Below are 116,969 nucleotides of genomic sequence, written 5' to 3'. Positions count from 1 at the left end.
CCCGCCGCTAAAAAGGACTTCTGGTATCTGGCAGCAGAAAGGTCCCTGGCAATTGCTCTCCTTCGCCCTGCTGGAAAGAGGGAGAAAAATGGTTGCCAGGGCTCCACCTGCGGGTGGGCTCCCAGGCTTGAGATGAGCCACCTGAGGCCTCAGCCCATGGCAAGTCAGCCCGGGGAGCTAGATGCGCCGAGGTTTGTAGTTCATTCACTACAGGCTGGCCCAAATCCAGACACTGGGGAAATGTCCCCCACAGCAGAACTGGCTTCTCTTTTGGGGACAGATGAAAGGATGCTGCGTTCCCAGGGGCAGGAGTTAAGCATTGTGAAAGCACTGTGAAAACCGCTGTTAGTGTTAACGATCAGTTGTTCTGTAGGCTCACTTTCCTGTAAATGGCAAGCACGTGGGGGCAGGGAGGCAATTTGGCTTCCTAATTGGCAGCTGGTCGCACTCTCCCTCAATTCGAGGATGCCTAAAGCCAAAGGACTGTCAGTCAAACAGCCGGTGGCTCTGCCACTTTGAGCACGTCACAGATGCCTTGAGGAAACTACTCGGTGATGAGCCAAGTTCTGGACGTTACAGCGCCAGCCGGGGGTGTTTGAGTTTAGGCGCGACTTTCTGCTACCACAAGCTCTGTAACTATTTATAACCAGCTCAGAGGGCAAGCATTTCACCTGGTTGGTAGCTCAGACCCTACAGTGTTGGGATTGGTGCACACACAAAACATCTGGATGAAAGTTCCGCTGTGGTTGGTACAAATCCTTTTCCCTTGCTGGATAAGCAGTGTTTTGCCTGTTGGTCAGCCAATGCGAGGCACCAAGGTGTTTTTGCCTGCTCTGCAACTTTAGGCCCAATGAAAGTCTTCTCTGCGTCAGTAGCAGGGATGTAGTTTAATCCCAGCAACAGGAAGGCAGAAGTAGGAAGACTTTATTTTGTAAGTTCAAGGCCTGCTGGGTCTGCCTGCATAACAAGTTTCCAGCCAGCTAGGATTTACATAGTGAGAACCTGTGTCCTCTCCACCGCCACCCCAAAAAGTCTCCTATATAGTTGTTTTAGTTAGGGTTTCTATTGCTGCAATGGAACAAGTCCAAAAGCAAGTCGGGATGAAAAGGTTTTTAATTTTTTTGGCTTTTTTATACCTCTTATATATAATTTTTATACTTCTGCACTGTAATCCATCCCTGAAGGAAGTCAGGGATGGAACTCAGACAGACAGGAACTTGGAGGCAGGAGCTGACGAAGAGGCCATTGAGGGCTGCTGCTTACTGGCTCATTCTCCATGTCTTGCTCAGCCTGCTTTCTTGTAGACCCCAGGACCACCAGCCCAGGGATGGCACAACCCATCATGGGCTGGGCCCTTCCCCATCAATCATTAATTAAGAAAATATCTGCTCTACATACTGCTCTTGTAGAGTGGGCTGAGCTAGCTATGCAAAAAGCAAAACAAAAACAAACAAACAAACAAAAAAGGCAGAGCCAGAGGAGCAGGGGTGGCAACAGTGGCAGCCACAGAGCCAGGGCAGAGGAGGAACCAACTGCTTTGATAACCCAGAGGAGGTGGAGGGCACCGGACAGGCTGCACTGACAAGCAGCAGAACTGGAAACTGCAGAAACTGATGACCCAGACAGGCAGCAGGGAAGAAGGGAAGAGATGTTTTAGGCTGAGTCGTCAAAGCAGAACCACAGCGGCAGATACAGCAGCAAAAGCAAAAGGAATGGTGATGCTCCAGAGAGAACCAGAAGAGCCCAGGCAGCTGACTAAAACACTGCTGCAAGGGCCTGCGAAGATGGGTCAGTGGTTAAGAGCCCTGGCTGCTCTTGCAGAGGATCTGAGTTCCATTCCCAAACGACTGGTGCCTCAAGTTCCATGGGATCTGATGCCCTCTTCTGACATCTGTGAGTACCTGGCATACACGCAGGCAAAACGGTTTGCACACAAAATGATAAATCTGAAAAAAATAAATAAAAGTTTTTAAAAACATCCTTCAAAATGTTAAAGGGGCCGCAAGGAGGAAAGCCCAAAGATGCTAACGATTAGAAGATCTCATGTTTGGGCTCTGAAACTTCTTGTTGATAAAATAACTAAAAGCAAGGTCTTTATAAGTAACCCAAAGGCCATACTGGGTAGCTCATGCCTACAATCCCAGCACTTGGGAGGCAGAGGCAGGAGGATCAAGTTTGAAACCAACCAAGTGCCTGAAGACTTTGAGGCAAGCCAGGACTTGTCTCAAAACAAACAAAGCAACAACGAACCGCATGGAGTATTATTCTAAGAGCCCCAGTACACGAGAAGCTAGAGTTTGGAAGTAGCAGTTAGGTCTAGCATTGCATACCTTTTGACCACAGGGTCTTGGAACCTTCATCTTCTGTCTTTGGCTGTCAGCTGACTGCTGCCCTTCTCACAGCCACAGACATCACAGACAGCCAGGATCAGAGTGAGCTGGGGCAACAGACACGCTATGCAAATCCTCAACTTGAAATTTTGAGGTTTTGCACATTATGAGACTGCATGGATTTTTCACTTGTATAGGAGTACACATGCGTGAGTGTAGTCGTGCCTGTGAGGGCAGGGTGTCAGTCTCTGGCATCACTTCTTAGGAGCTGTCCACCTTGAGACGGGAACTCTCATGGGGAAGTGGTGCTCACTGATTAGGGTAGGCTGGCTGGCCAGCAAGCCTCAGGGATCTTTTGTGTCTCTGCCTCTCTGGCACCAGGATGTGTCACCAAGCGTGAGTTCTGGGCACTGAGTGCAGGCCCACATGCTTGAATAGCAAGCGCTGATGAGCTTGGTCTTGACTTTGAAAAATATAGATTTTGAACTTGGGAAGCTGTTGTAGGCAGTGATTAGTATTTACTATTGGTTTATCTTCTAATAATGCTGCTGTTAATCCTCAGCAGCTGTATAACCAAATCACCACACAGAGACTGGGTTTTTAGTTAACCTAGAACACAATGCTGGGCAATATTTACTCCCTCCTAAACCTCCAAGCCCTCAGTTTCCTAACATTTAGATTTCCCACATTATACTTGCTTTTTGTGAAATCTTAAGTCTGGTTCATGATCCATATTCTCCAAGATCTCTCCTCCAGCTCTGCTCTCCTCCTCTCTTCTAGCTCCTTCTCCTCCCACTCCTTTCCCTCCCACTCCTTTCCTGCTCTCTAGCTCCTCCCCTCTTTCCTGTCCTCTGGCTCCTCCCATTGCACAACATTGTATCTAGTTGCTTTATTTTGTCCTGTTTACACAGGAGTTGAGACAGAATGCTTATAATGAGTATCACAATGCAATATCTGGATTGAAACCAGAGAGTTGGGGGTGGGGAAATCAGCATTTGAATTAACAAGGGTAAGGCCTATACATTTTAAAAGAACATTATACCAACATTTTCCCCTTTAAGTCCAATAAAAGTCTCCTTTTCTTTCAATGATAATTATGAAAACCGTTAGGTAAAATCTACATGTGCAATGACTAGTCCATGTGTATTTAGCACATGGAGAGGGTATCCTAGGAGAAAGTGTCTGATTATCCTACCTTGACAAGTTTAAAGTTCTATACCTAATTTAACTTTTATCCTTATTGGTATTACCAATATGAAAAGATTTCTCAACTTCTAAACAACTTAAGCTTAAATGTGGTACTGTAACTATTTGGCCTTCAACCCCATCAGAGACTTGAGAAGGAACAAAATTAGTTGTGAGAGTAAATAGGAAGTGCATGTTAGCAGCTTCCAAAAAATAAAAATTGACAAAGACCGTTTGCGCTGAACAGTCACCCATAACTCTCCATAACATTGGAGCATCATCTTCAGCCTTCTGGCTCAGAATATTTTGACAGACATACACATGAAGCAGGAACTATTTAGGACTTGCTTACCCTGTCTTGGCAGGGTGCGGCAGTCGACTTGTCCTGCATCTAAGCTTGCCCATTTTAGGCAGAATTTGTCTGTTGTGAAGTGAGGGTATTTTCTTTACCCAAGTGGCTTGTTTGCCACATTTGAAGCCATCTCCATATGGAGGTTCTTCGATGCTCATTATCTTCTTTCAGGTAGGCGGGGTGCTGCTAGGAAATGACTTGTCTCATTGTCAAAGAATCTTTAAAATAATAAGAACATTTTAAATGCCATATTCTGTAAGTCTCTGAAGTTTTTGAAGACTACCTATCTTTATGTAATCGATTTGGATACAAAATCATATCTATCTGTTAAACCTAGGATGTATACTCCTGTGATAAATTAGACTAGTGTCTGACATGACTGAGTTGAATAACTAATAATTAACTTGCATACCTAATATCCTAACCACATTTTAATAGTAGTTTAAAAGTATTGGAAGTAACCTTGACTTTCTATCAATATACTAAAGCTTATACCAATGTATTAAAAATACTTATTTTTGCATCAATATGCAAAATCCTATGCCAGAGTTAAAATTAACCTTATTTGGGAATAACAAATAAAACCTTAAGTTGAGTAGATTCAATAATCTACCCTTTTTTCTATTTCTATAAAATATCCCTGTATATTCCTTGTTTTACTTTGAATAAGACCGTTAATAATAAACATCTCCAATGACAATAAAATTTCATAGCCATAGCAACCAACCAAAAAAATACCCAACCCCCTTTAAGGAAAATTGGGCACCGTTCTCATAGATTTCTTCTAGCTGACATTTTGGACATGTAGAAATCCTGTAGGGGGTCCAAATAAAAATGGTTAATTAAGCAAGCAATAACATTTGTGGTCCAATAACATTTGAATGTTGAGAAATTTCAGGCTTAATAAAAGTCCTTTTTGGAACAGTCTAAATTGCTGGACCAGTTAAAATTAGTAGCTTTCTTCAAAGTTCTTTTGGGAGCAGGCTTTGATGAGAAACAGCAGTTGAAGAAGTTGAGGCAGGAATAAGCAGAATGCTAGAACTTGCGAGATGCTGGAACAGATGTGTCAATGTCTCAGCATGCTGAAGAATGATTCTGTTAGGTTTGATCCAGCATCTCTGGTGTCCAGTTCTTTTTTTTCTGCAAACATAATTTCTCACAAGCATTATAGAGTTCTAAAATTATAGATGTATGAGATGTGCAGGATGAAACTAAACTGAAGCCAATTTGATCTATGCAAATTAAAAGGTTAGTATAATACATTTTGAGGATATTATAGCCAAGGATTTATTGGCCAAGTATTGTTGAAGTTTTGGCTGGAGACATATTTTTATGTCTCAGTCAGTTTTAGAGTTGTTCCCATGTAAAGGGATCAGCAATATAACTTACCATTTTTATTGAACATACAATCATTATCATGTTGAAATCAAAACAAGGTTGGATAGATCAAAACATCTTTTTTGGCTCTTGCGTGCCTTTTGTATTAGGCCAAGTTGCTACCTATTTCCCTAGAGAAGCCTCCCATTAGAGAGACAAGCTGGTTGCCTTGAGCAATAGAAAATGTATGTTTTAAGTAAACGTTATATAAACTCCTTTTTAATTTAGAATATAAGCATACCGTAGGTATCTTGTACCTGTTTTGAGGTTTAGCCCTAGATTTTTATATATGTTGTAGTTATTTGTCCTATCCCCTTGTTTATATAGGATGGGCAGTTATGCCTTTATAGTCAAACTTTATTTCAACTCCCTCTTACCTTTAGCATTTAAGCATACCCTAGGCATCTTGTACCTGGGCTTTACAGTGATAAGTATACCCTAGGCATCTTGTACCTGGGTTTTACATTGTGGCTATTTTTTGGCTTGTCCCTTATTTACACAGGATGGGCAGTTATGCCTTTAGAGCCAAACTTTATTTAAAATCCCTCTTACCTCTAGCATTTAAGCATACCCTAGGCACCTTGTACCTGGGCTTTACATTGATAGTGGCTATTTTTTGGCTTGCCCCTTTTTTATGCAGACTGGACAGTTATGCCTTTATAGCCAAACTTTATATAAACTCTCTTAGCATTAGCATATAAGCTCTCTTACCCTTAGCATTTAAGCATGCCCTTTTTTTGATAGGGATGGACATTTTTGTTTTTTAAACATATAAAAATAATTTTTGAGTTTTCAGGACTAAACTAGGTTGGCATGTACTTTGCCATCTTTAAGCCTCTTGTGTCTTTTTTACATTAAGCATGACCAACGTTTTTCCCCCGTGAAAATGTCTCACGTTTAAAAGGATAAGGCAGTTTTCAGAGCAGTGTGACATTATCTCTCTTTACATAAACCTATAAATGATGTGAAACCCACCTTTAGATCAGTAAGGATATAACATCTATTATTAAGAAAAAAGAATTTACGTGGTAACCTTGAGGAAAATTTTGTCATTTTGAATCTCAAGACTATCTCTGTAAGTGGCTAAACAGCAGGAGTTGCCATCCTGGCTTTTATTATGTAAATAAGCTTCTTTTTACTTTGTGTTGGGAAGAAAGGCATGTGCCTTCACCAACTTGTTCAGATATATATAGTTTCAAATCAGTATATTTGTAACTCAAAGCCTTTAAATGAAAATCAAACAAAGAGAAAAGAAAATTTTAAATTGGGGGTCAGTTGTGCCAATTTACGCTGTAACAAACAAAGCCCAGTTGATTATTTTAGTTGATATTTCAATAAATTGGTGGACCCTTACCAGAAAGAGCTGACAAATACCTTGCAGCCAAAGAGCTTTGAATTTTAGCCGTTATTAACCTAATTATTTGGATGAGTACTATTGTCTGTAACTTAGTACCCCAATCCGTGGCTTTTCCCCCATTTTCTCCTTGAACTTTCTTGGAGAAGGCATGGAGAAGAACCAACACCATTAAACATATTGTAACCAGATCCATGAATATTGACAGCCAAAATGAAGCCAAAAGAGATTAAAACACCCTCTGCCATGACAATTTTTTATTTTACATGCAGTTTAGGCCAAACTCTGTCTAGAGGTTTGTCTGCCTCCAGTTCCTTGCTTTCCTGCCATGGCTGTGGAGCTGAGCCAGTTGAGCCAGCCACAGTATAAAAGAGCCATGCTTGTTTACCCCTTAGTTAAACTGCAGCAGCAGCCAGTTTTGTTATGGAAGTCTCAGGTCTGCCCACAGGAGGCTGTCTTTTGCTCCTGGGCTGGTTTAAGAGCCTCTCTTTATTATTATTATTATTTTTTTCAATGCAGTTTATTCAGGAACCTTGAACAATCTTCTGACCCTGGGGAAAGCCAGCCCACAGCTTAAATAGCCTCTGGGTAGCCAACCCCAGCGTGCCACGTGGGCAATGCAGATAGGTCCACATATACGGAAGCAAGCCAGATCCTCAGCCTTAGCCAAATATGGAGTTGTTTGTGACAGAGAGCACTCACCATTGGGAAGGTGGAAGGCGGAAACCAGCTCCATCTTTAAGGCGCGGCATTACGCAGCTCTCTACAGTTCCCCCTTTTTGTTTTAGACGAGACAATAACTGACCTGGGAGTTTTTAGATTTTAAGTTTGGTTTGCATCACTAAGAGCTTATTCCCCCCTCCAAATTATGTTAAGTAAGATTTAAAAGGTGTGAATACTTAGATTAGTTGGGCACCATTTGTTGTAGATGGTGATTAATATTTACTATTGGTTTATCTTCTAATAATGCTGCTGTTAATCCTCAGCAGCTGTATAACCAAATCACCACACAGAGACTGGGTTTTTAGTTAACCTAGAACACAATGCTGGGCAATATTTACTCCCTCCTAAACCTCCAAGCCCTCAGTTTCCTAACATTTAGATTTCCCACATTATACTTGCTTTTTGTGAAATCTTAAGTCTGGTTCATGATCCATATCCTCCAAGATCTCTCCTCCAGCTCTGCTCTCCTCCTCTCTTCTCGCTCCTTCTCCTCCCACTCCTTTCCTGCTCTCTAGCTCCTCCCCTCTTTCCTGTCCTCTGGCTCCTTCCATTGCACAACATTGTATCTAGTTGCTTTATTTTGTCCTGTTTACACAGGAGTTGAGACAGGATGCTTATAATGAGTATCACAATGCAATATCTGGATTGAAACCAGAGAGTTGGGGGTGGGGAAATCAGCATTTGAATTAACAAGGGTAAGGCCTATACATTTTAAAAGAACATTATACCAACAGGAAGCTGAGACAGGAGGATTATGATTCAGGAACTTGAGGCAGAAGGCCTGTGAGTTCAAGATCAGTCTGGACCACAGTGAATTTCAGTCTGGCATAAACTGGGCTGTACAGCTCTGTCTCAAATGAGTCCATGAGGGAGAGTGAGAGGACAGGCCAGGTACAGCAACCAAACCCCACTACTGTGGCTCTCCGTGAGCACTGGGCATCGAATCTGATGGAACATGGACACGGTAGACTAAAACAGCTTGGGTCTTTCTGACCTACATGTTAAGAACCATTAACAAACAGACTATACTGAATGGAGGAGAAGGCAGCAATGACAGCATAAAAAAAAAAAAAAAGTTTATCTCTGGGTCGAGTGGGCAAGAATTTCAGTGAAGGTGGAGGCTGAGGGCAAAGCACAGGCCCGGTTGGTAGTGAAGGATCCAGACCTTTGTCCTGCTGCACAGCTGCTTTGTGCTTTGTGAGATGATGTCTGAGAAACTCTGCACACACCTTCCGCACAGCCTTCATGACGCTCTTACTGAGGAATTATTGTGACCTCCTTCAGGGATAAGGCTAAAGAAATGGCGAGAGCTTGCCCAGGTCATACAGCTAGAAGAGGGACCATCGTCTGGTAGGTGCAGAGCTAGCATTGGGCTTTTTGTTTTTGTTTTTTTCTCACGACCGCAGTAACTTCCATCACCTCTTGCTCAGATTGGGTCCCAATTTCTATCTATTTTGAATCAGTGGCTGATTCAAAGCCCACAGTACATCGTGACAGCACTTCAACCAGCCTTCTAACTGAAGCCTTAGGATGTTCCACCTGCCTATCAGGCCAGCTGCCTTTTAGAGTAACAGTGTGGTAAGACTGGAGTTTCCACTGCCACACTTCTTAGGCAATCGGTCCCTTGATCAGAAGCAAGATGGCGAAGGCACTGTGTGAGTCCACAGAGGGTAGTGTTGGCAGAAACGTGGGCACAGTGGACAGCTCCATATCCACACCATGTGTGGACTCCGTAGTGGAAGAAAAACTGCTCCATGATCAGCATAGAATGTGGCAGCTACCTGCTTCCCCGTGGAAGGAGGCCAAACCGAGGCACCAAAGCTGGTGCCAGCTCATGATAAGTTAGGAATACAGCAAGCAGCTGGGCTCTGGAGAATAGCCACTGTGTGTGCCATGCAGTTTCCATCCTCACAGAGGAGACAATGTGGTATACAAGCCCTTGAGCAAATACTAGAGTAGCATCCGGGGCTTGTGAGGCATTATACAGACTCTCTGGCCCCACAGGCTTTAGCCTAGACTCTCTGGGCACTCTAGGACTCCATCACTCTTGCATTCTGCATGCCTGGAAAAGCAAGTTCGCATGCCCATGAGATAGAGTCAGGCCGCCTTAACCCCTAGCTGCAGTGGTATTGCAGTTTCTGAATGTATGATTGGAGAAAACAGCTTCCTATGTGCTCTTTTCCTGCAGAGTTCTAGAAACTCTTTCCAGGTACTCCCCTTTCAAGAAATATAGACTTGTATTTGTACATCTGTAGCCGTCAGTGGCAGAGGTCTTGGCTTCAAGGCACTTTTCCTCTTAGCCCAGTGCAAAGTGCACAGATTCTCTTGGACGGTACTGCTCTGTCTATCAGTGACAGTCTCTTTGCCTTACCCACAACTTTAAATGAGCCGTCTTTCCCTTGCCAAATTCTTTGAATTTGTATGTCCCAGGAACATATGTTTGCAGTTCGTCCATTCTTTTCTTGAGATAGGGCCTCCTGTGTCACAGGCTAGCCTCAGACTTGCTAGAGAGCCAAGAATGATCTTGACCTCCCAATTCTCTTGCCTATACCCCCCAAGTTGACCATTTAAAGGCATGTTACTAAATCTGGCTTTTTTTTTTTTACAACTCATTTGCTAACTTACAATTATTCCATGGAGTTCTACAAACATTTACTGAATACATAGGGTGGTGGTTTGAATAAAAATGGTCCCTACAGGGGATGGAGGTTGGCCTTGTAGGAGGAAGTGTGCCACTAGGCTTTGAGCTTTCAGGTGCTCAAGCCACACCCAGTGTGGCTGTCTTTTCCTGCTGCTGCAAATATAAAACCCTCAGCTCCTTTCCCAGCAGCACGTTGGGATACATTCTGAGAAATGAAAGCAGATTGGATGTGTGCATGTTGCCATGCTTTGCATCATAAGGGACTAAACCTCTGAGACTGTAAGCCAGCCCCAACTAAACGTTTTCCTTTCTAAGAGCTGCTGTGGTCATCGTGTCTCTCCACAGCCTAATAAGACACCTAGTATGTGCCAGGTATGCAAACACTGAAATAAAAAGGGCAGTGTCTGTGTTTTAAGAGAATGCCAATAATTACACAGCACTGCTGTGGCTATAGTGGAGTTGAGCATGATTAGGGCACACACAGAAGTGCTGAACTCAGGTCGGGAGTAGTCAGCAAAGACTGCAGGAGGTAGTAATGCTTTGGCTGAGTTCTGACAGGTTTACTGAGCAAAGGGGTCCAGAAGGCCTCACAAGAAGGAGAGCATGCTACATCAGGCTTGAGCATGAATGACAGCAGCTAGCTCCTATGATGCTGTGCAGTTAGCTGCTCTGCTTTCAAACCATCTTTTACTCCACCTTTGTTCCAATCTGCTTTCATTTCTCAGATTGTATCCCAAGTAATCCCCATAAATCCTATTAAGGCAATTTAGAGCCACTGAGTTCTCTCTCTCTCTCTCTCTCTCTCTCTCTCTCTCTCTCTCTGTGTGTTTCAGATGGCTGTTTATGAGCATGCCATTTCAACCCTAGTTATTCGACAACTTCATTTCAAATCTTGGCTTTTCTTGTTGAAATGTGTTCTTGGGCTATTTATCCATTTATTCTTTATTCCTGACTCTGAAAAAAATATTTTAAATAATACATTTTAAATAATTAATTGGAAGCAGGTCACAGTGCCATTCCAATTTATCATCTGATAGGAAGTTAAGTCCTACTGGAGTAGGACTACAAAGAAATTGAATGCCAGAGCTGCAGGTGGGTTATTAAAATTTAAAAGTGAGAAATTTGTTTAAAAAAATGGGGAGACCTTTTAACCGGTACATATTACAACTTGTCCAAGGGTCAATGTGAAGTGAAATGATTATAAGTGTTGGTGGTACACGGGTGAGCACAGAGCCTCCAGGAAGAGTTTTTCTAGCCATTCAACTAAATCAGTATGGTTTTGTATACTCTGCCTTGGGATGGGAACTTGGGGAGTAGGATAAGAAGTTCAAAAAAGATAAAGGGACACTGGGGTGTAGCTTAATGTTAGAGTTACTGCTGAACATGCAGAAGGCCTGGGGGAGGGAGGGAGGGAAGAAGAGAAGGAAGGAAGGAAGGAAGGAAGGAAGGAAGGAAGGAGTAGTCAATCCTTTCCATTAAGTAAATTAATATATAATAAAGAACTGAGAGAATCATACAAAATATGCTTCTTTATTTTTAAGAATTTAAACACACAATTATAAAACTATAAATTATTAACTAAAAGCCCAGTATTTCTATTGCCCCTTTTAATCCACTATTATCATCAGTGCATGTTATAAGCAAAGTAAAGGTTCGGTTATACATACATGGGGTTTTGGTTTTGGTTTTCTTGCAATGTTATAATTATTTCATTTCTGAGCTATCTTAAATTCTTATTATAGAAAACAAAAAAAAGTATAAAATGTGCACATATCTGTCACCACACACTAATCAAAATAATCTATAGCAACCTAAGAGCTTCTCAAGGTAAGGTAATCATATTCAAAACAAAGCAAAGACTGCAAGAGAAACCATGGCCACCTCCCAGCTGGGCTGCTCTAAGGGGATGTCCAGCACTGGGTGTCCCGGGCAGCTCCGTCAGCTGCTGGGTTACCTAGTGTGGGGTGGAGCCTACATCCGTTTCAATCTTATAAAATCATAAACCTTCTACAGAAAACAGGACTCTGTGAACAACAGTCGCCCAGGGAAATCCTAATAAAACATCAACTACCGTTTGTGCAGTAAATCAGACTCAGAATAACAAATATATTTTCTCTCATATGTAGAACCTAAGTACACAATCCTAACAAGACATTAATTAGATGGCGGATGATGAGAGACAGTGAAGGAGAAACAAAATGGAGAGCATGCTTACTTTTAAATTTTTATTTTATTTTTTGAGACAGGGTTTTACTATGCGGCCCTGGCTGACCTAGAACTCACTCTGTAGACCAGGCTGACCGAGACTCAAAGATCTGCCTGCCTTTGCCTCCCCAGCTGGGATTAAAAGTGTGCTCTACAATATCCTATTTATTCTCATAAATCTACATTTTAGCGTGTGTGTAGCAAAATGAAGACATGAAAATGAGAAAGGTACAAAGAGATGTATTATTAAATATAATAAGAAATGATATTGTTTTTTTATGTTAGCTAAAAACCCCAATAAAAGCTGGAGGCAGGGGTCATGTAAAATGGCTCAGTGAATACAGAACTGGCCACCAAGCCTGATTACCTGATTTTGATCTACAGAATCCACATGGCGGGAGAAAACTAACAGGAGTTGTCCTCTGACCTCCACAGTACACCTCCACATAAATAAACACCAAAAAAAAAAAAAAAAAAAAAAAATCATAAACACCAATTTTTAGTGACCTGTAGTATCTCATTTAGTGGCATTCTAGTTAGCTTCACTGTCACCGTGTTAAACCGCTGACCAAAAGTGACACTGAGGAGGAAGGTCTATGCTACTTGCAAGTTACAATCCCTCACAGAGGGAAGTGATGGGAGGAGCCTGGAGGCTGAAGTTGAAGCACAGCTGGAAAGCTGCTTCCTGGCTGCTCTCCAGGACTTGCTCATAGCACCCAGGAGCTTTCTTATCTGGTCCAGGACCACCTACCCTTGGGTGGTATTTCCCAGATAGGTAGGGCCCTTCCCTATCAATCATGAATCAAGAAAATGCCACAAACAGGCCCATAGGCCAATCTGATGGACGTGGTTTCTTAGGAGGGTGTCCATCTCAGGTAGCTCTAGTTTGTGACAGAAACGAACAGGGACACGTGGTTACAAGTCTGTGATGCTCAAAGTTCCGAAAGAATGGATATCTGTAAATAAGCATTGTTCACCAATGGTGGCTCTGGGTATATGCCCCCAGAGGGCATGGGCAGCTGGGTCCCCTCCTAAAGCCACTTACGCTTCTGTCCCTGCCTACTTCTTACAGATATACATGGCAGGAAGGATGACGCCCAGTTTTCTGGTGGGCGATATCATCTCTGAATTCAGAGATCAGAGGAAAATGAATCACACAATACATTCCCATCACTTTATATTTTAGGTCTTTGTCTTATGGGCCAAAACCAACTGAATGTTTCTCTAATTTTTACATTTTCGTTTGTGTGTGTGTGTGTGTGTGTCACGCATACATGCTTGTAGGAGTTGCTTCCCTCTAAGGACTGACCTCAGGCTATCAGGATTAGCATCAAGCATCTTTACCCACTGAGCCATCTTCCTGGCCCCTTCTGTTTGTTTTTCTTATTTATTTATTCAGGTTACTTGCAACTATCCTGATAATATCTTCAATGTTAACCTCTTTTTGCAAGTAAGTTTTCACCTTTTCCTGTTTTCAATAATGTATGTTGAATAGCTTCATGGCTTCCTAATCAATTTCCCCATCTGTATATTTTCTGGTCTCAAGACTAGAAGAGTCACATCCTTAGATAACTACCAAACATTGCCTGGGGATAACTCAGTTGGTAGCCTGCTCATCTACTGTGCACAAAGCCCTGGGTTCTATCCACAGCACCCTGTAAAATCAGGTGCAGCGAGGAGCACCCGTAATCCTAGCACTCAGGAGGTGAAGACATGGGATCAGAAATTTAAGTTCATCCCCCCTGAGCTACACAAACACTTCAAGGCCAATTTGAATACGTGAGATGGCATCTCAAAACAAAATGAGTAAAAATAAGCAGCTAATGCTATTTGACACATACATATACAGTAATGTATAGATGCTCTTCTAATATACAGCAGGTATTCCTGGTCAGGCCCCTGCCCAAGTGGTATACATCTGGCTTGAGAGGAAATATTACACAGGTATATATAATCTTTCCTGAGCTGGGCATGGTGGCACACACCTTTAATTCCAGTACTCGGAGGCAAGGGCAAGAGGGTCTTTGTGAATTCAAGGCTAGCCTGGTCTACAAAGCAAGTTTCTGGACAGCCAGGGCTGTTACACAGGGAAATCCTGTCTCAACACTTCCCCACCCTTTGAATTCTATCCCTATGCCCAGCATCAACACTAAGAACTCAGTCTTCTTTCCTTTTTTTTTGAGCTGGTATAACGTAGCCTAGGCTGGTCCAGAACTTACTGTGTCACTAAGAATAACTTTGAACTCTTGATTTTCCTGTCTCTACTGCTGGGATTTCTACTGCACACCCAGCTTTGGAATCTAGAGTTTCAATAGAGTTCTCTTGGCAAGCACGCCCTTGGCTCACCAACAGCTGATGTCTCACAAAGCAATTGGCTAGAGACTTGTCCCATAAGCCTCACCCCTACATTCTAACACCACTCACCACATACCCTTGCTGACGTATACCTTCTGAGCTACGGGCCCCATTGTAAACCTCTAAAGAACGACACACTTCATTTATAAAAGCAAGTATGTGCTTACGTATATATTATACAATCTGTATGTTTTGGCAGTGGTAAGCAATCATAAATGCCACAGCACACGTATGAAGGTCAGACAACCTGAGGTAACCTGTCTCTCCTTCCACCATTTGAATCCCAAGGATGAAACTCAGATCATCACACTTGGTGACAAGAACCCTTAGCTACCGAGCCACCTTTCTAGCCAAGATAAGATATTTTGATGATTAGGGCGATTGGAGAGATGGTTCTGTGGCTAAAAGCACTTGCTACTCTCGCAGAGGAACCGGAATTTTTCTCCCAGCACCTACATAAACAGCTAACAACTGCCTATAACCCCAGCTCCAGAGGATGATGCCTTCCTCTGGCCTCCCTGGGCACTGTACACAACTGGTGCATACACATGGTGTGGACAAAGCCCACACTTTTTAAAAAATAGTGTACATTTGTTGTACAAAGTGGTTGGTTCTATGAGGACATTCTGATCGAGAATACACAGGTACTCGGAATCATCTTCATTCTCCACTATCCTCTCTTGTTCCCCCTTCTTCCCTAATGGTTCCCCTTCTGCTACCATCCCTCACATATGCATGTACCATTTGTATGCATGAATTGAATATTTATATCCTCTTCTCCAGCTATCTTTGGTAACATCCCAAGTGTTTACTGCAATATATACCAGATCATAGCCTACAGCAGTCTTTTTGTGGCCATTTCTTAAAACACACACACACAGAGATGGTATTTGTTAAAAAGATGATCTTCCATCACACCCATTTTTCTATAAATGGCATAATTTTGTTCCTCTAACTAAATTAGAAAATTCTAAACTATATACATAGACTGACTGGTTTTGGTTTCCATCCTCCTTATTTGTAGGAATTCAGATTATTCTTTCTCCTTGTTTTAGATTTCCCAAGATCATGACAGTCAGCATCATACAACTGCCATTTGCAGCCCTTTACTCTGGTCAATTTAGGGGCACTTTTATAATTAGAGAATCCACTTTAACCCAGCCTTCTGTTCCGAGCCCTCTCCTCTGGCTATCTTTAATAATACCTCAAGTGCTTACTCCAGATCGAGTCTACAGCACTCTTATTATGAATATGTAAAAATATGTGTGTGCCTGTTTGTCTATATTTGCAGCACATGCAGACAATAAGTCGGAGGTCAGAAGAGGCCAACAGATTTCCCCAGAACTGGAATCACAGGAGGCTGTGAGCCACCCTTTTGTAGGTGCTGGGAACTGAACCTGGATCCATTGCAAGAGCAGCAAGTGCTCTTGACCACTGAGCCATCACTCTTTCCCAGTGATACTTACTTGACGCCATCTGAAACTCAAGGCTGAGTCCTGTATGCTGACCGTGTACGCTTCCTGGTATCTATATTCCACCAGTCCTTTGACCTCATTGAGATCTGCATGCCACCAAGTCCACATTCTTCTTCACACGTCTATGTTCCTTTAGTTTAACCGAGTTTCCCCCTTGTGTCCTCTTTGAAAGACAAGGTCTCACTACCTAGACAAGGCTGGCCTTGCACTCCTGGTCCTGCTTGACCCTACGATTACAGCAGTGTCCACCAGGCATGGTTGCCTGTCAGACCTGCTACATCTCAACAGTCAGTTCAGTCTCACAATTGTAGGAGGTACTAGGCACTTCCTTACTTCCCTGCTGATATGCTGGAGTTATCCAGAAAAATCAGGTGCCATCCAAAGGTGATCTACTGCTTAAACAGCTTTCCTCTCAAATAACCACAGGGCTTTAGGTCTTCCTTCCATTCCCTCTTGCCATTCAGAAGCCTTCCATTACTATTTAAAATAGCATTCTCAGCAGCCTCACCCAGCTTTACTTCCCAGAATTTATCACACAGACAGATAAGATCCAATTTCCCCCCTCTCCTCTCACCTTACAATGTAAGCATCGTGGATATGGGGATTTTTTTGCCTTGTGCTTAGAACAGTACCTGGCTAATGTTAACAATTTCAGTGAGTTTTATAATAAAGAACTAAGTTCACAAAGGCAAAACATTCTTAAGTAGAAATATCATACTTCTTTTATATAGTGACAGTATAAAACAAGGAAGATGGCTTGGTAGATCAAAGCACTTACCATGAAAGCCGGTTAGCCAGAGTGGAGAGAACTCCCAGAAGTGGTCCTGACCTCCACACACTTGCTCTCATTCATGCACACATGCACAGTAACATACGATAAATAATAACACAACGATGAAATGACAGTATTTAGTTGCCCTTAGAGAATCGCACACCGTAAACTCCTGGGTGGAGACAGCGGGGTACTGAGACAAGCAGTTGAGTGGGAGCTGTGGGTGGGGAGAACACTTGGCTTATTGCAGCTCTGCCACTAATTAGGGTGAGTCATTTAAACTCATTTCCATTAGTGGATAGGAGAGAGTGCTTTTATCTTTATCTAGAGAAAAGCGGGAACTCCAGGGTGCTGTCTCCTGGGGTGATAGCTGTTCTCAGAGAGGAAAGGCCAGTGTCTACACCAAAGTGTACAACTGCATGAGCTAGATTCATCAGAACACAGCTGCTGCCAAGTAAAAGCCTTTATCTCCTCAGGAGCCACCTCGTCAGTCAACATCACCTTTTATGCACCAGTACCAAAATAAAAATATTTTGTTCTGAGAGAAAAATAAAGAAAAGAGATGCGAAGCGTAAAGCCAATGAAAGTCACATGTGCAGACAGCCTTATTTTTACCCCAACATTTACCAACAGGAACTTTCACAAAGCATAAAACAAAGTTCCACTACACAGACCAATGGATCATCATCAATTTTTATAGCAAATAACCTGCTGTGAATGACACAGTTCTTGATCAGAACAAAAATCTCTCAGAATTCAATATGATAGTCTTCAGTTAAAAAGTAAAGTCCCATGTTCTTAAAAAAATTTCTATTACAAATAGGTAGGAAAAACTCCTTAATTTAAATGATAAGATTATGCTTAGTCAATAAATGTACTTTGAAAATAACATGTTTTAAGAATACAAACAGTCGTCACTTGGTAGAATTCACAAACTAATGACAATGTATTGATTCACTGATAATGAAACTTGGTACTGCATTTTCTCCAAGCAGTATATTTAAGATTCCTACTGTTTAAAAAATACCACCAATCCCCCCCCCCAAAAAAAAAAGCTTCTACAAACAAACAAAGCACCAAACCAACTGTCAAGCAAAATACTTTTAATTAGTAGGCTGATCATAAATAAATCCACATAAAAGATTTAACAGAATTACAAAGAGTTTTGTGTTTCTTTTGTGGACTCAATTCATAATATGCATTAGTCAACCTCATTCCCTAACTGTGACAAAGAATTGTCATCCAACAATGCAGCACAGTGTAAGCCATTCATAGTCTTAGTTACAGTTTACATTTTCTTTACAAATGTAACACTTATGTACATTATATATATATATTTTTCCTATAGTTCATGTACTGAAACTCTATTGCCTTTACAGGGAAAACGTTGAATTCATTTAATGAATATGAATCATTCCTGTTAAAAAGTAATTCATACAAATAGGTAACACAGTACCGCTGCCCGTTGGCCTCTCTTGTCAGAGTTCAAGTCCAGAAATGTTAACTCTAAGAGGATGACTTTCTCTAGTTTAGTTATGACTGTCATTCCCACGGTCCTCAGGTCTGCTGGCTGGCAGGAGAGCACTGGCTGCTGCACCCCTGGAACTATGCAGAAGCCAACTCCAGACACTGGCTGGGTCAGCATCGTTGGAGGGGCTCTGTCTCGCTCCCTCTTCCCCGTTATCTCTGGCCCAAGCCTCAGACAGTGTGATGTATCTTCTAAAGCAAATACCTCGTGTCGAGTCCCCTGTGTGCTTCTCTGAAGGATGGGGCTCCACCTGGCTGTGGAGCTGTTCATCCTGACTCAGCTTTGTTGACGTCACTTACAAACCTGCTGCTGGATGTGAATCAGAAACTCATAGTAGGAGAACGCAGCTTCCGTGCGATCTTCAATCAAGTGCTGAAAAAAGTCTGTTTTGGCAGGACTCTCATCTCTGAAAGGCAGGAAACAGTATTTACCTAAGAATACATACTATTACAAAGAATAAATATACACTGTAGAAATTAGTACTATGTGGACTTCAGGAAAACAGAACACACGAGGTTAATCAAATCCTGCAATTTGCTTTGAGGAGAGGGAAGCACAGGGAGGAGGACGTGGTGATAAGGAAGTTATGGAAGACTTACTTTACCAAGTGAAGGATTGGGCTTAATGGTCGGCTGTCTTTAAGCCAAGTTATAAAGGATCTAGTTCTTTCTGATGGAAGTGTGTCTAGCTCTGGAAGATTTGTCTGGTAAAAGAAACAAAATTAGAAAACACAAATATAGGCTAACAGTGACCATACTCTTCCCTCTTTAGGCTGCATCCCTTTTAGTAAACGGAACAGAGCTGCCGTAACAACAGTGTGTAACCCGACAAGCATGAGTACACACACAGATTTTCATGAAGACACTCACAATGCACAGCTCTTCTAAGGTGTGAGCACATACCCCTCTGAGAGTATCACAAAACGATTATGAACTTGGTATTCAGTCAAAACAAATGTCTAAACCTCTTTGTAATCAGGAACAGTAATGATTCCTTTGACTCTGTTGGCCCAAGTTTTGATCTTATTTTGTAGCATGCATCACCAACAACCCTAAAAACTCATGTACAGGAGGCAGCACTCCTTAGAAACCCTTTGCACAATGGAACTCAGCAGCTTCCCAAGCTAGTGCTGAGCCACACTGACCGACCAGCACCGAGCACCTACAGGCACCACTCTTTTCTCTGCAGCTCTCTCTCTTAGTGACTTCACTTACAACTGTGTTAAAGCCTCTTCTTAATAAACTCCCAAGTCTGCTTCACACAGACTCATCCTGAAATTCTTGTGTGTGGCAAAGTAAGTACTAAGTAATCAGAGAGCTTTAAGAACCCCTCAGGCTGCACGGTGCTATGGATCCAGCCCCCAGAGCTGCTGGCATCTATACAACACCGTGAGTACGCCTCCCAATACACATCAAAATGGTACACTAAATCAGATGCCACAGCACACACCTGTAATCCCAGCACATGGGGACAGAAGGACTGCCAACTTGGGGCCAACCTGCTCTACAGAGTGAGTCCCAGGTTAGCCAAGATTACACAGGGAGAGCCAGTTTGAAAAAGTGGGGGGGGGGGGGGGGGAAGAAAAGTAAACTCAAAAAAAGTTTGTTTGAAAAAAAATCACATACATATATAAAAAAGATGAAAGCTAATGCTGCAAAGATGTTCACATAATGCTACTTCCTCCAGGCCTGACATTCGCCATGACTATCCCATCTCTATCAATGAGGAGAGATAACCCCGGTCTGCAGTCATTGGAAAAAAATAGGTGGAACAATACAATGGCAAGTTAGGTCTATGTTAACATAATGAGTTTGTTAACACTTACTTCCTCAGGGGAAAAGACTACCCATACCCTCACCTGGGGTTCCACCCACCAGTCTTCCCTGCCCCAAGATGTAGGTACTAGAGAATGTAACAGGCAGGTTAACAGAAAGGGATTCCATGATTAAGCTTTTCCTAAGACTTATCACCCATGACAGGTGGGACTTCAGTGATGCAGCTGTTTTAGAGTCACCCACACTTCAATATAAAACCCCTCACCCATGTTTCTCTACATAGTCCAAACAGTTCATCAAACTGGCTTGAATGGAACTCATGCTTTTGTCTATTTTCAGTGTCCTATCAGCGCTAAACAGCCATTTGTTTACCTCTGCCCAGGAAAAGTAACACAACAAATATCCACTGACCATTTTCTGTGGTATTGCCGCAAAATCAGGACACCCAAGCACATTCTCTATAAAGTTATTGTCACAGCCTTTGCCAATCCAAATGTAAAAAGCCTAAAACATAAAAAGGGTGGGGGCACAGCAGAATATAAAATTCTCTAGTAGAAAATCCGTCACAACTCATTCACTTATCATACATTCATTACAATGTCTCAAACACAAAAGCTAACAAACATAAAACAAGGGGAGATACAGTTAGAGCACTGTGAACCTAATTCTAAGACTCAAAAGCAATTCCCATCTTCTTTGCTTAAATGTTATGGCTTCTTGTAAGATTTTACACTCTTCCTCATTTAAGACTAATTTACTTAGGGGATGGAGAGATTGCTCAGTGGCTGAGAGATCTGTGGCCCTTGCAGAGGACCAGGGTCCAGTGTTTATCCTCTCCATAGTAGCTCATAAGCATCTGTAATTCCAGCTCCAGGGGATCCAATGCTCTCTTCTGACCTCAGGCACCAGGCATGTATGTGGCACACGTACATACATATAGGCAAAATATTCACGAACATAAAGTAAAAATTTTTAAATCTTAAAAATATTTTTTCTATGTGTATGAGTATTTTGCCTATATGCATATAGTGTGCCTCTTGTGGGCTGTGTCCACAGAGGCCAGCAGTGGACATCAGATGTCCTGGAACTGGAGTTACAGATGGCTGTGAGCTGCCATGTGGATGTTGGGAACCAACACAGGGGCTTCTAGTTCAGTGCTCTTAAGCAGTGGGCCATCATGTCTCCAGCTCCCTTCATTTATTTCCCTAATAGAAATGTACTGCTTTAATAAGAATAGCTGACCCTACTTCCCATTTACTCTTTCATTTACTCCATTTCAACCCCTGAGCTCTGTGGTACTTACATGTGTGGCTGGACACCCCTCCCACCACTCCTGAGCAGTGAGTGATTCCTCTGACCTCCTAACCAGCAGCAAATTTCTTGCAATGGATATAAGTTGAACCACAAGAGAAATTCTTGAGCTATAACTGAATTTCATAATACTGATGGTAAAGTTCTTGATGGTAGGAATTTCTTTTCTGAGTACATCTAACTCTTGGTAACCTATTAATTTATGCTAACTTGATGTCATGGCTGCTCACCCCCAACCCCACCCTGGTTTGCTAGGGGACAACTGGGCTGTCAAAGCAGAAGCTTTGTTGGCAGCGATGCTTACTGAGCCACAATCCATGAGGAACGCGCCTTCTCTGGTCAGCCGCTCTGCAGACAGTTTTTGAAGAGATGGCTGAGGCACTACCCTATCGTTAACATGTATGGCACCCTGAAAAGAAAAGGGAGAACCCAGAGAGTCATCGAGCAGATCACTGTTACTATCAGAATGTAGAAGCCAGTCACCACATCTATAAAATACTGAAATATGACACACTTTAAAGGATTTAAAAGATACTGATTGAACACCATGCTTTTACAGGAGAATGAATACATTTACATGCATTCAAATTTAAAAAGTAATAATGTGAAAATGCAAAATGGATTTTTCTGACTCATTTATTTCTCTTCTGAGGTCAGTGTCTATAAAAACTATAAGAGCCAACTGCCACTTTTTACAACATAATACTATGTGTGGAATGAATACGAATGCCAAATAATACAGTTTGAAGACAAGGAAGAAAACAAATGCTATTCAGTTGTGCATTTAAGTTAATCCTGGATAACAGACCTGGCTTACTATGTAACTAATACTGCAATCTGGTTACATCACAAACTGCCAATAGTTACAAAATGCAAATGGAGATCACTCTGTAAATTAGCTTTGATTCAAATATTAAAACCAAGCCCAGGTTAAGTTACTTCCCAGAGAAAACTATTTAAAAACTCCACCCACCAGCTAATAGCACATGAAAGTCCTCTCCTGTACCTAGATCCGTGTCCTTATTTGAATGTTTAGCATCACAGAGAAGAGCAGGGAAGAAATACCGAGAACACTTGATCACCTCAGTGCAACACCAAGACAAATACACTCAGATACACACCTCGTCTGTCAACCTGTCTATCCTGTACAAGTTGGGATGAATCATTTTCATCAGATGAATAAGTGGCTGAGACTTCATCTGGCACATGGCATACACACGATCATCCAAGCGTGTGCTTGTGCCTGTTCTAAATGCTTTCTGCAAGGAAAAGACACACAGTCCAAGTGAAACACAGCGAGAAAACAGCAAAACCAACAGACCACCACTCACAGGAAAAGCACATCTTTAAGTCACACATACTTGGTTTCAAGGCTCAGCTGATCTTTAATAGGATAGGAAGTAGTTAGTTTCTCTGTACTACAGCTGACCTTGTAAGTAAAACAGAAACGTTCTGCTAGGTTGTTTTAAGGGCGAACGTGATGGCAACAAAGGTAAGTCAGTCAGTAAACGTTAGAGCTTTCCCTTAGCAGAGCCTCATCCAGATATATGTGAAGGGCTGGCTCCAGCCACACCATAATTCAAACTGCTCATTCAAATGAAGGAAAAAGGACTATGTTTTGACAAAAATCACGGTGCATCTGCACACCGCCATATCCTACACTTTACCCTTATTTTTCAAGTCTTACAACGCCAAAGTATATATTCCTCTAGTTAATTACTGAAAACAACAGAATCCATTTCTTCATTTGCTCAAGAGTTTGTAAGAAACTAATTAGCTGTAAAAATCCAGAGAATTACCTGTTTGAGAAGCGCCAAAACATAGAGTGGGAGCAGCCTAAGTGAGCTCGGAGCTGTGAGGGTGGAACGAGGCACACTCGACACTGCTGAGCTGTAGGCAGACAGCGGGTCCACCACAGCATTCACCAAGGCATCCCTGGCATCCGACAAGCTTGATGACACCGAGCGATCCACAGCTGCAAAGCAACCAAACCAAGAGGACACTCAGTCACCAGATTCCAGCAAGTGCTCTCCTCTCTCTCTCTCTCTCTCTCTCTCTCTCTCTCTCTCTCTCTATATATATATATATATATATATATATATATATATATATGCGGCACACATACTCTAGACTAAAATCCTGGACAAGGGGGAGTATGTATCAGTGACATAATTCTGTGTCCTTGGTTCAGTCCCTAGTACTGGCCAAAAGGTGTGAAGGTGTGAAGAGCAGGCGCCTTTCAGTAATGCTATCATAGTTATGCAACAAGTTATTAACAATGGCTGCTTTCTCTAGTGGGAAATAGCCAGGCTCACTGCATGTTTATCCATAAAACATTGACACGTGAAAATCAAAACCCTGAGCAGTGTATTAATTCTGAAGGCTTCTTTGAGCTTAAGAGTAAAATTTACTTTTCTGAGTGTAGCTCTATAGCAGTTACACATGCCTCCATACAATAAAGATCCACTGCAGTTTCATCAACCCCAAATTATTCCCCTTGTGGGGGTCCCTTGCAGTAAAGTTCTCTGTCCCCATCTCGGCAATCTACTTTCCACAAATTTTCCTTTTACTGAACATAATGTAAGTGGAGTCATATGGACACATCACGTATCACTTAGCACAGTGCCTTTGAAAGTCACATTTGCTTAACCGATTGACAGCTCATTCCTGTTCACAGTTGAGCTGTATTCCACTATGTTGTGTGTGACAGTTTACACATCAGTTGAAGAAGATCCTGGTTTTTACAAATTACAACCCCCCTAATAGGTTTTAAACTAGGAATTACTTTTAAAACATAAGAAGAGTCTTCCTATAATAGACAGAAATGTATTAAAATAGATAAAAAATGTATTTTTTAGCTGAGGGATTTCTATTGTTAAAAAAAAAGCAGAAAAGCCCCAGCTTGTTTTTGTAGGTTAGAAAATGTATTTGACCTGTGTTTTTCATGTTACTCACCCATGTTAGCCAGAAGGCAGATGGCAGCTTGCACATCCACTCCTGCATAGACGTCTGCGAGCGCACTTACCACGGGCAAGCACAGTGTGTGCACTCTGATTCTCCGCTCACCTACGGAACGCAAGCACGTCATTAACGCACGCTAGGCCAGAGAGAACAAACACGTTGCCATTCACGCAGTCGCTAGTTAGGCTAGATTAAATCATCAGCAACACTCTGGAATAGAAAAGCCTTTTTATTGTTTTTGGAGTAAGGCATTTGAACCCAGGTCCTCACAAATGCTGGGCAACCACTAGAACGCTGAGCTACACCCCAGTCAATATTCCCCAGAGACTGGACAGATATCTCAGAGGATAAGGACACCTGCTGTTCTTTGAGAAGACCCAGGTTCAGTTCCCAGCACATATATAGAAGTTCACAACTGTGTGCAACTCCTGTCGTAGGAAATCAATGCTCTCTTCTCGCTTCCACAGCCATCAGGCATGCACATGGCATGCACATACAGACAAGAAACTCACACCCTGAAACTATGAACACATATCTTACACATAGTTGAACAGTAGTTTTTGATTGGCTTGTTTGATTTTTTTTCAAAGATTTTAGCTGCAATGGCAATATATTTAAGTGTATAAATGTGCTCACAGAGGCCAGGAGAGAGCGCTGGACGTCCAGGAGATAGAACAAAGGCAATTGTGATATGCTCTGTGTGGGTACTGGGAGCAGAACTCCAGCTTCTAGAAGCAGCAAGCACTTAACTGTTGTGCTATCTCTCCAGAATTTCCAGGTATACTCTAATGCTGTTCTAAATTACACTCAACTGAGTAAAATACCAAAACTTGTATTGCCAAGTGAAGGCCTTCCTTGCTGCAGTTCTTTATTTTACAGAACACCAATACAAAGGATGGTGGTCTCCGTGCTTGCCAGAAACATATGATGCTGAATATAAATTTTATGCAAATTAAGAAAAATCACATGGCCAGCGAAATGGCTCAGCAGGTAAAGACACTTGCTGCCAAGCCCGAAGACCTATCTATGTTTGAGCCCTGGGATCCCCTTGAGAAAGGAAGAAGTGATTTGTGTAAGCTGTCCTTGGACCTCCACATGTACCCTGTGGCAGGCTATGCCCATGAGTGTGTGCACACAGAGTACAGAAATAAATAAGGAAGGTACTTGAAAATGTGTTATTTGGGGCTGGAGGGATGGCTCAGTGGTTAAAAGTGATTACTGTTTTTGCAGAGGACACAAGTTTGATTCCCAGCACCCATATACTGGCTCATAAGCACTGGTAACTCTAGGTCCAGAGATCCAGCACCCTCTTTTGCCGCCCCACGAGCTTCTGTTTGCATGTGGTGCACATAAACTCACACAGGCACACATACTTAAATAATAAGTCTATTTCTAAGGTTATTTAAGAATTCAAATGTGAGCTAAAAAGAGAGACAACGTATACTTCGTCACCTAATACCAACATCATTACTGCCACTGCATACCATTCTTTCTCTACTAAAAGGGAAATAGAAAGAGGACCTATGGCTACAAGCCTTTCAGTTTTCACAGCATTACCTTTGCTTGATGTATATAACAGGGCTGTCTGAAAGCACACTAGGGAAGTATCTGTCAGACTTTCTTCAATTGACAACTGCACTGCAAATCCAGCATCAGGATTGATGTTGGCAAGAGATAACAGGTCAGTGGAACGGACAAAGAAGTTCCCGTGGAAAGTGTGCATCGAAAGACCTGGGGGGGGAGAACCGGCATAAGGTGAGCACGAGCAGCGCCTTCACCCCCTGCCCACGCCGCTGTCCAAAGTCAGTGGCACCTCTGGGTAACTAGAGTGAGGCTGGACTCGAGGAGGTGTTCTAACCAAACATCGCAGGCTCTCCCGGAACGAATTTAGCCTATATTTAACCTCACCTTACCATCATATTCTACATGCAAGTCCAGCTCAGACAAAAATATACTACACAAAACGAAGAAAAGAAGGGTTGCTTATCTTGGACTTAAGATGACAGATCAGAACCCTCCCCCACAAACAGTCACACAACCCAAGGAAGCCATCCATTAAATGGCTATTAAGGTAGAGGCCTTTCCTGCTCTCCTCATTGTCACTCTCAGATCATTTCTAATATATATTTTCCTTTAATAAACCAAAATGTTGCTTTTATCTACTTGTTCTAGTTACTTAAAGAATAATGATCACTCAATAACTACATTTCAAACAGGGTTAGCTGAACCCAACAAGAAGCCCTCTAGGATTAACGGTCACCACCATGGACGTGGGAATGCTCACTGACTGACACAGGAATGTAACACAGCGCACACTTTTCACAGTCCATACCTTTAGTACATCTTATTCTCATAACAGCTTCAAATCCAATTTTTCTAGTGAGGTACCGTTTTAGGTCTTTTTGTAACTTTTCTGCTTGTGAAGGATTGTGGGTAGAGTGGAAAGATGGATAGTAGAATATGCAGCCAGCAGAGTACTTGGACATGCATGCTTTAGAGAGAAAAACATTAAGTATTAGCTAGAGAAATAACGACAATCTATCTACCTGTCCAACAGTCACACAGATGGCACATCATGAAAAAGAATCTGTTACAAAAAGCCCAACATGAAGAGGGATAAATCTGAAACTTGAGGCATTTATAAACTATTAACAGACATTAAAGTTCATTGTTGAATGGCTAAGGGAATCATGCTACAAAGCAGAAGAATAAGAGCATTTTTCTTTTAGTGCAGGACTTTAAAGTTTAGTGTAAGTAGGCAAATCCACACACCTGTCCCCCCAGGACTAAGAATGCTTACTGAAGAGCATAGCTTTAATTACATGTTAGGAATCTTTCAGTAGGTAACATAAGGATGTCTTCTTACCCAGAGAAGCAAGGTCAGAATACTGTGAACTTAGGAGGAACAAATCCACTGCAGTTTGCTGCCCTGAGCAATCTAAAGCAAGTTTCTTATAAAAATCAGTTGCAGGGCCAAGATGGTGCACCACCTAAGCCAACAGACAATAAAGAAAGAGCCTTTGGTTATGCACATAGCGTATCTCTCTCCTACAACAAGGAAGATGATATATATTTTTTTCCATTACCAACCAACAGAGTATGGAACCAGATTTCCAATATCTATAAAATCTAGTGTTTATAAATATGCACTACAGCAGGGCATCATGGCTCAGACTGCTAAGCCAGCACTTTGGACACTGAGGCAGGAAGACTTCTGAGTGCCCAAACCCAGCCTTGGCTAAGGAGTGAGAACCCCACACCTTCACCCCTGGGGAGGGGGGTGAAGTCTGTGGCACATTGCTTGGGATAGTTTATGGCTGAATGATTCAATTTTCATAAAAGACATCCCAGAAGATTGTCTTTATTTATCTTTCACAGTAGTGCTACTGAACTGTATATCTTCTTACTCAACATGATAAGGAAGGCTTAATAATTAATTCGCTCTCAGCCCTGGACAGTTAACTGAGCACTTTCACGTTCACTAACTCATACATACTTCGGGGATCTCAGAGATCACAATGAAAAAGGCCAGAGTAAAAGCTCAGCCTGTGTAAGTAAAGACAAATTACATGTGCTTGTGTGTGTTAACTAAACATACTAATGGATCATGAGACTTATTCATGGCTTACATTTTTCTCTACTAAGTTTTATACAGTGAGTGGTATCCCCCCTGTAACCTAAAAAAGTTTATTCATAAGCATGTTAAATTGTAATAGCTTGACTAAGCTTTCACTTGTATAGTAGAAATGACACTGGGGAGAGAAAATCAAGCCACAACTTTATAATTAAATAGCTATTCAACTTTTGACAAGATGCTACTTTTTTCATCTGTGAATAAAAGGATTAAGGTATGTTCCTAAATATTACAAAAATTAATTTTTCTAGTTTGTGTGTGGATGTGAACACACACATGGCAAGGGCTGCAGGACTGCTGGGACCCCAGACGTGGGCTGCCACATCCAAAGTCTTATTTGCTAGGGACTGGGTTTGGCAATCGTGTGAGCACCGCCAGTGCTCTGACCACCAAGCCATCTCACAACAAATTATGGACTGCTAAGTAATAAGAAGAATACACCAAACTCTTAAATAAAGGTAATGTGGTTTAAATTCTTACTGGCTGGTTTATTACTGCTAATGAAGCAATGAAGAAACAGATAATTTCAGTCTGTGGGGGGAAGAAAACACCAGTGGTTAAGATACAAACATTCAACATACAATACCTTGGTACTTGACCTCTGATTTGGATCTTCTCTGGACTGCAGAAGTCCTGCCCCCAAGGAAGGTAACTGTGTCTGAAATACAGACACCCGGCCGCCAGTGGGAGACATTAGCTTGAAGGCAGCCTGAAGTGCAGGTCCAAGGGCACTGTGTGTTTCTCTGGTATTGATGAACATATTTGGTAATGCGTTCAATAAGTCTTTTATAAGCTAAGGAAAGATTAAAGGTTGAATTACTGAGAAGGCAAGATGGTTTTCTTCTCTAAAACATTCCAGGATAAAGCACAGCAACTGCATTTCTGGGGACAGTGAAGGAAGGACTCACTAGACAGCTTCCTTCTGTGTCTAACAGCAATGTGCCTTTACATAGATACTAACATGGGAAACTGCTGATCTGATGTCACGAGTGTCTCTATACCATGAGAAAACAAATTAATCTCACCTCTTTACTTTCATACAGATTCACAAGCAAACTATCCGGTGTGGGCAGAAAAACATCTACATGGACAAAAATACACTTCATCAGCATATTGCCAAAAGAACATTATAAAGAAGCAAACTTGAGTCTATATGAACACTTGCCATGTGTATCTATAATTCTGCTTTCTATTACACATATTCCATGTATATTATATATACATATCCAATACACACATATGCATACACACGTAAAAAACTTAGAATCGAGCATTTCCAAGAAAACAACTATTTTAAACAAATGCCAACGTATACCAAATCATGCTCACAACACATGACAAGATGGACCTTAAACTACATTAGACCAAAGTGCACAACTACAGACTACCCTGCTGATGCTTACCTTCTATATCAGATACAATCAGCATTTGAGGCTGTGATAACCCTTCTTGTAAATTGTAGAAATGAATAGTGCTGTCAAAAGTCATGAATCCTATTCTTGTTCGTGAATCTCCAGGAAGCCTAGTGACAAAAATGGCAACTTAAAATTCAAAGTGCTCAGTCAAACTGTTTACAAAATAATGAAACAGTAGGCTAAGTCTAAGGACAGCTACACACGACTTTTTTCTGGGAACAGAGAAACTATGTGAACTGAGATACAAGGGAACAGATGTGGGCATAACATCCTGTTTTCAGGCAGAAGCTCTCACATGAATTCAGGCTCAGAAGGTGAAACATTAGCCTTCAGGTAAGAGCAAACTAGAACACAAGTGGTTTTTTGAAGTTCAACATTTCCTGCTTATTTTCCTCTAAAACAGTGGTTCTCAACTTCCTAATGCTGCCACCCTTTAATATGGTTCTTCATGTTGTGGCAACCTCCAACCATAAAATTATTTTGTTGCTACTTCGTAACTATAATTTTGCTACTGTTATGAATCATAATGTAAAAATTTGATATGCAGGATATCGGATATGTGACTCTGTGAAAGGGCCGTTTGACTCCTCAAAGGGGTCACTTTTTGTTTGTTTTGAGACCTGGATTCTTAGTGTAGCTCAGGCTGAACTTGTGGCCATCCTGCCTCAGGTGCCAGACCATGGGATTTCAGGAGTGTGAGACACCATGCCTCATTCTCCTACTCTTAAATAAAGATGTGCTCATATTTTTTGTCTCAGTATCATGCAGTAGTGTAATGCATTTAAGCACTCTAAGGACAGAACGACAAATACTTTTCAGGAATAAACTAAGTGTTGTTAAGACTTACAGCTATGAACACTGAAGTGATGATCTGTTATCCACCACTAGGAAGTTTTCTGTTAGAACTCAGTTTCAAAACACTGCTATGGTTCCAGGAATGAAGCCTGACATGCCCTGTCTGTTAAAGCTTCCCTCAGTAACACTGTGTTACAGAAGTGCATCTCCAAGTAGGCCCAGCTGTGTTTACTTGGTAATGTAGCTTATTGTTTTAGCATGCCTTTAAAATAGTTGGTGAGCAAATGATTCCAGGGGCCAAGAGAGATGGCTCTATGGTTAAGAGCACTTGCTGTTCTTGTAGAGAAACCAGGTTCGGTTCCCAAAACAGATAATGGCTTATAACATCGTAAAGTCCAGTTCCAGGTATCCCTAGACCATGGGCATGCACGTGGTACACATCATAACAGTCAGCAAATCTTTAAAAGATTCAGAAGTAGACTGTGCATCAAAACACAACATTTTACTGTTATAGACGATTGATCTGCTACTCACACACAGCCAAGGGCAGTAAAACAGATTTCAGGGAGAAAAACACAGGACTCAGGAGCCAGTACTGGTCAAGCCTTAGGTTTCTACATATTAACATGCACTCTTTTGAGACTTCAGTTCAGAAACTCCAAGGGCATTAATCAGAGATTAGAGTGGAGATCACTGGCGTACCCTGTTAAGCAATTACCCTAATCTCTGCTAAAATTGCTTCAGTAGCAAATCCCTCTTTCTCAAGTGTGTTTCCAGAGCCTTTTAGGAAATGTGCTACTACAGTGTTGCTGCCCTGTTCCCCTTTCTATTTGGGTCTTTACTTTTCCAATGTGCCTATTTTCTGTTGGTATCAAATAAAAATAACTATGTCCATTCTTAGTTTTATCCTTTTGGTTTTATACAGTCTAATTTGCAAGTAGCCATTATCCCTGTTGGAATATCTGGGGCCATCTCCTCATACTTTTCTGAGAATAATGAAGGAAATGGATGGATGGAGCAGGATGGAATGGGAACTTGCTCCACTCACTCAAAGACTACATCTGGCACTGCGGTGCCTCCCGAGGCACTGACCCCAAGGGGAAAAGATCAGCATGGGGTGTGGCTTAGGATATACCGCTGCCCCCATGAGAGGTCATGGGTGCCTCCTACATACACTGAAGTCTAAAGACTGCACAAACAACTTTTAGTTGCAGAAATTGCAAAGGATCCTTCTCAAAGTTAGTGGAAGGACTCCCTTACAACTGCTGGCAGACAAACAGGCAGGAGTTAAGAGACTACATATAAGCCACTGTATTTTCTGCTCCAATTTCACAACACAGCTTGTGGCTCATGTACCAGCACGCAGAGCACATTCTCTCACTTACAAGCATTTTCAGCACAAACTCAGTTCTTACCTTCCCTTTCTTCAAATCATTCTCACTAGTGCCAATAAAACTAGCTTGTGGAAAAAATGCCTTTCCTAATCATAAATTATAGATAGATTTCTATAAAGCTTTATTTTTAATTTATTAGATTTAATAAACTGACAAATCAGATTGTATGCATCAGTGTACAAATGGCTTGTGATGCATTTATACTGTGGGATAACAAAACCTAGCTAATTAATAGGTAAAGTCTGTCTGTGGTAAGAATACTAAAATCTGCTCAGTATTTTCAGGAACATACTAGTCATAGTCACCAAGCCAGCGATAGTTATTTGAATGACTGCAGTCAGAAAGCTGGTATGCTCTCAGCCCACCTCACCCCAGCCATAGCACTCTTCTTATATGTAGATCAGCTGTTAAGAGTTTAGGTATGACTGAATTCATTTGACATGCATTTCTCAGTGTCTGATTTAATGTCACTTAACCTAACATCCCTCAGATTTAGCCACACTGGTAACAGTCTCATTCAGATTCCTGATACACAGTCCAATCGCTCTGGCTCAGTGTTCAGGTCAGCTAGTCCGAAAGACAAGATTCAAGTTCTTTCAAAATAGTAAAGCATTTATTTTACGAATTATACACCATGACATTATTAAACCATAACAACTCAAGTAACAAAATTCTATAAAATTAGGTAAACAAACCAAACCTTAAAAAAAAAACCCACAAATTATAAATGAGCACTTCAAATGTATACACACATTTATATACCCACATATGAATAAAAAAAATTCTTACTTGTCTAAGTTTTCTAGTAACGACTGGCATAAAACTGTCAAATAGCCAGCTTCCACTGCATTATGAGACACATCTAAAACAAACAAGTAGACGGCAGGCTGAGGAGGGCGAAGCTGCAAGGAATAAAGACAGCATCTGGTTTCAGGCACACTTAGATAATGAAAATGGCATTCCCTTCTTCAATTTACTTTTCTTGTAAAGTTCATTTGAGATTAGACTGAAAGGCAGTTGTAGTGGCTAAGTACATTAAGTGGTTTTTTTGTACAGAATACTTTCTAACATATTTTCTAAAGTAAAAGCATGCTGGCTTATTATTTAATGCTAACCTGTCTAAATATTTACTTATTCCTAAAAACATTTATATGGCTTTTAGGTTTTTTTTTCCATTTTAAAAATTTATTTATTTTAATTTTATGTGGTTGCATGTTTTGCTGGCATCTAAGTAAACAACTAAGATGCAGTGCCATCAGAGGGCTGAAGAGGGCACTGGATCTCCTGGGACTGGAGTTACAGATAGCTGGGAGCTGCTATGTGGGTTGGGAACCAAACCCTGGTCCTCCGTAAAGGCAGCAAGTGTTCTTAACCATTTATCCATCTCTCCAACCTCTAGGACTTTAGTTTTTAAATTAACTTGACTTTTTACTGTGTTGAGAATTAAATCCAGGGCCTTGCACATCCTAGCCACTACACATCGCCACTAGGCACTACACATCTCTAGTCCCTTAATTTTAATTTAAAAATAACATAATATTTATTATTATAAAAATTAAAATTTGAGTCTAAAGAACTCCAGTTAATTTCCCAGGGTCAATGTCAAGTGGCTCACCTTCAAAAGATCCAACACCTTTATTCTGGCCTCGAATGTACCCTTCCACCCCCCTCCCCACTCCACAAAGATACTTAACTAAAAATAAAAATCTGATACTCTGCCATTACTATTAGTTAGATGGTGGCTGAATCCCAAAGCTTAAGGCTAAGTGTAAAGAAAGTTCTTGGATGGTATAGGGTATAAATGTTCACATAAGTCTTCATCTGTCAGAGATACATGGTGACACATAAAAAGTAAAACGATGTCTCAGATTAGAAGATTTTGTGTTTATATAAATATGTCTGAATGTGGTGTATGTAAATGTGCATGTGTGTGTGTGTGTGTGTATGTGTGTGAACTACAATGATTTTCCTGTTTTTAACTCCCTCCCCTCATAACCAAGGGATTACAAAAGCTTGTACAGTTATGCTCAGCTTTTCATGTCAGTACTGGCATTCGAATTCAGGTCTTCATGCTTCTGCAGTGAGCACAGTTTCCCCCTGGGCACTAAGCTCTCTTTCTAGCCCCCAGGTTAGAACTTAATATATTCTAGAACAGGAAGGGGCAAGAGGATGAGGAGTGGGTGGATAGGTTGTTAAATATATTTGTCAAATATACTTATGCAAATAAATATTCAGGCTCCGGTTGCATGAACAGGAAGCTCACTAACACTGTATGAAAAGTAATAGAAAGGCACATGAAATCTTTTTCCCCTTCCTTTCGGTTAAGTTGCTAGTGCTAGGGAATTGAACTCAATACCTCAAACTGCAGGCAAGAGTTCTACCGCTGAGCAGCACTCTTAGTCCAGGAAGATTTTCTTAAAAATATGTCAGCCAAAGATCATGAAATCATACAACCAAGTTAAAGCCTATCTGCACTGCATGTGGATGAAGATTCCTAAGGACTCCTGGGCTGAGGCCATGGTAAGTACTACAGTTGAGAAGTGCACAAGAAAACCGCACAGTAGTTAAAAGTGAAAACTGACAAGAAAACTGCACTTCTGTCAACTTAGGCTAAGTGAATCATCAAAATTACAAAAATAAAGAAGTTAACACCAAGAATCTAACAGGCATCAAAGGTGCCCACTGTTCCTGGCTATCCTTTTTCACTCATAGCACTTCACATTTTTACCAGCAACCAAGACTAAAAACCAAAGGGGGAAAAATAAAGGCTACGATTATTTTTAATAAAAATTAGAAAACAAAGAGGAACATTATGGAACCTATAATTCAGTTTTACAAGTGGAAAATAAGATTTAGAATCAACATAAAAATAGATGGAATCTTATGATTGAACGTTAAAGAGAGAAATTCAAGAAGTCATCCATTCATCTTGCTATCTGTCCTGAAGGAGCCATTAAAGATGACAGTAATTTTAAGACTATTGTTTTTGGCAAAAATATATTCCAGTTTTTGTTGCTGAATGGGTCACTTAGCTGTAAATGGTCAAAGTATCTATACTCCTGTTCAATAAGTAGTCTCATTCAAGTGGCTAATGTCATGGCTGATGTTTCTTAGCACTATAATGCATTCTTCTAAGACCAAATCAGATCTATGAAAAGTTTTCTGCTTGTTACATGCAAACTTTCATATTATTATATAAAAAAAATTCATTAAAAGACTTCAAAATTTGGATGAGAATTTACTTAAAAGAACTGACTCATTTAATTGTGTCCTATAGCCAATTCAGACACTAAAATAGTTACCATGTAATCTGAGGAAGCGATGAACTCCACCGTTGAATTCTGAACTTCTGGTCGTTTATGAGGCTCTCCATAAGACCGAGTCAGGGGGTTATACAGAAACTCTTCAGGAACTAGACAAGAGTTAAGAATCCAAGGCACATTTAACAACACTGGGAGTGAAACACTGTCATTACCAATGTTTAAGAAGTTTACTAAAGAAAGAAAATCTCTAACATGCTTTTAAAAATGCATTTTCTGAGAAATCCAGGACATGGTAACCTTTTTCCTTAGACTCACTTCCTCTTTATTATCACATGACATGGGAAGGAAAATCAGACAAGTACAACTGGGAAGCAGTTTTGCCAGGAAGATCTCATATGTGGGCAAAAAGAACAAGAAGACACGCGTGCTTGTGTGTGAGTTCATTGAACCAAACACACAAGTTGGGTACATGTGTTTACATGACTGACTGACCAACATGGTCAGTACCTTTTCTTCTCATTTTGCTTTCTTTTGCGGTTGAAACCTTTTTATTGTCAAGTATCTCTTCAGATAGCAAATGAGATCCTCCCATGCCTGTGTTATCTCCACTGAATGTCATGAAAGCTGTTTTTAAAACAATGAGAAAGATGTCAGAAAATGATAGAGACACTTCATTTTAGAACGTAAACTCACCATCATTAACTCTGTAGCACAGGTTGCATTTCCACCTACGCTGATCAATGAAGGACACGAAAGGGTTGATGTATGTCCGACACGATCGACACCTCACAATGGTGTTTGATGTTATTACTGGCAATTGCTGGGAAAGAAAGTAAAGTCACTGTAGCAGCACAAAGACCCCAGTGGCAATCAGGACACAAACACGCCTGTTTCCATGGACAATAGGTAGTGCTATTCAACTTTGTGATGTACATGCTTAACAAGACAAGCTATTACTTCCTGCAAGGCAAGCCACAGCAATAGAAAAACAGCAGGAGCTGAGCAAACAGCCTGGCTAGCCAAGAAACAAGGTCAGGGCTCCTCACCCTGACTCAAGAGACAGCAGCAAGGGAGCGGCACAGACAGAGGAAAGCCTTATTCTCTGCTGGGTGTCTGTCCCTGGTACCAGGCAGGGGAGGCTGCTGCATGCCTGACAGCCATACCACAGCAACTGAGAACAGAAAGCCAAAACCACAGAAAATATATCCCTATACTTAGTCTGAAAAAGTTGTTAACCAATTTAGAAAATATAAAATACATTAAAATATCACATACTATTCTGTGGCCCTGAATTCATCCACTATAGTTTTATATGCTTCATTTGGGATTTTAAAAATATCAACACATAATTTTTGCATTTAATGTTCTGTATTACTATTTTATCAAAGTAACAGCTGCATATCACTTGTAAGGGAAAATGGAAAATAAAATTAACTGCAAATGAAAAAATGAAATTTACTCCTAATTCTAGATTCCAGAGGACATCACTATTAATTCTCAATATATATACTTCAAGAAGATACCGTTTGTGGAATCTGTACTTAAAGGGAAACTCTTGCCAGGTAGATACAGTGGCATATGCCTTTAATCCCAGCACTCAGGAGGCAGAATCAGGTGGAGCTCTGTGAGTTCAAGGCCAGTGTGGTTTACACAGTGAGACCCTGTCTCAAAAATAACCACCACCCCCAAGAAAAAAGGGAGAAAGAAGGGAAGGAAGAAAGAAGAGGAGGAAGAGAAAGAAGAGGAGAAGAAAGAGGACCTCTCAGCTATGCATAGATGAGATTAACTGCCTTAGTTGAATGATAAAGGTTATAATAGTGTTTAAATTACATAGTATTTACTGAATAAATAAATTCATAGGACTGGTTATGTATTATAATTACTTTCTAGTCACTGATATTTTTCACCCTCTTAGTAAGCGAGTAAGCAACCCCCCCCCAACACATACACACAAAATAAAATTTTAAAAAAATGAGAGAGGAAAATGCAGCTTAAGTATAAATGTCTCCGGTTACTTTTTTGTTTTGTTCTCTTTTGTACCTTAAAGTTTTAATTTTAATTTTCTTGGCCAACCAGGCTATTTTGTCAGCTACTGCTAACATTGTCTACACAAAATACCAAAAATATGTATAAGACTAGCAAAGTGGCTTTTAACCCAAATACACTTTCAATCAGCCAACCTGACATTCTTAGATTTCCCCCACTATCACAAAGTTGTTTAATTTCAATCAGACAACTTCTCTCTATGTGGACATAACGGTTTAATAGAAGACTCTGGAAGTCTCTGCATAGTCCACGTTGGCTGCAACTTCCAAACTACTAGCAAGTAGATCAAAGTGAGGTCCAGACTCTTGCAGAATGCCTCTGCTAACCGTGCCCACAGGGAGCCGCTTTCCCCATTGTGCTTAGAACCTCGGAAGCAGCCTGGCTGCGTGTCAATTAGGCAGCACACAGCTGTGGCCCCCATCCGTCCCACTGGGGAGGAGACCCAGGTAGTGGCCACCACACTCCAGTGCCCAGTACAAAGCAGGTGCTCAGAAGGCGCGTGCTCACTTGAATCTTACAGACACAGTAACTGTTAAAAGAAACGATTTACAATTATTTATTTTCATTTTGTACGTGCCATGGTGTGCGGGAATGTGTGGGGGTATGGGTGCCGTAGCCTGAATGTGTCCTCTGAATGTCAGAGGACAACCTGTGGGGAGTGAGCTCTTTCCTTCTACCACGTGGGTCCTTCAGATCAATCACCCAGAAATGATTATTTCCAACTCCAGTAAAAGATGACAAACACTCTAAGGAAACAAGATAATCTGGATACCTTGCAAATGTATCAGAATGTACGTGTTTAAGATGTACTTTACCGTCAGGTCTCTGAAGGGATGCAACAATAATCCTAAGGGAAGCTTAGCTTTGTTCAGTAAAGCCTGTGTCTGTGGGATGTTCGTCAAGGTACATCGAAACAAACTGAAAAGACAGACACAAACAAGCAGCATGTTAGCTAGCAGGGTAACTGCACCTGGGAAGAGCTGAGTGAGAAGCACTTGGGCAGGTTACTACAACGATTAGCAAGGAGATTCCTCAACCAGTCATGTCCTGGACAGATGTCAAAGACCTAAGTCCAGGACCCCACATTTTACTGTAGAAAGAGTAAGACATTCTAAATAAACCCTGAGTGCACTGTACAGCATTAGCAGAAGCTACAGAAACTGCCACTGAAAGGCAAGCTGCTCCCAATGCTGTGTTCCTGCTCACCTGACCTTTCAATCTGAACTCATTCATACCACAAGACTCATCTAGTTACTGTGTCTTCAGGAGCCCCAGGGTGCGTGGGGGCCTTCTACTTGAGCTCTAGAGTACACTCCTGCTGTGCTGGACAGCCTGGACAGAGAGAGCTGCTACCGCAGCCTTGGTGTGCTTCCCTGAACATACTCTGCTTCTTCTTTGGAACTTCTTGCAGTGCAGAAGCTTAGAACATCTTCCCAGGAGCACTGTGAGTTACTCTCTCACTAGTCAGACTGTGTACATATATCTTTCTTAACAGAATGTAAGTTCTATGAGTTCACAGAGCTTAGGAACAGTTTTGCATACTGCCTTACTCATAACCTAGAAGGCATCCAGGAAATGTTTACTGATTCGGAGATGGACCCTATGTGTATGTGCTATTACCATAGGCTCCAGTGTCTCTAAACCAAAAATATGAAAGCAAGAAGTCTCCACCCAAAATGTTTTGAGCAAAGACAGGATGCTCAGAAGGTTTCAGATGCTAGAGTATTTCAGGCTTCACAATTACGAATGACAACCAAAGAAGCCCATAAAAACATTCCCAAAGCCGGAAGCACTTGCTTGGTTTGGTACTTGAAGCATTTTAGAGAAAGAAAACTGAACCCAAATTCTTTAACTGTTGACAACACTGACTGGTAGATGAGAGCTGCACAGTGCCTTAAGCCACTTCCATCTGCAATCACTGTGAACAATCTGGGTGTGTCCTAGTCTAAAGCTACTACTAAATACTCTTTAATTTTGAAGAGAGCTGCTTTCAAAAACCATAACTAACAAACAATATGTATATCATTCCCTACCTACAGAAATTATTTAACAATTAGATGTTAAGTAGCCGGGAAGACCTTTAAGTGAATCATCTGATTCAGCATCCCAAGAGCTCAGATCACAGGCATACAATGCTGCAGTCAGCCAGAAAACGTGCAATCATTCATTAAAGCAAGGCCATAAACAACCCCAGAACAGCTTAGAATCAGGACAGGGAGCTGCTGTCAGCCTGCAATCTGTGGTGTGCTGTGCTTTTATGGAAATCATTGTAGCACTGCCTTTGGAAGTCATGCATCACATGACAGGAGAAAGAAACTTGTGTTTAAATCCTATTTAAGATCCTGGTTGAGAAAGAGGACCTCACTCTCCCTCAACTACTGAAAACATGGAAAGCCACTGTCTTAGAAGAGGAAAACACTGGCTCTAATGATGACTGATGTTCTCGTGTGAGGAAGCTAGGACTCTCCTGACCTTGAAAGTCTGTGCTGTACAGAGAAACTACAGAAACAGGAGTATCCCCTAACAAAGCACTTGTGCAGAGGGAGAACCAGGCCTTAGGAGGGGAAGTATTAAAAGCAAGGAAGAGAGTCTGAGGCCCTGGGAGGTAAGTAGAGCTCACCAATCAACACAGAAGGACCCCACAACATGGACGCACCCGGTACACTTCTCCAGGAGGTGAAGACATTCTCAGCAAAAGAAGTCCCTATGCAAATTCATGCTGCTTCAATAAACTGGGGGTTCTATACTGAATGAGAAAAGGAAATTTAGAGAAAAACTACTCATCTAAACCTATTCTTGGAACATTAGGGAGGTCTCTGCCATTTTTAAGAAAAGATGAAAAAAGAATTTTTGAAGACCACCTTACTTAAAGAGCTTCAGATGTTCTGGAGGATGGCAATAAGAAAAGTTTGCAAGCATGAGTTCTAATCCTCAGTAGCCATGTAAAAGAGGAGTGGCCACTGTGGGGAGTGGAGACAGGAGGATTGCTGAGATGTGCTGACTGCCAGCCTAGCTCTAGGTTCAGTGAGTAACTGTCTCAAAAGAATAAAGCAGAAAGTGACAGCGCAGGATACCTGAAGTCTTCCTTTGGCACACACTACCACACCCAACACAAATAATCGTACCACACACTTCAACACCCCACCCCAATACACAGTCAGACTGAGGAAAGGTCACGTGTACTTCTCTACAAACCTACAAGGAAAGGCCATGTAAACAAAGCTTCCAATCAAGGGACCATGCGACGTCACACTGCCTGACTATTTCTGGGAGTCAGGCACTGCGTTCACCAAAGTTCTCTCACTGTGAAGGCACATGAAAAAAGGGTACTTACTCTGGGCTGCAGTTTAACTTGTTGAGTTCTGCACTCAAGTTAGGCACAGGAGCCCAAACAGGAGCTGCAGGTAAGATGTTCTTCTCTTGAGTGAGGTTTACAGGTCTTAGGCTTTCTGGCTGTGGAGAACTCTGCAGACTTAGTCCTCCTAGACCTGAGGACAACTGGTTCATACCTGGGTAATGCTGAGAGAGAAATTCAGAGCAAAAGGAAAAATTATACAACAAATGTGAAAAGGTTTCTGAAAACTAAATTTTAATGTAAAAAAACCCTCAAGATAATGAGAAAATTTACATCTAGCTTTACAGTCATATCTTAACAAAGCAGTTAATTTAAAGCGTAATTAAACATATCAAAGCAAACCCAATCTTATTTATAATGTCAAACTATTCAACACCAAAAAACAGAGTTTACACTGGACAGGGATGATAAATGTTGAAGCATCTTCAGGTTCTATCAAGTATCAATTTTCAGGATAAGTTGAAGCCTTACAGAGAGCAGTGTTTCTCAACCTTCTAAGGCTGCGATAATTTAATACAGTTCCTCATGTTGTTTCAACCTCAACCATAAAATTATTTCATTGCTACTTCTTAACTGTGATTTCGCTAGTTATAAACCTTAATGTAAATAACTGGTTTGGGACCCTATGAAAAGGTAATTCTACCCACAAAGGGGTTGCAACTCACAGGTCGAAAAGTACTGCCTTAGAATGTACAGGTGTCTAAAGTTCTACTCTGCCCTCTGTTTTATGCTTGCAGAATTATTATAAATTCATAGCTTTTTTTCAACTAAAGTGATTTAACAAGTTACTGTCATAATTTAAAACTACTCAACCTGAGTTAAGTAAGTCAAAAACAATCAAAACCAATCCCTGCATTTACACTTCTTTTAAGATCATTTGCATGACCAGTTTATGACTTTCCCTTAAAATGCAAAACACTGCATAAATAAATACACAAGAAAAATATCCAGCCAAGGAGATAAAAAAAACAATCCATAATGTTTAAGAAACTAAGTCAGGTTCTAGTACCATGAAAATAGTTTTAACTGACCTTACTGCTGCTTGGGACATATCTAAGGACAAAAATTATGACAAGACATATCTTTTATTTCAATATGTGATTCAAACAGAAATGGTTTTTCTCTATTTTCTTATCATTTTTGTAAACGGAAATTTAAATTTTATTTTGTGTATACATGTTTTGTTTGCATGTGCGGCTCTACACCACTGGTGTGCCTGGTGCCCTTGGAGACCAGAAGATCAGAGTCCCTGCAACTGGAGTTGTGTGGCACAATGTAAGTGCTGGGAATTGAACCCAGGTCCTCTGTAGGAGCAGCCAGTACTTGTAACTGCTAAGCTGTCTCTCCGGAGCCAACAAAACAAATCCTATATTTAATAATTTTACACTTAGAATAAAAAGTTGATGTTATTTTGAAATTATGTAAATATATTAAGTACAGTCTGTACTCTATCTGTAAGCTACAAATGATAGATTCATTCAACTATGGACCAAAAATTGTATTATTCTGATACGAAAACTACAAAAAAGTATTTTCAGGTGTATCTCATTTCATTCTTCACCAGCAGTCAATTTTAAATTAGTTTTCCATTTAGTTCATTTGCTGCTATTAATAACATAAACTAGGATGTATAGTTAACAAACAAGGGACGTAAAAAAAGGAGACCCTTTGTATCTAGATAGTTATCTTCCACATTCCTTAATACAGGGACCAAGTTTCATTATGTGAATTTGCATACAGTAGTTCACATACAGAATGGTAACTTCAGAAAATGGTCATCTGTAGAGTAGAAGACACACAGACATCACCTAATGCTAAAACCCACAACTTAATGAGAAACTTTAAAATGACCAGGAGGTCACTGGATAAAGTATTACCCAATCCCCACAGCACTGCAAGTGAAACAGTAGGTTTATGTCAGTAGAACATCATAATCAGGCCTATGTAAATAACCACATCAAGTAATACATCTGAGCTATTAGATTTAACTCCTGGGTCACAGGAAATGGATCAGAGGAACCAGTAAAATGATACCACAAGGAAGCAATGAGCAATGTAGGACACTCTATAGGACAACTGGCTCAGCTTTCCTATCAGATCAAAGGCTTGGATTGAAGGGTAAGGTTTGTTTCAGATGAAAATGATAATAATAACACATAAGCAAACATAACAGCTAAGTTATTATTTAGCTAGTAATTTGTACAACCAAATTTAAAAGGCATTTCTAAGATAACCAGATAAATGTATGTATGCACTGAATTATAATAGCATTTAGAAATTATTTTTCCTTTTGTTTGCTATTCAAGACAGGTCTGTCTCAAAATTCTCTGCAATCAAGGACAAAATATATCAGGGCATGGGAGTGCTCTATGAGACTGTTTCCAACCAGGACCATGTATGGATATAACCTAGAATCCCTGCTCGGATGTAGCCCATGGTAGCTCAGTATCCAAATGGGTTTCCCTAGTAAGGGGAACAGGAACTATTTCTGACATGAACTCAAGGACTGGCTCCTTTACCTCCCTCCGCCCCTGAGGGAGGAAGAGCCTTGCTAGGCCACAGAGGAGGACATTGCAGCCAGTACTGAAGATACCTGGTAAGCTAGGGTCAGATGAAAGGAGAGGAGAACCTCCCCTAGCAGTGGACTTGGAAAGAGACAGGGACGAGATGAGGGTGGGAGGGAGGGACTGGAAGGGAATGAGGGAGGGGGCTACGGCTGGGATACAAAATAAATAACCTGTGATTAATATTAAAAAAATAAAAAAAATTCTCTGCAATAAAGGGAGGGGATGAATGAGGAAACCAGTGATAATGTGCCAGCACCTGGCCTCCAAAGAACAAAACACCTTAAGATGTGCTTTCTTGAGGACTTTTCTCACCACTTAATGAAGGCCATTGCCAATCATGATACAGAAAGCCTTTAGATTGTAGAGCTGACCCACCAGATCACACCATGTAGAACATTTAAAAGGATTTCAGTTGTATTACAGAAGGCTCCTTGAAGCTATGAGGTATGTATTCTAGGGCCAGCAAGATGGCTCAGCAGGTAAAGGCGTTTTTACCATGAAAGCCTAGTGATCTGAGTTTGATTCCTAGGATTTATGTAAAGGTGGAAGGAGAAAACCAGCTCCATAAAGTTGTCCTCTGACCTCCACATGTGCACATACACATTAACACAGATTTTAACAATTATATATAATAAAATTACACACACACACACACACACACTCTACGTGGCACTTCAAATCATCTTAATAACGCCAGCCTTCCATGAATTAATGTAGGCCCTAGTGCTGCCAAGGCAGTTTAAGTCAGGTCGCCCACTCTGAAAAGCTGTACGACTAACTGCTCAAGCTGCATATGTATGTCTCAGTTTACTCTCCCTGTTGCTGAGAGAAAACACCCTGGCAAAAGAGACTTCAGGGAGGTCTGTGCTCCCAGTTCCAGATACAGTCAGCAGAAACGTCACAGCACCAGGCATGGTAGGCAGCCGTGTCCACAGTCAAGGCACAGAGAAGAATGATAGTGCTCTGCTCAGCTCTCCTCTTTAGATAGCCCAGGGTTTTCTCCCGGGGAATGGCTGTATCCAGTCTTCCCACTTCACGAACCTAATTATGAAAATCCCCCAGGGGCTAACAGTGACAGTCTGGATACCTCAGGACTTATCAGTTCTATTCCTTGGTCTGAACTTTTGCTTAGAAGATATGGAAAGAAATGTTCATAGCAGAACCACTCCTAATTCATAGTAGAATCAAAACCATAAGTTTACCCTATGGCAATAGAAAAAAAACAATAGAATAAACTGGCATATTCACAGTGGAGTACATCTGAGAATAAATAAATCATAGCCACACTAAAAGCAACACAAGAATGCATGCAGTAGGACCCCTCTTATGAACAGTTTGAAATCAGGTAAAAGTAACCTGTGGTGATAGCAGCCAAGAGAGAGGCTATTCATGATTTGGAGTTAATGATTAGAAAAGGCGTGGGGGGGGCGCCCTCAACTTTTGAAATGCATTAAGTGAGGCATGGTGGCAGATGCCTAAAATTCCAGCAATTCGAAGGTGAATGAAAAAGGCTCAAGAGTTCAAGGTCATCCTTGACTACACATGAGTTTGATGTCAGCCTGAGCTTAATGAGACTCTCAAAAAACAAACACTACCCTACTCTTGTCTACTAGGAACAATCAAGTTTTCAGTAGTGCCTGTGAGACCATATTTTAAAACTCTGGCAACCACCGTTCAGCTTTACCACTGTAACAGCTGTCTGTGACAACACATGAGGCCAATGGCCACACCTGCATTTTAACAGTGTGAGTTACAAAACCAGGTGAAGGGGCCCTTTGCTCCTTGCCTGCTGTCCAAGAAGCAAGACAATCTCAGAACTTCTTCTCAAGTACAGGAATAATATTGTAACTCCACAGAGGAACTAACCCAAAGCACAAGCTAGTCAAGACTGAAACACTGTTTTGTGTGAATCAATGTAGTGATAAGGAAAATATAATAAAATGGGGGAGGTCTGTACCAAATCAAGCAGATTTCCCCAAAGCTCCTTCTAGCTTCCTTATCCTTTTCCTGCTGCATCTTAGTTCTAAGATTAAATTCCAGACAAAAACTATTTTCTGTTCTTTTTTTTTTTTTCCAAAGCTTTCTGTGTGTAAGTGTACACATGTGTAGGTGCATGTGCAGGCCCATGTGGGGATCATCCTCAGTCTCTCCTCCACCTTATTCATTGAGGCAAGGTCAAATGCAGAGCTCATCTCTATGTCTAGTCTCACTAGTCAGCTTGCTGTGGGCATGTTGACTACATGTGCAGTGGGCTGCCATCCCCGCTCAGCATTTACATGAATTCTGAGGTTCCAAATTCTGGTCCTCATGCTTATGTGACAACTGTTTTACTACTGATCTATCTCTGCAGCCCCTATATTTTCTTTCTAAGCTAAGCATAAGACAAATTCCTGAAAGGTAGACCTACTAAGACTTGACAGAATGCTTTCACCATTTCACTCATTTCCCTGCTTTATTTTCCTCTCAAAACATAAAATGATAACTACTTACCATTCTAAGAACAACTAAACTAAAATGTTCTTAGACGTTGCTTAAGAAAGTATGGTCAGATGACCTTGACCACTACTACCATGGAGTCTGAATAAAACTTCCACTACAGGCTAATGTATTTGAAGTCTCCAGTTGGTGGCATTGTTTGGGGAGTTTATGGAACTTTTAGGCCTTTAAGACATGCTGTAGGAAGGATGTCACAGGGAGCTGCTTTGAAAATATATTGCCTCCTCTACTTCCAGTGTGTTCTCTCAGTTTTCTGTGCCATGAAATATAATCAGCCAGCTTTCTGCTTTGGTCACCTCTTGACAATGTTTTCCTCACTAATTAGATTCTCCCTCTGGAATCATAAGCCAAAGTAATCTCTCTTCCATAAGTTACTTTTGGTCACAGTATTTTATCACAGCAACAGATAAGTAGCTAACACAGCTACTGAGCACACAAACTAAAGAACACCTGTGTTCTTAAAGATTCTCAAAGTCATTTTTGTATCAGAGTACTTTAAGTAAAGAACAGAGGCTAAAATAAACACTAAACTACATTCTCTTATTTTCTGAGGTAACTGCCAGCTTAGGAATATAAAATGTTTAAAAAGTTAACATTAGGGGCTGTAGAAGTGGCTCAATGATTAAGCACCACTGGCTCTTCCAGGGGACCCAAGTTCTCTTCTCCTATCCATTTTAGAAAGCTCACACATGCCTATAACTCCAGTCCCAGCAGACCCAACACCCTCTTTTGGCCTCTGTAGTTATCCACATGTATATGGCAGAAATATAGATGCACATGTAAACATACATTTTATATGATCAAATTATTAAAAAAATATTAAATTACTTAAAAATTATTATTAAAAATTATTTTTAAAAAAACCTGCATAAAAGCTGCAAAAAAAAAAACAAAACAAAACAAAACAAAAACAAAAAAACCCTAAAGGTACAATAAAGAAAACCCAAGCTATCACTAACCTTTTCATCTAGATTCTACCTCTTTAAAACTCTGATCACTACAGATGTGTTCCACTTGATACTTAATTTTTACCAACTTATCAAACATGACTGAATACATACCTGAGGATACCCAGAATACGCTGGGCTACTGGGATGTGCTCCAGGGGCTGGTGGTGGTGCTGCATTCTGATAAGCAGGCTGCAGAGTAGGGTAGCCATAGCCAAAAGGCTTTGCTACCTTTGCTGGCTGAGCAGCAGGAGGAGTGGGGGCTGCAGAAAGAGTCTGGGCGAGGGTGGGGTTAGGCTCCAGGGCACGGTCAGGTACAGGGCTGCTTGCCGAAGAAGAATTCATGTCTAGCAAAGAAAAAAAATAGGTATTCACAACCCAAATCAGAACTATTAGCAATAACCTTTGGCATATTTTTCTTTTCAAAAATATTTTACTGTGACAGATGCAAAACACACACCAAATACAAAGAGTAGATTACTGACCATGTACAGATTATCTAAATTCAGCAACTACCAATAGCCCATCAATCTTATTTTATGTATTGCTTTGTCTGTGGATTATTTCAACATCAAATGTCTCAGATACCACACACACAGCTAACACAGCACTGTATACTTCTGATTTTTAATTCTCTCAGGAGGACTGGGGCTAAGAAGCAGAAACAAGGCAATTAAGATTACAAATTACTTTTTCCAAATTGTCCTTTATCTGAACCTTAAAATGTCCATGAAAGGAGAACTATAGTCCTAAAATCCCCTAGAAATCTGCATTATTTGCATAAGTAAATTGTGAGTAGAATACAAAAAAATGGTGTCTAAAACTTCTAGAACAACATCTGGCATGAAAAAGTGCCTAAGAAAATTTAGTGACTAGATAATCTTCATTTTTATTTACATTTAAACAAAAATTTCAGTAAAACTAAAAAGAAAAAAAAAACTTTTGACAGTATATATAAAAAGAAAACTAAAAATTACTACACAACCAGTGTGGTATACTGACTTGGTCTCACTTTAAAAGAACTCTGTAAATTATAATAATTTGATCTTTTAATATTATAATGGTATTCCTTACCAGCAATAAGAATCTGCAAAAAAACATGTTCTGAAAAAGAATGTAACTTAATAAAAACTAATTGTTCAAAAGTCTCTTAAAGAATCTCATCTTTTTATTGACTACGTTTGCATTGGAAACACCTGTACATACTCTGCCACCACATTGTGAGACACACACTCACGATCAGGGGCTTTCTCAACACCCCCCCAGACTTCTTATGAGAACAAGGGCTTCAGTGCAGCTCTATTCCTTACATTTTCTGCTTGCTGCAACTTGAGACAGAAACCCAGATGGAAAGATCTCTTAAATGGCAACAATATCAATGGAAGAGTTAACATTGGAGCTTTAGGCATAGAGGTTTAACTAAATCTCTTCTTCTGCTAGAAAAGATAACACTTCCTATGTTCCTAGTTCTAAGTCCTTTCCTAGTACCAGACACACAGTAGGCAAACCTTCAGCTCATTTACTATTGCTACAGGTGTTTGCACAGTTCCTTAATTTTACTGCAGAAATAAATACTTACAAATCTGTCCAAGGTCACGGCATACCGTTTACTACGAGATTAAAGTTACGAATCCGGGCAGATGAACCAAAGTAATGTCTGACTCAGGCCATCAACTAAACCATGTATACTTCAAGTGACATTTTACTTCAGGCTACTTTGGAGTGTGTGAAAGAACATAGATGCAGCAGTCACTCCCAGTGCAAGAAGCAACTCTTGGGCACTTTCGTAATAGTAATTACAACTGAAATGGTTTCTAACCTCTTTCACATAAACCCACATATACGGACCCATTAATTCCTAGGAAGAAAAATGCTCAAGCATAAGAGACTAAGTTTTTCAAACTTTGTTTAAAAGCAAGAGGGAGCTGCACACTAAGCCGAGGATTAAAATTTTCCGATTCATGGTATGATTGATGACAGTGAACACTGTTTGTTAGGTACAGAACACTACAGTCTCAGCTAAATTTCAACCTTGTGAAAGCGATATTATCAATGTGCTAAGGCAACAAGGGGAAGGGCAAAGTTATTTGTGCTGTCATTCTGAATGTTGTGGTCATGAGGGGAAGAAGGATGCCAGGTATGTGTCCGTGACGGGAGACAGGAGCATAAGGAAGAGTGCAGTATAAGTTACTACCATAATGAAATGACTACGAATTATAATAGCTCAATTATATTCTATATTCATATCATCCACTGATCCGCTATTCTCATCATACAACAAACTTATTTTCAGATATATTTAAAAATAACGCTTGTAGGGGCTGGAAAGATGCTCAGAAGTTAGAATACTCGCTCTTGCAGAGAACATGGGTTCAATTCCAAAGGCTCACAACCCTCTGCATCTACAGGAAATATTTCCAGGAAATACAACCCCATCTTCTGACTAGGAACATGTAATACATACATACATACACAAGTAAAACTTTTATACATATTAAATATTTTTTTAAAAAACTAGTAATGCCTCTAAAACATACCCCCTTGGTCTACCTGGCTTTTTACCAAGTGGAGGTACCAAAAGCCAAAGGTGAAGGAAGAAATCAAACACATTCTAATCAGGATCTAGTTGTAAAGGTTTCAAGTTCACACGCATATCAACAGAATTTAAGGAGCTATTTTTTAGAAGAGGAAAGAAGAACACTGTTCCTTATGTTTTTTTTGTTTTGTTTTGAGAAAGAGAAAAGAAATAAAACAAAGCAATAAATTTCTTCATGTTACCAGAAACAACATGCATGGTTGTCACTGGCTGAGAAATGCAGGAAAATGCAGTCTACCTTTGATATGCAATCATGGTCGCCTTTAAGGTGACTGGTGGCCAGTAACTTATATGAATAGTGTAAACTCAAGTTACCTGGGTAGCTGCCTCCTTCCAGAGCATCGTAACTGTTGGGCAAGGGCGAAGCGCTGCTTGTAGTGGAAGAGCTGTCAACACCTGAAAGGAAAACCAAACACCTGCTAAGTTCAAAGTGACAGTGCATTGCACAACAATTGCTGCCAACATGAATAAAGATGGGTTTTGCTGAACTAGGAAAATTCTCAACTCTGGTAAAAAAAAAAAAAAATTGAAATGACTGATGTTTGAAAGCCGTCACACACACACCAAAATTAAAATGATAGATGTTTGAGAAGTTTTGCACGAGCGCATGTACATGTACACACACACACACACACACACACACACACACACACACACACACAGGCTATTCAAATGGCACTTGCCATGATAAGACTGACCACTTGATCACTTGAATTTGATCCCAAGAACAAGAAAACCAACTCTGGAAAGTTGTACTGTGACCTCCACATGCCCACACTGACAAACACATAATGTAATAAAAAATCATTTTAAATGAATAACAATTAACAACAGTGAGACTATATAGCTGATAAGTGGAATAAATTCAGCTAGATATACATTAACTTCAAAAATAAACATCAAACTATAAAAATAAACATATAAATTTACGGCTGGCAGATATTTTAATGGAACCATACCTAAAATATTAAATCTATCAACCTTAAGGTATCACAAACGCTCTATTAGCACTAGAAAGTTTAGGATATTAAGATGGTGTTTAGCACAGCAGAGCTGTTTCATACATGCATAAAAGACGCTGGGGCTAAAGAAATGTTTCAGCAGTTAAGAGATCTAGCAGAGGACCTGGGTTCGATTCCCAGCACCCACATGGTGGCTTCTAACTAGCTGTAACTCCAGTTCCAGGGGATCCGATGTCCTCCTCTGACTCTATGAGCACACGTGGTACACAAATACACAAGCAGGCAAAACACTCATACCCATAAAAAAATATAAAAGACAACTTTATGGCTTGGGTTTCTTTCAGCGTAACATGAAGGTATTTTTGTGTCTCCATTTATTCATGTGCAGAAAAAAGATTAAAACAATACCCACTATACTGAATAAGAAAATAGAAATGGAAGCCATGCTAATAGACAAACATCAGACAATAAGAACTTACTGTTTGTGACCATTCAAACCGGTTAGATTAAGAAAAGCTGAGAGGTGCTAGGACACATGGGAGAATAGAACATAAGAGACAGTTCTTTCATTCATTCACTCAACAAATACTTCACTGGGAATCTCGGAAATACGCTGCAGTAAACACTGATATACAGAGTACAAAATGCACATGGCCCCTCTCTGAGACCAAAGTGACAAAGTGACAAAGCTCCTGGCTCTTAGCTGACATTCAACCAGGATTTTAGTTTTTCCTTTAAAAAAAAAGTTTGTTTTAACCTTTCATCCAAGTATATATTACATACTGAGCACATCCTATCTCCCCTTCCATTGGTTGCTCCTGTTCACACAATTTTACTTTTACTTCTGTACCATTTATATGTGTGAGTTTATATATTTATAAAGGAATCATGGAGGAGAGGAAACATACCAAATTGTCTTTCTAGTACTGGTTTCACTTGATATGATTATTTCCAGTTACATTCATTTTCCCTGCACACAACCTAACCATTCTTTATGGCTAGGAAATATAAAAATCATTTTTAATTTACCTATTCCTCTGATGTTAGACACCTCAGGTGATTTTTAACTGTGATATAAAAAGAATGGGAATGTATGACCTATCTTTCTCTGGACAGCCTTTAGATAACCTTAAAAATTAACTGTATTAACTATGGCACAGTTGACAGTTGTCTGCAGTTATTTGAGTGCTTTATTGTAGGAGAAGACTATTTACCTTCTGTATAACTATGCGTCAATTGTCTTCCTCACCCCACCCCCACGCCAACAAGCTAGCTAGATGGCTCAGCAGGTAAAGGTACTTGCCAACAAGCTTGAATACTTGACCACCTGAAGAGGAGGGGACTATTTATTAGCCCTCCTCTGTGATGATAAATAGAAAACTATGTCTACATATACCACTTTTCTTAACAAAGAATACAAAGTAATAGTTATTCCTGTTTGTCTACACATATAACTCGAGCAAAATGCTGCTGTACAGGGTTAAAAGTCTCAGTGTTGGGCACAGTGGCATACCTATAATACTAGTACTTAGAAGGCTCAATGTTGAACTTGAGGTTGGCGACCTAGTGAGATCCTGTCGCCAAAACATAACAAAAAGTATTATAGTTCTAGAATAAAAAAATACACGAAAGGCAGGTGTGGTAGTACATGCCTGTAATTCTAGCACTCAGGAAGCTGAGGCACAAGGATTGTCAAGTATGAAACCAGTCCTAACTACGTAACAAGACCCTGTCTCAAAACAACCAACCAACAAGCAAGCAAACAAAACCACACAAACTCAAATAGTTATCAACAGATAATGGCTAAGCCAAATGTACTGTATCTAGCATAAAGGGCTATCATTCAGTCAAAATGAAGTGCTCATATTTGCTTTAATAGAAACAAACCTTGAAAACATGGTAAAGAAAAAAAGACCAGGCCAAAAAAAAAAAAAAAAAAAGCACACACAGAATATACTGTACAGGTCTAGTTCAATGAATCCCTAGAATACACAAATATACATAGTTGGAGACTAAGCTGGTGGCCATTGTGGATTGGGAAAAGAGCAAAAAGAAGAGCCATGGCTTAATGGGTACAGGGTTCTCCTCTGAGGTGATAAAAATGCTTAGACCTATCCAGTTCAACCTACATTAGCACACCTACAAAGCTAGCCAGCACTAAAAGAGGGTGCAGCTGCACAGCAAGGGAGGGGTACTATAAAATGCATCATAGGCCTAAGTGTTTGTTAAAACCACACAAATCTTCAAATACAGACCCCTCCATGATGTTGGGTACATAAAAGGCAATGAGCACATAAAAGGATGTTCACAGCATCACCAGAAGCTGCTAGGGCAATGGAGATCAACAAAACAGAAACACAGTTCCACCGTCGCATCTACCAAGGCAGCTAAAACCAAAAAACTCATTCTAGCTTTTTTTTTAAGAATGCAGAAAAACTGGAAACTCCATGGAATTGTAAAATAGTGCAGCCACTTGAGAAAACAGTATGATAGTTTTTAAAAGCACAGTTACTATATGACCAAGAGGTGTCATAAGATAAATGAAAACAAACTGACAATGTTCACAGTAGCACAACTTATTACAGCCAAAAGATGGAAGGGACCCAAATGTCCACCAACTCAGGAGAAAGTAAATACAAAGTGAGGTTCAAAACAGAATGGTTCTTGACCAATGAAAAGGAATGAAGTGCTGATACAGGTGACAACATGGGTAAATCTTACATACTATGCTTAGAGAAAGAAGTCATTCACAGAAAATAACCAACAAGTCAGCAGTGGCCCGAACTGTGCTGCTGAGAAAGGGAGCACGGTGACTGCTAGAAGGAGCTTATTTTGAGTGAGGAGAATGTTCCGGAATAGCGATGGGTAATGAAGTAAAAACAAATACAAATACAAATAAAAAGCAGCAAAACCTGATGAGCAGTAAACTTAAGGAAGCTAATTTTATGGTATGTGAGTTAGACCCAATTATAACTGCTATAAAAGACTATGGTAAGGCCAAAGTAGCCAGATCTCTATGAGCTCAAGACTAGCCTATATAATTCCAAGTCAGGCAAAAGCACAGTTACTATATGACCAAGAGGTGTCATATAGTAAAACTTCTTTTCCCAGCACCACAGGGTGGTTCACAACCACAACCACCTGAATCTCTAGTTCCAAAGGATTCAACACCCTCTGCTGACTGACGTGTGCAACAGACTCTTCCATCCAAGCCTGAAACCCTGAATTAGGCTGCCCAGAACCAACATGGCAGAAAGAGATTATTGACTCCTACAAGTTGTCCTCTGACCTCCACAAACATGCTGTGGCATACATCCATCCCACATAAACACACATGCATAAATGAAAGGTTTTTTTAAAATAAATATTAAAATAAAAACCAAAATAATTATTCTCCAAAACAGTAAAGCCAAAGATAAGAAAATATTTATATCAAATTATTAAAAATCATATTCCTATTTAATCATAAATCTAAAGCTCTTTCGTGGCAAGTCAAATGTTAAAATTTTAACTTTTAAAAATTTGTTCATTTTGAAATAGACACAAAGTCCCATCCCTAACCAAAAGCTATTTGTAAGTGATATCTGCTGAAAAAGGGAAAATCCGCTTTTGTCACTAGAATGTCACTTCCTATGTCAACCAGGCCCCAGGGCAGGCATTCCCAAGAGTAGCTCTCCTGTGGTTTTTGTTTCATTTGGTGTTTTGCTATTTTTTTTTAATCTTACTGATTTTCTTTCTTTTTTGTTTTTAGTTTATTTGTCCATTCTGATTTTCATTTTTTGTTGCTGCATTTTGTTTTTTTAAGAATGAGAGAGAATGCGAACTTGAAGCTGGGTGGGAGTGAAGTGGGAATGATCTATGAAGAGATGGGAGTGAAAAGACTACCATCAAAACATTGTATGAAAACGTTTTAAATAAAAGTTTTAAAAGGCCTACTTTAATAATACCATAGCTACAAACTTTCAAGTATTACTTATAAAAATAGTTGTTCTAGTTTATTTAGTGATTTTAAGTCTGTTCATTTACTTTCAGAAGTCCAAGTCTTGTCATGATATCAAAGCAGTGACAGTTGTAATCGCAAATGGACCACTAAGAGTCAGGAACAGTTGAATTCCGATACACTCTACTGTGTTCACAGACAGCATCACTGGCAATACTAATCAAAACTGTACTAAATACATTCACATGCAAATACATAGGAAACCTGTATGATGACATTCTGAACACACTTAAAGACATCTCCATGAATTCACTACCATCCTGGAGGAAGAATATCTGAATACCATTGTAACCCCTCAAACTCCAGTCAACACTTGCTTTGCACTCATCTCTCACATATTGCTGTGCCATCCTCCCTCGTACCCTACAATGCAGTACCAAACACCTACCAACCAATACACTTCTTTTCCCTTTGTGCTCATGACCAGTACACTCTAGACTGATTTTGTTTCTCCACTTGAGAAATATTTCCCTTATGCCAGTAGAAAATCACTTCCTCTCCAGGTAAGGCTTTGTCTGAAATCCCAAATCACTGCCTTTTCAAGTTATACTAATAAATGCTGTTTCCCTATCCCACATATTTGTGGAGGTCACTATACTGTCCTTTAGAACAAAACTACAGACTGAACAATTCTTATCTAAAAGACATGCAAACAGAAAGGCTTCAGTTTTTTGGTTTTTTTTTTCAGATTCTGGAATATTTACATATAAAAGATGAGATATCTTTGCATGAACACAAATCTAAACATAGAGTAGCTTATATTTCACATGTACCTTAAACATGGGGGTCCAAAAGCAATTTTACATATTTCTAGGACATCTAGGATTAACTATGATCTATCAAGAGAAAAGGAGAATTGTCCACTTGAGTCATAGTGGTACTGAAAACATTTTGGCTTTTGTAGCATTTCACATTTCAGATTAGGGAAACATTTCAATAAGAAAGCTAATTTTAGCTGAACAAGGAGTTTTGATAGATTACCCCCTATAAAACCTTAAGTACCTCAGGTTCCTCAGTCTCTGTTCTACCAGTAGCGGGAGAGTAGAAATGATGAGGCTAGAAATGTCTACATTTATAGAAATGTCTACATTTATAGAAAACAATTTATAGAAATGTCTATAAATGGAGTCCTTGAGAAGAATTTCCCCCTCAGTCTACATTGGCTCTATGTCCCAGCTTTTGAAGAAGCTTTGAAATAAAACCAAAAGAGAAAAAAGGGAGGAGCTAAAATGTGAGGAAGCAAAGGAAAGAAGAGGCCAAATGAACCAAACACCTGGACCACACAGGGAAAAAATGGCTCAAGAATTAAAAATAGCACAGAATCTCTGAAGCTCAGAAAATATAAATACTCTGAAGCCTTGAAGAAAAGGCCTAAGTTGTTTTCCAAGGGTCAACAAAGACTAAGATATTTACTAGCATTGCTTAATTTTAAGTTAACTGAGTAAAATGAGGTTTTGCTTCCACACAACATAAAACATGCAAAGAAGTGAAAGGTAGATTAATGTTCACCACCTACTGTTTCAGAGAAAAAATGGATACCTCACATCTCTGAGCTGTTTCCCACCAGTGACAACAGGTTCTACAGTAACACCCATTGGAGAGTAGTAAAATTCATCAAGTGTAGCACTTGATGTAGCATGAAATGTACACTTGTGAGACTCAAGAAATGTTCTTTCTCCTTTCTATCTCCCCATGCCCAAACAGTTATATCCATCTACAAGGGCTGAAGAAAGACGGCCCATGCAGAAGGTGCTGCCACTATCCAGAACAAGATGCTAGCAATGGGTCTCCACAAAAATAAGTCCAACTCACGAAGACACAGGGCCCTGAGAGTTTGAAATATTAATGAATGCTGAAGCGATGGGTGACAGTTGAATCAAGAACACGGTGTTCAGAACTGGAGACAGCTCAGCTGCAGGAGTACTTGCTGACAATGAGGACCAGAGTTAAGATTTCATAACAAATGAAAGGCAGTTAACCCTACATGGACTGCCATCCCTTTACATGCCTGCATTTCCAGCTCAAAGACATCCAAACCTCTCCTGACCTCTGCTTGTGCACAGAGCCACACATCAGCACATGTGTACATTTAAGAATTAAAACAACAAAAGTCAGTACATTTGTATGTCTTAAAAAAAAAAAAACTCTACAACTATTCATTAACTTCAACAGTGAAAAGCAGTGACTCTCCAGTGTCAGCCTGGCAGATAACCACCATCATAGAATGCTCAGTGTTAACCTCATCAACATGCAAACAGAGATCATCAAGGGCACTGCAAATACAATGTTGCTTTTGAAATCCTGTCAGACCTGTGTGTTCTAACCTAAGTGTGGCTGTGACCACTTGTAATTCCAGCAGCTGGGATGGAGGTAAGAGAGTTCAAGTCCACCTGTATAGGCTACATGACACTCTGCCTCAATAAATCAAAAGACCACCAATGAAAAGGAAAAACTATATGAACTATATTTCATATAAAACTACATTTCATAAAACAGTTTAATATAAAACTACATTTCATAAGATAATTGGCCTGTGTGAACTTAAGTTCCCCAAAACAAGCCACATCTATATTAAACATTCTATAAGGCTGAGTGACAGGTTTTAGAAAACTGGATTGTTACAGGTTGAAGGCCAAAATGATCTTTAGCTAGGCTTAGCTCCCTTACTCGTCATTATTCCCACCTGTTTGTGTAAGGACATCCCGTACCTCTTAGGTTTGTGGGCCTTCAGGGGTGTGCAGAGGCTCAGCCTACGGGAGTCTCACAGCAGGCCCCTGCTGTGCTGTGAGTCCACTGACCCGATGTCTCTACCAGTGTAGCTGAAAAGCATCCTCACTCAGGACTTCCTTTATTCTGCTACTATCAAAACTTCATGAAACTATTAACATTGAAACACGGTGTTCAGGGAAACCTGTGTTCCTAAATCAGTCATCACTCACATTCAGCTTTGAATAAATTCTCTCTTATTCCTTTTGAACTGAGAGCTTTGTTTGTTTTGCACTGACAGAACTATTACAGATCTACCAGCTAAGTTCAATGAACTATTATGGACTGGATCCTGGGCCATGAACACATCAGACATTACCTCAGGAATGTGTAGTTTCCTGTAACTGTACTACCTTCGTGACCAAGCAACATACACCACAGCATTTGGGAGTAAAGTTCATGCCTGTGATTTGTTTTCAGACAATGAAGGGAGAAATACATAAGGAATTATTTAAAAGGTGGTTTATTTGGAAAAAACATGTGAATATCTTTCAATTTTTAAAAATATGAAATCATGTTAAAATAAAATTTAATACACTTCTGAGAAATAAATGATATTTTTATATATTGTGTAAGGAAAAATTTCTTCCTACTTGCCATCTTATTTTTATCCCCCTCAAATCATGTCTAAAGAATTGAATATTTTAAACAATACACAGAGAACAGAAGCTTTTGGTTAGATAATTTGTAGCAAATCCTTCCATCAATAATAAATATAGTAGGAAGAGAATCATGACCACACAAAGTAACTTTAAAGAGTCTAGTCTTCAAGTGTTAATATTAGTGGAAGAACTGAACTACCTACAAAGCATAAAAATGTAACTAAGTGGGTTGTCACCACCCAACCATATGTACACCTTCTTTAGTTAATGTGATACGAACGAGTACTTTACAAGCAGGTAAATACTGATGTGGTACTTATGAGGGCCCAAGAGGACCCAGTCCCTATAGAACAATCTGACTTCTCTTCTCTATTAAAAAAATCCATATTGCTTATGTTGATTAGTCTGAAAGAGCATGCAAAGCAGAAAACATAATGCCTAAGGGGCACTACAGCAATCAGCAGGAGCTTCAGTCAGGCCACTCCTTTGCACACAGCTTGGGAAGATAGGCTTGTCTAAAAGAAGAAAACATTCAACCATCATCACAGATGTGATCAAGTCAAGTGACAATCTCTATAACCCAGCTGAGGTGTTCATTATGCTCAACTTCAGACATTTTCTAAAGGCTGAGACTGCAAAGTAAAGACAGTTTAATAGGCGAAGATGGAAACTGTAAAGCTAAAGCAGACCTGCTTCCTCATCCTCATCCTCCTCTTCCTCATCATCGGAAGCTGATGACAAGGGAGTTGGTGTGGAGCTAGCTTGATTATTAACATAGTCACCATACTGCATGCCTGTAAAGTGGAAAGCACAAACACAAGAGTCAAACCAACAGGAAAGGCAAGGAAATCAATCTTGACATTACATTAAAAGTGAGAAAGAATTCTGACATTCCAAAGAACATCCCAGCATGCATATTAATATCAGCAGATTATTATCAAAACAAGAACCTTTTAGAAAAATCTATGCAAAGCAGTTTAGTAAAAGCAGTTTTAATTTGAACTAAGTGGTTTAAGCATGAGAAAAGTACCATATGGTATAGACTTTGGAGCCATGGCCGTTTCCTCATCGCATACCCCTGAGCTCTGTACACGTTTACTTCTTCGGCCTTGGGAGTGTTGTAGCACATCTCCTCTGAGAACACGCTTCCCTAGAAGGCGGGGTTTGTTTCTACTGGACTAACTTTGTACGGCTGTGTGCTAGACACAGTCAATCCTACGTTCCTTCTGTATTACAGCGCCGCCCATAACAAACAATGGCAGTTAAGGAACTCTACTGAGCATAATCCTCTGCTTACTGGGACATTGTGGCCTTAAGTGTGGCAACGGCAGAGAAAGGCCAGTCCTGTCAAGTGTTGTCTACAGCCCACATGTGCATGTGGAATAAGACCAACATGTCTGACATCCACCAGAAGGCAGACTGCGGAAAGGACACACAACCTGGTGTTGCTCCCTCTGTAAGGGTTCCCTTGTCACACAGTTACTACATATTATTACTTAATCTGTAAAGGCAAACTATGAAAATTAATGCCCAGCACATTTTAAAGGAAAATGCAACTACTCTAACTTGAAAATGACAACACCTTATAAATAGGAGTAAACACATGCTTACAAGGAAAATCTCATGGCTCTTTTTGAAAAAGGAAAACTCCAGAAGCAGCTGGGATTTCCAAGAACACCCAGTAATGCTGGAAACACAGACTCCGGTGCCTCATGCTCTCACCATTATTTTTTGGGTGGCCTTTTTGGTTAATGTGGATAAACAAAACATCGTGAGAATAGGAAAGAGGCTGCTAATAAGCACATTTGAGTTCAGAGGAAAGCAAAGGTTAATCTTATAGATAAGTAAAGCTTTAGTCTTCCTATTAATGTGAAAAGAGTCATGAAAAATCTGCTGGCTGTGCTGATTTGGGGTTTTGTTTTGCTTTCCCCCCCTCCCCCCGTTGGTTCCACTTTGTAATCCAGGCTGGTCTCCTCATGTCTCAGTTCCCTAAGTGATGAAATTATAGGTGTGAACTACCATACCTGACAAGCTGAAACATTTAACATAGATAAAATAACGGTCATCTTGAGTTCATCTGAGAAAGCAAAACTCAATATAAAATATATATAACATTACAGGAAAACAAATTGAAAATTCAGTAGCATTGTCCTCTAACCACTTACTTAAAATAAAAATTTAATATTAGACTATAAATTAAATATACAAAGAAGTCACAAGTAAACAGGTAAATTAATAAAAGTTCTTTTACAAAAGAAATCCTTAAATATAATGACTTATGTCATGCTTCCTCGATGTGCTACTAGAGGTATACTTTAAAAGCGAAAATATATGTGTGTGTAAAGATGACACAGACAAAGAAGATACTCTGTTTGTTGTATTAAGAGAGGCCAGCACGCAGGGATATGAGAAGAGAATCCATTCTTCATGACTGGATCAGGACTGATGTTTGCTGATGCTACTCAAAGGAGGTACAATACAAAGCAAGTTCATATACATACTATAAAATATTTTCCACTCTTCCAGATTTAGAGAAAAGATCCCTTTCATTTATGTCAATTACTAGAAAAGAATCTAAGGCCTAGTTCAGATAAAATAAGATGGCTAAACAATGATAAAAATTTATTAAAAAATGATTTACTTCACTAAAACAAACCTTTACATTTGAGAATATCATCTATTGTAGACTGTAGAATACACTGTCGTCATCACTTACTATATTAACTAAATGTCACATACTTTTCTCCCACCGTGACTTTGATATGTTCAGAAATTAGCTTACCTTTGCTTGTTCAAGTAAGTGCCTTTAAAGCTTGGAAATATTAATAGATAAGAACATGACATTTCAAAACCACAAAGGAATGACAATAGCTTCGGAATAAGATCCCTCCACATTTAAAGGTCCTGTTTCAGTTATATGCAGTATATTCAGAATGTAACAAATGAGGAGTTCTTGCGACAAAGCAGCTTACTGCCCCAATAGCAACTCTACAATACAGGAAACACTTAGCGAGGGCTTGCTTCTATTGAAACCCTCTTTAAAAACTAACACCCACCCCCATGGGTTAGGTCAAATGTAAAGTAAAAGACTGTAACATTTGTCTCCTAGAGCCATCCTGAAACCCGTCACAGAAAAACAGAGAAAATACCCACTATTGTATTCTAAATCACTGAGTTATCTCTGACTTATAAGCTATGAACTTAGTAAAACCAAGAAGCAAAGGACATTTCACAGGATCTGAATGATGAAGAACATTGTAGTTAACAGACCTGCCTGTTAGCAGTGCTATCAGGAACACTCGGGAAATAAACCAAGAAATCAGGATTTCTCTGAGGGTTCTCCTGTTAAGCTCTCTCAGAAAAATCTCACTGTTTTGATAATACGTGGACTTTTGTGGGCATATTTCTGGTGGGTCTCATGTTTCCTATTAAAGATAAATATTGTGATAAGGAAGCTGAAAAAAGAAAACTCATTTTATTTTCCTTTTTTTTTTTTAATTTTCCTTTTTCAGTGTGTCCAAACTAAATAAATCCACTTTCCTTGCCAATTTCTATTTCCTAACGTCTTTTGGAATATAGGGAAATTAAAATCATGAACCCAGGAGTCAAATTTCACAGGCTTCTTTCAAAGAAAAAAAAATTAACAAAAAGTTAAAAAACAAACAAACAAATGTAGCCCATCAGACCCCATTCATCCCTGTGATCTGGGGATGTAGCTGATGTGAAGCACCCGTCCAAGCTGCGCATGCCCTAGGGCTCATCCCAACACATGTTGACCAAGTGACAGTGAAAATCACATTCAGATTAAATCACTACTACTGAAGGTCTTCTGCAGAACACATCCTTGGGGATAGCTTTACTGGCCCATACACAGCTATGCTGGCAACAAACTGAACTGATCTTAAGAGAAGAACTCCACTGTGAAGGGCATTTTTTTTTTTTTTTATTCAAGAGTTTAGATTTTGGAGAACTTTTACCTTTCCTAAGATGATCTTCAAAGCAGCATGAATTAGAAGACTTCACAAGAGCTCTCACAAAACACCAACTTTTTAAGAAACACTCTCATGTTCATTCTGTGGGTACTATCTTTCCACCCAAAGAAGTGTCTTGTTAACAGCTTTTTCCCCTCTTTACAAAGGACACAGTAACCCAGATTTACCTAAGTTCACTCTGAAATACTGCAGTATGAAACCTCTTTCTATAGCTACAAAGAAAGTACCCCTTTTCCTTAAGTGACTAATGAAGGCACCCAAAGTGAAGACTTCCTTTTCTGAAGATGCCTCAGGTAAAGGTGAAGCATGTTAGAAACAATTTTTTCTGGCCTGGTCCTCTTCAGAAGCAGAAAGAGTGAGGCGACAGGAGAAAGGACAGTTGAGTGGGTATGTTTTTATCAGCCTGCAAGCACTACTGTCAAACAACTATCTACTTTCAAAGTGTCCTGTGAGAGCAAAGCAAAAACAGTAAGAAATGCTCAACAGATGAGCAGAGTGACAGTACAGAGAACAACCTGGACATTGTCAGCACTCAGGAGGCAGAGGCAGCTGGATATTGAGTGTGAGTTCAAGGCCAGCCTGGTCACAGTGAGTTCCAGGTCAATAGGGGCCACATAGTGAGACCCTGTCTCAAACAAACAAGAAAAAGCAGCTGGGACTCTGGGTTCAATTTAGATTCAGCCACATACTAGTTGTTAGTGCTCATGAAGTTATTAACTGCTGTGCCCAGTACTGCTGGGTCCTGGAAACCTGACTGGGGCGACGCAGGAATGAAGAAACTACAGACACTGAAGAAATGACAGACACACATACAGAAAAGCTGAGATCGGCTGGGCTTTGCTCTCTCTGGTAGAGGGCACTTACTGAGCAACCCGAAACTCAGCATGTTTATTATATACAGCAAGAGGAGGAGGGGTTAGTCTTGGTGGGAGTTCTCTGTAAGGGAACAGTCTTAGCTGTAAATATCCAGGAGGAGGAAGCTGCAGTTGGAAGGAAGAAGCTGCAGTTGGGAGGAGGAAGCTGTAGTTGGGAGAAGTAAGTTGCAGTTGGGAGGAAGAAGTTGCAGTTGGGAGGAGGAAGCTGCAGTTGGGAGGAGAAAGCTGCAGTTGGGAGGAGGAAGCTGCAGTTGATGCTTTCTGTACACTTTCGTGCTTGGACCAGGGGAAGGCTGTGGCCCTGAGCCTGACCCGGAAAAGGCTTTGCCATGTCCATGGATCTGAGGCACTGGGGTCCTTGACATGGCCGTGCTCATGTCAAACAATACACATTCACTTAGGCCTTCCTCTGCTCCCCACATCTCCCCCTTTCTTATTTCTGAGATGTTCACGATGACTCTCCATGCTTAGTCCAGAGGTGGTTCGCTGTAATGCTCAACACCAGACTGTAAGAATGAGAAGAGGGAAGAACATAACAGCTGCTGTGCCCAACAAAAGGGAAAGGAATGTTTTAACAGGGTGAACAGATTGAAGCGTGAAGCTTGTCAAGGACTGTTTTGTGACATTATTATGAGAAACAATTTTCCACAGCCTCTTGCATTCCCTAGGGTGTGCTGACATAACTGGGCCAAATCCACACTATCATTGTGGGTCCAAACAACCAGGGTCCAAACACCTCAGTTCATTCCCCAATTGTATCTGCTCTCACTATAAGGGATTGCTCTCACATGTGTCAGTTGTCATCTGTGTGACATTAAATTCTATCTAAATTTAATGACTGCAGCTCACCCCCAGAAGTCAAAGACTCTAGGTAGTTACAGAAGTATTCCCCCAAACAAAGGATGCCATTAGTATAAACAGGTATGGAAGGAATTGACCAAGCCACTAAATGAAAAAGCGGTGGCCTGGGGGCGTAGGTCCAGTAGGCTTTTCCCCTGACTGGACTTACCTGAATAGATATGATTACCAGACACATCAGAAATATAGCCGCAGGGTTATTTCCCAACCCCAGGCCTCGTGCTCCCTCCTCCGACATTTGCATCAGCCTTTTTATCTGACCCCACGTTGGTGGTGTCGCCCTCCTTGAAGTTTGTGCAGGAGGCCTCCTCCTTGGAGACCGCTCGACTGGCTTCAAGGGCCACACTTTCGGTTTCTCTGTGGGCTCCAGTCTCAGCCTCTTCACACCTGCAACCAGGAACTTCACTGCATCCATAGCTCTTTAGGTGCCTTGAAGGTACCCAAAGTGGCTGTTCCACACCTTCAGGGAAGACACAAGAACACCCTCTTCTCCTCATTAGCATGGGGAACAGGCCAAAGCATTTTCTTGTCATGACATCTTCCTACAGTAATTTAGGTTTTATTTCCCTGTCTATTAGGAACCAGTGCCATTATGTGGCCCTAAGGTCATTTCCCATACAGTTTAAAACTTATGTAGATAAAGCCCTGTTTGGAGACCTGGAAGGGGTGGAGAACTTCCCCCTTTTGTTTTTCTAATTGTTGCTTGAGCCATCTATGGAACCTTTCTTTAACAGCCTGTCCCTGAGGGCTGTAAGGAATGTCCATGTACTTGTGTTGAGCACAAATGTTTTTTAATACAGAAAAGGTATAAGCAAGATTACTGTCTATCATGAAGTGCTGTAGATACCCCAGAACAGCAAATGAAGCAAGGCAATGAACAACAGTATGCTGGTAGCCTCCCTGAGAGAACAGGGTATAAACAGTATGATAACAGCTATCAACAGAAACATGCATGAACTGCACTCTCCCAAAGGAAGTGACATGAAAAACATCCATCTGCCAGAAAGCACTGGTCAGACATAACATTCTGGTCAGAATCGTCACGTATGACAGGCTGGACAGGACCACAGTGCATTGACTACTATTAGCCTCGCCTGTTCTCAGAAAACAGCAAATTCCTTTTGTAAAGAAGAGGTGTTTCGATGACATGGAACATGACTATCATGGGCTTTTATCAAGGCAGACTGCACAAAAGGGAAGCAGAGGGCCTGAGACCAAGGTGTCAGCCATGCATTAGCATCAGCCAATGGTCTGAGGAGAGATGAATATGGCCAAATAAGGCCAACATAGCAGGGACTCTGACATGGAAGCAAGAGTTTCAGGAGCACATGGAAAAGATGGTGTAGGTCTTGACCTGGTGCCTGACCAATGTAGGCCGTATCTCTAAGGCTTCCCTTACTCCTCCCACACAGGAGCATTGGCTGTAATTATGGACAGAAGAGAAGGCAAAATCACCTAAAACTATGCATACTGCAAAGAGTTAAGCTCACTGAATACATTGTGCATTGTATTTCAGAACCCAAGGAAGAGTGGTAGGCAGCCATGATGTTGCCAGCTGTCTGTGAAAATAGTTTTAGTGAAAGCAAGAGGTTACTGTATGACCTCAGGAAAAATAACCCTGTGAGTGGATGTACAGTATATCTTTGCTGGTGGATGATGAGAATCAAGCTGGCCTGAGTAATTAGCCAAAAGAGCACTATTAGGCATAGGACTGTTGCCAGAGCCAATGTTACTCTGTCCTGAATATGGACAGTATTTACCTCTGGCTCTTTACCTACCATTCCTGTAGAGTGTTCGAATCCCTTTGAGATTAATTATGCCACTAATAGCAAAGGTTCACAACCCTAGATGAGGAATGCACAAAATGCAACTATTTCAAAGTCCTCTGCAGTTGGCAGAGGGCTCCAACGGAGTCATCAGTGATTTCAGGCTTGCTAGTGAAAGGCATGGCTGGGTCCTGTCTATGTACTTAGACTCAGCCACTTTTGTGCAGTTAGAGCCATCCTAACCTCAGGAGTAATGTGGCATGGAAAAGAAGGGTCAGTGTCCTCTTCTCAATTTTGGGAAATCGGAGAAGGTTCTTGGGTCAAAGAGCCTCAGTACAGGTTTCACACAATTTATATCTCCCAACTATTCTTGAAATCATGGAGAGTTTTGAGGAAATCCTTGTGAATTTCTAGCTGTTGAGGTATACAGTTTATACTTTATCTAGCTATTGCCCCTAGATACTTTTATCTAGGTATTGCAGTGGAGATGCCTTTTGAATCTCTTCTGGAACAATTTGAAGGCACCCAGATCTAAAGACCTGTTCTTGAGATCACCAATGTTCACTGTCAGTTCAGAAGAATCAGATGACTGATTATAATGATGTAAGCCTTAGGGGTTTTCTCAGGTATGAGCTTGATAGCCTCAGCAACAAACTCCTAACACACAATAGGGCTGCTTTCATACCCTGGGCAAGTGTTGTACAGACAGACCATGATTAGGCAAGCAGGGAATAAAAGCAAACTTTTCGAGATAGCTAGGAGGTAGCCAAATGGTGAAAAGCAACCCTTTAAAGTCAACTATAATTAAATGAAAATGTGATGGTGGTCCTGGGGGCTGGGTCCCACTGCCTGTACTCTTGAATCCTATAGCACCCTGTATTTGCCTGATTTCTTTCTTAAATGAAGATAGGGATATTCCAGGGCTTAATGGACTGGTCTACCTGTCTGTGCTGTAGCTATTTCTCCACCAAAGCAATAGAGGCAGTTTTCCCGCTTGAGTAGCCACTGATCTAGCCAGACAGTTTTCTCTGATGGCCAAGTGATCTGGGAGGAAATCTGCCACCAGGCATGCATTGTAGCACTAACCAGGGCTGCTAGTGAAAAGCAGCAGTCACGAGACACCCCACTCCTAGCCTTTTGTAATCACCTGAGGATTTATGGGAATAGCTACATCTTATATTTTACCTAAACTCCATAAAGAATTAAGTCCCTGGATCACCTGAGGATTTATGGGAATAGCTACATCTTATATTTTACCTAAACTCCATAAAGAATTAAGTCCCTGGTGCAGTGTTCAAAGAGTATGGATTGAGCTATATAAAAGGACTCCCATTTGGCTCAGATATCTAAGCTGTGTAAGGTCACAAGCATACTGGGCAGGATCTATGGCCTAAAAGCACCTTCATGCCCTTTGGCACCTTGACAACTAATCACAGCAAACTGAGTAATGGTGCCTAAGCCTTGCCAGCTCCCTGGAGGCTGCTTGTTGCTGGCTGAATTGGCTATGCAGGAGGCCAGTGTGTCATTCCACAATTACTGACATGTCTGTCCTGGTATCAATAAGCCCAAGAGATCAATAAGCCCAAGAGAAGCTTTACCATTTAAGTTCAGCTTCATTTCTGGGTGATTTTCTTTTCATAGTTATACTCAGTAAGCATGATTTGAAGCCCCCAACCTTTGCTTTGTCTTTATGGGACTAAGCCGTGAGTGCCCTTCTTTGGTTAGCATTGGGGATATCACTAGTTGAGCTTTTTTTTTAATGGATCCAATTTTATTATTATTATTATTATTATTATTATTATTAATTACAATTTATTCACTTTATATCCCAGCTGTCATAGCAAACTTTGGGTAGAGGGCATGGAATTTTAGTTGAGCTACTTTGGTGTAGTACCAAAAGAAGTGTGGGGTAACTGAACCAGAACCTTAATTCCACCCCCCCAACACACACACACACACACACATACACACACACACTATCTTCATCTACTACCCCCAGGGTGAATCTGTCAACCATAGGTTCTAGCTGGTTCTGCCTGAAGTAAATCCTATTGTGCCTGCTAACTTGGACTCAAAGGCTGGTCTAACTCAGGTGGCAGAACTGACGTTCAGTCCCCCACAGCCTGAGGCTGCCTCATAGAGCTCATCAATGGTGCATTTTGGTAGCTGAGCTTTACTGTCTGTACTATCATTCACGGGAACTCTCAGGGTGACAGTACTGATTGTTTGAAGGGGCCTCAGCCATTTCCCACTTGAGGTTGCTAATGAATACTCATTTGTGAACAGCATTTGCTAGCCCAGTGGATTCCTCTCTCAGCATAAACCTGGAAGTAGACCATGGGAAGTACAGAGGCATGCTTTTATTAAAATTTGAAATCCTTGTGACAGGAGTCACATGCAAATGTCCCATTTTTCCCTTCAGGGTATATAACTTAATTAAGGACTGCTGCAAAAATGTCTTGAAGGTGGCTAGTTCATATACACTTGAATCATCCCCTGTAATGTAAGTGTTTATGATTGATAGTCCCTATGTGCCTCATTATAGGTCTTGTCAGCATTTTCAAGGACCAAGTACATAAGTACCTTTCCTGCCTCAGGGTCAACTGTAAGGTCACACTGTAGCTTAAAAGAACCAGGTCACAAAATCTGGGCACAGTTCTGGCCTCCAAGGTTTTTCCCCCCCTTTGGAGGGCAATTCTCTCTGTGCCCTTAAGGCAGCTATGTTAATTTGTTGGTAAGTTTGCAAAGGATAGTTTAATTTCCTGTTAGTTTCTTCATAAGTCCTGTACCCAGGGACACTCCTACAGCTACAACTCCATGGGCCAGATTACATTGTGCCTGGCTCTCACATAATTCTGTAAACCCAGTCTTGAATACTGCCTACTCTCCTGGGCTGAGGCCAGATTTTAGCATGTTTATCCATTCAGAAAGAAGATCAACATTGCCACTGATGATATGCTGAATAAGTCCTTGGGTATAGACAAGCACAGGCCCATAGGCTACCCAGGCTTGCTTGACCCCATCTTGGGATATAAAAGATACAGTCTCATGATAGTGTACCATTTGGTTTGAATTTTGTAAATCACATCTGCTCCAACATGAGAAAACAATTAAAACCCTGAGTGTCTTCCTCAAATCTCTCAGCCTTACAAGGTTTGTGGTAAGGGAGTGAGATTATGACTCTTAAAGCTTGCTGCTGCCCAGACCCAAAGTGCAGTCACCTGGGATTGGGCAGCCTCACCCCTGGAATCACTGTCTTCAGTATTAGAGTCCAGGGCTTCAGGCAGGTCAGGGCAAGCCTGCCCTGTGAATTAAATTTGCCTCTCTGCCTCTGCAGATCCAACTCTCCAGAGCCTGCCCTCCTTTGAGAAAACAACCGTGAATCTATAGAATCAACATATAAGAAGACTCTAAAAACTGCAAGTGAAAATGGAAATACATTTGGGTTGCTCAGCCCTATATCTCTTAGCTCTTTCTGTATCTTTTCCCACGCAATCAAACTCCCTATTCCTTCTCTGGGAAGCCAAGGGTACATTCGTCTCCTGAATACGTCTAAGAAGTATTGGAGTTGCAATGTTTTCACTGTGCTTCACAGTTCCCCAAAACTTCCTTCAGAGTATTAAAAAACAACTTCCCATCTCCAGATTCTACCTGGCCATGTTTTATACCTAACACAATTACACCCCCCCTCCCTTTACCTTCATTTTTATCTTTCTCTTTACCTTTATTTGCGAACTTCTCTGGGGGACGTTCCCTCATCCGACCGATGCAAGTTCCCCACAGTCCAGGGTCTCTGTTCAGGCGCCACTTGCCACATCCAGCAAGGCTAGGTACTGGAAACCTGACTGGGGTGACGCGGGAATGAAGAAACTACAGACACTGAAGAAATGACAGACACACATACAGAAAAGCTGAGATCGGCTGGGCTTTGCTCTCTCTGGTGGAGGGCACTTACTGAAAGACCCAGAAACTCAGCACTGTTTCCTATGTCCAGCAAGAGGAGGGGTTAGCTAGTCTTGGTGGGAGTTGTCTGTAAGGAGCAATCTTAGGCTCCAATATTGCAGAGGGAGAGCTGAAGTTGGAAGGAGGAAGCTGCAGGTGGTGCTCTCTGCATACACTGTCTACATTCATACTTAGAACAGGGGAAGGCTTTGCCACTTCCCTGAGCCTGACCTGGGGAAGGCTGTGCCAATTCCCATGAGCCTGAGGGTCTTGGCTTGGACATGCTCATGTTAAATAATACACATTCACTCAGGACTTCATCTGACCCCCCGCCACCCCCCGGCTAACTTTCCCATTTTTCAGTTAACTAATGTGTGAGATGGAGTAGTTACTACCTCAAATGATTGTTGTTAGGATTAAGTCCTATGTCTCACATGCTTACACATATGGTACCTGACACGAAGTAGATACTGTACATGCTACCACTATATTTTGAAAACAATAACAAGAACCACATCTGCATACATTTGGTACAGATGCTTCATAGGTATTTTCAATTTATGGTTTATTAAGTCTTCAGAATAGATATATTTAATATATTTAATATATATTTAATCTGAAATGATTACCAGTTATTCTCTCTCAAAGTATTTTTGTTTTGTTTGAGAGGGTCTCGTATAATCCAGGTTAGTTTCAAACCTGAAGTGCAGCTGAGGCTGGCTTTGTTTCCTGCCTCCAATCCCTCGCTTTTTCCTTCTATGTACTTTATATTCTGCCTTCCTCTAGAGCACGGGGATTCAAGGACTGTGCCTCCATACCTGGTTCTAGAACTACCAGATATTTTTCCAGATACACTGGCTAAGATTCTCTGTGAAGGCTGGGAAGATGGCTCAATGTCTGATAAAGTACTTGTGCAAACTTTAGCACCAGAGTCTGTATCCTCTGAGCCCATGTAGAAGGCAGGCAAGTGAAGCATCTGCCTATAATCCCAGAACTCAGGGAATCCCTGAGGTGAGTTAGTTAGCAGGACCATGAGGAACTGTCGAACTCAACAAGAAACCTTGCTTCAAATTAAAGTGGAAAGCCATTGAGAGACACCTGATACTAACTTCTATCAGGTTTACACACTCATGTGCACACATGCACACCCTCACACAAGGAAACATGCACACACACATGCACACCACACTCATATACAAAAATAAAATCTATAGTGCCACCATGCCTAGCTTCACAAAAAGATCTGAAAGCCCCGGTATACTCAAGTCTCCTACTTACTTTTAAATCCTCTCTAGATTATATATTACACCTAATACAAAGTAAATACTGTATAAATACTTGCTCTGCTGTGTTGTTTAGAGAACAATAACAAGAACCACATCTGCATATATTTGGTACAGATGCTTCATAGGTATTTTCAATTTATGGTTTATTAAGTCTTCAGAATAGAACTTAGGATCTGGATGGCAGTAATGATCACATGACACCCCCCTCCCAAGCACACTCTATAAAGATGGAGCGCTGCACAGATTCCAAAAGCACCATTTATGCAGGCTACAATTTGCACAACCACAGTATTCTTGACTCACATAAGCAATTAGGTTCTATAACCTAGATCTACTCAAAGGCAAAAAGCAATCTGCTACCAAAAACAATAACAACAAAAAAACCAAATGAATAATTAAAGGTTACAACTTCACAGATCTCCAGTATTCCATTTTTATGCTACTTGAGCAAATAGTTGATCTTAGGTAAATCAAGAGTTTGTCAACAGCCAACAACAGTAAACGTTATATATTTTAGAAAGAATATATGACTGGTTTGAATTAAGAAATTTTTTGCTCTGCTACTTATTAACCTGTAATCTTGGGTAAATTACTTCAACTCTATGAGTCTCACTTCTTTAATACGTAAATCAGAGATTTGTGCCATATGATTTAATATGGAGATTAACTAGATAAAATATATCTTTATATATTTACTATCTTGAATAGTCTAAGTATCCAATAAATGTTAGGAACTTCTTCTTTCTAAAATGTCCTAGGAAGAAATACTGTGATTGTATGTAACAGAGTACAATGTAAAATGGTAACTGAAGACACCAGCAATGTAGAAGACACAAGAAAGATACTGGGGTGGACGGGAGAGGGGAGCTTAAATTCATGATTAAGCTAAGTCTTCCTACCACTGTTCCCTCTGGAAGCAAACACTTAGAAAGAGCAGTGAATACTTTGGGCATTGATTCCTTTCAAATCACATAAGGAAATATAGAACAAAGAATCTCAACAATTAACAGAAAGGCTTCTTTTAGCCACATAAACACTCAACAAACAGAGGTTGTGAAAGCAGCCTAAGGATTTAGTGCCTTTTCTGAAATTCAGAACATAACAGAAGAGTTTTTCATTGTCAAGGCTAGAGATTGTCTCACATATTAAATACAGTACTTAAAATAGTTCAAGTGAACTAGAAATACAAATTCTAATCAAATAAAAAACAGATTAGCCAGAAACATCAGTATTTTGGAATTTTTGCTATGTAGAAAGTAACCAAGAAAAGTTCTGAAAGAAAGGACAACATGGAGAAACAACATCTATACAGTCTCTGTCCAATCTGTCACTTACTTATCTCAGAATATTAAATAAACTGCATGGCCTGTCAATGATTCAAGTAGAGGTTACAATTCTACCTGGACACCTCTCATCCCCCCAAACTGTAGATGATTCACAAATGACAAGCACAGAAATCTTTAAACAAGACACAAAGATTCACTAAATAAGATGATGATGGTTGATTTATCCTAAAAAAAAAAGTCTATAATGGTTTAAAAAGGAAATTTAACATCACAGATAGAAGAATTAGTAACCCAAATTATATAAAGTATCTAATCAACAACAGAAATTCTAAACTAACATAAAAAACTAAACTATCAAATTTGTATTTGGATTATAAATTACTTTTTTCATGTTTTCAGTTAGTTACAATTATCCAGTCTGACTTTTTCAAATCAGCTACTGAGTCATGAGTATGCATATACATAAAATGAGCAGCTACTCACATACCTTTTGTCTGCATTTGCTCTGGGGGCGGGGGGGCCAAGGGCATAGGCCCAACTGGGTGACTTGGAGCAGGTGGCATTCTGGTTGATGAGGGTCCTTGCAAAACTGTGGATACTACGGAGCTGGGCTTAGGGAGGTGGACATTTTCTGTAACAGGACAAGACAGAGAGTCTGCAACTGAAGACAAGAAACCATTTCATTCACAGCAACAAACTTGAAATATGTTAAATAAGTTTACTAAGAAAATGCAATGGCTCTGAAGTCCACAGAAGCTCCAGTGCCACCACACTGATTTGGTATCTAGAAAGAAGACAGTCTAAACAAACCATTTCCCCCAAAAGGGGAAAATGAGTCACCAATGTTTTAATAATTTGAAATGACAACTTTTACCAAAATATTTCAAGATGTCATTACCTTTTCAGACAAAATGAAATGCCGTTTTTCTTTATAAACTAACGACCGCTACTATTAATTATTATACTGCACAATAGTGACCAAGGTAAAGTGAATAAAAGATCTCTGAATTCTATAAATCAGATCACATCTCGCCTTTCTTTCAAAAAACAAAAAAGCAAAGTTATTTTCTCACAATGGTGAAGGGTAGCCGGCCAAGAACAAGTTGTCTTGGTGTTTGTTTTTCCTGAAGCTGGAAATGACCATCTTCCCTTCACTTTCATATGGTCTCTGTGCACACCTTGGTTCTAATCTTCTTGTAAATACCATTCATACTGGGTGTGGGCCCACCCCAATGACTTCACTTGAAAGCAATTGCCTCTTTAAAGACCCTACCTCCAAATACAGTTATATTCTGCCTTGGGACTGTATTAGGACCTTGCACCTCAACTTAAACTTATGAATTTGGAGGGGACACAACCTGCTCCCTAACAGATTTATTTGATGTTAACTTACAGTGTACAACTGAGGAATAGGGGCATTAAAAATCGTCAACTCAGCATTTTCTGTGTCCCAATATATGGCCCTTCTATCTTTTGGTCACCCCTTTACCCCTTATCGTAAGAAATACCAGAAATTACTGAAAATATACTAAAAAGACTGCTGGCAGCATTTATAATGATAAACAGATGTAACAGATCTAGTAATGCATCCTGATCATTCCTAATCTGAGCTGAATAACCAGTATTTCTAGTGTGCAATGACATTTTCTCTTTACTTTGACGAGCATATTATTGAACATCTTTTCTACTTAGATTAGGCATTTAGGAAAGGGCATGAGAGACTTCTGAAGAGATGGTAGCAGGCAGCACCTTGGATGACCAAGTGATGTGCCAGAATAAGAAAAAACAGACTCTGTTCCAAAGAGAAAAGAGTTTTGAAAATTTGCAAGCAGCTGGCTGGGACAGCTGTAACATACAGAGAGAAGAAATGCAAACCCAGGCAGGTGACAGCTCCATCCAGGTGAGGCAAGGGTGAAGAAAAACAGAAGCCTCGTCCAAAAAGTAAACCAGGTAGCCTTACCCTCAGGACAAGCCCAAAGCTTTCACAAACCCCAACATCAGTTACAGCTCTTCCTTGGGCAGTGACTTTTCCCGAGAGATGCTTAGCAGTGGTAGGAAGCTGCCCCAACTCAGAGTGCTGTGCCCAGGGGCCACCATGAAAGGAAACCTCTCCTCTTGCCCTGTTAAAGGCCACCTCCTGTCTACTGTTTCTAACCAGACACCCCACTTCAAATGTAACTAAGCAAGGGTCTCACCAAAATACTAGGTTGAACATCTAGACTGAAGTATTTATGATTCAGAGTAGTGAAGAACACTGGCAGGATGATCTTAAAGATTAACCACCCAGAGAATGCTGGCAAACCCATAGTGAGGGTAGTGGTAAGCAGTGAGTACACACATACACATGCACAAATATGGGTGTATATAAATTAACTTAAGTCTAGGGCTAACAGAAATGTAGGGACCTGGTATCCAAACAAAATGTGTACTACTGCACGTACTATTAAACATACAAGCTAAGTTGGGTACAACAGGGAAAGGAGATGGAGGATAGTCAGAAAATGGCTGCTTTACCACTTTTAGTAAGCAGACTTCCACTGTAGGAGACTGAAGACCTCGCCATCCCTAGTCACTGTTTCTCAATGCCTGTGCCACAGCTTCAAAAGAAAGTATGTGCAGCAAAGAATGAAAATCATTGCCTATGAGAAACAGGTCATTGCTTAAGAGAGAAATCAGTTCATAGTGTCTCAACTACATGTTATCATTTGCCAGAGTGCTATATATCTAAAATAGGAAATGGTCATCTCTTGGGTCTTCCTAGTCAAAACATAGTATATGAGACACAGCCTTCATAATGTGCTCAATTGCTGGCTCTTCTGCCCAGTCACACTAGGCCAGTAATCAAAATTTAAATTTTTATTAAGATCCATGTGATTCATGCATGAAACTTGAGAAGGACTTCTTTAAATAAAACATACAAACTTGGGGCAGCTTTGTTTCTAGGTGCGGCTATCTTCTGTTCCAGTATGTCAAATTTTCCTAAGAACATTCAACCACTACACCCTCCTACAACAGTGTTTCTGATTATTTCACATCTTCATCCAGCCCTCAGTATTGTCAGTTTCTCATGTTTACTAATCTAGTAGCTATTCTGGGTTTCCTCTGTGACTATTACAGTTTTCTCTTAGTTGTGGTCTTTTCCACACCAATTTGTATGTGTACTTATATAGCCAGAAAAATACAATTTTCCCCTCCTACTTTCTAGTTTGTTTCATTTTATATTGCCTTTCAAAGATAACTTTTCACTAGACATTGAGGTTTTCATGCTCACCTTTCATGGCTAGCGCTATGTGAGCCTTCTTTATAAAATTTGACCACTCCAAAGTTCTGGAGATGGTCGTTTCCTCTAAAGAATTTTGAAAATTTACCTTTTTCATTTAAGTATTTATTTTGGCCACAATTTACTTCTTACACAACAAATTCACCCTTCAGATTGCAGCTAAAATGTCATTTCATGAGAGAAAACTCCCCTAAAGTACATGAGTAATAGGCCAATGTGCCACCCGGAGCTCTCCAAGGACTATAACCCTCTGCTTCTTGCCACTCAAATAGGTTTGCACCTGTTGTTGTCTAGTGTCTGCTGCCCCAAGTGGATTACACACTTCCAACACAAGAAACTCATCTTTTCACCCAGGATTATCTCAACACCGGAACCCCTGGCACAACTGGCTTTCAAATAGCTAATGGGTGGTGACTAGATCTACCAACACTAAGGATTAGAGAAACATGCCAACAAAGAGTTTGTCCCTTTCACAAAGGGAGTGTGACTGCATCAGAAACACAAAAACTGCCACTATATAAAATACAGCTAAACTTGAGTTGAGTGTATAGCCTTAAAAGATACTATCGCTGGTGTGATGCACACATTTTATTCCCAGCATTCAGGAGTCAAAGGCAGACAGATCTCTGAGAATACATCTTTTTTTTTTTTAATACTATAAAAGTAAGGCCAGTGTAGCCAGAAGGATGGCCCAGCAGTTAAGAGCACCTGCTACTCTCACAGAGGAGCTAGGTTCAGTTCCCAGCACCCACATGGTGGCTCACAGCTGACTGCCGTTCAAGTTCCAGGGTATTCAACACTAACCTCCACAGTGGCGGGCATGCACGTGGTGCACACGTATACATACAGGCACACACTCATGCGCACAAAATCAATAAAGAATTTTTGCTGGGTGTGGTGGCACCATCTGCAATCCCAGCACTCAGCAGAGGCACGTGGAACTCTGTGTGAGGCCAACCTAGTCTAGAGAGCAAGTTCCAGGCCAGCTAATACTACACAGTGAATCTATCGGTCTCTCGGCCTCTCAAAGACAGAAAAGGTAACCCCTATTTTTTAGCTCATAAAATTCTCTAGGACCTGGAAGGAAATTTCTCGGCTAGCACTGCTGCCCTCATTCAAGCTGGAGTTTTGTCATGCCACCCGAGTCTTCTTTTCTTCTTTTCCCTCATCAAGCTATACCTACTGCTCTGTGAGAAAGTGCTGTTTTCTGTTATCACACTTCTCTGAAGTAATCGTAGTCATTCCCTTGTGGCTTTTCCTCCCTGAGTCCTGTATTCTCCTGGTATCTCTACCAACCACACTGCTGACAACTGTGTTTCTGAGACACTAACAGAATAGCACCATCACCTTGCAGAGAAGAGCTGATGGCTGAGACTACGGGAAGATACCTATGGTTTTCCTCCATTAACGCCTCAGAAAAATAATACAAAGAAAATTGGGGCTGGAGAGATGGTTCAGTGGTTAAGAGCACTGACTGCTCTTCCAGAGGACTCAGGTACCCAGAACCCACATGGTGGCTCACAACCATCTGTGTTCCAGTCCCAAGAGATCTGATGCTGTCTTCTGGGCTCTTTGGACACTGCATGCATATGGGGCACAAATATGCATGCAGGCAAAACACCCATACATATGAAATAAATAATTAAAAATCCCTCACCTATCCCACATCATAGCTGCTAGAAACTAGAAAAACTGTCCAAGGTGGACCTCTCTCATCCCCAAGGCTTAGAGGAGGGACACACAGTGAAAGAGTGTTACATTCAAGAGTGGCTTTAGAAATCGGAAAGGAAGGGTAACAGAGCCAACTAGGCTGTTCTCCGCTCACAATCTGCAATCGCAAAAGGTGCCAAAGAGGAAATCGGTTTCCTTTCTATTACTTGCTTTTTTTTCTGAATATTTTTCCAGCGTAGCTGCATAACGTATTTCTAACTTACATTTCTTTGTCCTATATAACCATCTCCTACACTATTTATTTGACTTTCCTTCAGATACATCATCTGGATGTCAACACAGAGAACAATATCAAAGACTATTACTTGGTGCAGTAATGTTTTAAACAGAGTACACAGTCATTTTTATACAAGCTGTTTAGATGTTTCTTTTATAACACTACACAGAAAAATGTCACTGCAGATACTACTACTTTATCATATGCTATCTAGATAATGATTCAAGAAATAGTCAAAGTAATTTTGTTTAATCAAAATAATGTTCGGTAAATATTTCATCCTGACAAAGAGTTTATTTTGCTAATTGTTTATGTGCATGTATGTCAGTGTGTATTCATGTGGGTATACATGCAGGAGTATGCATGACAGGACAACCTCAGATGTTTCTCAGGGGCTATGCACTTGCATTTTACCGACAGCCTCCCACTGCCACAGTAGAGCTGGCCCTGAAGGCAGGGGGCGAGCTGGCTCCTGTTGTGGCATAAACAAGGGAGAGATGACCTCCCCATCCCCTGCAGCAGGTGGGAGAACTGGCCTCAGGGTCAGGAGAGCAGGAGAGCTCTGGCCCTGCCTTTGCCTGCTGTAGCACTGTGGGGGTTGGGTGGAGGCCACACCTCGATTAAAGTAGCACAAGTAGGTAGACCTTATGGCAAGACACCAGTGAGCAGGCATCAGTGAGCCTGCCCAAGGGCATGAGAGCAGAAGAGCTGGCCCTGTCCCTTGCCAGCTGTGATGGTGTGGGTGCAGGAGAGCTGGCAGGCTGACCAACTCAGCTACCTCCCAGGCTTAGATCCAGGGCTTTGAGCTGATCCACCTGAACATCTATCTCTTCTATGAATTGCTGGAGCATGTGAAAAGAGCTGGTCCTGCAGATCAAAAGCCACAGGATCCCCATGACAGAGGGCAGCAGCGGGATATCCAAGAGGCGTCCCAGTGAGGATCTAGTATTGATTGTGCAGGAGAAGCCACAGGCCTCGAACCAGACCAGTGAACACAATCAACAATGACCACTGCAATGAGCATAAGCAAGTAAAGATGAGGGACACACTGTGACACACTACATGATGAGATGTTTTTTATATTTTGTTTTGTTTATTTTCTGTTTGCTTGGTCTCCCCTCCCCCTTTGGGGGAAAGTTGCAAGGGTAGAGGACAGATATGAAGGGATGGGGAAATAAGTGGGATTTGGGTAATGATGTGAAACTCACAAAGTTAATTTAAAAAAGATCCATTTCCACTGCCCCAGCAATGAATAAGAGCATCATCACTCCTGGCCTTTAGGTTTTTGTTTTTGTTTTTAACCTCAGTTCTGGGAATCAAACTCGGGACCTCACACTTTATTGACTGAGCTACCTCCCCAGCCTGGTACCTTGATAATTTTTTAAATCATGTGTTTTGTAAGATTTGTTTAAAATACACTTTAAACGTTAAAAAAAAAAAAAAAAAAGCTTGTTCTCATCTCTTGGCCATACATTATACTAGATCACTTGACAAAGACTAGAGAGTCATCCACAGAGACAGTTTTTAACTGGGATAAACTAATGAAAATGTAAAGTTCAGTTTAAGTTAACTAAGGACAGCACTGCAAACACACTGGACTCCTTAATGAAATCACCTAAAAACCTAAGGCTGGCCCTGACCTGCAGTGTACCAGCATAGGTTTCTATAAAGGCCAACAAGAGAGCACTGAAGGTCTTATCTCCATGTTTTGAATATGACCTCACCAACTGCCTAAAAAAACAACTAGTTATCACAATATTTGCTTAATTCAAATGTACAGTTCAGTACTACTCTAAATTTCTAATTAAAATTTGAAATACTCTATCTACCTCTCTATACTGCCCTTAACATATGACTGAGTAGATGGTTATAATCTAAAGACAACACTCAGAAAACTACCATGGCATCATCAGCTACCATTCTGTGCATGCATTTTCTTTTTCTTTTGTTTTGTTTGTTTGTTTGTAAACAGGGTTTCGCTGTGTAGGTCTGGCTGTCCTGGAACTCACTCTGTAAACCAGGCTGGCCTCAAATTCACAGAGATGTGCCTGCCTCTGCTGCCCTAGTGCTGGGATTAAAGGTACGTGCCACCAATCACCACCTGATGCTATGCATATTTTCATTCCCTTGAAGAGTATATCATTAGAATCAAGTTCACAACTTCAGTTTAAGTAAGAACATTCTATGAAAGCAGAACACTTTAAATATATATCTTGTATGGTGCATGGTGGTGCACACCTTTAATCCCAGCACTTTGGAATCAGAGGCAGGTGGATCTCTGAGTGTGGGCTAGTGTTGTAAATGGCGTTTAATATTTACTATTGGTTTATCTTTTATTAACGCTGCTGTTAATCCTAAACAGCTGTATACCAAATCACCACAGACACTGGGATTTATTTAATTAACCTAGAACACAATGCTGGGCAATAGTTACTCCATCATAAACCTCCAAGCCCTCATAGTTTCCTAACATTTAGATTTCCCACATTATACTTGATTTTAGTAAAATCTTAGGTCCAATTCATTCTCCACGTCATTCCAAGCCTCCTCTAGCCTCTGCTCTCCCAGCCTCTGCCTGCCCTTCTCTCTTCCTCTGCCTCCCACCTTCCTGTCCTCTGGCTCCTCCCTCTCTTCCTGCTTCCTTTCCGTTGTTCAACATCGTGGCTAGATGCTTTATTTTGGAATATTTACACAAAGTTGAGACAGGTGATGCTTAGAATAAGTATAACAATGCAAGTCCAGATTGAAACCAGAGAGTGGGGGAGAGAAATAAGCACTTGAATGAACAAGTGTAAAGTATATACATTCCAAAAGAACATCATACCAACAGGCTAGCCTGGTCTATATAGAATTCTAGGCTAGCCAGAGATACACAGTGACATCTCCTGGCTTGGGGAATGAATACACACACACACACACACACACACACACATATCTATATTTTACCTTATGTACTATGTATGCCTTATATAATACTCATATTTTATCATATGTACTATGCATACCTTATAGATGTAAAAATTTCTAGCTAGTCAGGCTTGATGGCACATGCCTTTAATCCTAGCACTCAGGAGACAGAAGCAGGCGGATCAATATTGGAAGTTTGAGGCCAGCCTGGTCTACAAAGCCAGCCCAGGACAGCCAAGGCTACATAGAGAAACCCTGTCTCAAAAAACAAAACAACAACAACAAAATTTCTAACTAATACATTTGCAGAAAGATTAACTATCAAGAAATCATGCAGCCTTACTTCCTCTTCTTCATCCTTCATCTTAGTGCACTAATTTGAAAACGAGAAAGCAGCTTTAATCTGTAGGAAGCAGAGTTTAAGGAAACCAGTATGTTGCTGACCACCACTTTGTTTTCTATAATAGTGGGGCTATGACTGAAAAATAACCACGTTAAGTGGAGCTAGTATAAAAAGAAAGTAATGGCCAGCAAGACACATTACAAAACAGACTCTTCAATCTATCCAAGCCAATTCACATTAAGGACAAGTACTGCAAACATATAAAAGACATCAACAAACACTGACTGACATCTCAATTGAGGCACTGAAACCAGGCTGTGAAAACACACCACCGGGGAGCTAACTATCAATGAAGGCACAACAAGGGTCTGGGAAGATTCAGTAAAAAACACACAAACACACACAAGCAAATATAGTACAATAGTGAGCTAATTTCTAATTTCCAATGTTTCTATTAGGAAATACCATCTTAAACAAGACTGGAAATGTTCTGATTGTCAATCATGTTTTGGTGGATTTCATACTCAACTTACCACTATTTGTTGGGTGGCTGTTGGCTGTAGCCAGGGATCCCATTTGGTTTCGGATGAGGCTGTCTTGAGCTGGTGGAAGGCCTGGAGCTGGCCATGGTAGAGAACTGTATCCTGAATGACTCTGTGGCTGCTGCTGCTGCTGGGAAAGTGGAGGTCTTGACGGGTAGGTAATAGCTGTGCTTGGACCAGAATATGATTCTTTCACTGGCCTGGAAGGCGGAGCACTCTGTGAGGTATACATCTGCCCATATGGCTCACTGGCAGACAGCGAGGGATATGAAACATTAGGATACACGACATTAGACACAGTTGAGATAGGATAATGACTACAGGTAGAGGGATATCCCTGAGAAGCAGCAGAAGAGTTGGCAGAATACGTGGCAGGACTACTGTAGCGATTGCCAAAAGAGGAATAGGGCTGGGAGGCACTCGTATACGAATGGGATGCTGATGCTGGAGCTCCTTGGAAAGATCCTGGCGTGGATCCTCCCATGTGAGGGGCAGGAGGACCTCTGCCATACATCTGCTGTGTTCCGGGTTGGTTTGCTGAGCTGGGAGTCCCCACACTTTGTGATGGTACTGTATACGGACGAGAGTAGTAATTGTCACACTGGTTATCCAATGGTAAGGAGGACATTTTCCCAGGTCCTTGAGAGTAATGTCCTGAAGGAGCCATATAGTTTTGATGAGGCAACCCATAGCCAGATGGAACTTGCATTTGACTCTGTGCTGGACCTGAAAAAGGAAACCCACTATTTATAGTGTTGCACAAAGCGTTGACGTATATATAAATAGTTCTCATCTAAATGTTGACCCAATTAACTTTCTTCTCCATACTCCAACATATTGCAAAAGATACACATTACCACAGGCCCATCATGTAACTAGACTCCAAAATGACCCCTAATGAGTCCCACCTCCTGGTACTAAAACCCCTGAGTAGTCCTTGCTCACCTTGTATCATCTACATGAGCAATAGCAAAGATGTTGGCACACTACTTCCTGTATTAGCCCAGTCTTAACTTTAGTGTTCCCTCTTTCTCTAAATAACTCAGTCTTGAATGAACACAGACAAGCAGAAAGCCAAGTGGTAAGAAAGAGACTCTGGCCAACAGCCAAAGAGAAACTGAGGCCAATAACCACATGAATATACAATCACCCTTCAAATTCAATGAAGTCTTGAGATAATGACAGCCCAACTAATAGCTTGACTATAATCTGTGAGAGACCCAGATTCAAAACCATATAACTGATTGTCTCCCAAGTCAATATTCCTTAACAAACTATGACACAGGGGCTGGAAAGACGTTCAGCAGTTATGAGCACTGGTTACTCTTCCAAGAGGACCTGGGTTTGATTCCCAGAACCCACATGACACCTCACAACTGTCTATAATCCCAGACCTAAAGGACAGGATGCCCTCTTCTGGTCTATAACCCCATATTTGAAGGCCATGGCATGAAGGAGAGCTTTGAGTTTAAGGCCAGCCTTATCTATATAAGAAGTTCCAGGCCAGTAAAACATACATATCAAGACTCTGATGTAAAACAAAGGGGGAAGAGGCAAGGAGGATAGGAGAAAGGAAGAGGGGTAAAGGACGGCTTAGCCAAAAGTAAGGATACATGAAAAAACTGTAAGCCATAGAGAATCCCACTACTTTGTAAGCTATTTTTAAAAGCACAAGAAGAAATTTAAATGGACAGTACTGCTTCCAGAAAACATGCTTTACTTAAAAAAAAAAAAAAAAAAATTGTGCCAAGCATGAGATATCACCCTATGTTATTCAGCAATGGGTTCCAGAGTCCCCCAAACCAACACAAGCTATTCCTGATGCTCTCAGCTGCCCACTACAACTAAATGAAGACACAACACACTTTGGTTGCAGGGCAGAGGGAAATCAATCTGGAATTAAGCAGCAAACTTCTGGCTGGCTAGCTTTCACTCTACCAGAAGATACTGTGCTGACTGCTGGAGGGAAAAGCACATCAGCAGTATTAGCCTGCGCTAGCCTCTGCATGCCACCATGCAGTCCTTCCAGGTAAGACGACCATGGGAAACAGTGACAGGGTGCTTACTAAACCTTCCTGATGTGATTTGATCTTATTCTGTCTGAGGGAACTGTAAAGCTGGTCGGAAGCCCACGGCTGGGAAGGTCATCACCCTTTAGGGAAAATCGACTTTCACTGGTGTGTTTTCTGTTTTGTTTTCCTTTTATGTTCCACTACATAGCTGTGGATGGTCTGAAACAGTGTAGACCAGGCTGGCCTACAACTCAAAGATCCACCTGCCTCTGAAATTAAAGGCATGCACCACCACACTGAGCTTGTTTTTGTTTTGAGGCAGTGTCTCACAACATAGTCCTAGCTGCCCTGGTGGAAACTCATTGTATAGACCAGGCTAGCCTACTTTGGAACTCACTACTGATTTGCCACTAAGATTAAGCACTTGCCACCATGTCCAGGCGACTACTATTGTTTTATTAGATCATGTTGTCAAATATCTAAGTATTTAGGTTTATACTAAGATGAGAGCTACTCTCTCTCAACCTTGATCTAAGAAATCTCTTCTGGCAGTAGCAGCATTAATGAAGAGTCATATCTAGCCAAAGATCTAAGAATGAGTAATTATTGACTAAATAGTGCATCTGCCTTACCCCATCCCTCCAAAACTCAAAGAACATCCTGGAAGGGTAAGGATAGAAAGAATTATAAGAGGAGGCTGGAGAGATGGCTCAGAGGTTAGGAGCACTGGCTGTTCTTCAAGAGGACTCAGGTTCAATTCCCAGTACCCACAGGGTACCTCATTAAATGAATGCCCTTTTCTTTTTTTTTTTCTTTTTTTTGGCCTTAGTGAGCACCCAGCATGCAAATGGTACACAAACATACATGCTGACAAAACACCCATATACATAAATAAACAAAAACTTTTTTTTTTGATGTAAGAGCTAGGGCTGGAGAGATGGCTCAGAGGTTAAGAGCACTGTCTGTTCTTCATAGGTCCTGAGTTCAATTCCAGGCAACCACATGGTGGCTCAGAACCATTTATAATGAGATCTGGTGCCCTCTTCTGGCATGCAGGTGTATATGCATGATAAATAAATGTAAGCTAGAGGATGGGGCAGAAACTGTGAAATGCGGTCTTCTGGACATGAGACAGCTGTTGTACTCATGAACTCGCAGCAATTGTAGTTTCCTGTACAAAATCAAGCTGATCAGCATGCCAGCATGGATGGGAGAGGGGCTTAAGGCTGTTGATGGCGACAAGGAAAGAGAAAGTGTTCTGGTGTGTAGCCCCAGCTAGGTTTCCCATGCTCCAATACATAGTCTCACAACCCATGAGCACTCGGGCAGCATTCACTGGACTCAATGAACAACAACAAAAACAGTGGATATGAAGAAGCATGTGGAGGTACAGGAGGAGAGAAAGAAGGTGAACAACACACATACATACATTTTGAAACTGTCAAAGAATAAATATTTTTAAAGTTTTAAAAAACTCAAGAGAGGAATCCACATCCTTTGGTACTTGTTTCTTCTTTGCCCTCACTATGAAAGTAACAGAATCAGAGTCTACTAAGTGGTGGAGCACAAGCTAAGGGCGCACAAGGCCTTGGGTTCAGTACCCAACACTGCGGAGGAAGATAGTGTTAGCAAGCTATATTAAGAATATAAAGTATAAAGTAAAAGTCCCTTTTTTACTCGGATAACTAATCTACTACCCAGGCACACCTGGAGCCAGTGGTTTTCTGTATCCTTTGGATGAATGAACTACAACTATTTTTTAATTTAATGTATCCTATACACTCTTCTGTTAGCATGTATAAATCCTCGTTTTAAAATACATATATAGTGCTCCCTTCAGCAGCACATATACTAAAATTGGAACGATACAGAGAAGACTAGCATGGCCCCTGAGCAATGATGACACGCAAATTTGTGAAGCGTTCCATATTTTTGACAACTAGGAATAGTGCTTCCTCAAGATCCAGGTATACCACTCCTAGGCATATGCATATACCCAAAAGAATCTCAAGTACACAATAAGGACATCTGCTCAACCATGTTTGTAGCAGCTTTATCTGTAATAGCCAGGAGCTGGATAAACAGCCCAGATGCCCCTCAGTGGAGAAATGGATGCACAAATTGTGGTATATCTACACAATGGAGTATTACTCAGCAATAAAAAAATAAGGAAATCATGAAATTTGCAGATAAATGGTGGGATCTAGAAAAGATCATCCTGAGTGAGCTATCCCAGAAGCAGAAAGATGCACACGGTATATACTCACTCATACAGACATATAATATAGGATAAACCTACTCAAATCTGTACATCTAAAGAAACTAATCAAGAGGGAGGACTCATGCTAAAATGCTCAGTTCCTATCCAGAAAGGCAAAGAGAATGGACATTAGAAGAAGGAGAAAAGAGGGAACAAAGCCTGACACAGAGGACCTCTGAAAGGCTCTGCCCTGCAGACTATCAGTGCAGACACTGAGACTTATAGGCAACCTTTGGGCAGAGTGCAGAGAATCTTATGAAAGAAGTGGGAAACAGTAAGATCTGGAGAAGACAGGAACTCCACAAGGAGAGCAACAGAACCAAAAAATCTGAGCACAGGGGTCTTGTCTTCCCTGAGACTAACACTCCAACCAAGGACTATGCATGGAGATAACCTAAGACCCCTGCACAGATGTAGCCCATGGCAGTTCAGTATCCAAGTGGGTTTCATTGTAATAGGAACATTGACTGTCTCTGACATGAAATGATTGGCCTGTTCTTTAATTTCCTCCCCCTGAGGGGGAAGCAGCCACAGAAGAAGACAATGCAGCCACTCCTGATGAGACCTAACTGACTAGGATCAGAAGGAAGGAAAAGAAGACCTCCCCTACTCCTGATGAGACCTAACTGACTAGGATCAGAAGGAAGGAAAAGAAGACCTCCCCTATCAGTGGACTTTGGGAAAGGCATGCATGCAGAGGGTAGAGGAAAGAAGGGACTGGGACAGGAGGAGGGAGGGAACCACAGGGGGGATACAAAGTGAATAAAGTGTAATTAATAAAGAATAAAAAAATACATATATAAAGGATTTCACTGTAGGTGAAGTTTATTAAACCATCATCAACAGACATCATTTCAGAGGATGAACTTGTATGATAAATTAAGAGAATAGGTTTCCTACAAAGCAAGGTGGGGAAGGGAGTGCTTTGAAAACTGGCCACTATGCTGAGCATTGGGAACTTACCTGTAGTCCTGGCACTAGGGGCCTAAGACAGGAAGATTATGAGTTCAAGGCCAGCCTAGACTACACAGCAATAGATTATCTCAAAAAAAAAAAAAAAAAAAAAAAAAAAGATTACTGTTATAGCTCTTTCCAAGGACTACCATTCTTTTCCAACAGTAATGCTAAACAATGCCTCATATTCCCAACACTAACATTGTACTCTTTAGCAGCATGTGAAGTATTCTAGAAAACAACTAGATTTATTTATGTGTATGAGTGCTCTGCCTGCATGTATGTACATGCAGCATGTGTGTGCCTAGCCCCCTGAGGTCAGAAGGCAGTGAGTCTCCTGGAACTGAAGGTATGGATGGCTGTAAGCTATTAACCACTCTCCAGCCTCTTTTCTTTCTTGATAATAAGGATCGATCTGAAGGCCTCCACATACCGCGACTGAGCTAACAGGGACTTAGATATTCTTTGTAGCCTAGGCAGGCCTTAAACCTGTGATCCTGCATCAGTCTTCCAGGCAGCTGGATTACAGCTCCACAGCACAGGACTAGTTGCTAAAATGACTCCATTCACCATCTTCTGTGCCTCAATTTTTTGTTAAGGTGGATACAATACTTTGCCTTCAAAGAGCTGAAGGCCCTTATATGTAAGCATTTAGAAAAGTGAGCTTAATACAGAGCAAGTTTAATAATGCTTATAAATGTTTCTGCTAACAAAAATCAATGCCAGCATTAATGTGGTCATCTACGTACATGTAAAAGTTATGAGCACTGGCTGCTCTTGCAGAGGACGGAGGTTCAATTCCCAGCACCTATAAGGCAGCTTACAGCTATCTGTAATGCCATTTCCAGCGTATTCAGTACCTTCTCTAGCCTCCAGACACTAGATATGCATCTGGTGCACATAAATACCAACAAGCAAATACTGATACACACAGAATAAAAAATTTTTTAAAAAAAGTACCTATGTGTCACTCCAGGGCTGGAACTGAATCAAGGGCCCAGATGTGGAGGAAGCTGGTAACTGAAGTCCCTCTGTGCTCTCTGCACTAAATATACAGCTTGCTTTAGCCAAGCAAATGGCCACATGCCCCAACAACAGGATTCTAGTCTTATTCCAACTCTTTTTCTTTGACTTTGGGGCAGACCTTAATTATCATCCCCATCACCCCTAACTCCATCAAACCCAGGGCCTTGCACATGCTAAGTACATGCTCTATCACTGAGCCACATCTCCAGCCTAATTTTTCTAGTATCTAGTTTTCCTACCAAACTTCAAATGAAATAATATCAACAGCAAAAGGTTCATACTTTTAAAATTCACTGTAATAAAAAGAATCACTATATTTCTTGTCATGATAATATAAAAAAATATCTGCTCATAAGAGATGAATAAAAGTTACACTTTGTTTATATTAAACTATTTGGGGGCATGTATTATATATTTTATAATCAACACAAGGATAATTTATAATAATATAATTTAAAAGTAATGTAAGACAAATATAAAATAATATAAATGGAAATAAATCACTTCCGTAATTCAAAGTCTAAATGGAGAACTATACATAATTTTACTAAGTTAACAATTTACTCCCCTATAGGTTATTTACTTAATCACAATTCACCTGAAACAACTTATTTACAAACAAGCAAAAACAAATCTCAGAAGTCTTTCATTACCTTGACAATAAAATGTGAAAAGCCCCACACATTTATAACACATAAAAATATGGCTCACTTCCTGCCATCATAGCTTTCAGAACTGAACAATGAAAGGACAGCCCAAGTCAAAATCTATTTAAATATCTATCCTCTGCTTAACTGCTGACTTGGCTCATTCCTGCCACATGGTACAAGAATGAAAAATACTCATGCCTCTGTACAACTACTCAGCAGCACTCCCTAAAAGTAGGGGTACACTGTACCTGCTGACACCTAACAGTGAATGACTCACCAGAAGCCACAGCCTTTCAGGTTCATTCAAGAAAAGCCCGAAGAAAGGGGAACAATATCTCATCATGATGGGGTGGGGGTGCGAGGCTCCTTTTCATTACTTATTCAGTATCACAATCTAAATAACCCAAATGGTTGAGGCACTTGCTATGAAGCGTCATGACCTGAGTTTGATCCCTGGGACCCATGTGGTAAGAGAACTGATGCCCCAAGTTGCCAACTGACCTACCTACCTACTTACACATACTCTCTCTCTCTCTCTCTCTCTATCTATCTATCTATCTATCTATCTTTCTCTCTACTACCCTAAATGCAATTTTAAAAAGAATTTTTTTTTACTATGTTCAATGAGACATATGTCCATGCCCTAACATGTGTCTATGTGAGGCTACAATGGCAGAGGAGAATTAAGTCTGTATGTGGCATTAAGGTATTAATCAGATGACATCTATTAAAATAGTTCTATTATCCTTAACTATCTAGATAATTAGAGCCTGGTATAGAATCTTCAGGGAAATACTCTATGGTTGGTTCCTAATACTGAGAAAGTGGGCCATGAGCCAAGGAATGTGGGCAGCCTCTAAAAGCTGGAAAGGGCAAAGAAACTCTCTAGGGCCATGGAGGGTATGTGTCCTGCAGAGGCATCTTGATTTTAGCCCAACTGGACTTCGCACTCACAAATAATAAATTCAGACTCTTTCAAACACCAATTTGTGGCAATCTGTTATAAAAACAGAGTCAAAGACCCTTCCTGACCTGACTCCTGTGTCACAGTTTAGCTTGCTGTCATGAGATGACCCTCAGCTAGCAGACCTAAGCACACCAAAATACTGAAAGTCCTTTACATCCCACCTTCAAGAAACAGACCGTGAGTTTGCTACAGTGAAGGTCAATTGCTGATAAGAAGCCAAAGGAAATGCTGGCCTGGGGAAGAAGATATGCACCATGCCATCACAAAAAAAAACCAGCACAATGGGCTTGACCCCAGAGGCCCAGAGGCTGATGAGCACAAAAGCTAAAGTTGGCAAAGGTTTCTGAGGCAGGGCAGTGTGACACCCTCTGAAAATGAACTTCCTCACCATCATTATGCTTCCACCCTTCTTATGTCTACCAGGAATCTTCCAAATTCTCCTTTCATCTGCCCATTTCTTAGCTGTTCTACAGATCTCAGCCCAGCATTCCCTAACACTGAGCAAATGCAGCTTAGTGCTGCTTCCAGAGTATCCGAAAGTCAAAAGAGAATTCCTTTGCCTTTTCCAGCTTCTAGAAGCTGCCCACTTTCCTTTTCCTTTTCCTTTGGACAAGTCTAATTTCAAACTCTCCAAGTGCAAAGGCTGAGTCGCCTTTTCCAAGGCCTGGGGCCTGCCTCATAGAACTCATGATTTTGAAAATCATGAATGCTAAGTTATCATCAAGTATTTCTATATCTGGCACTTATCAAAAAATGTCAACAAAATACTTAACAGAGGAGGGCTGGAGAGATGGCTCAGTGGTTAAGAGCACTATCTGCTCTTCCAGAGGTCCTGAGTTTAATTCCCAGCACACACATGGTAGCTCACAACTATCTATAAGGGAATCTGATGCTCTCTCCTGTCATGAAGGCATACATGCAAATAGAGTGCTCATATGTATAAATAAATAAATCTTTTAAAAAAATACTTAGAGAGAAAAACATGAAACTTCAAAAATGTCTCCTGAAGTTCTGGAAAGCAATAGACTAAGAGTGGGTCTTACTGGGCTAAAGCCAGAACAGGCCCCTTCTGCAGGTTCCTAGTAGCTTCATCTTCAGAACACACAACTCTTTCTGCTATTGAACGAATTACCCTTTCAGCCACTTCAGAGCCCTTTTGTCTCTCTCAAGTGGGAACTGCTACAGTTCTATCATGCCAGATCAAACTTTGTTTAAGACAGGGTTTCTCTATATAGCATGGCTGTCCCGGATATTGTTATGCACATTAGTCTTGAACTCACAGAGATCCAACAGCCTCTGCCTCGTCAGTACTGGGAATACAGAAAGGTGTGTACCACCACACCAGGCTCAAATCACAATCTTACCTGAACAATCAAAAGCCATTTTTTACTTAATTGGTTATTATTTTTTACTTTTTCGAGGGGCAACCTCACTATGCATCTTTGGCTGGTCTGAAATGTACTATTTACACCAGGCTGGCCTCAAACTTTCAGAAATCCTCCTGAGGGCTGTATGTGGGGCATGTGCCAACTTGCCTGGCTTGTTCATCATTTTACATACAGCTGAAACAAAACTTAACCTTTCCCTTAAATTTTCCCCTACTACATGTTAAGACCTGGCCACTGGCTAAGCAAGGCATGACTTCACAACTGTTCCTCTGTACTTGGACATGGTTTCTTATTACTGTTTCAGATGCTTTTGACACATAATCCTAACTCACCCTCTGGCAAGTTAGCTGGCAGAAACTTTCCAACAGTGGACATAAAGAGGAATAAAGGGTAGGAGACAGACTAAAATAAGTGACTAAAGTGATCAAAGCATTGACTAAGCTCTAAGTGTTAATACAATAAGGGGAGTAAAGTTGTTAGTGGCTTTCGGAATATTCTAGAGCAAGAATGAAATATGAAAGCAAATTCAGTTATTCAGCTGAGTACCTATTACAAGCTGCTACTGGGAATATAGTGAAAACAAACGCACACACAGTCTGCCATTCAAGAATTTATAACCTGGTGCTCTAAAGAAAATGAAATAAAAGGGATTCTCAGTGCTAATTCCCTACCAGGACTGGGTTCTTTAAAAATAGTACCTCATTCAAGCTAATCCTCTCAAAAGCTTTACAAGGCTGGTATCACTAAACTCTGAAGCTCAAAGATGTTAACTAATTTTTCTCCATAAAGCTTGGACTGAATCAAAGTCTGCAAATCTGCAAAGTCCAAAAAGTTTTACACCTCTGAGCAATCGCAGGTAGCAGGCCCTATTGCAAACATAGCCTTCCCCAGGCTGATATGATTCTATGTCCATCACACTGCAATACTGACTATGAATGTGTCTCGCTTCTAGAAAAGTCCCTTCAAGACTGTCCCACTTCAGTGTATTTCCCATCCAGCATATCTGGATGTAGATGGAGTTTAAAAAGGAAGCTGGGCTGGAGAGATGACTCAGTTAAGAGCAGTTGTCTTCCAGGGACCTGAAATGATTCCCAGCACCCATGTCAGAAGATTCACAACTATTTGTAACTCTAGCTCCAGCTCCAGAGAAAAGTGATGCCTCTGACCTGCGTGAGCACCTGCATTCACAAACACATAACCACCCACTCACATTAAGTAAAAAATAAAAACATCTTTTTGGAAAGTTATTTTAAAAGAGGAAGTTAACTGAAATATTGCTAGGGACAGTGAATATGGCTCACAAACAACAACAACAACAAGACAAAACAAAACAAAACAATAGCTATAAACTCAGAAACCTGAGAGGTATGTAAAAGGCCCAGCAAATAATTAAAACCATACATTATAATAACTAACAATTTATCATCATCACAGATAGATGTCTGCATATATGCAGAACAAAGTCTTTAAGATCTTTGAGACTGCTAGTCAGCAGCTTAGCAGGAAACAAATTCTGTATTGAGAGTCCATGGAGGCTGGAGAGAGAAGCGCTCTCCCGAGGACCTAAGCTTCTGGGCAGCCAGACATGCTGCAGTAATCAGAAAGAACTTAGCTGCATGGGCTGGGGACATCTGCATCGGTCTTAAGTTCTGTGTGTACTTCAGAGCTGACAGGTCTCCTAGAGCCCACAGCCAGAGAGTATTTCCAAGTCAACAGTCTGTCTACCTTTCCAAAAGAAAGTCTAATAATTCCCACTGTTTAGCCTCTTTGAATCATTAACAATTGAAAGGCTAAGCCACTAGTATTATCATTCTGGGAAAGGGAAGTGGTATGCTGTTAAATCTGGGTTGTGTCCCCGTCACTTTCAGGTCAAGTTAGTTGGGAATCACTTTGGAGTTTTACCATTATCAGGCTATTATTTCACTTAGCAGTGCATCTTTGATGACTCTGCTCTTTTGGAGGAAATGTCAAAAAGCAAAGCTAAGCTGGACGTGGTGGCACATGCCTTTAATCCCAGCACTTGGGAGGTACAGGCAAGCAGATCTCTGTGAGTTTAAGGCCAGCCTGGTCTACAGAACAAGTTCCAGGCCAGCCAGGATTATACAGGAAAACCCTATCTAAATGAAATGAAAAACAGTCAACTAATACTTCATATGCAAATGCAAATTAATTCTGTAAATCCATGCTACTCCGAATGAAAATCTAGAGAAAGGTAGCTCCAAAGTGAATAGAATTCACAGATGCAATGACATCAATTCTTTCTTCAAGTAAATGATGGCCTAGCAGTTAACCTTAGAAAAGCAGTAAACTCGATAGTAAAGCCTCATTTCTATCTATTCTCTGCTCCTCGGTGTCGACGCTTCATAACTAGGTCAGATAGTGAGTGCCTGTATCTGAGCTTAAGGGAGTGGAGGCAGGAAAATCAGGAGTTCAAGGCCAGTGTGGCAACTACTTGGAGTGTGTGATAGAACACTGAACTCTAGTGCTAACTGGCCTCGGTCAGCAAGTCTTTAGTAAACACCGTAACTGCCCAGCACTGTTTGCAGCACTAAGGACACTGTGCCTCTCTCACCAATCTTCCGCAGGCATTGGTGGAAAGTTCACCTGCCTCATCTTTCTGGATCTTGATTTCACCTGTAAAATCAGGGAACTGGACAAGGTACTTTCAGACAGTGCTCCAGAACCAACTAGACCTCCACCTCGGTTTAATATTTTATAGAAAATCAAATCTGTCTTTAAAACACCTTCTGTTTCTTTTCTTTTTTTTTTTTAATTATTTTATGTGAATGGTTATTTTGTCTACACATATGTCTGTCTGGTACCCTCAGAAGCCAGAAGAGGGCATTGGAAATCCCGGAACTTGAATTACAGACAGTTCTGAGCCATACTGTGGGCACAGGAATCGAACCCCAGTCCTACAGAAAAGCAGGTAGTGCTCTTAGCTGCTGAGCCATTATCTCTCCAGCCTCCATTTGCTGTTTCTTATAAAAGTACTGACTCTGAAGAATTGAGGGAGTAGCTGTGTGGGTTTCTTCCCTTCCTAAGCAGTTCTCCAGTGGACAGCGTCTCAATTCAACTCTGTGATTCCTACCTCATGTAAGAGTCAGATCTCGTAGGCATGGCTCCGTACCACTACACTGTCCCCACTAGAGAGGACAATCACATTAGCAGGTTGCTACAACGCTCCTTTAAGTGATAGGTAAGTCATCAGTTCCTACTACGTGCCCCTTGATACTATAAGGAAGTGTGGCAACACACCCCATGATCTGAAAGTGGAAGCAAGAGAACCAGCAGGCTGGTGGGAGGCCCTGGGAGGCAAAAAGATAGCCTGCGTTCAAAATCATCCTCAGCTCCAGGAGACCCTGCTCAAGCAAAAACAAGCAAACTGACATTTCAAAGGAATAGAACTGAATTCCATCTCCAACAAAGAGAAAAAAGTTAATAAATAGCCATGCCTCAAGGGGGTGCACACAAGCAAAGCCTTGGGGGACAGGGGGCCTCCAAAGCGTGCTGGCCAAACCAGACTTTCTCTGCCCAGGGGCTACCAGGTAGGGACTGAAAGGTCAAATCCTCAGCTCACCAGTCCCATCCTGAGGTTACCCAGGGGCCCCACCTTGTCACTTCATTATACTAGTAAAAATTTCACACAGAGCTGATGGTCACTGTAACAAAAAGACATCCCTATCACTCTCAGAATTCCAAGAGTTTTAGCTCCACGCAGTCAGGACCTGATACTACTCACAGTGTGCCAAGGTTATGAAGAAAATGATCTCATTCTGTGGTGTTTTTATTGTCATTGGTTTGTTTCTCCATGTTATTTTATATTCATACTTCTGCTCTACTCTTTTGTATTATTATTACCATGGCTGGAATTCCAGAGATCCAGTAAAAACCAAAGCGGTTTCTGGCCCTAACAAAAACTGAAATTATTGCTTAATCTTCATGATTATTTTCTCTAAAACTGAGAAACAAAACAAAATCAGATTTGATCTGTTCATCTCTTTGGTCAAGTTAATCCCTTCCACAAAACAAAACCAACCCTGACTCTAGTTCTTTATTTCCAAAAGCCTTAGCATGACATTTTAAGACCTTTCTGACACCTGGCCTCTTCTCCCAACCCCTTCCAACTTCTTCCCCTAGCCTTTCCCTTCCACCCAGTTCCCTTTGCTCTTATCCACCGCTTTCAGTTTCCACACTGTTTCCTGCACTTTCTAAGTGTACACTTCCAGATTTATTCATGATGTAACTTCTTCCTAGACACATACAGCTCTTCCTTCTCCTCCCACCACTACCTACCAAATCACTCAAGACCAGCCAGGACCAATTTGAATGTCGCCAAAATACAATTCAGGGCAGAAGGGATTCTGTTTCATCTACTATTCTAACTTTGAATACCCATCTGGTAGCCAAGCAACAGATGGTAAATGACTGTTAAGACTTTACATGCAGAGTAAGTATAAAAAGAAATCAAGCACCATTTACACCAGGCATCAAGACATGGATTTTTTCTTACAAATTTAACATCTATGTGGCTGAGCAAATACCCTGGCCCCTTTGTGTTGTTTTAAAACTTATTAAGGCTAATATAAAAATGACACTTGAAAGTCAAGGACACCATCCTTGAATTTGGGCTTATAATGTTCTAACTGGGACCTGTTTCTAAATTACGAATTTCTGGTTGCTTCCCACACAAAGATGTCTTAAAAAAATAAAAACGGAAAAACAAAAACAAAGCCTCATTAGCATTTACAAGAAGCCAACCTGAGTTGGATTTCCAAAACCCATGCTAGAAAGAACCAACTCCCAGAGGTTGTCCTCTGACCTCCACGTGCAACCTGGGGCACATTTATACACAGGCACACAAAACAGACAAGTGTGTTATTTAAAAACTGTTCATAAATTATGCTTTCACTTATGTTAAGGATAAGTATGATACCATCAATAACACTGTTCACCTGCAAAATCTCTTTATAATGACTATAAGAGGCATGAAATAATTGATAAATAAGGCTGACATAGGAATCTTAAGACTAAACTGGAAGCTGTGGGTGGTGGCACACGCCTGTAATCCCAGCACTCTGGAAGGCTGAGGCAGGTGGATCTTTATGAGTTCAAGGCCAGCCTGGTCTACAAAATGAGTACAGGACCAAGGCTACTCGGAGAAACTCTGTCTCAAATAAACACACAAAAAGACTAAACTGTCATATATATTTTTTTAAATTGTGAGTAAAAATTCCACCTGATTCTCAGGGTGTTATGATAAATTTCATGATTGAAAAGCATTACCAGTTTTCAAAAGTTCCAACTGTTGGTTAAAATATGATAAAGCCTAGTAAATTTTGATTAGCACACAGGGTAAACTAGGTCAAAGATTTGATGAGTCCTAGGGTGGTTTTGTTCTTTGGCATAGGGCAGAAGGGTTTTCTTAGCTTTGATTACTTTGGGAGGGTCTCATCTGCCACACTGCCAGGTCTCTAAAGAGCGCCCCTCCCTCAGGACTATCTAGGAACATTCCAGATCGCCACAGCAGGCATGCTAGAGTAAGATCATTTCTCAGCAGAAACTCCTGCATGCTCGGAGCATATGACCTCAGTATGAAAACCACATTCCTGTTGCCCTACGCAGGCCTTGCCTCAAAACAGGGCCAAGCAACGCTGGCACGTTCTTCTGTATCTTCAAGTAGAGCTAGGGATAGGGGATCTAAAGGTGTTCGTTCCGATGCTTCTGACACCTGCTCTCCCTCTACAAGCAAACTCCAAAGGCTTGAGCAGCAAGCGCGGTGGCAAACCACAACAGATCCCGAGGCCGAAGTGGGTCGGGGTTACAGCTGCAAGTCTGCAGCCTATTTACACCCTTTTGTCTACAAACTTGAGTGCAAACTAAGTTCCCTTCCAGGCAACGTGGCTCGCTGGGCCTTCAAAAAAAAAAAAAAATCAAAGCGACGTTCCCGAGGCCGGAAGGATGCGAGCCACCAGGTACCAAGGCTGCTGCACCAAGCCCTCCATAGACCACGCACTCTGCGGCTCCGGCTTCCAGGGGTCGCCCGGGGCAACCGGCTAGCGCCCAGGGCGGAGGAGACGGTCGAGCCAGGAATCGACCCCTAACCTACGGCCTCCGACCGCGCGGGAAGGCCGGCCTGGGTCGCAGTAGGGCGGCAGCCCCGCCCTGCCGTCCCCTCGGCCGCTCCCCTCGCCTCAGCGCGGCTTCCGGGCTCCACCGCGGCCTCGGGGCCCCACCGCGGCCTCCCCGGCCCGGCCCCGGCCGCCCCGAGCCCCGGCGCAGGCCGCCCGCCCGCCTAGGCCCCGCGCCGCGCCCCGGCCTCCCTCCCGCCTCACCGTTCTGCTGCGGCGGCATCAGGCCAGAGGCTGCTCCGCCGAGCTTGGGCGGCATCCGGGCGCCGGCGGCCGGGTGAGGGGACCCGGCGGGGGCCGACATGACGGCGCGGCTGGCGGCGGCGGCTCCGCGGCGGGAGATGGGCGGAGGGAAGGAAGGCGGGGCCGCGGAGGAAGAGGAAGAGGAAGGAACGCGGCCGCGTCACAGGCCGAGTCACTCAGGACCGCGGCCCGGGCACCCACGCTCCGCCGCGCCACCGCACTCGCGCGGACCCCCGGCCCGGCCCTCCCGCGCCAGCGCCCCCTGCAGGCCGGAGCTGCGCGACCACCGCCCCGCGCAGGCCGAGCTGCGGCGCCGCCGAAGGGGAAGGCGCCGGCCCTGGAGCTGCAGCTACCTTGGATGGAGGAGCCTGCGCCCTGCAGGGCTGGAGGATGGTGCGAAGCTGTAGGGTGAGGTCCGGAGCTCTGGGTCACGCCAATCCCAGCCCACCCTCTTATCCGTCCTCGGAAGAGGAAGCCGATTTGTTATTAATTCTTGCAACACCCTCCCCCCCTTCCCCCTTCCCCCCCCCCCCCCGCCAAATTCCCAAATTAAACAGCTCGGTTAAGCCCAATGTTTATTGGAAATGTGTAATTCCCAAGCAAAGAGAAAACATTTCTCTGTGACAGATTCTCAATAACAATGGTAGTATGAAAACTTTTAACCAGTGGCTTTAAATAGCACGGGGAAAAGGAAGGCACAAGCCTAATAGGAGGAGAGCTTGAAGACAAACTTTATATTTCCTTCCCTCCATCCCCTTCCCCCCACCCGACCCCAAGGGTTGGCTCCGCCTATTTGGAAAAGCTGTGGCATCCAGAGGCCAGCTTGCTTTGACCACCTTAGTGAAATCTTTGAATCAATCTCCCTACTGCACCCAGCATGTTGACTGGCAGTCAAGAACTGCATTATCCAGGCCTTTGAGCTTCTTGGTCCCAAGTAGGCCACCATCACGCTGTAGTGGGAGTGCAAACTCTCAGGAACATTTGGATTCAGCGTTAGGTCTAGTAGGATGACATTTCCGGAGCGATGGAATCCTATTTACAGGAAGGTTATGCAAACCTTAAAGCTTCTTGGTTCCAGAACAACACAAAGCCTTCCTTTAGTTGGTGGCATGAATTAGCGACGGGTACCCTATTGCACCACACTACAAATAGAGATTTTTAGTAGCTGGAGTTCTGAGATTTAACTCAGAGTTCTAACTCGCCTTAGAGTTCTGAGATTTCCAACTACATTATTGTAGAGGAATTTTAATTCAAAACATGTCTGCTCTAGTGAGAGACCACATCCAAAGACCTAGGTCTGTGTGATCCAGCTGGAATACAGACACATCTTTAATCACATGAGTTAGAGGCAAGCAGATCGCTGATTTCAAGGTCAGCCTGGTATACAGCAAGTTTTCAATAAAGAAAAGATTAGATCCAGACTTAGTGGTACACACCTTTAATCCCAACCTTTAGGAGACAGAGGCCTGCAGATCTCTGAGTTCTATTCAGGCAGTTCAGTCAAGTCAGTGAGTTGAGAGACAGTGCAGTGGAGTTCCGTTCTTGGCAGTTCAGTTTGTGCAATTCAGAGGCAGTTTTTACACTGCCTCTGAAAAGTTGTACAGAGACAGGTTGCAGAGAGAACAAGCTAGACACAGGTAAAGACAGAAGGAGACAAAGTTATTATGAGGCCAAGCAGAGCAATTCAGAGAGAAGCTAAGAGAAGCCAGTTTGAATCAGTCAGCTTGGGGAGGAGTCTGAGCCAGAACAGCTGAGTTGAACCAGCCAGCCAGAGCTCAGGAAGAATTAGAAAGGGTGAGTTTATTGAGCAGTAAGTCTCAGAGGCTGAAAACATTGTGGGCCTAGATTAGATTGCAGAAAGGCTAGAAGCTTGCAGGACTAGGCCTAAGTTAGCAGATGGAGGCAGTAAGCCTCCAAGAGGATAATTAAAATTGCTTTAATACATTATGCTCTCTATTCATATATATCCTGGCATTTTTTCAGCTTCTTCACAGAAACCCAGTCCTCCTGACATCCTTACTTCATCAAGGAGGTCACAAAGTCCAGTCCTTGCCAGGAGTCCTTTGACTTTTGATTAAGGCTGACAGTATGTGAGGAAGGGAATAGTAGGCAATTGGCTTTCTTCCTTTGGAATGTGTTCTCCTGATGTAAACACATTTTAATCAGGTGTAAGGATATGAAATGAGTAATGCTGTCTCTTAAGGGAAGATTCCTTACAAAAACTGAGATGTTACATTTTCATAGGTTTTTGATTATGTGTTGTGTCAGGTCCAAAGGAAACTCCAATTCCCCAAACTACAAAAGTCAGTCCAAAACCCAGAAATGCACTCAACCTAGATGCTAAGGAGGATTTCTGTCAGTTAGATAAAACCTCAAGTTCCTTAGGAACTTGTGAAACTGGTCCCCTCTATCAAAAGGAATTGTTCCCCTTACCTCTGGCAGAAGGTTCCTATGGCTACCTGTGGTGCCTATTAGCATATCAAAGGTCATGCTGGTCTCCAACATCCCTCTGTAACACAAGCATCTGATACATTTCAAAGTCTACCCTATCCCTTCTCATATCCTCCCCCGACCCTAAACTCCCTCCAGCTCACAGGCTTCCTTCCCCACAGCTACTCACTGTCCTTATAACCCTGCTATTCTTGCCATGTCCCCCCCCCTCGTCCTCACTCACTTCGCGTTCTCTCACTCACTGCTCTAACGCTGTTCCTGCTTCTCTCTTCATGTGTTCTCTATTCTCTATCTCCTGCCATTCTCCCCTGTCTGGTAAATAGTCCTGGCCATGTGCAGTCTGCTGGCCATGTTTGTTCTACTTCTTTCTGTCTCTGTTCTGAAGTCTTCCAGGTGCCTCTGGCTCTTACCCCCACCTCATATCTACAGTAAAAGCCTTCACCTTAATCATACCCTGGAGCAGCATATTGTCAGTTTATACAGGTTGGGCTTTTGCGGGGAGGGAGGAGTTATTGTTTGTTTGTTTTACTTGTGAGACAAGTTCTCCCTAAGTAGTCCCAGACTGGCTTTATACTTCAGATCCTCCTGCCTCAGGACAGCTACTCACAGCTCTTCACAATCTGTTATACCAGGTATCCATTAATTTGCCATAGTACTCTTCTAGCATGTTTATGGCAGTACTCAGGACTTGCTGCAGCAAATAGTATATAACAGTGACCCTTGAGCAGATCAGGTATTTTAAGATGAAGGAATTGAGGAAATGATTGGTGCAGGAAGAACTCCCCAACCTTCCCCTGAAGCAGATCATAAGACTGCATGTGCCTTTGGCATAGTAGCACCCTCATCCCTGAGGACAGGAATGCTTATATGATTTATCATGTTTTCCCAAACCTTCTGAGCTCCCTCAAACCCTGTTTTAAAACACAGTTAACCCTTTCTTCAAAAATTTCAAATGCTTTATGAAAGCCCCAGAGTCATGTAAATTTTTTAAAAGTTTGTACTTGAGTCTTTTGGTATAGGGACTCCAGCCAGGAGCTTAATAGACTTTAGGGACTCTCTCCGGTGGGGGGTGGAGGGGGTAGGGGGAGGGAAATCATGAGCCTGTAATTATTAGAACCAGAGAGAAAGCAAAAACATGTTCAGCTTCAGTACCTCCAATTCACTGCAAGCAATCTTGGGTTAGTTCACATTGCTCCTCATGAAGCTGCGCTAATTACAATGTCCTATTTCGCCTGTCCATGGATTTTCAGGTTTATGTAATTAGTTTGTGAGGCCGGCGAGGTAGCTCAGTCTGCAAATGCACTTGCATTACAAGCTTGAGGACCTCAATTGGAGCCTCTAACTGCAGATGGTTACCTCTCTTTCCTCTCCTCTAAGTCCAATTCCCCTGTCTCAACCCTAACTGTAGCAGGCCACCTGTTCTGCCTGCCATCTGATCTACCCCCATCTCCAGCAAAGCAAGCAGATCTTATCCTCTAACCTTCTTCCCCACTCATCCTGTTAGCCCAGCCCATGGCCCGGGAATCTGCCAGTCAAGCCTGCCAGAGAAGCAAAGAGGCCAGAGAAGCAGGCTTCAGAGCTTCCCTCTCCCTCTTCCCCTCCAAATCCAACCACCCCTGTCTCATCCTTAGGTCTGTAGCAGACTGCCTGTTGTGGCTTCTCTGTTCCCATTCCTGGGGGACTAACCAAGCAAGTCCTAAAGGAAAACCTTGCTTTCCTCACTCCTGTGGACCCCCTTAGCCACACCCACATCCCATCCCCATTCTTAAATGTCAGCTCCTAATACCTAGAAACACATTTTACCCAGAACCTCCAGTGGCCACACAAGCAGAATCCCCAAAAAAATTCCTCACCAGGCGATACACAGCCAATACACACTCTTAAGAACCAGAGACAGCAACCAAGGAAAGAAGAACAGAAACCAAGAAACAAAACACCCACCCAACAAAGACAAGACCAGCACCTAAAATTACAATCATCCCATACCCAGATGTTAAGATGCCAGCATAAAAACACAATAATAGCCAGGAAAATATGTCTTCAGAAGAGCAGTAGGCCCTGAGAATTGCAACACAGGTGAAGAGAAAGAAAGAAAGAAAGAAAGAAAGAAAGAAAGAAAGAAAGAAAGAAAGAAAGAAAGAAGGAGAGAAAGAAGGAAAGAAAGAAAGAGAAAGAGAGAGAGAGAGAGAAAGAAAACAAAATAGATGTTTTGAATATGATAAAAAGACCTTAAAGAGGAAATGATTAAAGCCCTTAAAGAAATCTATGAAAACACAAACAGTGGAAGGAAATGAATAAAACAGTTTAACGACTGACAGTATAAATAGAATCAATAAAGAAAACCCAAACTGAGGGAAGTCTGTAAAATTTAGGAACTTGAACCTCAGAGGCAAGAGTCCTCAAAAGAATACAGGAGATGCAAGAGAGAATTTCAGGCACTGAGACATGATAGAAAAAAAAAAGGAGGGGGGATAAGCCTCTGGCAAAGAAAATGTTAAATCTAAAAAGTCCAGGCATAAAAATTCTGGAATACTATGAAAATGCCAAACCTAAAAATAATTGGAGTAGAAGAAAGAGAAGAAGAAAAATTTTCTAACCTAATGAATGAGATACCTATCAAGGTCCAAGAAGCATATAGAGCACCAAATTGATTGGACCAGTAAAGAAAGTCCCCTCAGCACAAAATAATCAAAAGAGCAAATTGCAGGACACACAGAGAATATTAAAAGCTGAAAGGAGAAAAGACTTATTAGAATAATGTCTGACTTCTCAAAGAGACTCTAAAAGTAAGAAGTGTCTGAACAGATGTGATATATTCTCTAAGAGACCACAGATGCCATCCCAGAAAACTACCTAACTAACCCTTTAATCACAGTAAATGGAGGAAGTAAGACATGCCATGATGAATCCAAATGTAAGCAATCTCTGTCTACAAATCCAGCCTCACAGAAGAGCTAGAAGAAAAGCTCTGATCTAAAGACATTTAACACACCCAGGAAAATACATCCAACAAATAATCCAACAAATAAATAATTCTAGACCAGTAAATCAAAAAAGGTGAGACACACACACCGCCATCACCACCACCACCACCACAACAACAAAATAACAAGAATCAACAAACACTGCTCATTGATATCTCTCAACAGCAATGGTCTCAACTCCCCCCAGTAAGAAGACATAAACTAACAGAATGGATACAAAAAAATACCCAGGATCCATCCTTCCACCATAGCTAAGAAACACACCTTAACATCAAGGATTGACATCACCAGAGTAGAAAGGATGGAAAAAGATAACCCAATTAGATGGACATAAGAAGCAAGCTGGTGTAGACATTTTAGTATCAGACAAAATAGATTTTAAATCAAAACTGAGCAGAAGAGATAGAAAAAGACACCGTTTACTCATCAAAGGAAAAGTCCACCAAGAAGACATTGCAAAGTTTTTGTTTGTTTGTTTTGGTTTTTCGAGACAGGGTTTCTTAGTGTAGCTCTTACTGTCCTGGAGCTCACTCTGTAGACCAGGCTGGCCTTGAACTCACAGAGATCCGCCTGCCTCTGCCTCTGCCTCTGCCTCCCAAGTGCTGGGATTAAAGCTGTGTGTCACTACTGCCTGACGACATTGCAATTTTTAACATCTATGCAGCAAACACAAGGGCACCCAAGTTCATAGAAGAAAAACTACCACAACTTAAATCACATATGACCCTCACACACTGACATTGGGAAATTTAAATATCTACTCGCCAACAGACAGGTCATCCAGACAAAAACTAAAAAGGAAAATGCTGGGTCTAACTGACAGTATAAACCAAATGACCTAACAAGAATTTACAGACCATTTCACCCAAACACAAAGAATGTACCTTCTTCTCAGCACCTCGTGAAATTTTCTGTGAAACTGACCATATACTCCAAAACAAAACAACAGATAGAAGAGAGTTGAAATAACATCCTGCATCTTATCTGACCACTATGGATTAAAGCTGTATATCATTGCACTACTGAATGAAAGATGTGTCAAGACATAAAAAAGAAAAAAATTTAAAACTTTCTATAATTCAATGAAAATGAATGCACAGCATACCCAAACTAATAGGACAAAATGAAGGCAGTTCTAAGAGGCAAGCTCATAGCACTAAATGCCTACATTAAAATAAAACAAAACCTCACACTAGTAACTTAACAGCATAATTAAAAGTTCTAGAATAAAAAGAAGAAATAACACCCAAAAGGAGTACACAGCAAGAAATAGTCAAACTTAGGTCTGAAATCAATAAGCTAGAAGCAAACACAACAAAACCACTACAGGGAATCAATGAGAGATCTGGTTTTTTGAGAAAATCAATAAGACTGGCAAACTCTTATTCAAATTATCTAAAAAACAAAAAGAGAAGATAAAAATTAGCAAAATTAGAGATGAAGGGGGACATAACGATGGGCATGGAGGAAATCCAGAGAATCACACAGACTTACTTTAAAAAACCTGTATTCCTCCTAAGTGGAAAGTCTAAAAGAAATGGATAATTTTCCTTACACATACCACCTACCAAAGTTAAATAAAGATCGGAAAAATGATTTAAACAGACCCATGGCCCCTACTGAATTAGACATAGTTATTAAACCTTTCCCAACCAAAAAAAGAAGAAAAAGAAGAAGAAGAAGAAGAAGAAGAAGAAGAAGAAGAAGAAGAAGAAGACGAAGAAGAAGAAGAAGTTGTTTTTCAGGACCAGATAGTTTTAGCACAGAATTTTATCAGACTTTGGAAGAAAAGTTAATACTTCCCAAATTATTCCACAAAATAGAAAGAGAAGGAACATTGTCCAATTCATTTCACAGGACCACAAGTATCCTGGTACCCAAACCACATAAAGACTCAACAGAAGAGGAAATTACAGGGTATATTCTCTATGGACATAGATGCAAAAATTCTCAATAACACACTTGCAAAATGAATCTAAGAACACATCAAAAAGATCATCCACCATGATCAAGTAGACTTTATCCCAGAGGGGTAGAGATAGTTCAACAAATGTAAATCAATAAATGAAATCCACTAATGAAATAAACTGAAAGAAAAAAAAAAACACATGATCATCTCATTATCTCAACACAGCTTTATGATAAATGTCCTGGAGAGATTAGGGATACAAGGGACATACCTCAGCATAATGGAGTCAGATTACAGCAAGCAAGCCCATAGCCAACCTCAACTTAAGTGGGAAGAAATCAAAGGAATGTCATTAAAATCAGGAACAAGAAAAGATTGTCTAATATAGTGCTTGAAGTCTTAGTTAGAGCAATAAGACAACTGGAGTAGATCAAGGGGATACAAATTAGAAAGGGAGAAATCAAAATATCATTATTTGTACATGTTATAATAGTATACATAAATTACTCTAACATTTCCACAGCTGATAAACACTTTCAGCAAAGTATCTGGATACAAAGGTAACTCACAAAAATCAATAGCTTTCTTATATACAAATGACAAATAGCACCAAATATTACAAGGTATTTTGGAGTAACTCTAATTAAGCAAGTGAAAGACTTATATGATAATCACTTAAGACACTGAAGAAAGAAATTGAAGAAGACAGAAGATGGAAAGATCACCCATGCTCCTTGACTGGTAGGACTAACATAGTAAAAATGGCCGTCCTACCAAAAGCAAGCTACAGATTCAGTGCAGCCAAACCCCATCCAAGTTCCAGCATGGTTCATCACAGATCTTGAAATGACAATTTTCACCTTCAAATGGAGATATAAAAACCCAGGATAGCTAGCTGTGCTGAATAGTTTTGTGTGATCTTGGCACACACTGAAGTCTTCAGAGAGGAGGGAACCTCAATTAAAAAAAAAAATGTCTCCCTAAGATATCACTATAGGCAAGCCTGTGAGGCATTTTTTTTTTTTAATTAATGATTGATTGATGGGGAGGGTCCTGCTCATTTTGGGTGCTGCCACGCCTGGGCGAATGGTCCTGGTTTTTATAAGAATGCAGGCTGATCAAGCCAAGGTGAGCAAGCTAGTAAGCAGCACCCCTCTATGGCCATTGCATCAATTCCTGCTCCCAAGTTCCTGACCTGACTTGCTTCAGTGATGAACAGTGCTGTGGAGGTCAAATAAACCCTTTCCTACCCAAGTTGCTTTGGTCATGGTGTTTTATCACAGCTATAATAACTTTAGTTAAGACACTAACACAGTCCTGCATAATAAAAGAACTGGTGGGGATATCATCACCCCCAACCTCAAATTGCACTATAGGTCTATAATAATAAAAACAGCATGATATTGGCATAAAAACAGACATGTTGATCAAAAGAATCAAAATGAAGACCCAGACATAAGTCCAACCCCTGATATTTTATAACAAAGCCAAAAATACACACGGGGGCGGGGGGGACAGCATCTTCAGCAAATGGTGCTATGCAAACTAGATGGGCTACATGAAGAAGAATTCAAATAGATCTGTACGTATCACCCCCATGCAAAATTCACCCACATAAAATCACATACACTGAACCTGACGGAAGAGCAAAGAGCAAATAGCCTTGAACTCAACAGTACTGGAAAAAGGTTTTCTGAAGAGAACACTGTTAGCATAGGCACTAAGATCAGCTGTTAATAAATAGGATCTCATGAAACCAAAAAGTTTCAGCATGGCAAAGGAAACCATTATTTGGACAAGGAGGCAGCCCACAGGATGAGAAAAGTGTTTTACCAACTGCATATCCAATAGAAGACTAATATGCAAAATATGTAAAAACTCATAAAAGCTAAATATCAAAACCCCCAAATGACCCAATTTAACAACAACAACAACAAAAATGGGTTACAGCTCTAACCAGAATTCTCAAAAGAGAAAACGCAAATGGCTATGAAACACTTCAATGCTCAGCATTCTTGGTTATCAGGGAATTACAAATCAAACCTATCTTGAGATTTCATTTTACACTCATCAGAATGGCTAAGGTCAGTAGAAACAAGTCACAGCTCATGCTGCCACAGATATGGAGTAAGAGGAACAGTCATACATTACTGGCAGGACTGCAAACTTGCACAGCCACTATGGAAATCAGTGCGGTAGTTTCTCAGGAAGGTGGAAGTCGACCTACCTTAAGATCCAACTATACCACTCATGGGCACATACCTAAAGGAGGCTTCATCCTACCACAAAGACACTTGCTCAACTATGCCCACAGCTGCCCTATTTATAACAGGCAAAAGTTGGAAACAATGCAGATGTTTCTCAATGTATGGATGGATAAAGAAAATGTGGTCTGTTTACATGTGGTATATTAGTGAGCAGTTAGAAGTAATGGCATCATGATATTTGCAGGTAAATGGGTGGAACTAGAAAAACAATCATCTTGAATGAGATATGCAAAACCCAGAAAGAGAAATATGGTATGTATTTGCTTTATATGGATATTACTGTTGTTAAGTTAGTGAGAATCAAGCTACCTCCCAGAGAACCACAGAGGTTAGGTATGGAGGAAAGAACTTGGAGGCAGATAGATCTCCTTAGAAAAGGGAAATAGAATAGATAGTTATGGATGGATGCAGGGCTGGAACTGGAGGAGTAAGTGGGAAGGGGAGGGAGGGAAGGGATGAGGGAGGTAACATAGGAAAAGACAGCTAAAATTAAGGGCCAGTTGAGGGGTAATATGAAAATCTATTTCAGTAGAAGCATCCTAATATATATATATATAAAGGCAATCTAAATGAAACTAACAAATAATGGGGGAGACAGAGTCCTAGTTGGCCATGTCATGTCATCAAACAAAGCTTCCAGAATTGGGTCACACCTAATTGAGTTGTTGGCCAAAGGGGACCCATGGGAACCTCCAAACCACCCAGGATATTGCCAATAATAAAGGTGGCTGTCCACCAACTGGCAGCAAGACCCTACTGCTGAAGACAACGCCTACACAACTCAGTGATCATGAAGAAGTCCAGCCTGTGCCTACATAGAGCCTTCACCCTATGTGCTACTGTCTTTGGTACAAAAAGGTACTCTGTACGCTACCAAAGGAGAAGTGTAAACACAAACCCAGCTGCAGGCTCTTTGATCTACAATGCTGTCCTGTCTGTAAGATTTGCTAGCGCAGTCGTGGCACAAAGCTCATAAGAGTAACCAAACAGTATCTGATTTTACTTCAGGCCCACTCTGTGAACCGGAACCCAGACCCAGCATTGCTTGGGAGACCAAGAACCTGAGACTGGATAACCCAGAAACCTAGGGTAAAAGTTAAATGCTGTACAGAGACAAGGCCCTCGAAATCATCACAACCAAGGCACATACGAACACAGAGCCCGCAGCAGCATGCACAGAGCCCACACTGCTCTGTACCGGGTGGGGTCCTAGAGCTGAAAGAAGTGGACACATGCTCCCCTCCCTAACCTAGAAACTATCTCAATCGATAACCACTTGCAAATAAAGAACATAGTTTCCTCCCAGGGAGTCTCACTGGGGAATACACACTTCTCTTAAGAGTAGGCTGCACACCCAGCAGTAGATGGCCAAAAGAAAATGAATTCGGGGCATCTTTAAAAGTGTTTTGTTGTTGTTTGGTTGGTTGGTTGATTCTTTGTCTCATAACGCTGTCTTAGAGTTTTCCCATCTTTTAATTTTTTCCATCTTATTTATTTATTTGTTTGTTTGTTTTTCAAGAAAGGGTCTCACTATGTAGTTTTGGCTTCCTGAAACTCACTATGTAGACCAGGCTGCCCTCAAACTCAGAAAGATTCACCTGCTTCTGCCTCCCAAGTGCTGGGATTAAGTATGTGTGCCACCACACCCAGCCTTATTTTTCATTTTTACTTTTATTTTATTTGTATGTTTTTTTTTCTCTCTTTACCCTACAGGCTCATTGTGTATATATTATGGTTTCCAGTTTAGTTTTTATGGGATTCCTGAGTAAACATGTGGGTCTTCTGTGTCCGTATATGTTTTTATAACTTCTCTTGGGATCTTTTCCTTTTGTTTGTTTTCTCCTATTCGGATGTTAGTTTTTGCCTTATTTTATTTTATTATTATCCCTTAGAAGCCTATTTTTTTCCAATTAGAAACAGAAGGGGGGGCGCTGGAGAGATGGCTCAGAGGTTAAAAGCACTGGCTGTTCTTTCTAAAGGTCCTGAGTTCAAATCCCAGCAACCACATGATGGCTCACAAGCATCTATAATGAGATCTGGTGCCCCCATGTGAGCAGGTGTACATGAGCCAGAACACTGTAAACATTTAAAAAAAACAGAGTGGGGAGAGACAGAAAGGGGATGGATCTAGATGGGGGGCAGACTGGAATGAGTAGAGGGAAGGGAAACCATAATCAGGATATACTGTATGAAAAAAAATCCATTTTCAATAAAGGGGGAGAAAGAGAAATGGAGAGAAGAAGAGAGAGAGTAAGAGAGAGCAGAAGAGAGAGCAATAGGCATGATGGCACATGCTTGTAATCGCAGCACCCGGGAGACAGATCCTCAGGGATCACAAACCAGCCAGCTTAGCCTACTTGTCACAACCTAGGTCAGTTAGAAACTCTGTCTAAAATAAGGAGGAGGAGGAGGAGAGGATAAAAACAAACAAAAAGCACAGTGCCTGAATGTCTCTGATACTCACATGCCTGTTTACAGATGCATGCCCACTTTTACACACACACACACACACACACACACACACACACACACACACACACACGCACGCACATATGCACACACACGCATGCACACACCCATTTACTCAGTGTTCTATAGGATGACATGTACATCTTGAAGTGTCTCGAGAAGGGATTCTCCAACGAAACATCAAATCTAGTGAGTCAGAAACAGATGGAGCCTGTGTAGGATAAAATCTTGGTTGGTGATCTGATTGGACTGAGAGGTGTCTAAATGTCCTTAGTGTGTCTCTGATCTTGAGGGTCAGGGCCTACTCCTAATCGGTGGCTTGACCCACTCATGGATTCATCATTTGAGAAGACTGTTTGAATGGTTCAGTGCAACTGTGGAAGGTGGGGCCTATTTGTAGGAAGTGGGTCCTTGAGGGCCTGCTCTTACAGAGAGCATCTTGGCTCTGGTCTTTTGCTGTAAATATTTCTCCTTGCTTCTCGGCTGTCATGAGATGAACAGCTTTCCAACATTCTCTTCTTCCATGACGTTTGTGCCTTACCACAGGCCTGAAAGCAATGGTCAGCCATGAACTAAAACCTCCGAAGAACCTAAGGCAAAATTAATCTTGTTTAAGTGTTCCTGTCCACCCCCCTCCTTTTTTGACAAAGTGATGAAAACTCTAACATACTAACACTCCTATTTTGAGAACTGCTGCTTTTGAATAGCAAAATTAAGCTAAACTGGTTTGTTTATTTTTGTTTTGTGAGAGGCTCCAGGTCCTTTTTCTAAGACACCTCTTCGACTTTCTGCAAATCCATAACAAAGATATTTGGCACTAAAGTAACATGAACAACAAAAATGACAGCTCCTTGTCAATCTTAACTGTTCCACGTGCAAGGTGGCTGTAATGTTACAGCCAAGTCTATGCTGAGAGAAAAAGTGCCATTGTCTGTGTTTTCAAGTATAGGGGAAGGAGGCATAGTTCCCACTGTCGCCCTCCGTAGCCTGAGGAGAACCTAGACTTTCAGGGACCTTGACTTGGGCCAAAACAGGATTTGTAGCTTTGACACTAAACACAGAGTAACAGGATTAGCTACTTTATGAAGTGAAGTTGGATTTTTTTATCAGAGGTATTTTAATACAGTCTTAAGCCCAGAGGTTAGGAGAAGCAGATACGATCAGAAAATAGTCAGACATACTAAAGCGTGGGCACAACTCATTGTTTTGGTGAGGTTTGTTTGTTTGTTTGAGACAGAGTCTTCCTTTGTGTCTTTCTGGCCTCTCTAGGTAGAGCAGACTTGGTCTTGAACTCAGAGATTTCCCTGCCTTTTCCTTCGGATTGCTGAGAATAGTGTACCACCATGGCTGGTTCAAGGTCTTATGCATTCAGCATTGAGCTGGACCATTGCTATTTTGCTGTCCAATATTTACGTCTGAATGGAATGCTAACTCTACCCATCAGCCTTCACAGCAAGTGCTGTGAACGATGCGGGTGTTCTTGGGTTTTAGCTGATAAGATTTCCACATGGGGGTTCTTCTCCCTCCTCATGTCCCCACAATTTCCCTCTCTTCCTGTGACTCACCGTGACTGAAATTAATCCCTGCCACGTACTCAGAAGGGAAACTTTGCCGTGTAGTCAAACGAAAGAAAAATATGTGCACTTCCAGGAAATGTTCTTAGTTCTCAAACAGATCCTTTGACTATTGTTGTTGGCATGCTGTCAGTTGTCTAGTTCCATCCCACACCGTATTAGAAATAAAGGGTCATAAGACAGAGGAAGGAAATGGGGTTGGTATAGAGGTTTGCTTGCCGAGAGCATCATTCACTACACTTTGCCAGAGTAAACACAGGAAAGACAAGAGAACTGGGGAAACGGAAGAATTAAAAGTGTACAGTTGTCTGATGCAATAGCTGAAGCTGAGCAACTCTATGTATTCCACTGGGAAACTGGAGAAACAGCCCACAAGTCTCCACCATTGGAGAATTTATAGTCTGGAATTCTGAAGGGAATCGAATGAAGAATAATTTGCTAAATACACCTGGGTCTCAACCTGAGCACTCTTTGGGATAGCACAATGTGTCAAGACCAAAGCAGTTATTCATGGCACTGACCCTCAATTACAAAGAATTAAATTAGACAGAGCACACTGTCTGAGACGATAGGAAGCATTTGCAATTCCTCTCTAGCGCCTTATAAATTTGCATACAAACAGGTTAGATGTCAAAAGCTCTGTTGTTCTCCTGTCCCTATGCACAGAATAAGCACACACACACAGAGCATACACACTCCACCAAACAGAAAGGACACCCAGACTTTGAAGCTTCGGAACCCAGCCCACTATGTTCTGAGCAGCTTGTTTGGGGAAATGGCCTGATAGTCTCCATTTATTTATATATTTGAGGCAGGATCTTGTTATGTTGACCTGGCTGGTCTCAAACTTCTGAATGATTTCAAATGATCTTCCTGCCTCAAGCCTTAAGTATTTGGGAATCCAGATACAATACACAGTTGTTGGTATAATGTTCTTATGGAATGTGTACAATTTACCCTTGTTCATTCAAATGTTGATTTTTCTACCCTACTCTCTGGTTTCAATCCAGACATTGCATTGTGATGCTTATTCTGAGCATCACCTGTCTCAGGTTTGTGTAAACATGCCACCATTTGTTCTCTATATTGTCAATTAAACAACCAGCACCAATGCTGAGCAATGGAGAGAATAGGGTGGGACATCCTGGTTTGGAGAAGGAAGCAAGTGAGACAGAGGAGAATGGAGATCAGCAGGACAGGACTTGGAACCACGAGGAGGGATAAACTGGACCTAAGATATGGCTAAAAGCAAACATAATGGGTGAAATCTGAATGGTAGGAAACTATGCGGGCTTGAAGGTTTAGGATGGAGTAACTATTGCCCAGCATTGTGCTCTAGGTTAATTAAAATAATCCTAGTCTCTGTGTAGTGATTTGGGTATACAACAGGTTTAGGAATAACTGCTGCTTAACTGAAAGATAAATCACCAGTAAATATTAATAACCAGCAACACACAGCCCAGGGCACCTTCTGCTTTTTTTAAAAACTGTTCTGATATCTGATGGTTGAGACTGGGTATTACACTGTAGCCAGGGCTGGCCTCTAACTCGCTATGTAGCTCAAGCTATCTCTTGAGGAGCCCTTCTTGCCTCAGCCTCCTGGGTACTGGGATTACAAGGCCTGGGTCACCACAGTCACCTTAGAGTCCATATTTTTGGCCATCTCCCAGGTGATACTGGTGACACTGCTATTGGCCTATGGGCCTTGCTTTGGGTTGTATTGCCTGAAGTTCCCAGAAGGAAAAAAAAAAAGAGCTATACCCAAGTCACAAAGACTCTGCAAGGCCAAATGATTACACTTCTGATAATGGAGAGTTAGTTAGTAAAGCCAAATGATCTTGGTCTAACTTTAGTCCCTCTGAAAGGCATTCATTATCTACCCCTATATCTGGTCTAATATCTTTTGTTAGGTTTAGTTTTGGAGACAGGGTTTCTCTGTGTAGACTTGGCTGTCCTGGAACTCACTTCATAGACCAGGCTGGCTTGAACTCACAGAGACCCTCTGCTTGTGCTTCCCAAGTGCTAGGATCAAAGGCTTGCACTGCTTTGGCTTGGTCTAACATCCTTGTGACCGCCAAAACCTTGAAAAACCACTGGGCATGGTAGCATGTAAATCAACACTTGGGAGATCTCTGAGTTTGAGGCTGGCCTGGTCTACATAGCATGTTCCAGACATCCAGGACATATAGAGCATTATATACTATATATAATGCTCTCTCTCTCTATTAGGAAGATTCTCCGCCTTCCCAATGCTGTGACCCTTTAATACAGTTCCTCATGTTATGGTGACCCCCAACGTTAAAATCATTGTTGTTGCTACTTCATAACTGTTATGAGTCATAATGTAAATATCTGGGTTTCCGATGATCTTAGGTGGTGTCTGTGAAAAGGTCATTCGACCTATAAGAGGATTCTGACCTACTGGTTGAAACCACTGCTACAAAGAGACCCTGTTTTGAAAATGAAACAAAACAAAATAAAAAACAAAAACATACTTCACAAACCATTACCTTCCCCAATCCAATGACTAAGGATGTCACCTGAGAGCTTCCGGGATCTATAGGAAAGTTCTACTCCCCGCTCCCTCCTCGTTGCTGTGAGCTGCCTGCTCAATATCCCCACCACAGTATTTGGTGAATTCCTTGATTTATGATGTGCTTCCTTCAGTATTAATAAAACCTCATGTAACTATCTCCACAATGGAACTCTATTTTAGGTACCCACATCTTGTTACCACACCATGCTCACACATATTTGGTGGCAATGATGAACTGTCTTTCACTCCCCTTGAGAGGAGGCCTGTGCTTTTGCATCAGCGGTGGCTAGGTTGCAAGGGACTTGCTGCCATTTACACTTGAAAGTCGGCTAGGTTAGGACATGCACCTCCTGATTCTAGGGACTCTCTTTAGCAGCCATAGTGTACCCACACCTGTTAGCACTCTTTCCATTAATCCATATCCACTTTCTTTTTATTTACTTATTTATTTATGTACCTATTTTACTTTCTTATTTTATTTACTTATCGATTCACTTTACATCTCAACCATAGCCCCCTCCCTCCTCTCCTCCCAGTCCCACCTGCTTTCCCTCTTCCCCATAGCCCCTTCCCCTCCCCCTCAAAAAAAGGAGACCCCCCACACCATCCTAGCACATCAAGTCATATCAGGACTGAGCCCATCCTCTCCCACAGTGGCCTAGCAAGGCAGCCTCACGAGTAGAATGTGACTGAAAAGCATGTAAGAGAGTCCTTGTCGGAAACAGCCCCCGTTCCCCTTACTAGAGAACCCACATGAAGACCAAACTGCCCATCTGGTACATATGAGTAGGGGGCCTAGTTCCAGTCTATGCATGGTCCTTGGTTGGTGTTTCAGTCTTCACAAGGCCCCCTGGGCCCAGGTTAGTTGGCTGCGTTGGTCTTCTTGTGGAGCTCCTGTTCCCTGTGGGTCCTTCTATCCTTCCTCCCACTCTTCCACAAGGCTCTCTGAGCTCTGGCCAACTGTGTCTGGCCGTGAGTCTCAGCATCTGTTTCAGTCCGTTGCTGGGTGGAGCCTCTCAGAGGACAGCTTTGCTGGGCTCCTGTCTGCAAGCAAAGCAGAGTATCGATAATAGTGTCAGGGGCTGGCTTTCTCCCATGGTGTGGCTGTGCATCACCACTTCTTTCTTTTGCCTTAAAAACACTTCAACCACCTCCTACTGTGTTAATGGGTGCCTAGTGATTATACTAATTATTTTTTGCCGCATATTCTACTGCATTTCTGTTTGGACAATTACTTTCTCTTTGGTCAATTATCGTTTATTGTAGAAAATGATGAAATGGTTTGCTTAGGAAGCGTATCAGTTACTTTTGTAATTCAATGACCTAACTAATAAACCACAATCAAGAGCTCATGGTTTCAGGCGGATTTTAGTCCCTCTAGGCAGGGAAAGTATTTTCATATGCAGTGGATGAGAAAGCAGAACAAGGGAAATATATGTTTTATGTTTCAAAAGGCCACAGAGTAACCTACTCCTCCTGCCACCCAGGCCCCACCCCCCTAAATGCCCCACAATCTCAAGAGTAGCGTGACAAGCCAGAGACTGAACATTCAGATTTATTTTAAAAATTTTCTCTCTTTCTTTCTTTTCTTTTCTTTTTTTTTTTTTTTTTTTTTTTTTTGCGTCAAGCTTTCTCTGTGTAGCCTTGGCTGTCCTCAACTCACTTTATAGAGCAGGCTGGCCTTGAACTCACAGAGATCCTCCTACAGTATGTGCCACCGTGCCTAGCTGAGACTGAATAGTCAAAACAGGAGCCCATGGCAAATTTTAGTCTGAAGCCATACCAGGCAATTCTGTGATCTGGATGGCTTAAACTATAGAAATGTATTTCCCTGCAGCTCTGGAGGTTGTTCAGATTGGGGTGACAGCAAGGCTGAATTCTCCTTAGGCACGTCCTCTTGGCTTACACAAGAAGTAAGCCTTCTTGATGTGTCTTCAGATACTGTAAAGATAGAAAAAACAATGAAGTGAAAGAGTCCTTTTCGCCCTTTGTAGTAGTCAGGGTTCTCTAGAGGAAAAGAGCTGATAACATGAATATATATGAGATTTATTAGCTTGGCTTACAGGCTGTGGTCCAGCTAGTCTAACAATGGCTGTCTCCTGATGCAAAGCCCAAGAATCTAGCAGTTGTTCAGTCCATGAGGCTGAACGTCTCAGATGGTCTTCAGTATAGCCAAGACTGCAAGGAAGTAGGCATTAATGCCGGTGAAGGAATGGAAAGCAAGGGCTAGCAAGCAAAGAGCAAGAGCTTCCTTCTTCCTTGTCCTTTATACAGTCTGCCACAAGAAGGTGTGCCCAGAGTTAGGGTGGGCCTTTTGACCGAACTAGATCCAATTAACTAAAATCCATCACAGGTGTGCCCTTGGAATTTTTTATTTTATTTATTTATTTGGTTAATTCCAGATGTAGTCAAGTTGACAATCAAGCCAATAGACATTACACTCTTTTCTTCCTTTCTCTCTCTTTCTCTCTCTTTCTTTTTTCCTCTCTCCTTCCTTTCTTCATTTCTTTCTTTGATTCTGTCAAAAGCCCAGCTCCAGCAGTCCCAAAATGCTAAGCTCAGCCATTCATCTGGATATGTAATGATAGAGTAAGATTAGTCATTTCAAATGGGTTGTTTGATACTATGATAGACTTGTTATTACAAATTTTTAAAGTTCTCTGCTTTTATTGTCTTCTTCAGACAATTTGTCTTATTACCACTTTCCCATTTCTTTTGATTTGTCAATGATGTGGACATTAAGGTTGACATCTGTAACACTTGGGTGTTTGTTTCCTTGTAGACAGTCCCACTGTGTAGTATTTGCCAACTTAGAACTCACTATGTGACCCAGGCTGGCCTCCAGCCCTTGCCTTAGCCTCCCCAGTGCTGGGATTACTTGTAGACCATATTTTAAAGATACACTTGTATTGAGCCACAGGTTGCTAAGAAGATGCCCCAGGTCTGACTGGCACTTTACAAGACCACACTTCTCATTAGGAGATTGTCATGATACAGAGCCCTTCAGACCTGAGGGCAGCAGAGAGACAGAAAGTTATCCTCAGCTTTACATAACCTTGTCTTTCTTTTCTGTGAAAAATGCTCTTATTTTCCACCTGAAAGGGCCCGGAATGCAGCAGAGGTCCTTCGCTCTTTGTATGTGCTCTTCAGTGCCATCTGCTGGCAACAGCTTAAACTGACAAAAGATTGTTCCAGAAAGCAAAGCAAATGACCGTTAGAGTGGCTTTTTTTTTTTTTTTTTAGAAAAATTGATTCCATTTTATTTTTAAAAGATTTATTTATTATTTATACAACATTCTGCCTGTACACCAGATCTTACTATAGATGGTTATGAGCCACCATGTGGTTGCTGAGAATTGAACTCAGGACCTTTAGAATAACAGCAAGTGGTTCTTAACCTCTGAGCCCTCTCTCCAGGCCCCATTTTTTAATTTTTATTCCTCAGTAAAAGGTAAACTCAGGGCTGGAGAGATGGCTTGGTGGCTAAGAGCTCTGCTGCCCTTCCACCAGAGCTGGGGTTTGATTGAACACATCCTCACTGGTGCTTTAGGTAACACTCCCTGAAGCTCCTAACTTAGGAAGGAAGAGAAAATCCCAGCCATCTGTGACTCCAGTCTCAGGGCATCTGATACCCTCTTCTGGCTTCCAAGGGCACCATGAAGCGTGTGGTGCACACACAGACATGCAGATAAAACATCCACATGCATTAAAATATCGTAAGAAAACACAACAAAATAAATCTTACTTCTGCAAAGGAAAATGAATTCAAATTTTTTTTCTTAAAACAAAACAAAACAAAACAAAACAAAAAAACCCAAACCACCAGATTTAGAGACTCTCCCACGAGAAGCAGTACCCATCTTTGGGAGTTTATCTTACTTTCTGTGATTCATTCTCAGAGACTCCTGGGTGTGTCAAATGCATTATTTTATATATGTTAATACATCATTTACATATAACTGAAAATCAGTCTATACGCGAGAAAGCTGCAATTCAAATACTGTTCTCCCAGATAATGTACTAATAGGAGTCTCACGTGAAGAAAGGGCAGTTGCCCAGAAGACCACAGGGTCCAGAACAAATGTCTAGTCTCCAGCTGCTGCTGCTGCTGTCCATTAATAGAATTTTCTTTACCAAGTCTCAGCTGGGCATGCAAACTATGAAATTTCAAGTGTCTTGGGGAATAGCACTTTCTCTTTCTTCCTAAGTTAGGAGCTTCAAGGCATGTTACCTAGAGTAACAATGTCAAAACAAAACACCCCCCTAAACAAAACACCCCACCTCCCAGAACAACCACCCCCAAACAAAAAAAAACACCCCACACACAAGGAAAAAAAACTGATCAAGATCCACCTCACCAAACATTACTAATATCATGGTGGTTAATATAATTTTGTTTCCTTAAGAAAAGAACTAGAAAATGTTAACCTGGCTAGGTTACTAAAATACTCAACATATCTTTTTAAAACGAGCTTTTAAAAATTAAATTGAGATTTCTAAAATTAAACAAATTCTAAAAATAATTTTTAAAGTTCTTTTACAGAAAGAGCAACATTTGAGGCCCTAGCATGCAAGGACTTAATGTTATTTGGTTTTTGAGAGAGGGTCTCTTTGTGTAGTTGTGGCTGGTCTGAAATTTGTTATGTAGATAAAGCTGGGCTTGAGATGTCTCTGCCTGCGGAGGGGTAGGATAAAGACACCAGTCAACAAACTCACTTAAAAATTAGCTTTAAAAGCAGAGAAAAGAAACTTAAATTCTTATGCCTGGTGGTGTAAAAATGTCTGTGAGCCTTCACTGCCATCTAGTGGACAGATAAATTCTGACTTGAAACTTTTGCGGGGAAAGGGAAATTGATCTGAAACATGTGGACTATAAAAACCAAATAGGTAAAAATAGTTTACTTTCAGCTAACAATTATAATATTGTAATGGTAATCGTGG

The 116,969-nt window shown here is 41.2% G+C and overlaps 1 protein-coding gene and 1 non-coding gene across 6 annotated transcripts; one reads left to right on the top strand and one right to left on the bottom strand.

Moving 5' to 3' along the window:
* Positions 1 to 17,855: 17,855 nt before the first annotated feature.
* Positions 17,856 to 96,339, bottom strand: Sec24b (SEC24 homolog B, COPII coat complex component). 5 transcript variants are annotated; one of them, XM_021645084.2, is made up of 25 exons: positions 95,800 to 96,339; positions 80,199 to 80,933; positions 71,675 to 71,818; positions 68,396 to 68,518; positions 57,872 to 57,976; positions 49,168 to 49,248; positions 46,371 to 46,603; positions 40,226 to 40,410; positions 37,707 to 37,809; positions 35,539 to 35,665; positions 34,885 to 34,994; positions 32,372 to 32,484; positions 29,382 to 29,500; positions 29,004 to 29,059; positions 28,565 to 28,771; positions 27,211 to 27,334; positions 26,677 to 26,835; positions 25,902 to 26,075; positions 24,339 to 24,449; positions 23,183 to 23,358; positions 22,505 to 22,642; positions 21,688 to 21,792; positions 20,484 to 20,576; positions 18,897 to 19,000; positions 17,856 to 18,703 (listed from the first exon to the last, which is right to left on the bottom strand). In XM_021645084.2, exons 1-25 carry the CDS (start codon positions 95,897 to 95,899, stop codon positions 18,589 to 18,591), a joined length of 3,840 nt encoding a protein of 1,279 aa, XP_021500759.1. In that variant the 5' UTR covers positions 95,900 to 96,339; the 3' UTR covers positions 17,856 to 18,588. The 5 variants fall into 5 exon arrangements, with proteins under 5 accessions (XP_021500759.1, XP_021500765.1, XP_021500774.1 ...); XM_021645090.2 differs by lacking the exon at positions 57,872 to 57,976 and having other exon boundaries at positions 95,800 to 96,338; XM_021645099.2 differs by lacking the exon at positions 68,396 to 68,518 and having other exon boundaries at positions 95,800 to 96,336.
* LOC132646117 (U6 spliceosomal RNA) lies at positions 84,047 to 84,153 on the top strand. The gene has a single exon (XR_009584248.1). It is a non-coding gene; the product is annotated as a U6 spliceosomal RNA (small nuclear RNA).
* Positions 96,340 to 116,969: the final 20,630 nt, after the last annotated feature.

This window comes from Meriones unguiculatus, chromosome 10, assembly GCF_030254825.1.
Source record: "Meriones unguiculatus strain TT.TT164.6M chromosome 10, Bangor_MerUng_6.1, whole genome shotgun sequence".
Lineage (NCBI taxonomy): Eukaryota > Metazoa > Chordata > Mammalia > Rodentia > Muridae > Meriones > Meriones unguiculatus.
This window is presented reverse-complemented; position numbering and strand designations above follow the sequence as displayed.

Bases quoted from the DNA above. Each gene is read 5' to 3' on its own strand.
- Sec24b (XM_021645084.2), bottom strand. From the start codon at position 95,899: ATGTCGGCCCCCGCCGGGTCCCCTCACCCGGCCGCCGGCGCCCGGATG. The intron at 37,810-40,225 runs GTAAGTACCCTT...CTGTCTTTTCAG, and splicing joins AAGTTAAACTGCAGCCCAGA to TTTGTTTCGATGTACCTTGA. The intron at 21,793-22,504 runs GTGTGTATCTGA...TTTTCTTTTCAG, and splicing joins TAGACAGGTTGACAGACGAG to GGTGCCATACATGTTAACGA.